At 35.8% G+C, this 144179-nt stretch overlaps 7 protein-coding genes, 3 long non-coding RNA genes, 1 other non-coding gene and 1 pseudogene across 18 annotated transcripts; 3 read left to right on the forward strand and 9 right to left on the reverse strand.

Moving 5' to 3' along the window:
- Positions 1-4618: 4618 nt before the first annotated feature.
- LOC127901614 (small nucleolar RNA R71) lies at positions 4619-4722 on the reverse strand. Its single transcript, XR_008053858.1, has one exon. It is a non-coding gene; the product is annotated as a small nucleolar RNA R71 (small nucleolar RNA).
- A 19344-nt stretch (positions 4723-24066) lies between these two features.
- Positions 24067-26165, reverse strand: LOC127901345 (probable serine/threonine-protein kinase PIX13). 3 transcript variants are annotated; one of them, XR_008053502.1, is made up of 3 exons: positions 25793-26165; positions 25455-25554; positions 24067-25082 (listed from the first exon to the last, which is right to left on the reverse strand). XR_008053502.1 is itself a non-coding variant. In XM_052438467.1 (3 exons), the coding sequence occupies exons 1-3, from the start codon at positions 25847-25849 to the stop codon at positions 24851-24853; spliced, it is 381 nt and encodes a 126-aa protein (XP_052294427.1). In that variant the 5' UTR covers positions 25850-26165; the 3' UTR covers positions 24067-24850. The 3 variants fall into 3 exon arrangements, 1 of the variants encoding a protein (XP_052294427.1); XM_052438467.1 differs by having other exon boundaries at positions 24067-25074; XR_008053501.1 differs by having other exon boundaries at positions 25455-26165.
- A 16280-nt stretch (positions 26166-42445) lies between these two features.
- LOC127901384 (disease resistance protein LAZ5-like) lies at positions 42446-43430 on the forward strand. The gene is made up of 3 exons (XM_052438546.1): positions 42446-42472; positions 42902-43198; positions 43298-43430. Exons 1-3 carry the CDS (start codon positions 42470-42472, stop codon positions 43340-43342), a joined length of 345 nt encoding a protein of 114 aa, XP_052294506.1. The 5' UTR covers positions 42446-42469; the 3' UTR covers positions 43343-43430.
- Positions 43431-48974: 5544 nt separating this feature from the next.
- On the reverse strand, positions 48975-50758 carry LOC127900707 (uncharacterized). Its single transcript, XM_052435910.1, has 2 exons — positions 49404-50758; positions 48975-49320 (listed from the first exon to the last, which is right to left on the reverse strand). Exons 1-2 carry the CDS (start codon positions 50756-50758, stop codon positions 48975-48977), a joined length of 1701 nt encoding a protein of 566 aa, XP_052291870.1.
- A 7561-nt stretch (positions 50759-58319) lies between these two features.
- Positions 58320-66083, reverse strand: LOC102621170 (disease resistance protein RPV1-like). Of its 4 annotated transcripts, none has more exons than XM_052437552.1 (8): positions 65796-66083; positions 64906-65647; positions 63541-64618; positions 62670-62957; positions 60901-62547; positions 60327-60792; positions 59789-59905; positions 58320-59667 (listed from the first exon to the last, which is right to left on the reverse strand). In XM_052437552.1, the coding sequence occupies exons 2-6, from the start codon at positions 65595-65597 to the stop codon at positions 60337-60339; spliced, it is 4161 nt and encodes a 1386-aa protein (XP_052293512.1). In that variant the 5' UTR covers positions 65598-65647; positions 65796-66083; the 3' UTR covers positions 58320-59667; positions 59789-59905; positions 60327-60336. The 4 variants fall into 4 exon arrangements, with proteins under 4 accessions (XP_052293512.1, XP_052293514.1, XP_052293513.1 ...); XM_052437554.1 differs by having other exon boundaries at positions 58320-59352; positions 59437-59667; positions 64906-65816; XM_052437553.1 differs by having other exon boundaries at positions 58320-59572; positions 64906-65816.
- Positions 66084-66215: 132 nt separating this feature from the next.
- Positions 66216-67427, forward strand: LOC127901136 (uncharacterized). Its single transcript, XR_008053244.1, has 2 exons — positions 66216-66761; positions 66983-67427. It is a non-coding gene; the product is annotated as an uncharacterized LOC127901136 (long non-coding RNA).
- A 3212-nt stretch (positions 67428-70639) lies between these two features.
- LOC127900708 (TMV resistance protein N-like) lies at positions 70640-86826 on the reverse strand. The gene is made up of 3 exons (XM_052435911.1): positions 86560-86826; positions 74757-75208; positions 70640-70782 (listed from the first exon to the last, which is right to left on the reverse strand). The coding sequence occupies exons 1-3, from the start codon at positions 86649-86651 to the stop codon at positions 70640-70642; spliced, it is 687 nt and encodes a 228-aa protein (XP_052291871.1). The 5' UTR covers positions 86652-86826.
- A 1677-nt stretch (positions 86827-88503) lies between these two features.
- On the reverse strand, positions 88504-98806 carry LOC102627818 (dynamin-2A-like; annotated as a pseudogene).
- Positions 98548-103619, reverse strand: LOC107177044 (disease resistance protein RPV1-like). 3 transcript variants are annotated; one of them, XM_052436155.1, is made up of 5 exons: positions 102997-103619; positions 101624-102698; positions 100819-101103; positions 98798-98936; positions 98548-98695 (listed from the first exon to the last, which is right to left on the reverse strand). In XM_052436155.1, exons 1-4 carry the CDS (start codon positions 103494-103496, stop codon positions 98895-98897), a joined length of 1902 nt encoding a protein of 633 aa, XP_052292115.1. In that variant the 5' UTR covers positions 103497-103619; the 3' UTR covers positions 98548-98695; positions 98798-98894. The 3 variants fall into 3 exon arrangements, with proteins under 3 accessions (XP_052292115.1, XP_052292114.1, XP_052292116.1); XM_052436154.1 differs by lacking the exon at positions 98548-98695 and adding an exon at positions 99049-99276 and having other exon boundaries at positions 102997-103618; XM_052436156.1 differs by lacking the exons at positions 98548-98695; positions 98798-98936 and adding an exon at positions 100529-100685.
- Positions 103620-111428: 7809 nt separating this feature from the next.
- Positions 111429-112759, reverse strand: LOC107177052 (uncharacterized). Its single transcript, XR_008052743.1, has 2 exons — positions 112620-112759; positions 111429-112533 (listed from the first exon to the last, which is right to left on the reverse strand). It is a non-coding gene; the product is annotated as an uncharacterized LOC107177052 (long non-coding RNA).
- A 7549-nt stretch (positions 112760-120308) lies between these two features.
- On the reverse strand, positions 120309-120983 carry LOC127900709 (uncharacterized). The gene has a single exon (XM_052435913.1). The coding sequence runs from the start codon at positions 120981-120983 to the stop codon at positions 120309-120311; it is 675 nt and encodes a 224-aa protein (XP_052291873.1).
- A 16489-nt stretch (positions 120984-137472) lies between these two features.
- On the forward strand, positions 137473-138738 carry LOC127901254 (uncharacterized). Its single transcript, XR_008053399.1, has 2 exons — positions 137473-137782; positions 138408-138738. It is a non-coding gene; the product is annotated as an uncharacterized LOC127901254 (long non-coding RNA).
- The last annotated feature ends 5441 nt before the right edge of the window (positions 138739-144179 follow it).

Genomic DNA, 144179 nt, shown 5'->3' on the forward strand with positions numbered 1-144179 from the left:
CATTTTTTAAGTTTACTTGCTTTTGACTCTAAAGTCCAAACACAATTTGAACTTGGACATTGGCTGTGTCTTTCGCAGCATTTCAATTTGATTTTCCGCTTGATCTTTTCTTTCCACCTGCATTTTCTCTGTAGCCTCTTTCCCCACTAACTTCTTTTTCATGCATGTTTATACGATAAAATTTATTATGTCTCTTCCTTGTCCTACTTGAAAAAGGATAACCATTGGCATCATTAGACCAAGATTGCACTCATAAGATATGAAAAAAGACACAGATACCTAATTATAAACGAAGAATGAGCAAAACATATCAAGAAAAGAAGATGTACATACACAGATTTTGATGGTTCAACTACTTCCATGCAAGTGACAAATAGATTGATTTATTGATTTAACGATCTAAATATTACAAGAATGTTAAAAACTTTACATAGAACAATGTACAATAGAAATATCTCTGTAATCGCTCACTTAAGTCAAGAAGTGATCCAAGAAGTTATGCCAATAACTAGCCTTTTATAGATGATGTCATTAAGCTCAGAAACCGATTTCAGAGATTTGCCGCTCTTAATTTCTAACATGCTTAACAAAAATTTAGCTTGGTCAGAACAAGCGACTAACGTGTGTATCACATGTGACGGCAAATTTGCAATAAAAGCAGACTTGTATTGGACTTGAGCGATTAAGAGTCCGTTTGAGATTGAGGTTGGGCAGCTGTAACTTAAAAGTTACAACTGCTAATTGTTGTACTTTTGAAGCAATGTTACTATGATTTTTCATTTATATGATGAAAAATTTATTATATTTTTAATAATTTTATTAAAGTTATATTTAAAAATTATATTTATTATATATTATTAACTTCTTCTTTTTTCGTAATTGTAACTTTTTTCTACAACAGTTGTAACTTAAAAGTTAAAATACCTCAATCTCAAAAGAATCATAAAATGCAAAACTTCAATGTACAAAACTCAGCCGTTTTGCAGCTGTTTGATTAACAATCAACAACTTGTAGTCCTCTAAGTTAGTAATTGATTAACAATCAGTACGCCTTAGACTGTTTGAAACTAGAATATAATTGGTATAAACCGCAGAAATTTAAGTTTCGATTTAGACATGGTATGGTTTGAGTACTTTTAACACTTCCTAGTGATGCATCTAGCGCGGCATTTTGGGTACTGCAAAAAGCACTGCAAAGATTAAAGAGCTGCTTCAAATAATTCATATTTCACTTTTGTTGGGTGAAGTGCGGCATGACTGCTCCATGATCCCCCCCAGCACTTTGCATATATCAAATTCACTTTATTACAATCACTTGCAGAGGGTACGTGTTTGTGTACCTAGGACTGACTATCAATAGTTCTTATGTGTTTGGACTGTACGGTCTGCCCTTATGTCATAACAATGGATTCAAAGTGTATTTGAATTCCATTTATCATATTAATTATTCTGTTCGTTATTTTGTTTTTGCTTTTTCGTTTTCATTTTTCATTAATCCTCCCCTCATTTTTTGAGGATACAAGTATATTTATTTGATCAGCTCAAGTTGTATATACACATATACATATACATATACATATACATATATAGAAATGTTTTAATCCAGAATTTTAAAGTGCGGGAATGTCCCGGAAAATGCGTAAACCATGTAGTTTAAGTGTTTCAAGTTTTAAGCCTTTAAAACCTCACGATTTTAAAGCTTTCGCGGACTTTTCCCACACTTTATGATCTCGGACAAGAAAACTACTATATATATATATTAATGAATTTTTATAAAAATATAATTTTATCTTTGTAATGTAACTTAACATTATGATGTAGAACATTTTCAACAAGGGTTAGATAAGGTAAATATTGTTAGATTTATGCATATAATATCTCATTTGAATCTCTTGATAAGAGTGAAAGGAATTTAGATCTATTACAAATATATGTAGGTAATTAAAAACCAAAAATTAACAACTTAATTAATTTTTCAGAAATACTGTGAATAGTTACTGTTCACAGCAATGTTCACCGCAACTGTTCACAGTTACTAGTCACGATTACTGTTCATCCGCATAAAAAATATTAATTTCCCAAAAACACAATAAAATGCAGAAAATAAATGACATGGAGATTTTTACGTGGTTCAGATTAATCAATCCTACATCCACGAGGGCACGCCCAGATGAAAAGTAATTTACTAAGTTAAGATGTTACAACCTATGGATTTACCAAACTTAAGACTCTTACTTACAATTTATCACCATACAGTTTACTCAACCTTAGACTCTTCTCTTGAATAATTGCTACCCCTCTTGATCCACGATCCTCAAGGCACTTCGCAAAGTGATCAATAGCAATTTTTCAATTCTTCAATGTCTAGTGATCCAAGATCCACATAGACTCTCTGTTGAGTGTTAGAAAATGCATATTTATAAAGGAGAAAACCGTCATTTTACATTTCAAGTCTTACTAACAACCCTTACTTTTATGTATTTAACCTTCTTGTGATTTAATTACATGTGTTTTATTTTAATTAAGTATTTTATGTATTTTAGGGGCATTATAGTCATTTCACAATAAATGAGAGATCAGACGGAAAAACGGACATCACTTTTGAACTCAGGACGGTCGAAAACCTTAGGAGGAGCATAAAAGGAAAAATGTCACTATTCACATGTACGGTACTATTCACGTGTACGGTACTGTCTACGTTACTGATCACGACACTGTTCACATAGACGGATCGATGACGTGGCATTGACCGATGATGTGGCATTGACTGATGAGGTGTCACGATCCTGCTGGGCTAAAATTCTTATGTACTGTTGATGGTGACGTGGCAGCATATCAGTGGACGAAAAATCTCGCGTACGGTACATGCATCACACAGGATTATTGTCAACCAAACTGTGTTACTGTTCATCCGGGTCAAACCGTGTTACTGTTCATCCACGTGGTCAAACCGTGGACTGTTGACTGATGACGTGACGCAATCCTGAGCGTCCAAACTGTTTTTAATCCGATGGCCATGATTTACTCCATGTATCTATAAAAAGGGGGCCTCCCCCCCCTAATTTGATATCTCTGAATCCATTTTTGGGATCCATTTTCTGTAATTCCTTCTCCATCTTGTATTTTCTTCATATTTTAATAAATTCCCATTTTGCCCCTAGTTCAATTATGAGTAGCTAATTTCCTTTCAAGCTTGGGTTGAAGGTGAAGTCTCAACACGTGTCATGGGCTTTATTTGGTAAATTTATTTTCTTTTCCCCTCTAGTTTTTGTGGATGTTTTGACTTCTTGTCGACAAATAATACTAATCTTGTCTAGTACCGCCTTGGTTTCACCGGCCCTCTAGTACAAGGTTATTATTATTTGGCACGATAAGCCCTTAGCACCATATTGATTAGAGCGTGGTTCATGAGGTGTGGATTCCCCCCTCATGATTTAATTGGCATTAATAAGGAATATTTAGCCCATGATGCATGTTGATACGGATCCAAATACCCAAGTACGTCATTTCAATAGATTTCTTTTCAAATTATTCTCGCAATTGCAAGTCCAATTTTAGAATTTATTATCGTCATTTCAATTCCAATTTTATGATAATTTAAATCATTTCCACCACAAATCCAATCACCCATTTACAAAATTAATTCTACACACAATTAAAATCCACCTCCTTGTGGGATCGACACTCGTCACCATTGATCTATACTACAATAGATTCGTGCGCTTGCGAGTACATTAAAATTTGCACAACAAGTTTTTGGCGCCGTTGCCGGGGAGGTAAGTAATTTTAATTCATAGAATTAATTTTTGAGAATAATTTCTTTTATTTGTTTTCTTGTATTTTTTTTATTAAAAAAAAAGAAAAAGAAAAAAAAAGTGAATCTACATTTAAAGGTTAGTATTTCTTTTCTTTTTCTCTTCTTTAAAATTCTATAATTTAATTTTCAATTTATTTTCTTTGTAATTTTTATTTTATTTTATTAATTTATTTTTAGTTAATTTATTTCACGTATTTGTTTTTGTGTATTTTTATAGAAAGGTTATAATAGCGCAATAAGGTTAGTATCGTAATTTCTTCCTCTTCTTTATTTTTATTTGTTTTGTTCCCATCTTTATTTTTATTTTATTTGTTTTGCATGCATGGTCGTAGGTCATTATTACCTAATCTTGAACCTATAGACCTTGAATTAGAAAAAATACTTCGCACACAAAAGCACATTAAAAATAAATTTGGAATGGATTTACAAGCACCACAGGAGAGGCCATTTAAGGACTATTTTAGTCCCTTAGCTAATTTGAGCACATCATGCATAAGATACCCAAATGTAGCTGCTAGGAGTTTTGAACTAAAACCTAGTGTGCTAAATTGTCTCCCCACATTTTATGGCCTAGAAAATGAGGATCCATATAATCATCTGAATGATTTTCATGCCATTTGTCAAACTTTTAAATATGAAAAATTTTCATTCGATGATGTTAAACTCAGATTATTCCCATTTTCTTTAAAGGATAGAGCTCGTTCATGGTTAAATACTTTACTTGCTAATAGCATTTCATCATGGGAACAAATGGTAACTAAATTTCTGAATAAATATTTCCCAGTGCATAAAACCAATGCTATTCGCAGGAAAATTTCAGAGTTTACACAGAGAGAAGACGAGCAATTTTTCGAAATATGGGAGCGATTCAATGGGCTACTCTTGAAGTGTCCACATCATGGGTACGAGAAATGGCACCAATGCCAATACTTTTTGGAGGGATTACTACCAAATGTGCAAGAATGGCTAATGGCAACAAATGGAGGAGAGCTAATGTCAAAAAGTGCATCAGAGATTTGGGAATTCTTCCAGCGACAAGCGGATAATTCCCAACAACGGAGTCGATCATTCAGGAATACTAGAAGAATTAAGGGAGTAAATGAGGTTCACATTGGTGAGTCAACTTCTGGAATCAAAGAAGTCAAGGAGATGGTTGAAGGTCTTGCTCGACAAATAGCATCGTTATCGACTGCTAAATCAACAGAACCACATGACCATGACTCATACTCCGATCAAGCCAATGCCATAGGAGTAATGAGAAAGCCATCAAATTACAACCCATACTCCAACACATATAACCCTGGATGGAGAGACCACCCCAATTTTTCATGGTCTCAAGGATTCCAACAGAATGGACCAGCAGCTCCAGCTCCACCAATGCAACAAATTCCTCAAAATCCTCAAGCCTCTCAGCCCCCATTTAGACCATACAATCAGAACCAGAACTACTCTCAACCCAGACCATGGGAGGATGCATTCCAGAATTTCAAGAATGTTACTCACTCTACGATTGAGCAACAGAATCGCACCATTGATGGACTACGAAATGAGTTGAGAGCGGGCTTCAACTCACAAGCCCAATCAGTTTCAAGCCTCGAGAAGATGGTGGGACAACTTGCTTCTTCAGTTCAGACCTTGGCAATTACTGTTGAGAAAGGTAAATTTCCAAGTCAACCAGTGCCTAATCCTAAAGGAGTACATGAAGCAAGTACCAGTTCACCACAACAGCATGGAGAGGTCAAAGCAGTCATGACCTTGCGAAAAGGAAAGGAAGTCGACAACAAAGTGGAGATGCCGGTGACAAAAGAAAATCAAATTGTACCTGTGAATGTTGAGGACTCACCACCGGAGGAAAAAGAAGAAACCAACCCATGAGAATATGTTTCTAAAGCTCCATTTCCTCAGAGGTTCGCGAAAGGAAAGAAGGGAAAATCCACAGGTGAGATTCTCGAAATCTTCAAACAAGTAAGTGTTAACATCCCTTTACTTGATGCTATTAAACAAGTTCCATCTTATGCCAAGTTTCTTAAAGACCTTTGTACTAAAAAGAGAAATATGCATGTTCAAAAGAAGGCATTTTTAACAGAAAACGTTAGTTCTATACTCCAACATAAAATTCCTTTAAAATGCAAAGACCCAGGCTCCCCCACTATCTCATGTAGTATAGGGAACCACACAATTGAGAATGCTTTGTTGGATTTAGGAGCTAGTGTAAATTTGTTGCCTTACTCTATATTCGTGAAACTTGGACTGGGAGAATTACACCCAACTCCAGTGGTGTTACAGCTTGCAGATCGGTCTACGAAAATACCTCGTGGTATTGTGGAGGATGTGCTTATCCAGGTAGACAAGTTTTATTTTCCTGTTGATTTCATTGTAATTGACACTCAACCAATACAGGATTCAATGAAGCACATTCCCATTATCCTAGGCCGACCTTTCTTGGCAACTGCGGATGCTCACATTCAATGCAGGACTGGAAATATGCAGTTGTCCTTCGGCAACATGACTATGGAGCTACATATTTTCAACATTGCCAAACAACCTCACAGTGCAGATGATGGAATTGTTGATGTGGATTTAATAGAAACAATAGTTGATAATACTTTTCTTTCAAACCTTAGTGACGATCCTTTACAAACATGTTTAACTCACTTTGGTTTGGATTTTGATATTGACAGATCGGTTGATGAGGTCAACGCTCTACTTGACTCAGCACCATCCATGGACACTAATAAATGGAAGTCAAGAGTTGAACAACTAGCACCATCAGAGAAGAAACTCATTCCATCATCAGAATCACCACCGAAACTCGAGCTCAAACCATTACCCAACACATTGGAATATGCATTTTTGGGGGAAGAAAGTACTCTACCGGTAATCATCTCATCATCCCTTAATGACGAACAAAAAGGTAAGTTGTTGGATGTTTTGAAAGAGCACAAAGGGGCATTAGGATGGACCATAGCAGACATAAAAGGTATAAACCCTGCAGATTGCATGCATTACATTCACCTTGATGAAAATGCTAAATCTACTAGGGAAATGCAACGTCGGTTAAATTCTAATATGAAAGAAGTTGTTAGAACAGAAGTCCTTAAGCTATTAGACGCAGGTATCATTTACCCAATTTCTGATAGTTCATGGGTCAGTCCTGTACAAGTTGTCCCCAAAAAGTCAGGAGTCACAGTAGTTACCAATGCTAATAATGAATTGATACCCACTAGAGTAATTACAGGGTGGCGTGTATGCATTGATTATAGAAAATTGAATTCTGTCACACGTAAAGACCATTTTCCTTTACCATTTATTGATCAAATGCTTGATAGATTAGCAGGCCATGAATTTTATTGCTTTCTAGATGGCTACTCAGGATATAATCAGATTCCCATAGCACCAAAAGATCAAGAGAAAACCACGTTCACTTGCCCTTTTGGCACATTTGCATATAGGAGGATGCCATTTGGATTATGTAATGCACCTGCTACATTTCAACGATGCATGTTGAGCATTTTTTCTAATATGGTTGAACAATTCTTTGAAGTCTTTATGGATGATTTTTCTGTCTTTGGTGACTCGTTTGATCAATGTTTACATCATCTAACATTAGTTCTGCAGAGATGTATCGAGAAGAGCTTAGTATTAAATTGGGAGAAGTGTCATTTTATGGTACAACAAGGTATTGTTCTCGGTCACATCATTTCGAGCAAAGGTATTGAGGTTGACAAAGCCAAGGTGGATCTCATTTCTAATCTTCCTCCACCCAAAACAGTCAGAGAAGTAAGATCTTTCCTTGGGCATGCTGGTTTCTATCGACGTTTCATTAAAGATTTTAGCAAAGTTTCTAGACCCTTATGCAATTTACTTGCTAAGGATGTACCTTTTATCTTTAATGATTCATGTCTCATGGCGTTTGAAAAATTAAAGCAGTTGTTGACATCATCACCCATCATTCAGGCCCCAAACTGGAGCTTACCATTTGAGCTCATGTGTGATGCATCTGATTATGCAGTAGGAGCAGTATTAGGACAAAGAGTTGATCGAATTCCCCATGTTATTTACTATGCTAGTATGACATTGAATGATGCACAGTTGAACTATTCAACTACTGAAAAAGAAATGCTAGCAGTAGTGTTTGCATTAGAGAAATTTCGATCTTATCTCATTGGTTTTAAAATAATTATATTCACAGATCATGCTGCTCTTAAATATCTTCTCACAAAGAAAGATGCAAAAGCTAGACTAATTCATTGGGTGTTACTTTTGCAGGAATTTGACTTGGAATTCAAAGATAAGAAAGGGACAGAAAATGTTGTGGCGGATCATCTCTCTCGTCTCCATTTTGACACAATTACAGAATCATTACCATTGAATGAGTCATTTCCAGATGAACAATTAATGAATGTGGAAGTATTACCTTGGTATGCTGATATAGTTAATTATCTTGTTACAGGTAAAACTCCAGAGCATTGGACCAAGCAAGACAAGGCTAAATTCTTTGCAGAAATAAAGAATTTCTTTTGGGTATCCTTCACAACACAGATACTTTCAAGAAATTCAACAAATAAGTTATTGTTAATAGTAAGTTTGGAGATGCATAAAAGGTTCTTAGTTATTGAAGGAACAAGCAATATATCCTTTAGTGCTATAGGTGTGTGTTTGTGTTTGGAATTTGAACTTTTAAAAGTGAGAAATGCATCACCAATATGAGTTATAGTCAGATCTTATCCATTGCCAATAATGAGCTGATCTAATCCATTGAACTTCTCCCTGATGTGCATATTTGCCATGTTGTTTGTTAAATGATGTGTAGCTCCATTGTCTAGATACCAACCCTCATCAGCTGGTCCTTCATAATTTGCAACATAGGCAGCTCCAGGAGTAGAGAAGGAGTCCAGAGAATGATTCATTGAATCCATATCAGGCATCTGGTGACTAGAATAGTCTGTACAATATTGTGTTTCAAAAGGTCCAGCAACACTCAAATATGGTTTAAAACTTGCCATATATGCTGGCCTTTGACCACTTCCTCTTCTAAAATTTCTAGGTTGAGGCACATAGCTTTCAACAAATCTATGCCAACAAGCATCTGCAGTGTGTCCAGATTTGTGACAAATCTGACATACTGATATGTTTTCTCCAGATCCATTTTCAGTAGACAATGAAGTTTGACCAATGATTAGATTAGAAATGCTTCTATTATATGAGGTTGGTCTATAAGACTGTATGTGCATTAATTGTCCCCTGCCAAAACCATGAGCACCATTGGCAAAACCTCTTGGATTTGCATTAAATATCATTCCCCTTCCTGCATTGAAGTTTCTATTCCCAGCATTGAAGTGTCCCTGATATCCATTATAGCCTCATCTTCTGTTATATCCATTAGTTTGAGGGTAATTCATATTCATCATTCCATAATTGGCATTAAACACATTTTCAGCACTTTGGCTTTGTTCCAACCTAGCTTCATGTGTTAATAGCAGTGCATATGCACCATCATATGACCTTTTATTAGCAGTAATTATTGATGCAAGATCTAAGTATCCAGGTCCTAATTCATTCAAGATTTGTATCGATAGATCTTTTTTAGAAATAGGACTTCCAGCACATGCAAGTTTATTAGCAAGTGCTTTGACCTTCAGACAGTATTCTTCAACAGTCATATTTTCTTTTCTAAGAACATTCAATTCATATCGAAATTGCATGAGCTTAGCTTCAGATTGAACACCAAATTGTTTCTCAATACATTTTCAAGCCTCAAATGAATTATCACAGTTGAGAATAGAGCTGAGAATACCTTCGCTAATTGAAGATAAGATCCATCCAAGAAGAGTTTGATCTTGTGCTCTCCAATGGATGTAAGCTGGATTTTTAATTTTCTGTACTGATCCATCAGCTTCTGTGTGAGTAATGTATCGATTTGGTATCATTTGATCATCGAAAATAAGATGTTCAAGTTGAATTCCTCTAATCGAGGTAAGAACCTGCTTGCGCCATAGTATAAAGTTTGATATATCAAGTTTGATTAGAGTGCTGAAGGAAAATGAGGTCTGAGTTGATTGATTTGTAGTAATTTGACTTGGATTAGAGGTTGTACTGCTCGAACTAGCCATGAGTGGCTCTGATACCATGAAAGAATTATGAAAAGAGTTGTTTGTTTCTTGAGAAAGTATTAAGAAAATTCTAGAAGAGTTGTGAAATTGAATTTGTTATTTCTTAATCTCAGAATGTTACAAACTGTGGATATTTATACTTACATTTCCTAATTTCAATCAGTGTAACTAATCAAAGAATTAATCAGCTAACTTTCATCATAATACATTTTGTGTTTCTAACAAACTGTAACTAACTAAGCTGAGTTGGCAGCTACACTTCTACAACACTCTATATTCTGCTTTAGCTTAAGCTTTTCCTTCCTCTATTTTTTCTGGCTTCTTTCTCCATAATAGCGACTCTAACAACGAAACTCCCAGACCTCTCACTGGCTTGAAATCTTAAGAGATTGAAATTCTGCAGATGTTCGAGCTTAATGGAGATTTACTCATCTATTCAATGTCTAAATAAACTTGAAATTCTTGATCTAGAAGACTGCAAAAGCCTAGCGAGTCTTCCAACTAGCATACATTCGAAATAACTCAGGGAATTTAAAATTTCGGGTTGCTCAAATTTGAAGAACTTCCTAGAGATCTCATCTTCTCATATACTATTTTTACATTTTAAAAACGTTGGAATCAAAGAACTGCCCTCATCCATCGAGTGCCTATCCAAACTCATATCACTACAAATTGATGACTGTTCAAGGCTTGAGAAGATTTCGAGTAGCATATTTAAGTTGAAGTCTCTTCAGAATATTGAAATCTACAATTGTTCAAAATTGAAGGGGTTTTCGGAGATCCCATCTTGTACTATAGACGAAACTGGAATTGAGTGACCATCCTTACGTGGGTTGAGATTGAAGAACTGTTCAAGTCTTGAAAGTCTCCCAAGCAGCCTGTGCATGTTGAAATCTCTGACATATCTTCAGATCATTAATTGCAAAAAGCTTGAAAGATTGCCTAATGAACATGGAAATTTAGAAGCCTTGTGTGTGTTAAGAGTTAAAGGAGCTGCTATAAGAGAAGTACCAGAAAGCCTCAGTCAATTAGCCTTATTATCTGAGTTGGAATTAAAGAACTGTTCAGAGCTTGAGTACATCTCGAGTAGCATATTTAAGTTGAAGTCTCTTGGGGGTATTCAAATCTCTAATTGTTCAAATTTGAAGGGGTTTCCGAAGATCCCATCTTGTAATATAGATGGAAGTACTGGAATTGAGCGACCATGCTCATGTGGGTTGAGATTGAAGAACTGTTCAAGTCTTGAGAGTTTCCCAAGCAGCCTGTGTGTATTGAAATCCCTGAGATCTCTTCAAATCATTGATTGCAAAAAGTTCGAGAGATTGCTTGATGAACTTGGAAATTTAGAAACCTTGCTTGTGTTGAGAGTTGAAGGAGCTGCTATAAGAGAACTATCACAAAGCCTCGGTCAATTAGCCTTATTATCTGAGTTGGAGTTGAAAAACAGTTCAGAGTTTGAGTACTTGCGTGTGTTAAGAGTTGAAGGAGCTGCTATAAGAGAACTACCTGAAAGCATCGGTAAATCAACCTTATTATCTGAGTTGGAACTGAAGAACTGTTCAGAGTTGAAGTTGAAGTCTCTTAGGCGTATTAAAATGTCTAAGTGTTCAAATTTGAAGAGGTTTCCAAAGATCGCATCTTGTAATAAAGTTGGAATTACTGGAATTAAGCGACTATCCTCAACATTGAGATTGAAGAACTGTTCAAGTCTTGAGAGTCTCCCAAGCAGCCTGTGTATGTTGAAATCTCTGAGATTTCTTGAAACCATTGCTTGCAAAAAGCTTGAGAGGTTGCCTGAAAGCCTCGGTCAGTTAGCCTTATTATGTGAGTTGAAAATGATCAAGTGTTCAAGCTTTGAGAGTCTCCCAAGTAGCCTGTGTATGCTTAAATCTCTTACACCACTTGCAATCATCGATTGCAAAATCTTCAAGAGATTGCCTAATGAACTTGGAAATTTAAAATGCTTGGCAGCGTTGATAGTTAAAGGAACAGCTATAAGAGAAGTCCCAGAAAGCCTTGGTTATTTATCCTCACTTGCAAAGTTGGAACTATCTAATAACAATTTGAAGAGAACACCAGAAAGTCTCTATCAGTTATCCTCACTAAAATATTTGAAACCATTCGAAAACAATTCGGACAGAATACCAGAATACCTGAGGAGTTCTCCCACTAGCATTCCTTCAGAGTTGAGATCACTCAATTTATCTGTGGACTCGGGAAATTCTTTGAACTTGGACCTGAATAAGCTCAGTGAAATCGTCAAAGAGGGGTGGATGAAGCAGGTGCGACTCTTAACTCACTCCTTTTATTCTATGTTCTTTTTCTTTTTACTTTAATTAAAGTTAACATTATTTTCAAAAATTAGTAATTTTTTATTTTTGTGTTGCAGTCATTTCATGGTCAAAGTTGGATCAAGAGTATGTATTTCCCTGGGAATGAAATTCCAAAGTGGTTTAGGCATCAAAGTACTGGATCTACTCTAACCTTGAAGATGCCGCAACCACCAGCAGCAAGCTATAATAAATTAATGGGCTTTGCTTTTTCACTGTTGTAGCATTTCCAGTTTCAGACTGCTTTAGGCATGAAAGTGTGGAGGATGACTGGAAATGCAACATGCTTAATGTGACCTGTGATGGGAAATTCAAATCCGAAGGATATCCTGTACATTCGATGGTAGGTATTCGTATTCGTGTTACGAATGGCTGTTCATATGGTCAACATCACGTGTTTCTTTTTCCACATTGGCTGTTCATATGGTCAACATCTGGAGTGCTGGAAAAAAATGTGGGATTCATTTTGTGTACGCTCAAGATTCTATGGAATCGACAAAAGAGGAAGAGGAAGAGGAACCACACCCCAAAAGGCCGAAATATTCAACTCCATCGCAGCTAATCATTCGGTTGACGTTGTCGTTGTCTTCTTTTATATATGCGGTTCTCAATATGTTCGTTTATGTAGTACTATTTATTAATTGTTTGTTATTGGATGGACGAATCATGAATTCAAAATAAGTGGTAATTAATTGAGAATGCTCATGTATGAACTCTTTTTGTTTGGTCTTTAGATTGTGTTCAAGTTCATGTCTGGAATATCCCCAAGGTTACATATCTGTGTAATAACTAATCGTGAGCTGATTAAGATTATTTCAATTATACTTATTCAGTTTTCAAAATTTATAAGAATAAAATCGTTTATTTTTTTAAGTTTTGAGGTTTGAATTTAAAAGAAAATTCAAGTTTACTCTTGAGAATTAATTGAATTTAAAAGAAAATACAAATTTACTCTTGAGAATTAAATTTATCTTACTTTAAATTAATTAATAGTTAGGTTTGACTTGGTGTGTGATGCTGTGAGAATAAGTATTCGTGTGAGTATTAATCATATCAAGACAACAAAGTACGTATTTAATATATACTTGTGATAAATTACAGGATCTGTTTAACTTATCAATGGGAAATTATCATTTTACTACCAAAGTTTTACTGACATATCATGTCAGTATCAAGGTTTGCCGAAAAGTGCATTTTACTACCAAAGTTTTGCGCCGTTATCAATTCATTACCATTCCGTTACAAAAAAATTAATGTTTAACGGAAATTGAGTTAAAAGTCGATTTTACCCCAAGAGTTTGGTAGTAAAATGATAATTCCCCTAAAAGTTCGGTAGTAAAATGATAATTCCCCTAAAATGATAATTCATTTCCAATGATCATGCTAATGCTACGGTGAAATGATACACTGTTGTTTAGGTCCCATCATTACATTCTCATGTGCTGTATAAATCATCAGTGTTCAAAAAGTGCTCTAGGGCATTTTTTACTAGACAGGCTTGTAAGAGAGATTGTAACATTTTTCAATCTTTGGTTTGATATTATGGAAGAAAACGGTTTGCCGTTTATGGAGAACACGGCTAACCGTTTCATTCCAGAGAACATGTTTTCTGTTCTAGAGAAAATGGCTAACCGTTTATTTACAGAGAGCAACTTATTTGACATCCGGAATAAAACGGCTCACCGTTATTGAGAAAACGGCTAACCGTTTATTTCCAGAGAGCGTGTTTTTACGTCAACTGGAAAAACGGTTAGCAAGCTTGGAAATTTCAATTGTCATTCGATGCAAATTCAAACCAAAAGAGTATTTTTGAAGAAGTACTATTTCTAATGGTTGTATTCTTTCAAATAAACATCTTCTTTATTAAAAGAGAGATATACAATTAGATTAGAATCATATTTTATAGATTTCATATATGTTTAGGAAATACAATCTTATTTGCTAGAGATTGTATTTAGGATTTGATATATCTTGGGGGTACTTTGCCATTAAAACTCTATAGCAAACCAAGATTGGAGAGGGCAAATAAAACCTTAAAGGAAAGTGTGCAAACACGTCTCAAATCCTAAGAAATTTTTCATTGTTCTTTGCCTCCACATTAGAAAATTCTCCAACAATCTTTAAGGTTTTAATTTAGATGCAAATGGAGGCTGAGAAGAGTTTGACATCATTTCTTAATCCTAGTGTCCATCTCGATCGTTTTGATGGAACTAATTTCACTCGTTGGAAGGGAAAATTGTTCTTTCTTCTTACTGTTCTTAAAGTGGCATATGTTCTTGATCCGAAATTGGAACCATTTCCAGAACCAAGAGAAGATGATACCGAAGTTGTAAAGGCTGCAAGGAAACATCGTGAAGATGATGAATTGATGTGCCGGGGTCACATACTCAATACACTTTCTGACAGGTTATATGATCTCTACAATTCTATGACTTCTCCGGTGGAAATTTGGAATGCTCTTGAGTACAAATACAAAACGGAGAAAGAAGGTACTGACAAATTCCTTATCTCTAAATATTTTGAATTTATTATGGTAGACACAAAATCCATTCTTGATCAAATACACGAGTTACAAATTATTGTTGCTAAGCTTCGAGAGTTAAAAGTTGAAATTTCTGAATCATTTCAAGTTGGGGCTATTATTGCTAAATTGCCTCAAAGTTGGAATGATTATAGAAAGAAACTCCTTCATAGTAAGGATAACATAACTTTAGAAGAATTGCAAAAATACTTGGTAATTGAAGAAGAGACTAGGTCTCACGAATCCAATGATAAACATGATTCTACTAAAGTTAATGTTGTTGAAGCTAGTAAATTCTCAAAGAATTTTAAAGTCAAGAATGACAAGAAATTCAAGAAGTCCAACACACAAAAGTTTTCTAGAAATTGTTTCTTTTGTGGTAAGAAAGGCCATCGCCAAAGTGATTGCAGATTCAAGAAGAAAAAGGAAGAAGTGAATACCCATAAAGATAATGTTATAGAAAACAAATCTGAAGAGATTTGCGCTATGGTTTCTGAAATGCAAATTGGCATGATTACCGAAACCAATATGGCTGAAATTAGGTCCTATGATTGGTGGCTCGATTCGGGTGCAACAGTTCATGTTTGTAATGATAAGAAAATTTTCTTATCATACAAAGAAGAAACGGAAGGACAAATGGTTCTCATGAGGAAAAATAATGCAGCCATAGTAGCAAGGAAAGGAGTGGTTGAGATCAACTTCACTTCTGGAAAGAAAGTCACATTGTATAATGTCTTTCATGTACCTTCCGTTAGGAAGAATCTTATTTCTGCTAGTTGCATGTGTAAGCATGGGCTTAAGATTGTGCTTGAGGGTAATACTTGTATTATCTCAAAGAATGGATTATTTTTTGGGAAAGGGTATTCTTGTGATGGAATGTACAAACTCAGCATTAATAATAATAATAATATCAACTTAGTTTATATTGTTGAGTCTTGTGATGTTGGGCATGCTAGATTAGCACATTTGAATTTTAGATCGTTGAAATACATGTCTAAGCATGGTTTGATTAATTGCAATGATGTTAAAGGTCATAAGTGTGAAATCTGCATCCAAGCTAAATTAACTAAGAAACATCTTCCTAAAGCCGAACAAAATACTCAAATATTGGATTTAATACATACCGATATTTGTGAGTATAATGGCGTTTTAACAAGAGGAGGTAAGAGGTACTTTATCACTTTTATTAATGATTGTTCTAGATACACTTATGTGTATTTACTTAGAACAAAAAATGAAGCTTTTGATAAATTTAAAATTTTCAAAGCTAAAGTTGAGAACCAAAAAGATAAGAAAATCAAAATGGTTCGTAGTGATAGAGGTGGTGAATATTTCTCAATTGAATTTAATAATTATTGTGAAGAATTTGGAATTATTCACCAAAGATCAGCTCAATTTACTCCTCAACAAAATGGTTTGGCTGATAGAAAGAATAGGATCTTCACGGATATGATAAATTCCATGATCCTTAATGCAAAACTACCAAATACTTTGTGGGGGGAAGCATTACTCACTGCATGTCATATTCATAACAGAATTACATCTTTGAAAACACATATATCTCCTTATGAAATTTAGAAAGGAAGAAAACCAAACTTGATGTATTTAAGGGTCTGGGGTTGTTTAGCTTTTTATAAAATACATGATCCTAAATCATCAAAGTTAAGTGCTAGAGGTATAAAGAGTGTTTTCATAGGATATGCTGAAAATTCCAAGGCTTATAGGTTGTTAGATTTAGATTCTAATGTGATTGTGGAATCTAGAGATGTTGAATTTATTGAGAATAAATTTCAACATGATTCTAATATTGAATTAGAATCAATTATTGATCAACCATGTGTTAATACTCCTGTTACCTCCACTAACAATAATAAAAGGAAAGAGTCTATGACATTTTTCGAACCAAGGAGGAGTCAACTTGAAAAGAAAGAAAAGAGTTTAGCTTCGAATTTTATTTCATCACAAGCACTACTCTTCTTGGTTGAAGGGGATAGAAAGAATGTACTTAACAAAGTACCATTGTTGTTAAATATCGAAAAAGATCCAAAGACATTAGCGAAGCTATGTCTTCTAGAGACACTTCTTTTTGGAGAGAGGCGGTAAATGATAAAATGGCTTCGATTATGTCGAATCAAACATGGGTCTTGGTTGATCTTCCTCCAGGATCTAAACCAATTAGCAGCAAATGGGTATTTAGAAGAAAGTACAAAAGTGATGGTTCTTTGCAAACTTTTAAGGCTATATTAGTAGCCAAAGGGTTTAAGCAAAGAAATGGTATTGATTATTTCGATACATATGCTCCGGTAGCAAGGTTAACTTCTATAAGAGTGCTATTTGCAATTGCTTCATTGAACAATTTGTATGTGCATCAAATGGATGTTAAAACCGCTTTTCTTAATGGTGATCTTAATGAAGAAATCTATATGGAACAACCTGAGGGATTTGTTTTGCCAGGAAATGAGAAAAAGGTATGCAAGTTAGTCATATCACTTTATGGTTTAAAGTAAGCACCAAAACAATGGCATGAAAAGTTTGATTCGGTAATTTTATCTCATGGTTTATACATAATAATGCTGATAAATGCACATATTTTAAATTTACGAATGATTTTGGTGTGATTATATGCTTCTATGTTGATGACTTGGTTATCTTTGGAACAAATATGCAAGGAGTAGATTATACAAAGAAGTATTTAACTTCACAATTTAAGATGAAAGATCTTGGTGAAGTAGATACTATCTTAGGTGTCAAAGTGAAGAAACATAATGGGGGTTACTCGTTGTGTCAATCTCATTATATAGAGAAAGTGCTTCTTAAATTCAATTATTTGAAATTTAAAGAAGCTAATACCCCATATGATTCTAGTATTAAATTACTAGAGAATTCAGACCGAGTAGTAGCACAACTAGAATATGCTAGTGCTATTGGTAGCTTGATGTATGCTATGCATTGTACGAGGCCTGATATAGCATTTGCAGTTTGCAAAATGTCAAGATTCACGAGTAACCCTAGTGTTGAACACTGGAAAGCAATTGGTAGGATACTTGGTTATCTTAAAAGGACCATTAATTTGGGTTTGTTTTATAATGATTATCCGGAAGTACTGGAAGGATATTCAGATGCTAGTTGGGTAACCAATACAAGAGATAATAAATCCACTTCTAGTTGGATTTTTACAATTGCTGGAGGAGCGGTTTCTTGGGCTTCAAAGAAACAAACGTGCATAACTCATTCAACAATGGAAAGTGAGTTTATAGCACTTGCAGCTGCAGGCAAGGAAGCAGAATGGCTGAGAAATTTGTTGTTTGATATAATGTTGTGGCCACAACCGATGCCATCTATTTCTTTGTACTGCGATAGTGAAGTTACATTGTCTAGAGCTTATAATAAAGTGTATAATGGAAAGTCTAGACATATTAGCTTGAAACATGAATATGTGAAACAATTAATAGCAGATGGTGTTATTAATATTATTTATGTTAGGACTAATAAGAACCTAGCAGATCCTTTAACAAAAGGTTTTACAAGAGACTTAGTTAAGGATACATCTTTTGGAATGAGATTGAAACATTTAAATAATAAAGTCACCAACAACGGTAACCCAACTATGTAGTAGTTGTACCACTACTCCATAGTTAAATGGGTAATAACAAGTTATTGTTATGTGACTGGTTTGGCACCGAGTAATAAATAATCCCATTCGAGATATTCGGTGCAAATAGCTATGAGGTTGAGGTTGAGTATTTACTCTTAATGAAGTTTAAGTCTTATAGTAGCTAAAGACATGATTTGAAACTTCACCTAAGTGAACATACGAAATGGTGCCGTTTCTAACAAGATCATGGTTTAATCTTGTAAATGTTCATGAATCCAAGATAGAGCACAAGGCCGGAATAGTGCTAAATATTGGAACACAACTTTGAAATCTGGGATAGCTTATATGTGATGTATCTCCGGTATTTACTTAAGAGACAAAGTTTAATGCTTAGCACACTATTGTCTTGTAAATGCTTTGAAATACACTCACTAATTAAAGGTTAAAATCGAAAGATACATTTTTGTATGTATAAGTTTATCATTAATAAATCTGAAAAAATATTACAATCTAGTGGGGGATTGTAAGAGAGATTGTAACATTTTTCAATCTTTGGTTTGATATTCTGGAAGAAAACGGTTTGCCGTTTATGGAGAACACGGCTAACCGTTTCATTCCAGAGAGCATGTTTTCTGTTCTAGAGAAAACGACTAACCGTTTATTTACAGAGAGCAACTTATTTGACATTCTGGAATAAAACGGCTCACCGTTATTGAGAAAACGGCTAACCGTTTATTTCCAAAGAGCGTGTTTTTGCTTCAACTGGAAAAACGGTTAGCAAGCTTGGAAATTTCAATTGTCATTCAATGAAAATTCAAACCAAAAGAGTGTTTTTGAAGAAGTACCATTTCTAATGGTTGTATTCTTTCAAATAAACATCTTCTTTATTAAAAGAGAGACATACAATTAGATTAGAATAAGATTTTGTAGATTTCATATATGTTCTGGAAATACAATCTTATTTGCTAGAGATTGTATTCAAGATTTGATATATCTTGGGGGTACTTTGCAATTAAAACTCTATAGCAAACCAAGATTGGAGAGGGTAAACAAAACCTTAAAGGAAAGTGTGCAAACACATCTCAAATCCTAAGAAATTTTTCATTGTTCTTTGCCTCCATGTTAGAAAATTCTCCAACAAGCTCAGGTGCCTTAGGATGCGTTTGGGATTGAAAGTTTGGGCAGTTGTAGCTTTTAGAGTTATAGCACTAAAGTATTTAGTAAACAATGGCTATCTTTAATAATTTTTATCAAAATTATTATTTAAAATTTGTATTTATTATATATTATTAATTTTTATTTTACAATTACATTTTTTTTCACAGTAGCTTAAAAGTTATAACACCTCAATTCGAACCAGGACCTTAGAGGCAAGATTTGAGATGGAATGAAATACATCTAAAGCTACACACAATTAAGGTTGGTCATTTTGTTATTTATTAGTCTTTATGTCTTTTACCTTAAATAGTCTAACATCCTGTTGGACCCAAGCATGATTCATTTCACAGACGTTTGACCAGCTACATGGTCCAAAATTCATTTGCAACATTGGAAACTCTTTGGTAACGTTTTTTATATTGAAGATTCTATCGCTTAATTTCTTTTGCTGTGCAGCTAGGCACGAGTAATGATAGACTTTAAAGTAGCTTTTGCTGGGCAAGAGACAGAGGAACCATTTTGTGTTTTGCGGGTCCGATAGTGCTATGCCATAAAGCAATTTATCAGGCGTGCTTTTAAAAATGGATTGCAGAATTATTCAAGGTTTTCTGCATTTTTCATGATTGGACCAAGGGAACTATTCATGAGTCGGTGGCGAGCGTTTGTTAATGTTTCTATATGTTGGTGTAAAGAATTGTGGAAATGCTCATATATTATTTGTTGTTGTATACAAGATCCTTATATACAAAAATACTAGAATCATCTAAGGCAAGTACCAAACGGTCAAATAATAGAAAAGGAAAGAATATAAAGGAGAATGAATATTACAATATGCTAAGTTAGTGGCTAAGATCAAGGTGGAAATGCTCATATATTATTTGTTGTTGTATACAAGATCCTTATATACAAAAATACTAGAATCATCTAAGGCAAGTACCAAATGGTCAAATAATAGAAAATGAAAGAATATAAAGGATAATGAATATTACAATATGCTAAGTTAGTGGCTAAGATGCATGACCGATTGATTCTTGTTCTAATACTCCCTCTCAAGTTGGGAAGTGAAGATCCGTAACTCCCAACTTGCCAAGAAGATATTGAAATTGATCTTTACCAAGAGCTTTGGTAAAAATGTTAGCCAATTGTTGTCGTGAAGGCACATAAGTTAAGGAAATGATTTTGGCATGAAGCTTTTCACGAACAAGATGGCAGTCTATTTCTATGTGCTTGGTACGCTCATGGAAGATGGGATTGGAAGCGATATGAAGCGCAGGTTGATTGTCACAATGTAACGTTATAGGCATTGGATGGGTCACATGAAGATCAGGAAGTAGAGTTTTCAACCAAACCAATTCACATGTTGTTGTCGCCATGGCTCGATATTCGGCTTCAGCAGAAGAACGCGATACAACTGGTTGCTTCTTGGTTTTCCAAGAAATAGGACTATTGCCGAGCATGATAAAATATCCAGTGGTGGATTGACGGGTCATGGGGCAACTTGCCCAATCTGAATATGAGAAGGCAGAGAGTTCCAAAGAGCTAGTGGAGGACAAGAGGATACCAGCGCCGGGAGAAGATTTGATGTAACGTAAGACACTCAGGGCAGCATCATATGTGGTCGTCTTGGAGTGTGCATAAATTGACTAAGTATGTTCACAGCATATGTAATTTATGGCCGGGTGATTGTCAAATAGATGAGACGTCCTACAAGTCGTCGGTATTAGTCAGGATTTTGACAAAGGGTTCCTTGATCGTTAGAGAGCTTCAAGTTTTGTTCCATTGGAAAAGAAGATGGCCGTGTGCCTAATTGTCCACTGTCTTGAAGTATATCTAAAGCATATTTCCTTTGATTTAAGAAAATCCCTTGCTTTGAACGAGCCACTTCAATTCCTAAAAAATATTTCAAAGTTCCCAAGTCTTTAATATGAAATTGAGCCTGCAAAAACATCTTCAATGCAGTTATAGTGTCAAGATGGTTACCAGCAATTATTATATCATCAACATACACAAGCACCTATGTAAAATGAGAATCGTGCATATTAGTAAATAAACAAGAATCAGCATAAGATTGAATGTAACCAATTTGTTTAAGAGCGGATGAGAATTTTTCAAACCAATTTCGAGAAGCTTGCTTAAGACCGTAAAGGGACTTATTTAACCGACAAAATTAAGAAGACTTCCCCTGTTTACAAACTCTTGGAGGTAAGGTCATATAAATTTCCTCATGCAAGTCACCATGAAGAAATGCATTATGAACATCTAACTGAAATAATAACCACCCTCGAATAGCTGCCATTGCCAATACACATCTAACAGTCACAAGTTTTGCAACAGGTGCAAATGTCTCATGGTAATCCAAACCTTCAGTTTGTGTGTATCCTTTAGCAACAAGGCGTGCTTTGTATCTCTCAATAGAACCATCAACTTTTCTTTTAATTTTGAACACCCATTTACAACCAATTGGTTTCTTGCTGGGAGGTAGATCTTGTATTGTCCAAGTGTTACTTTGCTCCAAAGCTTTAATCTCTATATCCATAGCATTGCGCCAGTGAGCATGTTGAACGGCTTGAGAATATGTAGTTGGTTCAACATCGTGAGATATGGCTGAAAGAAAGGCTACATGATCACTAGAAAACTTGTCATATGATAAATACTTGGATAATGGATATAAAGAACTTACCAATAGTGGATGATTAGTAAAAGTATTAGAGTTGCCAAATGTACAGTGAAGTGCAGTAGAGCAAATATAATTCTGAAGATAATTTGGAAGACAAGACTGTCGTTGGGACCGTCGAAGAGGTGGAGAAGGGAGAACTACTGAATTAGATGTACCTGGGTGGAGTGGCTGCTCATTGGAAGAAGTTGGAAGGAGCTGTGCATTTTCATTGGCGGGAAGTATGATAGGAAGAGTTAAAACATTGTTATTTTCTTGTTGATTGGTGATAGTTTTGAATGGGAATTCAGTTTCCACAAAAGTAACATCATGAGAAATAAAAGTATTTTTGTTAATGATATCATAAACTTTGCATCCGGGATACCCAAATGGGTAACCAACAAATATACACTTGGTAGTACGGGGAGCAAATTTATGACGATTAGCACTGTTGGTATGAGCATAACAAAGACAGCCAAAGATTGGAATTGGGTTCCTTTGCAGCGTTCATTACTGAAGGAAGGGAAGAATGACCATTGATATGCTCATAATAATATAGTCCATCCCGAACTTCACCCTTTCCAATCAGCTTCTTCGTTGAAAGGTCTTGAAAAACACAAAATGAAGGGAAAAATATAGCACATTAGATACAAGAATGGCTCCAGGATGATCAGATGAATAAAAAAAAGTACGGTAAAGAAACATCGGTAATGAGGGAATTTGATGTTTCTGATATTGGATTCAAACTACTAGACATGATTGTCAAAGATAAAAGTAGAAATGAGCAAAATTTGCTCTGATACCATGTAAAGAATTGTGGAAATGCTCATATATTATTTGTTGCTGTATACAAGATCCTTATATACAAAAATACTAGAATCATCTAAGGCAAGTACCAAACGGTCAAATAATAGAAAAGGAAAGAATATAAAGGAGAATGGATATTACAATATGCTAAGTTAGTGGCTAAGATCAAGGACCGATTGATTCTTGTTCTAATAGTTGGTCTGCTTTAAATATTGAAGGAAAAATGTGCTCCATTTTTCATGTGGTGTGGAGGTAAATAAGAAGTTATAGCTGTAATCTTTTCTTATGGCCCTTGTGTAGGTCAGTTATATGTTAGTGCGCAATGATGCTATTTTACTAGTCATAATTCCGGCAGCCCAAGCACCTGAAATTGCTTCATCAGTTTCATCGATATGGTAATTGACTTAGAGACCTTTTTTTTCTTTTTAAGATAATTTTGTCGGTACATTTTGGATTTGTAACCCGAGAGGTAATGAGTTTAATTTTCATAAGCTTTAGTGCACTGGTGCATTCTTTGCAGTGCTCTTCAAATGACAAGACATTTATTGGCATCTTACTTTGATGATGACAGGCTCCGAAATAGTTGGTGCAATAAGCACCACAGGAAAAGGAGGTTTGTGTGTCCGCTACTTTGCTGTTACATATAATCTTTTGTGACGGCCACAAAGAGGGTTTACATACACGGCGTTGCAAAAGCTTCATGATCGCAGACCTGGAGCTACAGAGGGTCTTTTGCAACAGCTATTTAGCCATCTTAAAAGGCAGAATCGGTTAAAAAAAACAATGATGGCTTACTGCCGTCACGAACTCACAATTCCAAGAATTAGCATTCATAATATATCCAGTGTCCTCATTTCTAATGAGTAGAAATCTAGTCAGGTCAAATACCAACAAAATAACAATATATTAAGAGGAAATAAAATCGATTATGCAGTCATTGCAGACATTAGATGGCAAATGACAGTTGCCATTCTTTCACCAAAAAAAAAAATTGTAAATCTTAGTTTATTAAGCGTTAATTTCTCAAAATTGCGGATCAATAATAATACTTAACATTTCAATACTAGCAAAGGACAACCAATCCTATAATAAAGCTAACAATTGAATTAAAAGCTTACAAAGTTAAAAACTTTATTCCAAATTTAAAAATAGTGAATTAACTATGATAGTTAATCAAATTGGCTACTTAGCATGATCATAAAGAACTCATCAAGTTGCCAACAAATCATACGCAAGGCCAATGAAGTTACACAATGGATCTTGAGTTTAAACAAGCAGTAAAAACCAATGACATGAAATTTGGTATAGATATAAAAAAAAAAGGATAAATTACCTGCACATCCAAAGAAAACCATAACAAAACAACTAGGATGAGAAAGTCTCCTAGAAAGTACATTTGACAGTAAAAGTAATTAAATTTAAATGAAAAAACTTCCATTAGCGTTGATCCTAATGATATTGTTGAGAATATATCGTACTGAACAAAACCAATCTCTTTATTCAAATTTGAAATTGCCATTGGCCTACACTTTAATAGGAAAAGGGCAGCACATACATATTCTTGAAAGTTTGATGCCATTCCTTGAAGATAATTAATCTTATGAACACATTTCTTCAATTATATTAAAGTTTAATCAATGCAAAAGGAGTTTTACTTCATGTGGGACCGGAATTTCTAGATAGTGGGAAATGATTGAAGCTAGGTTGTTAGCCAACAACACCGGTCACCAGCACTTGTGTCTTTCTTTTTGGTTTCTCCTTTGGTTAATTAGTTTCAATTCTTTTTCGGATGCCTAAAAGTTTGACTTTTGGATAAGAAATGAAAGAGTAAACTAAAATGAAATACCTGCCATTCTTCAAATCCTTGCATGCTTTTGGGGTTCAATTTCTTGATAGCAACCACCTTTGTACACTTTCCCAAAGCCACCTTCACCGAACAAAGTATCAGACTTGAAGTTCTTGGTTGCAGGATTCAAATCCAAGAAACTGAAATGTTTGAGATTTGGTATCTCCATAATCTGCCCCTTTGGACTTGTCTCAACACCAACTTCACTGATAGCTTCTGAGAATTGACTTTTGCCTGCATTGCTGCTAGTGGCTCAGATGTCCATGGTACACCCATAATTATTATTATTATAATTATATGTATCCAAGCAATTCGGAAATCAACAATTTAATATAAGCAAAAGATTAACATGAAATAAATGAAAGTTAAAGGAATCCAAAAAAAAAAAGAAAAAAGGGTACCTACAGAACTATATGAAGCATCTATATTAATGTTATTAAGAAAAAAGGTACCACAAACAAGAGGGAATCGAAAATCTTGTGATTAACCCGCGCATGAAAAATTACGATGGCTTCTTCACCCAGGTAAACATAAATAACATGATGACAGATGCGGTCGTCAACTTTTAATTGCAACAAGAAAGTGAGGATAACCAATGTGATAGGAAATATTACCTTCAGTCAAAAGAACATGTTGTAAAACCTTCGTCGCCGAAGAGCTAAAATTTTCTAGCCTTTCACCTCGGGCTGAACCAAAACTTTGCAGCAAGAAACACTGGTTTAGCACAATTGCAAAAATTTAAACAATAACTTAAGTAATAACCCATTTCAAACAATTAATTAAGCAAATGCATCTCTAAGAGGTTTTAACCTACACAGAATTATGGAAATATCAAGTCGTAATATAATTCAATATATTATTACCAAGAAGCAGTAGAAAGGCTTCCTTGAAATAGAACTCCACCAGAAACCGCAAAACAAGGATAGTGTTTGGATTGTATTCATTTTCATACCTCATATTTGAATAATAGAACTAATATCAGCATCGTTGTTTCCATCAGGCATTTCATCAAACAACTTGAAGACTCTTGTTAGAAAAATTTCAGCTGACATCAGCAGTTAAGCGCCAATGTACAGGATCCAAACACAAATTTAACACCAGTAAACCATTAAAATAAAAATAAATAAAAATAAAACCAGAATTGAAAAATGAGATGACATAAATACTTGAGATCCAATCTCAATTCCACAAACTCAAGCAAATGTAGAATGAAGCCGCTGTTATAGGGCATAAGTATCAGCAAATCAGATCGAAGAAACTAGAGAAATTATAAGGTATGAATCAAATACAGAACAGTAGAAGCACCGTTTACATAGTAAAATTGATCTTATGCAGACTAGAAAGCTCTGCTTGCTGTGAAGGCTCTCCTATTAAATGAAGGTCCTTTAAAAGCTGCACAGTTTTGGAGAATTTTCGAATATGGAGGCAAAGAACAAAGAAAATTTCTTAGGATTTGAGACGTGTTTGCACACCTTCCTTTAAAGTTTTATTTGCCCTCACCAATCTTGGTTTGCTATAGAGTTTTAATGGCAAATTACCCCCAAGATATATCAAATCCTGAATACAATCTCTAGCAAATAAGATTGTATTTCCAGAACATGTATGAAACCTGTAAAATCTTATATTGATCTAATTGTGTGTCTATCTTCAATGAAGAAGATGTTTATTTGAAAGAATACAACCATTAGAAATGGTACTTCCTCAAAGACACTCTTTTGGTTTGAATTTGCATCGATTGACAATTGAAATTTTCAAGCTTGCTAACCGTTTTTCCAATTGACGCAAAAACACGCTCTCTAGAAATAAACGGTTAGCCGTTTTCTCAATAATGGTGAGCCGTTTTATTCCAGAATGTCAAATAAGTTGCTCTCTGTAAATAAACGGTTAGTCGTTTTCTCCATAAACGGCAAGCCGTTTTCTTCTAGAATGTCAAACCAAAAAATTGAACAATGTTACAATCTCTCTTACAATCCCACACTAGATTGAAATATTTTTTCAGATTTATTAATGATAAACTTATACATACAAAAAGGTATCTTTCGATTTTAACGTTTAATTAGTGAGTGTATTTCAAAGCATTTACAAGACAATAGTGTGCTAAGCATTAAACTTTGTCTCTTAAGTAAATACCGGAGATACATCACATATAAGCTATCCCATATTTCAAAGTTGTGTTCCAATATTTAGCACTATTCCGGCCTTGTGCTCTATCTTGGATTCATGAACATTTACAAAATTAAACCATGATCTTGTTAGAAACGGCACCATTTCTTATGTTCGCTTAGGTGAAGTTTCAAATCATGTCTTTAGCTACTATAAGACTTGAACTTTATTAAGAGTAAATACTCAATCTTGTAGCTATTTGCACCGAATATCTCGAATGAGATTATTTATTATTCGGTGCCAAACCAGTCACATAACAACAACTTATTATTACCCATTTAACTATGAAGTAGCGGTAAAACTACTAGATACTTGGGTTACCGTCATTGGTGACTTTATTATTTAAAGGTTTCAATCTCATTCCAAAAGATGTATCATTAATTAAGTCTCTTGAAAGACCTTTTGTTAAAGGATCTGTTAGGTTCTTATTAGTCCTAACATAAATAATATTAATGACACCATCTGCTATTAATTGTTTCACATATTCATGTCTCAAGCTAATATGTCTTGACTTCCCATTATACACTTTATTATAAGCTCTAGACAATGTAGCTTCACTATCGCAGTTCAAGGCAATTAGATGGCATCGATTGTGGCCACAACATTATATCAAACAACATATTTCTCAACCATTCTGCTTCCTTGCCTACAGCTGCAAGTTGAGTGAGTTATGCACGTTTGTTTCTTTCAAGCCCAAGAAACCGCTCCTCCAGCAATTGTAAAAATCCAACCAGAAGTGGATTTATTATCTCTTGTATTAGTTACCCAACTAGCATCTGAATATCCTTCCAGTACTTCAGGATAATCATTATAAAACAAACCCAAATTAATGGCCCTTTTAAGATAACCAAGTATCCTACCAATTGCTTTCCAGTGTTCAACACTAGGGTTACTCGTGAATCTTAACATTTTGCAAACCGCAAAAGCTATATCAGGCCTCGTACAATGCATAGCATACATCAAGCTACCAATAGCACTAGCATATTCTAGTTGTGCTACTACTCGGCCTGAATTCTCTAGTAATTTAATACTAGAATTATATTGGGTATTAGCTTCTTTAAATTTCAAATAATTGAATTTAAGAAGCACTTTCTCTATATAATGAGATTGACACAATGAGTAACCCCCACTATGTTTCTTCACTTTGACACCTAAGATAGTATCTACTTCACCAAGATCTTTCATCTTAAATTGTGAAGTTAAATACTTCTTTGTATCATTTACTCCTTGCATATTTATTCCAAAGATAAGCAAGTCATCAACATACAAACATATAATCACACCATAATCATTCGTAAATTTAAAATATATACATTTATCAGCATTATTATGCTTAAAACCATGAGATAAGATTACCGAATCAAACTTCCCATGCCATTGTTTTGGTGTTTGCTTTAAGCCATAAAGTGATTTGAATAACTTGCATACTTTTTTCTCATTTCCAGGCAAAACAAATCCCTCAGGTTGTTCCATAGATTTCTTCATCAAGATCACCATTAAGAAAAGCGGTTTTAACATCCATTTGCTGCACATACAAATTGTTCAATGAAGCAATTGCAAATAGCACTCTTATAGAAGTTAACCTTGCTACCGGAGCATATGTATCGAAATAATCAATACCATTTCTTTGCTTAAACCCTTTGGCTACTAATCTAGCCTTAAAAGTTTGCAAAGAACCATCACTTTTGTACTTTCTTCTAAATACCCATTTGCTGCTAATTGGTTTAGATCCTGGAGGAAGATCAACCAAGACCCATATTTGATTCGACATGATCGAATCCATTTCATCATTTACCGCCTCTCTCCAAAAAGAAGCGTCTCTAGAAGACATAGCTTCGCTAAATGTCTTTGGATCTTTTTCAAAATTTTAACAACAATGGTACTTTGTTAAGTACATTCTTTCTATCCCCTTCAACCAAGAAGAGTAGTGCTTGTGATGAAATAAAATCCGGAGCTAAACATTTTTCTTTCTTTTCACGTTGACTCCTCCTTGGTTCGAAAAATGTCATAGACTCTTTCCTTTTATTATTGTTAGTGGAGCTATCAGGAGTATTAGCACATGGTTGATCAATAATTGCTTCTAATTCAATATTAGAATCATTTTGAAATTTATTCTCAATAAATTCAACATCTCTAGATTCCACAATCACATTAAAATCTAAATTTAACAACCTGTAAGCCTTGGAATTTTCAGCATATTCTACGAAAACATTTTTCATACCTCTAGCACCTAACTTTGATGATTTAGGATCATGTATTTTATAAAAGACTAAACAACCCTAGACCCTTAAATACATCATGTTTGGTTTTCTTCCTTTCCAAATTTCATAAGGAGATACATGTGTTTTCAAAGATATGATTCTCTTATGAATATGACATGCAGTGAGTAATGCTTCCCCCCACAAATTGTTTGGTAGTTTTGCATTAAGAATCATGGAATTTATCATATCCGTAAAAAATCTTATTCTTCCTTTCAGCTAAACCATTTTGTTGAGAAGTAAATGGAGCTGATCTTTGGTGAATAATTCCAAATTCTTTACAATAATTATCAAACTCAATTGAGAAATATTCACCACCTCTATCACTTCAAACCATCTTGATTTTCTTATCTTTTTGGTTCTCAACTTCAGATTTGAAAATTTTAAATTTATCAAAAGCTTCATTTTTTGTTCTAAGTAAATACACATAAGTGTATCTAGAACAATCATCAATAAAAGTGATAAAGTACCTCTTACCTCCTCTTGTTAAAACGCCATTATACTCACAAATATCGGTATGTATTAAATCCAATATTTGAGTATTTCGTTCGGCTTTAGGAAAAGGTTTCTTAGTTAATTTAGCTTGGATGCAGATTTCACACTTATGACCTTTAACATCATTGCAATTAATCAAACCATGCTTAGACATGTATTTCAAAGATCTAAAATTCAAATGTACTAATCTAGCATGCCAAACATCGCAAGACTCAACAATATAAGCTAAGTTGATATTATTATTATTGATGCTGAGTTTGTACATTCCATCACAAGAATGCCTTTTCCCAACAAACATCCCATTCTTTGAAACAATACAAGCATTACCCTCAAGCACAATCTTAAGCCCATGCTTACACATACAACTAGTAGAAACAAGATTCTTCCTAACGGAAGGTACATGAAAGACATTATATAATGTAACTTTCTTTTCAGAAGTGAAGTTGATCTCAACTACTCCTTTCCTTGCTACCATGGCTGCATTATTGTTCCCCATGAGAACCATTTGTCCTTCTGTTTCTTCTTTGTATAATAAGAAAAATTTCTTATCATTACGAACATGAATTATTTCAGCCGAATCGAGCCACCAATCATAAGACTTAGTTTCAGCTATATTGGTTTCAGTAATCATCCCAAGTTGCATTTTAGAAACCATAGCACAAATCTCTTCAGATTTGTCTTCAATAACATTAGCTTTATGGGAATTCACTTCTTCTTTTTTCTTCTTGAATCTGCAATCACTTTGGCGATGACCTTTCTTGCCACAAAAGAAATAATTTCCAGAAAACTTTTGTGTAATGGACTTCTTGAATTTCTTGTCATTCTTGACTTTAAAATTCTTTGAGAATTTACTAGCTTCAATAACATTAACTTTAGTAGAATCATGCTTATCCTTGGATTCGCGAGACCTAGTCTCTTCTTCAATTACCAAGTGTTTTTGCAATTCTTCTAAAGTTATGTTCTCTTTACTATGAAGGAGTTTCTTTCTATAACCATTCCAACTTTGAGGCAATTTAGCAATAATAGCCCCAACTTGAAATGATTCAGAAATTTCAACTTTTAGTTCTCGAAGCTTAGCAACTATAATTTGTAATTCATGTATTTGATCAAGAATGGATTTTGTGTCTACCATAATAAATTCAAAATATTTAGAGACAAGGAATTTGTCAGTACCTTCTTTCTCCGTTTTGTATTTGTACTCAAGAGCATTCCAAATTTCCACCGGAGAAGTCATAGAATTGTAGAGATCATATAACCTTTCAGAAAGTGTATTGAGTATGTGACCCCGGCACATCAATTCATCATCTTCACGACGTTTCCTTGCAGCCTTAACAACTTTGGTATCATCTTCTCTTAGTTCTGGAAATGGTTCCAATTTTGGATCAAGAACATATGCCACTTTAAGAACAGTAAGGAGAAAGAACAATTTTCCTTTCCAACGAGTGAAATTAGTTCCATCAAAACGATTGAGATGGACACTAGGATTAAGAAATGACGTCAAACTCTTCTCAGCCTCCATTTGCATAAATAAAACTTTAAAGATTGTTGGAGAATTTTCGAATATGAAGCAAAGAATAAAGAAAATTTCTTAGGATTTGAGACGTGTTTGCACACTTTCCTTTAAGGTTTCATTAACCCTCACCAGTCGTGGTTTGCTATAAAGTTTTAATGGCAAATTACCCCCAAGATAAATCAAATCCTGAAGACAATCTGTAGCAAATAAGATTGTATTTCCAGAACATGTATGAAACCTATAAAATTTGATATTGATCTAATTGTGTGTCTATCTTTAATGAAGAAGATATTTATTTGAAAGAATACAACCATTAGAAATGGTACTTCTTCAAAGACACTCTTTTGGTTTGAATTTGCATCGATTGACAATTGAAATTTTCAAGCTTGCTAACCGTTTTTCCAGTTGACGCAAAAACAAGCTCTTTGGAAATAAATGGTTAGCTGTTTTCTCAATAACAGTGAGCCGTTTTATTCCAGAATGTCAAATAAGTTGCTCTCTGTAAATAAATAGTTAGCCGTTTTCTCTAGAAAAGAAAACATGCTCTCTGGAATTAAACGGTTAGCCGTTTTCTTCCAAAATGTCAAACCAAAAAATTGAAAAATGTTACAATCTCTCTTACACACAGTCTGAATTAGAGAGCTCCTTAGAAACTGAATGGAGGGCAGAGTGTGAAAGTCACAAGTCCATATTCACTGCTTCTCCTCATAGCAAGTTAGGCAGAATAGCTTAGCCAGATGCTCTGGTTCAGCAGATTTGCAAGTGTACAAAAGTCCAAATTGTAAGAAAGTCCAAAATATCTCAGGATGAGGATAGGTTTCCGCAATGCATTACAGCTGTTGAGGTGAGTTTAATTTGTTTTAGATGTTTATTCTTATTCTTGCAAATTTCCAAGTAGCATATTAAAAATTTTGATTCTCTAATGGCTTTGCTTATGTTCTTTTCATTCATATAATTTGAGAATTGTATAAGGAGAAAACTAAGACGTAAATGAGAATGTGATAATATCCTCTCTAGCTGTCATAATGCAGGGTTCTGGCTAGAAAGTTGTTGCCAATTTTGAGGGGAGCTTTCGAACAAGATCAAACTGCACTACGTCAAGATGTATTCTCTCCGTGATCTTTTAATCTTTTCAGGATTTGCAAGTTAAGCAAGCTTCTCGTGTACATTTTCTACTCGGTTGTGTTAGAAGCTGCGCCATATCTAATATCCCTTGAAAAGGGTTTGGGATCTCTAATAAAAGGTTTCCTCAAGCTTGCAAAAGAACTATCATATCTTTGCAGTAATAAGGCAATGGAACCATCTGAATCTAAAGCTTCTTACTTCTAATTCTTAAAGGCTTTTGCCCTTTTACCCTTTTTATGATGTTGGATGTTTGATTTTTTATTTTAGTCATAGTTTAGATTCTTTAAATCAGATATTGGTGGGTCCTACATAGATAGTATTGCTCTCTGTTGGGTGCATGATTTGGATATTCTTATTCTACACTAATATAATACCAAGGCAATTCTTGTTTCTATTTATTGATGAAGTTACTGAATGACTTATGAAACGGGTATATATAGTTATGGTTAAGGTAGTTTGTGGTGCTGCAAATGCTACACCAAGCCCGGAAGATATCCTTCGTTCAAGAGAGAGGTGTGGCTCTTATGGTTATGTCACATAATATTTGTGTACGTACATGCATGATTTGACCTGTATGTGGTTCAAATTTCCTTTTCTCCTTGTCACAATAGTATTGTTTGGAAATGAGGCAGAGCAATCTAGCTATCGTGAACAGTGGCATTTTCCTTTTGTTTAACATTTTGGGGTCAATGGTTCGATCAAAACTGCTAAATGGTTGCGAAGATCTTTTCCCAAAGTCGTCTGAAATCTGTTTGCTTTTACTAGAATGGAAATACAGTGCCAAGAAGAGGAGGTAAAGACTTGATCTTTGAAGAAAGCAAATGAGGCAGAGCAAGCTAGTGATTCTGAACAGGGTATACATACAGGACACGATGGCTCATACACTTGCTAACATTGAAGAAGAACTGTGATGGATGTGTGTCAAGAAGTAGGTAGTTATATCATAGAGAAAATTTTAATAGTTTGGCTGCTTTGCCAATTAAATTTTCACCGCAGTTACTTACAAATTCTAAGACTTATGTGACTGCTTGCAGTTGTTTTTTTTTTCAAGTTAAAAAAGCAAAGGAAGAAATGTTGAATCAGTTATATATCTGTGTCAGGTTGATGCTCTCTGCATCAATTCTTGTAAGGGGAGGGATGTATTTTATTTCATATACTTACTTCTTTACCTATTCTGTGCATTGATAATATTCTTGAAATTTTCTTATGATAATTTGCATAGTGCACAAAGCAAAGCAAAGCAAGGATTGAAGAGCTTCTTCAGGAGGAGGGATTGCTTTCAGAGACGGTTTGTAACTCCTTTCTAAACTAACACGTACGCCAGTTTAGCACCCCATGATCTTTGCTGATAATTCATATTTTCACTGCATATTTTTATTGAGTGAAAAGCTGCTTAACCACTCCATGATCCCACTAGCGCTTTGCTTAAACTTCACTTGATTATAATCACTAGAAGAGGGTACGGGTTTGTGATTGTGTACTCAGGATTATGTATAGTTTTCTGAATGTTGTGATTTTACGGTGTGTCCCTATGTCACAACAATGGATTTTCAGTGTATTTGAATTCCATTTATCATATTTCTTAATTTCTCTATTCATTATTTCGTTTTTCCTTTTTTGCTTTCATATTTCAATCATTGATTGCCCAAAACTTGAGAGATTGCCTGATGAAATTGGAAATTTAGGAGCCTTGTCTTATTTAAGAGTTGAAAGAGCTGCTATAAGAGAGGTACCAGAAAGCCTTGGTCAATTAACCTCGTTAGCGAAGTTTAATTCTTAATGACTAGCAATTTGGAGAGAATACCGGAAAGCATCAGACATCTTTCTAATTTGGAATTAAGCATTGTCTGCAGGTTTACCATCAATTTCATTCGAGTCATCTGCAGGTTTAATACTTATGATAAATTTAGGTGGTATTTCAGCAAATTACAAGATCTGTTTAACCTACCAAATACAAAATTTTAAAAATTACAAGCAATAAACAAATCAGTATAGAGGAATTCTACATTATTTTTATTTCTATTTTGGTGCCATTTCTAGAGACTTCCTCTACAGCGAATTTTAAACAAGTCAAGGTTGAGCGTTTGTTAATGTTTCTAGATCTCGATTTGCTTTAAAACTGATGTGGCACAGATAATTTATTTATTCTTGATAAAGAAATAGTTTCGTCAGTCAGTGTCAATTACTTGAAAAGTCTGAATCTTAGAGAGCTCCTAGAAACTTCACGACATTGTCAAGTCCACACTGACTAGTGATTCGCAGAACAAGTTAGGCAGAATAGTTCTGCTAGATGCGCTAGCTCAGCAAAGTCCGAGTTCTAAATCTGCTACACAGGTTACAAATGAAGTCTCAAATATCTCCGAATGAGTTAGTACAGCTGTTAAGGTTTAAGAGAAAAAGATTGATGAAATTCTAAACTTAAACCAAAGAACAAGAATGAACAACAACCAATCAAGAACTAGAGACTTAAAGAACAGCACAATACAAACAATTTGAAGGAACAATCAGTACACTTTTATTGATAGAATCCCACAGAAATTGACCAAGAATAGAGAGTAGAAAAGCTTTACAAAGAAACAGATTTTTCACAAAATGGCTGAGTGATTATAAAGAACAATGCTAAGAAACAGAGCCCAAAGCTCAGCACATATTTTTTTAACTAACTCTTAACAGATTCTTATTTTGTCGGTTATGCACCTCAGCTTTAATAATGTAACAAAGGCCCCAAACTATATGGTTTTATGACATAGTCCAGCTGACTTTCAGTCTTTTGCAAATAAGTCCAATAATATTTGCAAAACAGCCCAGCAACAATAGCTGGGTAAGTAGATGGTACAGAGCGCCGAGGGGATGGGATCTTTGGCCTTGCAACTTTGCTGCAAATTTGAAGATAATTTTCTATAACACAATGCGACTGGTGAGGTGAGTTTAATTTCTTTTTGTTATTTCTTCTTGTGCTGGCAAATTTTCAAGTAGCTTATTAAAAAGTTTGATTCTCTAATGGCTTTGCTTACACTCTTTTCATTTATATAATTGGAGAAATGTGAAAGGTGAAAACTAATACGTAAATGAGAATGTGATTACATCCTCTCCAGAACTGAAGCCCTGTAGAAAGTTTCTCGATTTCAAGTTGTATAGTAGCTGTTTTAAATTTGTGATACAGGGTTTTGTTTTGGAAATTGTTGCCAATTTTCAGGGGAATTTTCTGAGTAAGATCTAACAGCTCCATTTGTGTGCAACTGCAATCAAAGAGCTGCCGTCATCCAATGAGATCTTATTAGTTAAATTTGAGTTTATTTACTATTCAAGGATTTAGAGGCTTTCGAGAAGCATATGAAAGTTGAAATGTTTTTGAGATATTGCTCTTTCCGGTTGTTTAAATCCGAAGAGGTTTCCAGAGATCTCATCTGGTAACACAAAAGGGTTTTTTTTTTTTATGGAACTGCAATCGAAGAATTGTCCTCATCCTTAGTGTCTATCCAGTTTAAATTTGAAAAGGTTTCCAATGATCTCTTGTTGTAATATAAAAGTTTATATTTACATACAACTACAATTGAAGAACTGCTTTCATCCATAGCGTGTCTTTCTGGACTTGTTGCTTTGTCTTATGAACAGTTAAGGCTTGACCATCTCTCGAGAAGCATATTTAAGCTTAAATATCTTGAAGATCTTAATCTCTCTAGTAGCATAAATCTAAAGTGGATACCAGAGATGTCATCTTTGTTAGGAAATTGAGTTTCCTCCCAAGATCACTTTAAGCAATTTGTCAAGCAACAAATTAACAAAAAATTTAAATGGAGAATACAACAATCACACAACACAAGATTTACGTGGAAAACTCCAAATCCAGAGAAAAACCACAGCCGTTGTCAAGAGACAACCAGAGAAAAAATATTCACTATGTGGAAAATTATTATAACCACACTCTCATAAATAATTTTCTCTCACCCTAACCCCAAATACATAATTTCGAGAAATATTCCTTAACAAAGCAAACCCGTAATACCCATATTGAGGAGCCAAATGCTCCTTCAATATAAATACATGCTTAAGAATATTTCTCTCCCATGTTGGAAGCTCTCAATGCTTCTCTTACATATTCTTGCTTCTCAAATTTTGGGATTTCTTCTCTGGGGTACAAAAATGAGAGGGAGAACCCCTCTATTTATCGCCAAACTTTGGCTTCATTTTCACCCTTTTCTTCTTTGCATGGGCGGCACCCACCCATTTTTTCTTGTTCAATGATCGTGGCTAACTTGGCCACCCACCATCTTTGAATTCAAAGATGATGGCTCAACCACCCATCATTTTGACTTCTTTTTTTTTTAATCAATTTTCAACAATCTTGTATATTAAATATTTATATTTAGATGGAACAAAAATCAAAGAATCGCATGCCTTGATCCATTGCATGTCCCTCCAGACCAGTTACCTTGAGTCTTTCAAATTTTAAAAGGCTTAAGAGTCTCCCAAGCAGCCTATACATGTTGCAATGTCTTTGAGATCTTTATTTCAAATGGTTGTTCAAATCTTCAGAGATTTCCAAATAAACATGGAAATTTAGAAGGTTCTGAAGGAAAATGCAGTGACAGAAGTACCTTGGTAATTATATTTCAGGAGATGCAGAGGTCATGAGCAAATGGCTTCATCATTGCCAATTTCACGGACTTACCTAAAAGTCTTGATCGATTACTATATCTATGGCATTTGTATCTAGATGAAAACCATTTCAAGAGAATATCAGAAAGCATTGATGAATTGGTTTATGTGCCCTACGCCAAATTCCTTGCTCATTAAAGGAGTTAATTGTGCTCATTAAGATATTCTTGTTACTATAATCTCTATTTATTCAATCTTCTTTACCTCTGGTCTCGTTTTTTTTTTCTAAATTTTTATAGCATTCAGGAACATGAATCATTTAACAAGTGTTGACCACATGTAACATTGTTTAACAAGTGCTAACATTAACTTTGATTTGAGAGATGAATTTACAAGCAGACCAAGGCATTGATCATGACAATGTTCCTTCACTTGCACCCAAAAAATGCTTGAAATGCAATGCTATTTAGCTTCTTTTTGATACAAGACTTAAGATTAATTCATATTTTATGTGATAAAATTTCTTTCCAATCATTTCCTTTCCAATATTATCTAAAGATGTTCTCTAATCGCAGTTTGGTGATCAATTGTGATTCAACTTGGAGAGCAAGAGTGCCGGAGCAGTTTTGGTTTTGACTTATGGTAAGTACTAATCGCTTCAGATTTTAAAAGGAAAAAAATACTAACTTTTAAGCTTTTGGGATCAAATGGGGAGTTTATTCCTGAAAATTCCTCAGCAATTTACTTCTCAAGGCTTTTGTAACGAAATCCAGGAAATTGTATTTTTTAAAACAAATACAGATTATTAATTAGTTGGGTGTGGTACATCTAATCTACTCTAAAATCTCTCTACTTGAAGAACAAAACATCTTGGGTAGCATGTTGCACGCGCGTGAGTCAACAAAAGTGGTTCCAATTTCCAAACAACGTCCTCTGGCTATCGGTTCTTTGGATTTGCTTCCTGTATGCGTTGTCGTCCATTTACGAATACTATGTGTCAGCTAATTCCAAAACCACAGACGACATTGTTTGACTCTCTGTTTAGATATCACAGATTCAACTTTTTAGTGTTATAAAATTTAGGAAATGATACGTCTTTCCATGTAACATAATATGCAAAAGGATTTTTGAATGTGTTGCATCTTGTCATAATCGGACACTCTTTCAATAGGCTCAATCATTCATTATTTGACAGCTGGGCTACACCAAAAAGCAAGAGGAAAAACATTTTCACTATTCTATGGCGAATCACTATTTTGGTATTTATATGTATATATTCCGTTGTCACATTCAATTATTTTCATCTGACCAGAGTCTCTTGTCCATTAATTATGGATTTCATTATTTTTCATCAATTGAATCTTTAAAATGTAATTGCTCAAATGAACATTAGTTAAGTTAATTAAGACATTATGCGATTCGCCCAGTTCTAATTTTCGTTAAATTAATGTAGTTTGAGTGTTACATGAGAGATGAATTTACAAATATTTATGTTTGTGTAAAGAAAATTTTCAGTCAAAATCTCTGAACAATTTTTCTAGAAGAATATGCCTAAATTTCCATGAAAAATTTTAGTTTTTTATCTCCTCTTGAAACGTAAAGTTTGAGGAAGAATTATTCTTTTTCTGGACAGTTAACCAAGCGTCACATTAGTCGGTCTTCAACTAACTTTTTTTTTAAATAAAAAGATTATTGGTCCTCAATTAACTTTAGTAAAGTAGACAATGAGATGAACCTACCATGAAATTAACTACAAGTAGGCTAGACAATTTAGCCTGACCCTATTTTTAGCTCGATTGACCCGACCCTAATTTTTAGAGTTTTGACCCGAATTTTCAAGTTTAGGGTCGGGTTAGGGCCAAAATTTTAAGGACCGAACAAATTTAGGGTCATGGCCGGGCTTAATGCCGACCTGACCCTATTTAAAAAAAAAGAAAAACTAACACAAGTTAACACGCGCACACAACACATCCTCACAACATCACACATTGTGTGTTTTTAATTTAATTGCATTGTGTTTTTATTTGTATAAGACATGAGTTTTTTTATTTTTTATGTTGGGTTGTTAAATTGAATTGTGTATGACTAAAATGGTTGTAGAATTACATTGTGTGTTTTTAATTTAATTGCATTGTGTTTTTACTTATATAAGACATGAGTTTTTTATTTTTTATTTTTTATGTTGGGTTGTTGAATTGAATTGTGTATAAGTAAAATGGTTGTGGAATTACATTGTGTGTTTTTAATTTAATTGTATTGTGTGTTTTTCATGTTGGATTTTGGAATTGATTTGTGTGTGGGGTTGAAATAGTTGTGGAATTGGTTGAAATTGTTGTGGAAAGTGGAATTGAATTGTATTTGAAATGGTTGAGTAATTGCCGAATTAGTTGAAATTGTGGTGGGAAATGGAAATTGAATTGTGTGGTTAACTATTTCGGTAGGCTCGGGTTGGGCCCGACCCGACCCAATGTTGGCCCGATTCGGGTCGGGCCTAACTAAATAGTGTTCGGACTTTTTTAGAGTCGGGTTTCAAATTTCTTTTGATCGGGTTGGGTAGGGCTTGGCCGAGCCCGAGCCCGACCCGGCATTTTGCCATTCCTAACTACAAGTGACAGGAGAAAGTAAGGCGTCCATATATCCCACGCGCATGTCATTCAATTAACTAATTATATCATCACATCCCATCATCATTATCCTATTAAATGGAATGTTCGAAGAAAGTATTTGTAAGAGTTTTTTTTTTTTAAGTTTAATCGTTCGAAATGATTAAAAGGTAGATAAATATTGGCGAATGTTGAGGTATATACTTAAAAGTATCGAAAGATATTGATGAGCTACCAACGTTTGTATTTTTATATTTCCAACGTATTTTGGTCAACTTTGCAAGCATCTAATAGAAAATCTATGTAAAATTTAAATAAAAAAATTGAAAATTACTTATACAATTTTGATCTTACAAATTTATAAAAGCTAAATAAATAGGTTAGCAACTATGGGTATTAAGACAACTTTTGATATTACAGCATGCTTGAAGAAAGTCTTTGATGTTCTCCTAGCATTGCACCTTATCCATTCATTACTTACTATATAATTAATAAAAATTGAAGTTTTTACAAAAATTAGAGTTTCCCACAATTAATTGAAAAAAAAAGGCAAATATTTCGGGCACTGTAGCAGTTCTCCATAATTAATGTCTACTTCGAGTCTAACTCAACGACCACTCAAGGCAGCTTCATACGAAATTATTGGATGGACTTCGAAAAGAAATGTTCAAAAAAGTAGTCAAAGGATTAACACTTTTCAACTTTTATTTTTTAAATTTATTTTATCTGTTATCAATTATTTGTTTCTTCAATTGAAACTGAGATGAAACTGCAACAAAACTTCCAGGAATTAAGGTTCCAAGCTAGCATCTCTATATACACTCTGCAGTGACATTCAACTATCTTCACATCCACAAATTTTCGAATCAGTTGAACTATTTCTGTTATGGCTTCTTCTTGTTCTTATTCTCCTCGAAAAACTAAGTATGATGTTTTTCTTAGTTTCAGAGGGGAGGACACCGGTGACAACTTTACTAGCCATCTTTATTCTGCTTTGTCTCAAAAATGCATTCAAACTTTCATTGATGACCAACTTAACAGAGGAGATGAAATTTCACAGTCTCTTGTGTATGCAATTGAATCATCAGCCATTTCACTCATCATTTTCTCTGAAGGGTATGCCTCTTCCAGATGGTGTCTCGATGAACTTGTTAAAATCCTCCAATGCAAGAAAGAGTATGCACAGATTGTGATTCCAGTTTTTATCACGTTGATCCATCAGATGTGAGAAACCAAACAGGCCCTTTTGGGGATTCATTTTCAAAGCTTAAAGAAAGATTTGAGGAGAATTCAGAGAAGCTGAAGAGTTGGAGGAATGCTTTGAAGGAGGCAGCCAGTTTATCTGGCTTTCATTCTCAGAACTTTAGGTAATTAAAGTTCTTTCCTCATACCGTAATGATGATGCCACATAATGTTATTTTCTGCTCAATTAATTACCAGCACTCCTGGTAGTTATAGTGATATTTTTTGTCAAATATGCTGAATTATATGCTTCAATTTTATTAGGCATCCTAATGCTTTTCGGTAAGTGATTTATGGTATTGATCTTTGATAGTTACAATTGGGGTGCCGAATTCTGTACGTGAACAACTTATAGATTTTTCGACATTTAAATTCCTTTAAAACAATTTTGAAGGATTAATAAAAACGGTATTTATCTGTTTTCATTGGGTGTCCTGTCATATTTTAAGTAATTTCAATCTGTCACTCATATTCCTGACATTTAAGAGTTATTGATTCATACTTGGTGCGAATCCATCCTATTTGATTTTACTGCTATTTAACATATTTGTTAGGCTTGAATCGGAACTTATAAAGAAAGCTGTTAATCACATTTTGAAGAGACTGGCTGAAATGTCTCCACGTAACTACACAAACCAGTTGGTTGGAGTAGAATCAAGAGTTAAGGAAATTGAATCTCTATTAGGTGCTGGGTCAAAATATGCTTATACTTTAGGGATTTGGGGCTTCGGTGGTATAGGGAAGACAACAATTGCTCGAGCTATTTTCGATAAAATCTCTAGTAACTTAGAAGGTTCTTGCTTCCTTCAAAATGTTAGAGAAGAATCACAAAGACCGGGAGGATTAGCTCATTTGCGACAAGAACTTTTTTTTCAAAATTATTAAAGGAAGAAAATGTGATTCTTGATATTGACCTAAACTTTAGAAGGCTCAGCAGCAGGAAGGTTTTGATTGTTTTTGATGATGTGACTTGCTTCAACCAAGTAGAATCCTTAATTAGAAGTCTCGATTGGTTCATGCGTGAGAGTCAAATCATTATAACCACGAGAGATAAACAAATTCTTAGGAATTGGGGGGTGAAAAAAATATATGAGATGAAGGCATTAATGTTTAATCATGCCCTTGAGCTTTTTAGTCGACATGCACTCAGACAAAACTATCCGGATGTGGGTTATGAGGAACTATCAAGGAAGGTAATGGAATATGCTCAAGGTGTTCCTTCAGCTCTTAAAGTTTTGGGCTGCTTTCTATTTGAAAGGGAAAAAGAAGTATGGGAAAATGCAATAAAAAAATTGAGAAGGATTCTCCATCCTAGTATCCAAGAGGTACTAAAATTAAGTTATGATGGTCTGGATGATAAAGAGAAAAACATTTTCCTAGATGTTGCTTGTTTCTTAAATGGTGAGGATGTATATTCGGTTATGAAGTTCCTTGATACAAGTGGCTTCTACCCAGAAATTGGTATTATTCTTATTGATAAGTCTCTCATTGCTGTTTCGTGCAACAAGATAACAATGCATGATTTGCTACAAGGATTGGGTAGGGAAATTGTTCAGCAAAAATCAATTGATCCTAGAAACCGTAGTTGATTATGCCATCACGAGGATATCTATGAAGTTCTTACACATAATATGGTAAGCATTTTGTTGGGATTATTATTTCTGAATTATCTTGCATTTACTAAGTTGATTTATATACGCTCAAACTAAAGAATCATAGAATATATAGAAAAGTGACAATTATTTAAAAAAAACAATAGTGATTAGATCATGTAATGTAGCATTAATAAATAATAAATACCATGTCAACATTTATATTATCTTTTGTATATAAAATTTATATGTCACTTTTGTATAGTAAACATACATAGTTTATATGTTTGGTGTTACTTGTATGATTACCCTTTTTTTTTTGTAGGTTTACAATAACGAGTTTGGCCGCCTAACAATAATTACCAACTTGCATTACATAATTGTATCCGAATTAAGTATTTAAACTAAGTAAACATAGTACTATTGTTACGTAATTTGATTTTAACTTTATGGTCTTTCATTGATTATAAGGGGACTGAAAAAATTGAGGGCATCTGCTTGGATATGTCTAAAGTGAAGGAGATCCATATAAATTCCAATACTTTCACAAAGATGTGTAGATTGAGGTTTTTGAAATTTTATAGCTCAATTGAAGGAGAGAACAAATGTAAGGTATCTGATTTCCAAGGCCCTGGATTTGCTGAAGTGAGGTATCTTCACTGGCATAGATATCCATTGAAATCATTACCATCGAATATTCAGCCAGAGAAGCTTGTTTTACTTGAAATGCCTCATAGCAATATTCAACAACTCTGGGATGGTGTCCAGGCATGTATATCTTTATATGTATTCATGTTTCAGTGATAATGTTAGAACTATGATCATACATGCTAATATTTTTCTCAGCCTCTTTTTTGTCGAGAGCAGCATCATGGTAAGCTAAAGCACATAATCAGTGTTGTCTGTATATAATATTTTTACCAACACTCCAAAGCCCTTGCTGATTCCACATCTGGACAAGCTAGTTATCTTGAATCTAAGCGGTTGCTCAAAGCTGAAGTGGCTTCCAAATATCTCATCAGCTGGTAATATGCAAAAGATATTTTTAAATAGAACTGCAATAGAAGAATTGCCTTCATCGACCGAGTGTCTACGTGGGCTTTTGGGCTTATACCTTGAAGACTGTAAAAGTCTTAAGAGTCTCCCAAACAGCCTATGTAACTTGAAATCTCTTGCATATCTTAACCTCAATGGTTGCTCAAATCTTCATAGATTGCCTGAAAGTCTTGGTCAGTTATCCTGACTGATTGAATTGTATCTGGAGAAAAAAAATTTGGAGAGAATACCAAAAAGCATTGTACACTTTCCAAGTTGAAATTTCTCTTCTTAAGGTATTCTCAGATGCTTCAATCCTTACCAAAGCTTCCATGCAGTCTATTTAAGTTGGATGCCCATCGTTGCATGGCACTGGAATCATTGTCAGGTTTATTCTCAAGTTACGAATCTTATCCGCAAAAGTTTGACCTGAGCGATAATTTTAAATTGAACCAGAATGAGCTCAGAGGAATTGTCGAAGATGCTATGCTAGAAATTCAGATTATGGCGACTACTCGCTGGAAAGAAGAAGAGCAAAATGTCTGTGCGTGTGGTTAATTTTTTTTTTTAAATCTGCACAAGACTTTTTTTTTTGTTCTTTAATAATTTTAAATTAAAATTAACATTATTTTTTTTAATGATTATGTTGATGCTGAAATCTGCTCGCCCTTTGCCCGACCAGAATTTTGCACCAACGTTTATGTTTCCAACAGTGAAGATGCCGACTCCTTCTTGCTTCAACAATTGCTCTAGCCACTGAAGTTGGAATTGTCCTTCTTTCTCTCACTAAGCCTGCGTTCACAAAAATGGATCAGAGACGCCGGTGGTTTTACCAGCGTAAACCCTTCGATGCTTAAGTTAACCCAAGGTGTTTACGGGAAAACGGTGCAACTCAGATTTGAATAATTGCTTAGAATTGGCTCACTATTTGTATTGAAAATGGCCAGGATTCAATTTGGCAGAGTTTTTCCTTTTCTCTCCTTTTTTTTCTCCCTTTCTTCATCGATTTCTTCCTCTTTTATAGCCGCGGTCCCCCGTTTCCGTTTACCCTTCATCCCCCCTTTTTCGGGTAGTGGCTGCCTCTCATGGGACTCTAACTGCTACATTATGGGCAAACGTGGGATCTCGCGTTTCCCTCAACGGTTTTGAGAAAAGCGCAACTGTCGCGATTCTGTGGGACCGTGTTCCCGCTCTTTGGGGAATGGGCATCGACTCGGTATATGTCTCTGGTCGGTATATTTCTCTGGTTGTTATTCATCTCTGGTCGGCCTATATTTGTAGAGAGCTCATTATCAGTGTTCTGCTCGTACCATTGATGGCCTGGCCGAGCTGGTGCTCTTATTTACCTAACACCAGTCCCCCAGTTTCTGGTCTTGCGAGTAAAAGGAGTTGAGAGTAGAAACTGATAACTGAATCTTACCGGCCCGGGAAACTTCCCATTTGTTCTTCTGTTTACTGGGATGGACCTGAGGTTCCCTCTCTTGTATGAGGAGATTTTCATCTGAGTATGGACCTTTATAAATGTATCTCGTATATATTTGGGCCTATGTCTCGTCAGGTCTTTTATAACGGTTGGTGACGTGGCGCTTCCCGACTCTTTGTTTTTGAAATTTGAAACAACGGGTTATCCAACCTCAATATGCGGTGAGTGAGCTGGCATCCCCATCACTTAAATGCTTCCATTTCCCCCTTTTCGTTTCAAATCCCTAGATTGAAATCATCATCGTTTTACTATTCGCTTCTCTGTCGTGAGACAACTCCTACGAACTTCGTTCATACTTTCCACGTCTGGGACTTTCGTTTGCTGGGTTTTTCCTCCATCACAGCAACATTATCATTGCCAGTCTATTCCAGGTATAGCCTTTAACCTCTTCTTTGGTTGTTGTTAATTGGGTTCTGTGTTGCCCCTTTTTTGCATTCGTGTTCTCGGATTTGTTTTGGTTTCCTTTTGGGACTTCGATATGTCAAATCGGAGAAGGAAGTTGATTGCAGATGAGAGTGACGAAGAAACAGAGGATTCACACCTTAACCTGTCAATACCCACTGATTTCTCACGTCCCTCTGATAGTGTAGGCCCCTCTCATGGCAGGGATACCCTTGAGTACCCACGTCCCCTGACCATTTCACCTTCCCCTGAATTATAGCTCGTAGGAAATAGAGGGGGACCTGCGTCGGGCTCTGGTGAGAGTCACGGTTCTAGTGGGGTTGGGGTCCCTGAAGAAGTGAGTGATGGTGAGGGGAGCAGTTTCGAGCCGAGCCGACCTTCTAAGAAGAGAAACCTTGGTCATAGGGTGGAGGCGGATTCTTACCCTATCGACTACATAGCCTGTGCCACCACCCAAACTGATCTATTCAAGTTTAGGAACCTCTACGACATTCCTGAGGACGTTCTCCTTGTAGTTCCTGGGAAATGTGATGTTCCTAATCGGCCTCCATGGGGGTACGTGACGATGCATCTGGAGAGTTTTAGACTAGGAGCTGGGGGGTATGCACCTGGCCCCAGGTCAGTTACATCTGAATGGGTAGAGGGTTCTCTCGGCTATGTTCGTATTATGGGAGAGGTGTGGATCAAAGGAGCCCTCCCTTGTTGAAGTGAAGCATTTATACCAGCTGAGGAGTAGGCCGAAGAAAGCAGGCTGGTATTATTTTATGTCGAGCTCTGCGAAGAGGAAGCCAATCACCGGCTTTCCCTCCTCGTGCAAAAATTGGAAGAACAAATTTTTCTTTGCCGGAGGAAACTAGTGTCCAGCAGCTCGCTCGTTGGGTGGTGATATTTACCTTCCAACGCAATTTGTCACCACAGGTCGTTCATTTTTTGCCTATATTCTTTCCCAAATTGCCACTTATTGGGTTCTTTAATCTTGTTTGTTTTTTCAGAATCGTGGGGCTTGGTTAAGGATCTTGAAGACCGGCCTTTGCTTTAGGTGGAGACTATTCTGGTGAACGTGTCTACTTGTCAAGACCTCCTGTCACCAACAAACTTGGTCGGTTCGGGCTTGGTGGACATTGCAGCCGAAATGGATAACAAGATCCTCAACGCGATGAGCAGAAAGCGTGGTCGGGCTCTGAGCAGCTCAAGTAACCCTCCTCCTCCTCCAAAGAAAACCAGCGTTGGTCCTTCCAGAGCTCCTGTCCCTGCTCTGCCTCCTCCTCCACCTCGTAAGAGTGGTGGGGAGAAAACTTCCGACAAGGGTCCTGAGGTCAGCATCCAGTCCGGGGACCGGTCTGTTCCTCCTCTACCTCGGGATCAAGGTGACTACCTGAGCCCGTACCAGAGGGATTATGGCAAATTGGTGGGGCCCAAGATGGTGAAGGACATCGAAAGTATGAGCCTCAGTGAGTTGGCTGGTTCTGTCCAGAGGGTTTCCTTCAAGCTGGCCACCTTAGTCTCTTGTTACAAGAAGAGGTCCACGCGCCATGAGAGGAGGCTTCAAGCTGATAATCAGGATTTGAAGAAAAAGGCTGAATCTACTGATCGCACGAAGGAGAAGCTGGCTGAGCTGAATAAGCAGATTTAGGAGCTGGAGGAGAAAGTTGCAGTTGCTGAGTCCACATCCTCCAAACTTGAGGGTGAGTTGGGTGACCTGAAGTCTGATCTTCAGGCTACTCAACTCGAAAGAGATACTTTGAGGACCGCCCTCGAGGGAGAAATCAAATCCTTGAATGAGCAGTTGGCCGAGGCGAAGGGCAAAACTGTTGATGTGGATGATCGGCTGGATGCAAAGTATGACTCTGGGGTTGCTTTCTACTATAAGTGTATCATGTCTGTGCTTAAGGAAGAATATCCTGAGCTGGACATGAGCAAGCTGGAGGCTGGAGTGTAGAGATATATGGCTGAGGCCGATCGGGGAGGTAGGGAGTAGGGTGATCAGAATCAGGTGGAGGCTCCCGTGGATGGGGTGCAGGAGGGGGAAGCTGGGGGTCGTACTCTTGAAGTGGGTCAAGGGTCCATGGCTCCTCTTCCCGATGTTGCGGATCTTCCACCTCCCGAGATTGCTGATCCTTCACCTCCCGAAATTGCTGATTCTTCAACTGCTGAAGTTGTCGACCCTCTTAATTTTTAGTTCTATTTTTATATAAACTCTCAATTTTCATCTGTTTTGTAAACATTTTGAGCATAAATTTAAAATGCTTTCTATTGGCTCTTCTGTTGTGATTTTGCTTATGAATCGTTTCTGCAAGTTGCCTTAATGCTTTTAGTTGGCTTTGCCTGCTAGCCTTTTAATCGACTGAGTAGGAATAAATACTTGTTTGTCATAACCAAATTTGTAGATGTACCTGCTGGTCTTTTTGACGATCGAGCAGGAATAGGCACTTACTTGCCCTAATAACATTTCATGAAATTGCCTGCAGGTTTTCGTTGACCGAGCACGAACAGGCACTTAATTGTCTTATTAAAATTTCATGAAATTGCCTGCTGGTCCTTCGTTGGCCGAGCAGAGACAGGCACTTAATTGCCTTATTAAACTTTCATGAAATTGTCTGCTGGTCTTCGTTGACCGAGCAGGAACAGACACTTACTTGCCTTAGTAAAATTTCGTGAAATTGCCAGCTGGTCTTCGTTGGCCGAGTAGGGACAGGCACTTACTTGCCTTAATACAATTTCGTGAAATTGCCTGCTGGTCTTTGTTGGCCGAGTAGGGACAGGCACTTACTTGCCTTAATAAAATTTCGTGAAATTGCCTGCTGGTCTTCGTTGATCGAGCAGGGATAGGCACTTACTTGCCTTAATAAAATTTCGTGAAATTGCCTGCTGGTCTTCGTTGACCGAGCAGGGACATGCACTTACTTGCCTTAATAAAATTTTGTGAAATTGCCTGCTGGTCTTCGTTGATCGAGCAGTGACAGGCACTTAATTGCCTTAATAAAATTTCGTGAAATTGCCTGCTGGTCTTCGTTGATCGAGCAGGAATAGGTACTTACTTACCTTAATAAAATTTCATGAAATTGCCTGCTGGTCTTCGTTGACCGAGCAGGAACAGGCACTTAATTGCCTTAATAAAATTTCGTGAAATTGCATGCTGGTCTTCGTTGACCGAACAGGAACATGCATTTACTTGAATTAATATAAAATTTCATGAAATTGCCTGCTGGTCTTCGTTGACCGAGCAGGAACAGGCACTTAATTGCCTTAATAAAATTTCGTGAAATTACCTGCTGGTCTTCGTTGACCGAGTAGGGACAGGCACTTAATTGCCTTAATAAAATTTCATGAAATTGCCTGCTGGTCTTCGTTAACCAAGCAGGAACAGGCACTTAATTGCCTTAATAAAATTTCGTGAAATTGCCTGCTAGTAGAGGGATTTCATGCTGAATTCATCTTTATTGAAATTTGAATGTTTTACAGAAATGCGGAATGTATGCATGTGTAATAATTCATCATGCATTTAATAGAAATAACTTGTCAAAATGAAGACTTAGTAGAGCACTCTGCTTACTGGAAATACTTCTTCAAGTGCTCGGCATTCCACGACCTCTTCATGTCTCATCCGTCTGGGTACGCTAGCTTTTAAGCTCCTGGTCCAGTCGCCCGAATCACCCTGTATGGGTCTTCCCATTTCAGGCCGAGCGCGCCATGGTTAGGATCCCTAGTGTTTTGATTCACCTTCCTAAGCACCCAATCCCCTGTTCGGAACTGCCTCACACGTACATTCTTGTTGTAATAACGCATGACCCTTTGCCGACACTGGGCCACTTTCTGCGAGGCCCCTTCCCTTTTCTCCTCTAGCAGGTCTAGGTTCAAGCAGATTTGCTCATCGTTTTGCTCCTCATTAAAATATTTCATCCGATGTGTTCCTACTCCAATTTCTGCTGGGACTACCGCCTCATGACCAAATGCTAAAGCAAACACTCCCCTGTGGCAGTTTTGTGAGTTGTCCGGTAAGCCCACAATACTCCTAGCAGCTTATCGACCCAAGCTCCCTTCTTCTCCCCTAGCCTGGTTTTCAGGAGTTTCTTTATTACTTTGTTGGCTGCTTCTACTTGTCCATTTGCCTGGGGGTGCGCAGGGGTGCAGAACTTCACGTCCACCCCCAGGTTCTGGCAAAATTCTCTGAAGTTGTTGTTGTCAAATTGTCTCCCATTGTCTGTAATGATGGTATAAGGGATTCCGTATCTGCAAATGATATTCTTCCAAATAAAATCTGTCGTCTTTCTCTCCATGATTTGGCTGAGGACTCCCACTTCTACCCACTTGGTGAAGTAGTCTATGGCTACAATTGCATGTGTTGCCGCTCCTCGGCCCTTCGGTAACGAACCAATCAGGTCGATTCCCCATTGAGCAAAAGGCCATGGGAATGTCATAGTGGTCAACATTTCTGGGGGTTGTGTAGGAACCTCTGAGAAACTTTGGCAGATTTTACAATTCTTTGCCATCCTTTTTGCATTCTGGTGCATGGTTGGCCAAAAGTATCCTTGCCGGAGTGCCTTGAAGGCTAAAGTTCTTGCTCCTGAGTGATTTCCACATATTCCTTCATGAATTTCCCTTAATACATAATTTGCCTCCTCATCATCCAAACATCTCAAAACGGGCAAGGTGAATCCTCGGCATTTTAATTTTCTTGCTTGCCTTTTGTCCTTCGGTAAAATGCCATCGCGGATGTATGCGAGAATCGGGTCCATCCAGGATTCTTTAGTGCTTACTCTCATTACCTCTACTTCCTCCCCTATACTCGGTGAGGTCCTCACCTCTGGTGGAACTGACTTAGGTAATTTTGGATCTACGATTGCAGCCATTCTAGCCAACATATCTGCTCGGTAATTCTCATTTCGGGATATCTGCTTTACCTCTACCTCTTTGAAGAGTCCAACCATTTGCTTCGCCTTTTTCAAATAACGCCCCAACTTCTCTTCTCTTACTTGGAATTGGTCACAAAGCTGATTGCAGACTAGCTGGGAATCTGTTGGGATTTCTACTCTTTCAGCTCGTAGTGCATGTGCCAGCCCGAGCCCAGTAATGAAGGCCTCATATTCAGCTTGGTTATTCGTAAGCTGGAACTCGAATTTTACTGCATAGGATACCTCAACCCCTTCTGGGCTCCGTATTACAACTCCTGCTCCGGATCCCTGTTCACTACGTGACCCATCAATCATCACCGGCCACACCCACTCTGGTTTCTCCTGCTCTATTGGTTGTTCCTCCTTAATCTCTTCCCCCGGTTCAGCACGGTCAACTATAAAATTGGCCAGGGCTTGGGCTTTGATTGCTCCTCGGGGCCTATAGGATAGGTCAAATTCGCTCAGCTCCACGGACCATTTTGCTAGCCGACCAGATGCATCTGGTTTTTGAAACATTTACCGAAGAGGCTGGTCAGTCATCATAACAATCTGGTGGGCCTGGAAATATGGTCGGAGTTTGCGTGCTGCCGTTATCAGAGCCAGCGCCCATTTTTCCATCAGTGGATATCTGGTTTCTGCGTCTACCAGGGCCTTGCTTGTGTAGTATACCGGGTGTTGCTTCCCTTCTTCTTCCCTCACTAAGACCGAGCTGGTAGCCCATTTAGAGATTGCCAAGTACAAAAGCAGCTGGTCACCCTCTCTCGGAGTTGATAGTAACGGGGTGCGGGCTAGGTACTCCTTCAGCTGTCTAAATGCCTCATCGCATTCTGATGTCCATTCCATCTTCCTCCCTTTCTTTATGGTTTGGAAGAAAGGGTGGCACTTATCAGTAGCTCGCGAAATGAATTGATTCAATGCTGCCAATTTCCCTGTAAGGATCTACACCTCCTTAACTGTTCGTGGGGACCTCATTTCTATCACCACCCATATTTTTTCCAGGTTGGCCTCGATCCCTCGATAGCTCACCAGGTATCCCAAAAATTTACCCGAGCTGACCCCAAATGCACATTTCTCCGGGTTCAGCTTCATTTCATACCTCCTCAGCAATTTGAAGGTCTCTTCCAAGTGCTTCACATGATCCTTCGGTTCTTTTGACTTTGTGATCATATCGTCCACATATACCTCCATAGTGTGACCGATCAATGGTTTGAACACCTTGTTCACTAACCTTTGATAGGTAGATCTTGCATTTTTCAGGCCAAAAGGCATCACCCTGTAACAAAATAAACCCATGTTAGTTATAAAGGTGGTACTCTCCTCGTCCTGCTCGTTCATGGGTATTTGGTTGTATCTTGAGAAGGCATCCATGAAGCTGAGCAAACTATGCCCCGTCGTTGAATCCACCAATTGGTCTATTTTTGGTAAGGGAAAACTGTCCTTCGGGCATGCCTTATTAAGGTCTGTGAAATCCACACACATTCGCCACTTCCCGTTGGCCTTCTTCACCAAAACTACGTTGGAAATCCACTCTGGGTATTTAGCCTCCCTTATAAATCCCGCTTTCAACAGCTTCTCTACCTCGGCATTTATGGCCTCATACCTTTCTTGGTTAAAGCACCTCATTTTTTGCATCACCGGCCTTGCCCCTTTCTTGATTGCCAGCTTGTGGCAAGCTATTCCCCGATCAATGCCTGGCATGTCCTCATGAGACCAGGTAAATATATCTGCATGGGACTGTAGGCATTTCACCAGCTCGCTTTTAATTGCTTCGCCCAATTCTGACCCGACCTTAACCACTCTGCTCGGGTTATTCTTGCTCACAACAACTCCCTCCAGCTTCTCAACAGGTGCCTGGCGACCCTTTTTTGAATCCCCTCGGTTATCTAGAGAGGTAACCTGCAACGTTTCCTTAGCCGCTGTAGCATAGCAGCTCCTTGCCATTCTCTAGTCGCCTTTTACGATGCCAACAACTCCATTTATTCTGTATTTCAACGCCAGATAATGCGTGGATATTACATACTGGCTTATCCTCATGAACGGTCTCCCCAGTATCATCTGGTAAGGGCTTCTTTCTTCCACTACGACAAAGTCCAGCGTCATCGTTCTTACAAACGGCTTTGACCCCATAGTAATCGGGAGTTCGATGATCCCTATAGGAGTTAACCGTCCCCCTCCAAATCCCTTCAAGGATGTATTCGTCCTCTCCAGTTTTAAGTCCGAAATTCCCATGTCATCTAGGGCCGACTTAAACAGGATGTCAACTGAGCTGCCCGTGTCCACCAATATTCGCCACAATTTTGTGCCGGCCACCCTTGCCTTAATCACCAATGCATCCTCATGAGGATATAAGATACCCTCTTTGTCGTCATCTGTCCACATAATGGGAACTTGCCGCACTTTTGCCCTCTTGGCTGCTGGCAAATTTAGAAGCACCTCTTTGCCAGTCATGGCGTATCTCCCATAGTTCTTCCGTGCCCTGTTTGAATCCTCAGCCAATGTTGGCCCTCCTGCAATCACACGGATGGTCGGCTGTTCACGTTCTAGACCCCTCTCAACTCCTTCATCCCGTGTGTACTGTAATTCAATGACGGAGGACACTCCATCTACATATTTATCCAAGTACCGATTCCTGACTAAATCCTCCACCTGAACTTTTAGGTCACGACATTGGCTGATAGTGTGACCGTGAGTGTTGTGGAATTTGCAGAACCTGCTCTTATCACGTCGATGAGCAGATTTTGTTATAGGGGCCGGAGGGTATTGTTGAGTGTTAGAAAATGCATATTTATAAAGGAGAAAATCATCATTTTACATTTCAAGTTTTACTAACAACCATTACTTTTATGTATTTAAGCTTTTTGCAATTTAATTATGTGTGTTTGATTTTAATTAAGTATTTTATGTATTTTAGGGGCATCATAGTCATTTCACAATAAACGAGAGATCATATGGCAAAACGGACATCACTTTTGAACTCAGGACGGTCGAAAACCTTAGGAGGAGCATAAAAGGAAAAATGGCACTATTCACATGTACGGTACTGTCTACGTTACTGTTCATGACACTGTTCACATAGACGGATTGATGACGTGGCATTGACCGATGATGTGGCATTGACTGATGAGGTGTCACGATCCTGTTGGGCTAAAATTCTTATGTACTGTTGATGGTGACGTGGCAGAATATCAGTGGACGAAAAATCTTGCGTACGGTACATGCATCACACAGGATTATTTTCAACCAAACCGTGTCACTGTTCACCCGGGTCAAACTGTGTTACTGTTCATCCGCGTGGTCAAACCGCGTACTGTTGACTGATGACGTGGCGCAATCCTGAGCGTCCAAACTGTTTTTAATCCGATGGCCATGATTTACTCCATGTCACTGTTCACCCGGGTCAAACTGTGTTACTGTTCATCCGCGTGGTCAAACCGCGTACTGTTGACTGATGACGTGGCGCAATCCTGAGCGTCCAAACTGTTTTTAATCCGATGGCCATGATTTACTCCATGTATCTATAAAAATGGGGCCTCCCCCCCCTAATTTGATATCTCTGAATCTATTTTTGGGATCTATTTTCTGTAATTCCTTCTACATCTTGTATTTTCTTCGTATTTTAATAAATTCCCATTTTGCCCCTAGTTCAATTATGAGTGGCTAATTTTAATAAACTGTTTTGACTTCTCATCAACAAATAATACTAATCTTGTCTAGTACCGCCTTGGTTTCACCGGCCCCGTAGTACAAGGTTATTATTATTTGGCACGATAAGCCCTTAGCACCATATTGATTAGAGCGTGGTTCATGAGGTGTGGATTCCCCCCTCATGATTTAATTGGCATTAATAAGGAATATTTAGCCCATTATGCATGTTGATACGGATCCAGATACCCGAGTACGTCATTTCAATAGAATTATCTTCAATTTATTCTCGCCATTGCAATTCCAATTTTAGAATTTATTCTTGCCATTTTAATTTAAGTTTTAGCATATTCCAAACCATTTCCACCATAAATCCAACCACCCATTTACAAAATTAATTCTACACATAATTAAAATCCACCTCCTCGTGGGATCGACACTCGTCACCATTGATCTATACTACAATAGATTCGTGCGCTTGCGAGTACATTAAAATTTGCACAACACCCATCTCAATCTCAATAAGATTGGATAAATTTTTCAAGTCGGACCTCAACAAGGCCAAAAGCCCATCTCAATCTCAATAAGATTGGATAAATTTTTTACGTCGGACCTCAATAAGGCCAAACGTCGATCTCAATCTCAATAAGATTGGATACATTTTTCACGATGGACCTCAATAAGGCCCAAAAATGCCAATCTCAATATCAATAAAATTAGATAAATTTTCACGTTGGACCTCAATAAGGCCAAGAGCCAATCTCAATCTCACTAGGATTGGATAAATTCTTCACGTCGGATCTCAACAAGGCCAAAAGTCGATCTCAATCTCAATAAGATTGGATAATTTTTCACGTCGGACTTCAACAAGGCCAAAAGTCTATCACAATTTCAATAAGATTGGACAAATTTTTCATGTTGGAACTCAACAAGGCCAAGAGTCAATCTTAATCTCAAGTAAAACTTGTCACAAGTAGACAAGTTGAGAAATAGAGTTGCACTTTTGAATAACCTCATTAATATTAATACAACATAAATTACAAAATTGAACACAAACAAATTGAAATAGCAAAGAAACAAACTTTCCTAGCATATTTAAAGAAAACAAACAAACAAGAACATCATTAGTAAGATTGGCCTACTGGTAGTATTTTCTACAAGTGCTATGCATTCCATACCTTGGCGACGACCCTGTCATCTTGATAACTTAACTTATATGCCCCATTGCCAAATACGGTCCTTCCCAGCTCGGCCCTAGAACTTCATCAATAAAGTTTGAAGCTCATTGGAAATGTCATCCGTCATTTTTGTTCCCACTCTTACCACTCTACTCGGATCATTCTCACCCACCGGCACTTGTTTCATTTATTCATTAGGTCGTTGGTGGTACAATCTATTCCCAACTCGTGGATCGATACTCGTGATCTGCATGAATTCTCTCACAACTGTAGCGTAACAACTTCGAGCTATTTGTTGTTGGCCCTTCATCACTCCAACCCCACCTTGAACTCTAAACTTCACACATTGCATAAGGGTTGAGCTTACTACTCCTGCTATCCTATTGAACGGTTTGCCTAAAATAACTTGATAAGGGCTCGGCTCATCAACTATCACCCATGTCACCATCATTGTCTTTTGTAGTGAGCTGAACCCTATTGTCAGTGCCAAGTCAATCAACCCAAGGGGAATCAGTTCAGCTCCGCCAATCAACCAAGAGGAATCAGTTCAGCTCCGCCAAACCCCTTTAGCGATGTTCTGACTGGATCAAGCCTGAGGTCTCTTATAATTTCTCCTCGAGCAGTTTGAGTCTCCTATTAGGGTCGGCCCTCCTATAATCATCATCGCTACATTATCTCTAATGTCTCCTCTTCTCCCACCTCTTCTTTGGTCATCCACATACTCCTTCAGATATTGATTTTGCACTAGCCAGTCAAGCTATTCTTTCAAGTCTATGCAATCGACAGTTCCATGTCCGGTCACCTTGTGAGCACTTCCGCCCAGACCTCCTACAATCGGCTTTGAAGGTGTTAGTAATCCCTTATCTTTTATTGCACCATATATTTCTGCTCTACTCATATTTAGTGGTGTGTATCTTTCACTGTGCTCTAGTTAGTTCACCCCATGGTTAGATCTCAATTCTCTTCGGTCTACAGGCGGTGGCAACCTATTGTAGCCTCTTACTCGGTTCTCCCGTTGGTTCCTCCCATAATTATTTCCTCCCTCTCGGCCCCTTTCTATTAATGAGATTTCTCTTCTCTCACGATTTCCTTCCCAATCTCGATTTGGCCTTTCTGGTTGTCTGTAATTGAACAACCCTCTGTCGTAATGAAGTCTATCATCGGTGTTCATCCTCGAGCTATAACCAAAGTTATCTCCTCTCCTTCTCAGGTCTCCCCTTCTTACCGGACCCCCCGTCTGCATTTCCATTCTCCTCTTTTCTTCCTCTACATCTTCAGTTTTCATATCCAATTTTTCCTGGTCGTACGCCTCAGCATATGTTGTTATCCCCTTACTATATATAAGTTATTCCACAATCAATTGATTCTCAACACCTTTTTCAATCCCTCTAGAGCATCTGAATGATCAAAGGCCCTTAGATCGGTAAACTCCTTATGATACTTGGTCACAAAGTTCCTCAAACTTTCAAATTCTCCTTGGACCAATTTTTTCAATCTGCTCGTATCTTGCTCTGGTATGCATGAACCTCTAAAACACACAATGAAAAGCTCACATAAATCCTTGAAATTTCATATGCTTCCTTTCTTTAATCTTTGGTACCACTCTCGTGCTTGTCCTTCTAAGGTTAAAGGAAAAACACGGCACCTTTAAAAATCATTCAAACCTTGAATCCCAGTCATCTCATTAAACTTCTCCACGTGATGATTTGGGTCAGGTTTTCCTTCATACACCAAGGGTGGAATCACATACTTGGGTGGCAAAGTTACCGCCATCACTTCACGTACCAAGGGGGACTCGGCATCAAGTAACAACCTTCCTACCACTTTCTTGCCCTTTGTTTTCGCCTATAATGCCTCTAAAGTTTTTTAAAATTGCAGCATTCGCTGCTCAAGTTCACTTGCTCGTTGGGGGTCTCTCAGCTCTTCCCTCTCCCTTTCTTGATTCAAGTCATTGATTCTCCCCCTCAACTCATTCACTTGTTCTCCTGCACTTCTATTCTCTTGTCATACCCCAACTTGTGGTAGTCCCATTCCGCTCTACTGTTCACCACCAAGCTCTTCCCTCTCTCGCACTCCACTGCTCTTTGGATCACTAGCTCGAACTTGAGCCCCTCTGACTTGGGCATCAACCAGCCCCCTGATCATCTCCTCAATCTTGCCATTTGCCTCTTGATCCCTTCTCTCCATCTCTTATTTGCCGTGGCATTCATTTCTTCCACCAATTGGCGCAAGGTCTGCCTATCTCTGTCATTATCATCCATCATTATTTCGTAATCTGACAGCCTTATCCTTCTAAACCTTCAAACGTATGGCTTTTTGCATTGTTTCCCACAAACGACGCCAAGATGTTGATGCCGAAAAGCGACCTCAACAGCTGAATTTGTTTCTTTTGGGGAATTACAGCGCGAATCCAAGCTCAAACGCCAATCTAACAGTATTTTTTTGTACCTGCCAACCAAAAAACATTGTTAGGTTACGCCGGTGGGGTTCCGATGTAGACCCGCCGATGCTTAAGTCAAAAATTGTGTATAAAGAGAGAAAAATGATAGGGAAGAATTGTGAATGAGTTAAAATAAATGAGTTTTCTGATAGAGGAGCTAAAAATCTTGTAGGGAATGTTAAGACTTTTAGATAGGTCACTTGTAGAATTTTTGGCTGATTTTGCTAACCCCCACCTTTGTTGCCCACTTCAGCTTAAATAGGCTTTTGGTCATGGGTGGTTGCCTCATTATTTCAAGCCCACTTTCTTCAACAATTGCAAGAAGTTGTTAGTTGGAGGCGGTTTAAATAAATCGTGGCATACAACTTTCCTAGAGATTAGGCCACGTTATTTTAACCAATAATCTTCCATGTCGAGCTAATTCTCGGGTCGGACAAATGAATTTTAAGGTCGGATTACTTCACTTCTAAATCAGACTGGCGAGTTTCTCAGTCGCTCATGGAGGCTTAAAGTTGTATTCTTAAATCAGGTCATTCACATAAACCTCAGGTTGTACTTGTAAACCAGACCACCAACATAGGCTCCAGATTGTATTTATGAGGTCAGTTCGACAATAATAAATTCTGAGTAGAATGAGGTCGACTATATTTCTAGACACTATCAGAAAAATCCAACCCGAACATCATTACTCAAGAATAAAAATAAATAAATTTAATTTTTTGTCAAATTTTTTCTTCAAACCAAATAAATTTAATCAGTACTCAAAAATAAAAATAAATAACACTAGTTATTAATGCCATAAAAATAATAATTCTCCACATGTCAACCATTTAAACTTTTATGATCAACTAAAAAAAAAAAGCCGGTTACAACAATAACCACCAAATCTTAATAGTACTACATATTGTATCAAATTGGTACCGGTAAACATTACAACAATAACCATAATATTTTAAAAAAAATGTGCTCACAAATTTGTATTACAGCAGCAGCACAGTCGTATTATTTAACCATAATATCAAATTGGTACTGGTAAACATTACAGCAGCAGCACCACTGACAGTCTTCGATCGCGAGCAGTTCCATCCGCTTCCGGCGGCGTGTACGACGCTCGAGCAGCAGCACAGTCGCGGTCTCGATCACAAGCAGTTCCAACAGCAGCTTCCGGCGGCGCGCACGACGCAAGAGCAGCAGCACAATCGCGTTCTCGATCGCGGGCAGTTCCAGCAGCTTCGTGCGGCGCACACGACGCACGACCAGCAGCACCAGTGGCGGTCTTCAATCGCGAACAGTATGAGTGTGTGTGTGTAAGGGTTTGTCAAGATCTGGAAAGTGTGTCGAGGGTTTGTGTGTTAAGTGTATGTGTGTGTGTTTTTTTTGTTTAAGTGTGTGTGCGCGTGCTTTGTTCGTTGTGTGTTTGTGGGTTTTTTTGTCAATACATTTGTTATTAATATACAATTGCAATATTAACCTTTTGATAATTTAACGAAATAGTTTTTGTTAATGAATAGGGGTGTAAATGTCTTTTTCTTAAATATTAGAGAGACTTTTGTCCTTTTGTTTAAACGTTTGGGCCTATCAACCATTTACTCTTATATAAATGAAAAGAATATAAGCAAAGCCATTAAAGAATGTAACTTTTTAATATGCTATTTGGATATTTACAAGAACAAGAATAAACATGTAACACAAATTAAACTCACCCCACCAGTTGTAATGTGTTATAGAACTTACCCTCAAATTGGCAAGAAAGTTGCAAAGCAAAAGATCTCTTGTCCTCAGAACTCTGAACAATCAGCCCAACAAGCTGTACTAACTCATCCCGAAATATTTTTGACTTTCTTTGTAACCTGCAAAAGAGGTTTAGAACCTGGACTTTCATACTCTAGCAAATCTGCTGAGCCAGAGCATCTAGCCAAGCTATTCTGCCTGACCTGCTATTAGGATCGCCAGTCAATATGGACTTGAGACTTTCCCTCTCTGCTAAGGAGCTCTCGAATTCAGACAGTGCAGCTTTTGGAGGACCTTCATTTAATACGAGAGCCTTCACAGCAGGCACAGCTTTCTAGTCTGCATAAGACCAATTTTACTTATTTCACCAACTGTTCCAGAACCCGTCATCAACCAAGTAAGATCCCAATAGATGTCCTATCATTTGAAGAGCACTGCAAAGAATGCACTAGTGCACTAAAGCTTATGAAAATTAAACTTAATACATCTTGGTTATAAATCCAAAATGTACCCACAAATTATCGTAAAAAGAAATAAAATATCTAAGCCAATTACCATCTCGATAAAACTCCTTGGCAATTCTAACAACTTGAGAAGAAGCAATTTTAGGTGCTTGGGCTGAAGGAATTATGACTAGTAAAATAACATCATTGTGCTCCACATATGACTAACCTACACAAGGGCAATAAGAAAAAAAATATTGTTATAACTTGTGATTTATCTCCATACGACATAAAAAAACACAATGGACCACATTTTTCCTTCAATATTTAAAGCAAACGAGCATGTAGATGTTGAAAAAATAGCATATCATGCTATTTTGAGGGCACATTTTGAGTGGCCCACTTAGCGAAAGTGAGAAATCTTGTGAGTTTCGGATTCTATTCCGTTAATACTTCAAAAATATAATTTTATTTTCTCAAAATAGTGCTTGGATGAATGAGAAATTGTCTCTCAAAGTTCACCCTTGAAATTGGAAATTTGAAAGGAAATGAAACTTATCCCACATGGAAAAAAAAAACCTAGGGATTAGTGTATATATATAACACTTAAACATACATGAGTAAGAATTATAAGGATAGAGGTAAATTACTTTAGTGCTACTAGAGCCGTTGCCGTTGAGCGTGCACAAAATGAATCCCACATTTTTTCACTTCGCAGCATGAACGATCAATGTGGAAAAAGAACTCGTCAGACCTCTTACATGAATTCTCACCAGCGAATATACTAGATCCCAAAAACACGTGATCTGACTCTACGTGACTAATTTTCCCCAAATACGAAGAAGTGTAAGAATCATATCCTTCGGATCTCCGATCACAGACCACATCAAACAGGTTGCATTTCCGGTCATCCTCCACACTTTCATGCCTACAGCACTCTGAAACTGAACATGCTACAACAACGCAAAAAGCAAAGCCCATTAATTTATTATAGCCTGTTGGTTGCGGTGTCTTCAAGCTTATAGTAGATCCCATACTTTGATGCCTAAACCACTTCGGAATTCCATTCCCAGGGAAATACATACTTTTCGTGATATATGTTTCACCATTAACTGACTGCAACAAAAAAATAAAAAATTATTAATTTTTGAAAAATAATGTTAACTTTAGTTAAAATAAAAAGTAAAAGAAAATAGAATGAAAGGAGTGAGTTAAGAGACACACCTGTTTCATCCATCCATCTTTGATGATTTCACTGAGCTCATTCGGGTCCAATTTCAAACAATTTCTCAAGTCAACGGATAACCTGAGCGAGGTAAACTCGGAAGGAATGCTAGTTGGAAAACTCCTCAGGTATTCTGGTATTCTATCCAGATTGTTTTCGAATAAATCCAAATATTTTAGTGATGATAACGGATCGAGCCTTTCTGGTATTCTCTCCAAATTGTTGTTAGATAGTTTCAAGCTTACTAGTGACGATAACTGATTGAGACTTTCTGGTATTATCTGCAAATTGTTATCGGATAGAACTAACCATTCTAGTGAGGATAACTGACCAAGGCTTTCTGGTACTTCTCTTATAGCTGTTCCTTTAATAGTGAGCACCTTTAAGTATTCTAAATTTCCAATTTCATCAGGCAATCTCATGAAATTTTTGCAATCAATGATCTCAAGAGATGTAAGAGATTTGGACACATACAGTCTACTTGGGAGACTCTCAAAGCTTGAACATTTCTTCAATTTCAACTTAGATAAGGCTAACTGAGCAAGGCTTTTTGGTACTTCTCTTATACCAGTTCCTTCAACTCTTAACTCCTCCAAGGCTTCTAAATTTCCAAGTTCATCAGGCAATCTCTCGAGCTTTTTGCAATCAATGATTTCAAGAGATGTCAGAGATTTGAACATACACAGGCTACTTGGAAGACTCTCAAGCTTTGAACATTTATTCAATTTCAGCACAGATGAGGGTATTCGCTCAATTCCAGATCCATCTATATTACAAAATGGGATCTCCGGAAACCCCTTTAAATTTGAACAATTAGAGATTTCAATAGATTCAACAGACTTCAACTTAAATATGCTACTCGAGATGTACTCAAGCTCTGAACAGTTCTTCAATTCCAACTTAGATAATAAGGCTAACTGACCGAGGCCTTCTGGTAGTTCTCTTATAGCAGTTCCATCAATGATCAACCTGTTCAATGCTTGTAAATTTCCAAGTTCATCCGGCAATCTCTCAAAATTTGGGCAATCAATGATTTCAAGAGAAGTAAGAGATTTGAACATACACTGGCCACTTGGGAGACTCTCAGGCCTTGGACACTTCTTCAATTTCAACTCAGATGAGGGTTGTTCTTTACTTCTAGTTCCATCTATATTACAAGATGGGATCTCTAGAAACTGCAAATTTGGACAGCGATGGATTCGAATACTTTCAAGAAACTGCAACTTAAATATGCTACTCGAGATGTTCTCAAGCCTTTTACAGTTGTAAATTAGTAGTTCACCGATATTGGATAGGCACTCAATGGATGACGGCAGTTCTTCAATTCCAACACCTAATAAAGGTAAAGTCCTACGCAAATGACAAGATGTCATCTTTGGGAGGTTCTTCAAATTTGAACAACCCCGAAGTACAAGTCGCGTGAGATACTTCGAATGAATGCTAGTTGGAAGACTGGTCAGACTTTCACAGCGGTCTAGATCAAGGACTTCAAGTTTATTTAGATATTGAATAGATGAGTGAGTCTCTGTCAAACTTGAACAGTAGCCTAAATCCAATATCTCAAGATTTCGGGCCAGGGAGAGGTCTGGGAGTTTCGTCAGCAACTTGGAGTACTTGAGGTCTATCCTTTTTAAGCTGACAAGATTCTGCCACCCGAAAAAATAACAACTATTATTATTATAAACTAACAGATACCATCATGAACATTAATTATAGCATCAATTGTATTTAGAATTTATTACTGAAAGAATTTCAAATAAATATATACCTGAACATCATCCCAAAGTTGTGTAACTTTGCTGCCCGGCATTTTAAGTGAAACAAGATTCTCCCAATGTAATATATTCAACGTTTTCAGTGGAAATTGATGCCACTCAAAATACCTCAGCTCAGTAAATGGCACACCCTCTAATGAATGCACCATACATTTGTTCTTAGATCCATAGAATTTTAAGAGTCTCAATTCAGTCATCTTTGAGAAAGTATATGGATTTATTTGTATCTCACTATTGATTTTGCTCATATCTAAAGAGATGCCCTTGATTGCTTCAGTCCCCTAACAATCAAATAGCAGATCATAAGTTAGTACATAATTGAAGCAAACAAGTAAACAATTACTTTTAAGTTGTCAAACACAAATAGAAAATTCAAGAAAATGCTTAATATTTAAATTGTAAAATTAATTTACAACATTTCCATGAAATATTATTCCATTCAATTAGAAATACATGTTGTGTGTTTTAGTATTCCATTTTAGTTGAGGGTCGGCGCAGGGCTTGAGTTGAAAAGGAGTAGCAATTCTTTTCCTGTGAAAATTAAGGGTAGGGGCAGGGCTTGAGTTGAAAAGGAAAAGCATTTTCCCTCCAGCTGAAAATGATTTGAGGGGATTATTTTTTTCCCCCTCTCCAAAAGCGCTCTTTGCTTTGGAGATTTTGAACTTAGCCCAACAAGGGCATGTTACAAACTGAGCGGGGGAAACAACGGATCTATCTATTTTATTTTACTAATTTTTTAATATTATTCTTCCATTAATTTTAAGCAGAATTAATTCTATTCTTATTCAAAAAGAAAAATCCAGACAAACTACTAGTATAAACATAACATCAATAAGATGTAATTAAAAACTTATTATTGCTTACCGTATTTTTCTTAAAAACTTCATAAATATCCTTGTGATGCCACAGCCGACTGCGGTTTCCTGGATGATCGATAGATTCTTTTCTAACAATATCTCTTCCCATATCTCGTAGCAAGTCATGCATTCTTATGTGATCATGGTAGTTCAAAGTTATGAGAGACTTACCTTCAAGAACACTTAACTCAATTCTAGCTTGGAAGCCACTAGCATCAAAAAAGCTTATCACCACATCTCTATGCTCTCCTTCCAAGAAACATGCAATATCTAGAAAAACATTCTTCTGAGAGTCATCCAAGGTATCATAACTTATTTTTAACACCTCCTGGATTTCCATGTGAGGAATTATTTCCAGTTTTCTCATTGCACTTTCCCATTCCTCTTTGCTCCTTTCGCATAGATGGCGACCCAAAACTTTAAGAGCTAAGGGAACTCCGTGCGCATATTTTATTGCCTTGTATGTGACCTCTGTGTAACTTGCGTCGAGATGGCCTCCTCTAAAAGCATATTGACTAAAAAGCTTTTGAGCATCCGTATATACTAACTCTTCCATCTGATATATTTGACTGGCCCAACAATTTTTAAGAACTTGTTTATCCCTTGTTGTTATTATCACTCGACTCCCTGAAGCTAACCGATCAAGGCGTCTAATTAATGATTCTATTTGTCTTGGATGAGTCACATCATCAAAAACAATTAGAACCTTCTTGCGAGCAAGTCTGTTGAGTTGAGACTCGATGTTCCTCACATTTCTATCATTCAATAACTTGGACAGAAGTTCCTTCTGTAAGTCCTTCATTCCGCCAGTTTCTTCTGCTTCTCTAACATTTTGCGCAAAGTAAGAACCTTCAAAATGTCTAGAGATTTTGTTAAAAACAGCATCAGCGATTGTTGTCTTGCCTATACCACCGATGCCCCAAATCCCCAATATGTAAGCACCCGCAGACCCAGTGCATAATAATGATTCAATTTCTTTAATGCGCCATTCAACTCCAACCAAGTCTTTGTTATAACTTTGAAAAGTATCATCCAGCCTCTCCAATATTTCATTGGCAATTTCCTCAACAAGTTTAGATTCAGGCCTAGTAAAAGTATAACAGCAACTAAAGTTCAAATATATGAAACGAGGCGGAGAATCATGTGTTCATGTGTTTTTAGTTGCAATATAAAATAACTAATTTAATGTGAAGAACAATTTCATCAAATAAAATAATTGGAAAATTAATTAAATATGCTGGATAATAACCTAATCTTCATAAAAATGCTTTAATTAATAAACTATTGATAAGTTAAACTCATTCTTATAATTTCATTTATTACATATACAAGATTAATTAATAGTAAGAATTAGATAGAAGATCGTCGTTACCTAATTACATGAGAATCAAAGCCAGAAAGATTGGCTGCTTCGGTCAAAGCACTCCTCCATCTTTGCATCTTCTTTGGAAATCGTTCTCCAAGCTTCGAAAAATAATCTCCAAAAGTACCAGTTTGCCATCTCACATGCGACGGATCAACGCGACAGAAAACTGGAATCACAATCTGTCCATAAACGTGCTTGCATTCGAGGATCTTTAAAAGTTCATCGAGACACCATCCTGAAGAAGCATATCTTTCAGAGAAAATGATAATTGAGATGGTTGATGCTTCAATTGTATCAAGCAGAGACTGTGAAATTTCATCTCCTCTCTTAAGATCGTTGTCGATGAAAGTTTCAATGTTATTGTGACACAGAGCAGAATAAAGATGGCTGGTAAAGTTGTCACGGGTGTCCTCTCCTCTGAAACTAAGAAAAATACCATGCTTATTACTGTTTCGAGGAGAAGAAGAAGAAGAAGCCATAACAGAAACATCATACTCATTGTTTCGAGGATTCATCAAATTCAAACTCAAGCTCATACTGGTTGATGGATGAGAAGAAGAAAAAGAAGCCACAACCCTCAGTAGATGAGAGATTTTGAATAGACGAAAATTTGGGATGTGAAAATAATGGAATGTAACTGCAGAGTTTATAGAGATGCGTAGTTGGATGCTTCCTTGGAATCTTCCGGGATGTTTCATGATAATTTGACATCATTTTCTGTTGAAAGTAAAGGCCGTGTCTACTCCAACTGAAGAAACAAAATAGTTGATGACAGCTAAAAAGATGAATGAAAGTGTAAAAAGCCGTGTCTATTCGGTGAAGTTTTATGCTAAGAACGTATAGACTCATTCAACATCTTATTTAATGTCTTGAACTGGTGACTTGGGCTCGCATACCTTACAGATTAAGTCGGCAAGACACCACACGACCCTTCAAATTTATGTGTTCATTGTGGTGCTGGTACCTGAAGCCGTTAAAGAAACAGTTCAATTGATTAGAGAGATTTTGATTAGATGAAAACATTCAATTAATTCAATCAAAGCACTGTGGAAATGTGGAACATATGTAGATGCTTGGAAGTTGGAATCACAAAGGACGCAGCTTTGTTGTGTTTTGTTTCAAATGGAGAAAGAAAATAGTGGTTGACAGCGAAAAAGGCGAAAGATTGTGTATTTGCCAGCAAATTTAACGTAAGGTAGCACTACTCGCATTTATTTTCCAATACTCGCTATTTTTATCCAACCTTTTTTTCAATGTAAGACTCTTGCTTTTCACCTTTCGTGCTTATTTCTTAGATTGAACCGACCATAACTATTGGCATGGACTGTTCTTGGCTTTTTATTGTTAACGGATGGGTTGTAACAATGATCTGCATAATTTATATACATATTTTATCGTTTATTATTTAATTATTAGTTATTTTTAATTAATTGAATTATTTTATTGAATAGGGAATTAATTGGAGATTGGAAATAAAAAGTGCAAAAAAATAACAATTTAAGAGAATATTAGTTGAAGTCGTGACAGAGTTAAGAGCCAAGAGCAATTTGCATTGAATTTCAATTCTCCAATTGAGTTAGACATGCATGTCATTGCAAAAGTGAAAAGCAATTTAAATGGGGCCCACACTTGACTTTCAAAAGTGGAATTAATGTCTTATGGTGGCGTTATTATGGAAGCTTTGTTTTATAATTGAAAAAGGATTTTAATTAGTAGAGAAAGAGGATTCGGTGGCTAAGCATTATAAAAAGAGAGTTTTGGCTTTTGAATGAGGTAGCCGCCAGAGGACGGAAACAAAAGGGAGGATGCGAGACAGAGAGAATAGAGGGTAGCGGCAGCAGCACTTCGGCTTTTCATGACTGGTTTTATTTATTTTATTACTCCTGATAAGTGCATATTTTTCATATATTTTGTTATTAATTTCTCCATCTTTTTCTTGTTTTGATCTTAAATATTCTAGTTATTTTAGTTAATTTTTAATTGAATAGGGAATTAATTAATATACATATTTTACCCTTTATTATATATTTGCTAGTTATTTTTATTTATTATTTTTAATTAATTGTATTATTTTATTGAATAGGGAATTAATTGGAGATTGTGGATAAAAAGGACATGAAGAAGTTCGAATTGAGAAGGAATAAAGATTAAATTGGAAAAGGATTTCAATTAGAATTGAAAAAGGATTTCTTTAGACTTGTTGGAGAAGAATTCGGTCAACTAGCATTATAAAAGGAGAGCTGCCAGAGAGCGAGAGGGAGGAGGGCAGACGCAATTCGGGCAGAGGAAAATCAGCAGCTGCAAGGAGAAGAAAAAAATCAGCAGCTGGAATTAAGTTAAACCAAAGGCAGCCGCTTGAATTAATCTCCATGATTGGTTTTGTTAATTCTCTTATTCCCAATTCAATTATGTTAGGCTAAATTTTTATTTGGTTGAGGGTGAATTCAAAACCCTAAACATGCTATGCAATTAAATTTAAATTCTATCATTCAATTTATTTAATTGAGATTGTTTATGTTCTTCTATAATTAATGTTCATGGTTTATTCTTGTTTTATTTGAGTGGCCAATTAGATAGGACTTGAATAAATTCTATTGCTAGATTAAAATTCTTGATCCGTAATTGTCTTGAGATTTTAATCATAAGTAGTAGGTTGGAATCAGTGATTTCAATTGGAGAACATAACCTAGGTTAAATAATCCGAGCTTGTGTGTTTATTGTCCAGATCAACCTAATATCTTTCTCTGTTTAATGCTTCCATTATCTTAATTTAAAGAGCTTGTTTTAAATTATTTAATGGTTAGAGATTAGGTGAAGAGCTTGTTTTGCCTAACGACACACTAAGGGAAGATTGAGACTAACAAAGCTTATTGTTGTCTACGGTTGATAGTTTCAATATAAATTGATGATAGAATTGATATATTATGTGCATGTTTGGTGGTGGCGAATGATCCTTTAACCAAAGTTTTCATCATTATTATTTCTTTTTCCTTTAACTAGAGTTTTTATTAAATTCTTGTTCGTAGTTTTAATTTCTTTACTTCTTACTATTTAGTTAAAAATTCATAAACCCTCTTTTAATTTATAATTGGCATTTTCTTTAGTTAGATTAATTTATATTATTATTACTATTATTATTATTACTACTATTATTTTATTTTAAATCTTGCTTTAGAGTTGATAATAAATATAACTACATAGTCTTTGTGGGATCGATCCTTACTCGTTCTGTACTAATTATTTATATTAGTGGTAAGGTTTTAAATTTGGTGCACCTTAACGACACTACCAACTCCTTTTCATGGCTGATTTTATTTATTTTGTTACTCCCAATTCAAGTATGTCTAATTAATTTTCTTATACTGAGGTTAAGGATGAAACCCTATTCAATGAAATAATTATCTTTTTATTTAATTAATTCCCTATATATGTTCTTTGATGATTATGATTTTTATTTCATATGATTAATTGCATATTAATAAAATCTTTTTATCAATTCTGTCATGCATTATTGATTATTAGGATTAATATTCGATTAAATTTATGCTTGGATTTATAAAGTTTATACATGATTATCTTTGATTCTATGTCTTTCATTAAATTGTTTACATGGAGTGCTTAGGAAACTTTGACTCTTTGTTATTCAATATGTTTACATGAGATTCTTGGATGTCATATTATTAAGGAGAAAAAGAACCTACACAAGATTAATTTTATTTGGGCTTAATTGTTATATCCATGAGATGACATAAATTGATTTCGAGTTGTCACTGTAAAATTGGGGATTAATTAATAATTAGATAATTACTAGTTGAATAGTGGTGGATTCTAAAGCCTTGGTAATTCTTATCTTATTGAATTCTCCTTTATTTTAATTGCTTCCTTAGTTTAATTGGTTTAATTTTCTTAGAAACTCAATTTGGTCAACTAGGTTAGAATTAATATTAATTTTAGATTTAAATTAGACTTTTCAATTTATAACAATCCCTGTGGGATCAACTTCGTTACCACTATTCTATTTCTAGATTCGTGTGCTTGCGAGTATATTAAAATTTTCACAACAAACAACAATAGCTTATGGAGAAAAATTATTTACTTATGCAAAACATTAGAAAAAAATGCACCGGATTATTCTCATACAAGCTTAGGTGCATAACAAATGTTGATTACCTGGTCATAGTTGAAATTGTTCGCTTGGCAAAAATTCTTGAAAAACTAATCATAGATTCTTCTCTTCAGCAGAACAATAGCCTTATGCTTATTATCAAACTCATTAAAAATATATATATAACTAAAGTATATTATTTTTATCAGAGATTGATTGGATCATCAAAAGAAGAATTAGGCCAACAAAATTCAATACCTTTGACGAGATAAAAACACTACTAAATCAAAATGAGTGTGACTTTGCACAGTTTGTGACGACGCTTCTAAGTTGGAATCTTCCTGAAAGTTTCGTGGTAATCGATTTCACCTCATTTTCCAAGCACTGCTTGGTGGATAATAATTTCACTGAAGATGCTTTGTTGACCTTTATTTCAAGCGAATAGAGAAAATAGTGAATGACAGCTCAAGAGCCATTAGTCCAAAACACGTAATTGACCTATTGAATAAGTAATCTCATTTGAGGGTCCGTCTGACGTATACTGCCAAGGTGAGATGCATTACGTATGACGCATCCAGACAATCCATTTAATGCCTCTTTTCAATGAGGGGCCGAGAAAGGTATCACTTTCTTTGAACATCATTTGTAGGAAGACAACAACACCTTGAAATTTGAACATGGAATTTACGTTCGAGGGAAATGGACGTTAAGACTATTGGAAAATGTTAGGCAATGCAAGGTGTTTGATAGAATGGACAGGGTGCTTGACAAAATGCCTCAATGAACCCCTCATCTCCGAAGCTTCGTCATGAAGACTATTCGTGTGCATCAGATGGCGTTGTGGCATCAATAAGAAGGATCCAGCTATGGTGCAACTGTGTTACCATGCCATAGTTGCACCCAGCCCGTTGGATCCGCTTGGATGGATCCATTGTATTGCTTTGACATGACATGGGGGCACGCCTCAAAATCCTGAAATTTAGGACCTATTATCTTGTGTACACATACACCTCTTCTAATGATTCTAATAAAGTGAATTTTAAACCAGCTGCTGATGCTACCAATGGAGTGGTTAAGCAGGGCTTCACTCACTAAAACATGCATTTGTCAGCCTAATAATAATAAACTAATACTGATAAGAGTCCGACTGCGTCCACATTAAGGAGATCACTTGAATTCGTACTCCGATCATCTCAGGAAAAGGACCTCATAACCCTGTTCAACGTTCGGTTGCTCAGCCTTTATTGATTAATGGAAAAAATATCACACCAATTAGAGAGATTCAATGACGCGCACGAAATTATACAGCATGAATAAAAGATCAGCAGTAGTATATTAATAGCGATTACCCAAAAAAATTAACAAGCATATTTTAAAAAAAAATCTGAAATTAATAAAATTTCAGACTTCAAACATTTAACAAACAACCTCTTATGTAATTCGTATATAACCGTCTAACAAAAATAATTTGTGAACAAATGCTATTTAATTTTCTAAAATATTCCATAAATATTTGAGACTATCAAAGGAGAGATGTATAATAATAAGACAGCAATTGAACTGTCAAAATAATAATAATAATAACAACGCAATTCAGACACTGCCAGAGTCCAAACCAGATCTCACTTCACCATTCTAGGCCAGATCACTGTAATGCTGGCTGTGACCATTGGATGCAGAACAAGAGTAGCGGCGATGGCTTACAGGTCTATTGGCAGCAGCATCGAATGCAGATTTCCAGTCATCACCTATGCAGCACTTGTTTCTGGGTCTGCGTTCTGCAAATTACATAACCCAACACTTTCATCATCATACAATTTCAAATAGAGATCTGACAAAGTGACATTTTTAACTCAAAATGGTGATCTTACAAAGTAAAATTCTAGAATATTATCATATATTGAATCAATGCAGAATGGCTATCAATAAAATGATTTTTAATTGATGCACAGAGATTAAGAATACCATCAACCTGACAGAGGTATATATCTAATTCAACATCTGTTCCCATATAGCTAGTAGTCATAGAGATGCACTGATATATGGAGCATTTTGCTGTTAGTATTAACAACTTTTGTTTATTTCCATAAGTTCTATGTAAAACTCAGGGAATGGAAAGACGTGTAAAAATCATTGAATAGAGGCCAAAATGTAACTCATTTCCAAAGTTTTATAACACTAGAACCATTGAGCAGCATAGTTTAGATTCTGATTTCAAAGGAAAAAGTGTCTACTCAATGCATTCGTCCTTTGAAGTCATACTCCAATTATATCAGGAAAAGGACCCCATACCCTATTCACAATCCCTTGCTCTACCTCGGTTGCCTTTTTCAAAGTTCGCTCCTAGTTCACCTCCAACACTTGATGCTGTCTTTCCAGCCAAACAAAACTAAAGAGATTTCAACATAAGCTAGTTGCAGAGAAATTTTCCGAAAAGAATTTAGCAAAATATTTACTACTGATAAGGAAGCATTGATCCAAAAATCTAAGTAATAGTGAGCCGAAAATTCTGTCTAAACTATGAACGGACTGCTTTCATGTATTGTGAATTTGATTTAATATACATTTCATGCAGAAACCAAACGAACACAAATACACAAGGATCTAAACACTAGCCAAACTAACCAAAGGTCAAACAATAACTGCTTGGACCCAACAATAGTAACTGGCTGTGAAGAACATCTATAAGTCATTTCCACCACCATATAAAATTATAAAATCATAAAAGAAATGTCTAGAAAGCAACATTTTAAGATCAAATGGTACCGATGAATTAATCTGACATATCTTTTCTCATAAACACCAGCTGCTATAGACATATTCAAGAATATTTGAGTCTTTTGGGGTGTTGTTCCTCTTCATGGTTATGGTAGAAAAATCCACTTGGATCTTCCGTTGATTTTGTAGAGTCTGGTTCATACAACAAATGGGTCCCACATTTTTCACCAGGCAACACTCCAAACGTTCAGCGCGCTAAAAATCTTCCTTAAAATAGAATTGAACTGCCTCGAGAATGCAATTGTATTTCCAAACACCATTCAAATCCTGATCATCGAAGAAATAGTACCCCAAAAGTAAGTGATCTGACTCTACATAGTCAACCATCCAAAAAATCTCTGTTTGACATACGAATCTTTGGGTTTGACTTTGAATTCACAGAACAATTCGAACCACCTCTTTTCTCTGACATGATGGTCTCCAAATGCTACAATAGCACTAAAAGCAAAGCCGAGTACCTTCTTATTACCAAACCAACCTGATGGCATCTTCAAGGTTATAGAAGATTTCATACTTTGAAAGCCAAACCACATCAGAATTTCATTCCCAGGTAAAAAGACACGATCCAAAAGTGCATATTTTTTAGAATAATATATGTGTACCACAGAAACTCATAACTTTAATCAAATATTAATTGTCCACTTTAATTTAAAGAAAAAAAGAAATTAAAAACTCCTCTCTTACTTCTTTCCATAGTGCAGCTGCCAAAAGTTGAGTTTCTTGCAGAGCATCTTCAAGAATTCCTCTGATCTCATTTCAATCCAATTATAATTATAACGCAGGTCAAAATACCGAGTACGAGCTTCAAAACTTGAGAATAAACCTGATAATGATTCCAGTGCTGTGCAATGATGTGCATCCAACTCATGTAGTTTGCATGGAAGCTTTGGTAAGGATTGAAGCCTCTCCCAATACCTTAAGTAGAGCCTTCCCAACTTAGAAAGTTGTATGACGCTTTCTGGAATTCTCTCAAAATTGTTTTTCTGTAGATCCAATTTGCCTAGTGAGGATAACTGGCCAATATTTTCAGGCAACTGTGTGATGCCACAATCAGTTAGATTTTTGTACGTAGAGTGCGCAAGCCATCTAAAGATAATGTGATAGGCAATGATAAACCCATCTGCTTATGACCCCTGCTTCTCTGGAAACTTAAGAGATCAATGTTGTTCAAATGGAAAACCGATGACAGCACTTCTCATATAGCAGTTCCTATAGCATGCAAACTCCACAAAGCTTCTAAATTTCCGAGTTCATCAGGCAATCTCTGAAGATTTGAGCAACAATTGAGAGTAAGATAGTTTAACAATTTTAACTTACAAAGGCCACTTGGGAGACTGTTAAGGCTTTCGCAATATTCAAGGTCCAAGTGCAAAAGCTTATATAGACATTCGATGGCTGAGGGCAGTTCTTCAATTGCAGTTCCATTTAAAAGATCAAGTTCTTTAAGAAATTCCAAATGAATTCCAGCTGGAAGACTTTTCAGGCTTTTGCAATCCCTTAGATTCAGGACAACTAGCGTGTTCAGATGTTGACCCAATGGGGTGTTTGGAGTTCTGGTAAGAATACTGCAGGCAGAGATGATTTTCCGCTTTAGCTTACAACGATGCTGCTGGTACAAAAAAGAGGCCTGGTCAAATCATTAGCATGTACGATAATTAAATGTTATGACTTAAACATTGCATGTATATGTTAAGATAAACACCCCCGGACACCATCCAAAAGTTGTTGAATATTGCTATGTGGCATTTCAAGTAAAACTAGCTTCTCCAGATGAATATTTGAAGGCAATGATTTCAATGGATATCCATGCCAGTGAAAATACCTCACTTCAGTAAATACAGGACCCTGGAAATCTGATGCCTTACATTTGTTCTCTCCTTTGATTGAGCAATAGAATTTCGAAAATCTCAATTTAAGCATCTTTCTGAAAGTGTCAGGATTTAGATGGATCTCTTTCACTTTAGACATATCCAAGCAGACGCCCTCAAATCTTCAGTAACCTAATAATCAACAAAAAGCCCATAATGTTGAAAACAAATTTATACAATTCAAGTAGATAGTTATTTTCAGGCAATCAAACTGGTAAATCTAAACCTACTTACAGAGAGACATGATAATACAAGTAATACTAAACGTATAAACTATCAATGTTTGTCTGCAAACTGTTATAAATAAATTGATATGGCAATTATACATTATTGCCGCATCATGTACCACTGGTTTCCTTTTTTCTAATTTTTCATTTTTTCCTCCTTACCATTGCTAATCCTTTATTAATTTTATAAACCCATCTACTTATACGATTATAAGTGAACTTTGCATATTAAGTAGCATTCCAAAATAGCATATTCTGTAACAAAATCCTTTCGGTATTAGATGTCAGAAATTTGATACTATCCTCATGATGCCACAACCGACTACGTTTTCCTGGATCATTCATTGATTCTTGCCGGACAATTTCCCTACCCATTTCTTGTAGCAGATCATGCATTGTTATATTGTTGCCATGTATACAAATAAGAGGCTTGACAACAAGACTACTTATTCCTATCTGTGCCACAAGCATTGAGAAATTTTATAACCAAGTGTTTATTTTTCCATTTAAAGAAACAAGCAATGTCTAGAAAAATATTTTTCTCTCCATCATCCATACCATCAAAACTTATTTTTAGCACCTTCTGGATTTCCATATTGGGAATTCTTTTCAATTTGTTTTTTGCACTTTCCCAAAATTGTTTTTCTACACAAAATTTCAATAGCCAATGGAACACCTTGAGCATATTTTATTACCCTGCTTGACAATTCCTCAAAACCTATATGAGGATTGTTTTGTTTGAAGGCATATAGACTAAAAAGCTCAAGTGCATGATCATCCACTAATTCCTTCATCTCATATTTCTCTTTGACACAACAATTTCTAAGCACTTGTTGATTTCTTGTTGTTAAATGATTCGACTCTCTGCCATGTACCAACCATGACTTCCGATTAAAGATTTTATTTGTTTGAAACAAGTCACATCATCAAGAACAATCAGAAACTTCCTGCTGCTGAGCCTTCTAAAGCTCAGGGCAATATCAAGAATCACATTTTCTTCCTTTAATAATTTTGAAAAGAGTTCTTGTTGCAAGCAAGCTAATCCTCCCGGTCTTTGTGATTCTTCTCTAACATTTTGAAGGAAGCAAGAACCTTCAAAGTTACTAGAGATTTTATCGAAAATAGCCCTAGCAATTGTCGTCTTCCCTATACCACCGGTGCCCCAAATCCCTAAAGCGTAAACATCTTTCGACCCAGCACCTAATAGAGATTCAATTTCCTCAACTCTTGATTCTACTCCAACCAACTGGTTTTTATTACTACACAGAGACACTTCAGCCAGCCTCTTCAAAATTTGATTAACAACTTCCTTTACAAGTTCCGATTCAGGCCTAGCAAATATGTAAAATAAAAAGTTCAAATAGGAGGGATTTGCACGAAAATATGACAATAACTCTTAAACAGAAATACGAGTGACAGATTGGATTACTTGAAATATGAAAGAACACCCAATGAAAACACACAAATGCTGATTTTAATAACTCTGTCAAAATCCTTATAAAGGAGTTTAACACATATAGAATTTAGCACACCAAATGTAACTGTCAAATATCAATTCCACAAATCACTTGCCGAAAGACATTAGGATTGTTAAGCAAATAAAAGCACCAGGACGGCCCTGCTACTATTTTCGCCCCGGCATGAATCACTTCAGCTAAGTGGTACGAGCAGCATAAGGGGCAACATGAGCCGATCAGAGACGAATACTGACCAGAGGTATATACCGAGCCGGTACCCGTCCCCCAAAAAGCGGAAACACGATCTCGCAGAATCACGGTAGTTGCACTTTCCCAGAACTGTTGCGGGAAACGCGAGATCCCACGTTTGCCCATAATGCAGCAGTTAGAATCCCATGAGGGGCTCCCACTACCCGAAAAAGCGGAGATGAAGGGCAAGCGGGAACGTGGGGGCAGCGGCTATAAAAGAAGAAGAAATCAACGAAGAAGGATATAAAAAAACTGAGAGGAGGGAAAACTCTGCCAAATTGCAACCAGGCCATTTTCTTAGAGATTTCGAACAAACTCCTTGAATCAAAATTGTATTGTTTTCCCGTAAACACCTTGTGCTAACTTAGGCATCAGAGGGTTTACGCCGGCAAAACCACCGGCGTCTCTGATCCGTTTTTGGTGAACGCAGGTTTAGTAAGAGAAAGGAAGGTGATTCCCACCTTAGTGGTTCGAGCAACAGCTGAGAACGTAAACGTTGGTGAAAGGATCTGGTCGGTCGAAAGGGCGAGCAGATTTCAGCATCAACATTTTGGCGCCGTCTGTGGGGAGCTGGATAAAAAGCTACCACCAAATTAGCAGTTACCGGAGAAGCAGCGAACGATCAAATATGGATGTGTCAAGAAATGATACTTTGAGGGAGGACAATGAAACGGTGGAGACAATCACTCTCCGGGAAATTGCGAATGAAGCCCGAGAGAGGATGATGCAAGACAGACTGGAGCGGATGGAGAAACAAATGGAGACTCTCGCGTCCATATTGTTTGAGCTGAGGGATGAGCGGAGAAGGGATTGTGAAACCCCCGTGGGAAGAGATGAAGTCGGAGCAGAACCCAGCCTCCGAAGGCGTAGAGTCGAGGAAATCCCTCCACCCGCAGACCAACTTAATGGGGTGCATCCCCACAGAAGTACTGGTCGGATCCCAGGGAAACACGTGGATGAAGGGAGAGACCAACCTCGCCCCGGACGAATACTGGAAACTAATGGCCGAGGAGCCAATGTTGATGAAGGAGAGCTCAGACAGCGGTTGCAGAGCGCCGAGCAAGAGCGAGATCAGATAGCTGCACGCGATCCTGACCGTGCTATAGAATTGGAGGGGGAGGTGCGCAGATTGGCGCAGGTGATAGAGGAGATACAGGGCAAGAGAAAGCCCCCGAGCTGGAGGATAATGCTAGATGAAGAATCTCCGTTATCAATTGAGATCATGGGTACCATAATCCCAAGAGATTTCCGCTTCCCCGACCTAAAATACTCCAGCCGAAGTGACCCGCTGGTGCACATTGAGCGTTTCAACGACATGACGGGTGTGCAGGGGCTGACACCAACTCAGAGGTGCAGGGCGTTCTCGTTGACACTAGAGGGACGAGCTCGAGAATGGTACCGCAAGCTGCCCCGAGGAAGTATAAAGGGGTATGAGCAGATGTGCCAAGAGTTGGCCGAGCAGTTCCGAGGGGCAGTAGCCCCAGAGGACGACATGATGGAACTGATGGGGATGAAACAGGAGGAGCACGAGTCCCTACGGGATTTTGTAAAGCGATACCACCGAGCCGTACTTGATTTGGGAGCTTTCAATCACCCGTAGGCGTTGAGGGGATTAAAGGAGGGTGTGAGGATAGGCCGGCTATGGTATAACCTGAGAAGCCCCCTGGTGCAGAATTATTCAGCAGGGTATGAGTAGGCAAAGAGAGACATCGAAATCGAAGAAGAAAAATCGGCAAAGATAAAGAGTGAACAGCTAGAGGAGCTGAGACGAAAGGAAAGAAGAACTCCAAATGGGAGCGGGTCGGGAAAGCGAGTTGGGGAACCCTCAGTAAGGGGCGGAATATCAGCGCGATCCCGCCCTTACCCCATAGCTCCGAGATCACAACAGTTCCAGCACAACCGGGCTCAACCTCCACGTCCCCCATTTCCGGATCGACAGCGAGAATTCCGGCAGATGGCTGCCGACCCCTATCACAACACTCCCAGAGCATTACATCCAACCAATTTCAGGGCTAGACGACCAGATCAGTTAACGACAATGCCAGCCCGAGGTGACGTTCATGATAGCCGAGCAGTTCAGCTGGTAGACCAAAGCTTGGCATATAGACAATACACTCCACTAAAGATCTCCATGGAGGAATTGTATGAGAGGATCGAGGGACGAGGCCTGCTGTACCCTCCAGCCCCAATAACAAAACCGACTCACCGACGGGATAAGAGCAGATTCTGCAAGTTCCACGATACTCACGGTCACACTATCAGCCAATGTCGTGACCTGAAGATTCAGGTGGAGGATTTAGTGAGGAACCGATACTTGGACGAGTATGTAGATGGAATATCCCCTGTCATGGAATCACAGTACACACGGGATGAAGGAGTTGAGAGGGATCTGGAACGTGAACAGCCGACCATCCGTGTGATAGCAGGAGGGCCAACATTGGCCGGAGATTCGAACAGGGCACGAAAGAACTATGGGAGATACGCCCTGACTAGCAAAGAAGTGCTTTTCAATTTGCCAGCAACCAAGAAGGCAAAAGTGCAACAAGTTCCCATTATGTGGACAGATGACGATGAAGAGGGTATCTTATATCCTCATGAAGATGCATTGGTGATTAAGGCAATGGTGGCCGGTACAGAATTGCGACGAATACTAGTAGACACAGGCAGCTCGGTTGACATTCTGTTTAAGTCGACTCTAGATGATATGGGGATTGCAGACTTGAAACTGGAACGGACAAATACATCCTTGAAGGGATTTGGAGGGGGAGGGCTAACTCCCATGAGGATCATCGAACTCCCAATTACCGTGGGATCACAACCGTATGAAAGAACGATGATGTTGGATTTCGTGGTGGTAGAAGAAAGAAGTCCTTATCAGATGATATTGGGGAGACCGTTCATGAGGATAAGCCAATGTGTAATGTCCACGCATTATCTGGCGCTGAAGTACAGAATAAATGGAGTTGTTGGTGTAGTAAAGGGCGACCAGAGAATGGCCAGGAGCTGCTATGCTACAGCGGCCAAGGAAACACTGCAGGTTACCTCTCTAGATAACCGAGGGGATTCAAAAAATGGTCGCCAGGAACCTGTTGAGAAGCTGGAGGGGGTTGTTGTAAGCAGGAGTGACCCGAGCAGAGTGGTTAGAGTCGGATCGGAATTGGGTGAAGCAATAAAAGGCGAGCTGGTGAAGTGTCTACAGTCCCATGCAGACATATTTGCCTGGTCTCATGAGGATATGCCAGGTATTGATCTAGGGGTAGCTTGTCACAAGCTGGCAGTCAAGAAAGGGGCAAGGCCGGTGAGGCAGAAGAGGAGGTGCTTCAACTAGGAAAGGTACGAGGCCATAAATGCGGAGGTGGAAAAGCTGCTGAAAGCAGGATTTATAAGGGAAGCCAAGTACCCGGAGTGGATTTCCAATGTAGTACTGGTAAAAAAGGCCAATGGGAAGTGGAGAATGTGTGTAGACTTCACGGACCTCAATAAGGCATGCCCGAAGGACAGCTTTCCCCTACCAAAAATAGATCAGCTAGTGGACTCGACCGCAGGTCATAGTCTGCTCAGTTTCATGGATGCCTTTTCCGGATACAACCAGATACCCATGGACGAGCAGGATGAGGAAAGCACCACCTTTATAACTAACATGGGTTTGTTCTGTTACAGGGTGATGCCCTTTGGCCTAAAAAATGCAGGAGCTACCTATCAAAGGCTAGTGAACAAGGTCTTCAAGCCATTGATCGGTCACACTATGGAAGTATACGTGGACGATATGATCACCAAGTCAAGAGAATCGACAGATCATGTGAAGCACTTGGAAGAGACCTTCGAATTGCTGAGGAGGTATGAAATGAAGCTGAACCCGGAGAAATGTGCATTTGGGGTCAGCTCGGGCAAATTTTTGGGATACCTGGTGAGCCATCGAGGGATTGAGGCCAACCCGGAAAAGATACGGGCAGTGATAGAGATGAGGTCCCCACGAACAATTAAGGAGGTGCAGATCCTTACGGGGAAATTGGCAGCATTGAACCGATTCATTTCGCGAGCCACTGATAAGTGCCACCCTTTCTTCCAAATCATAAAGAAATGGAGGAAGATGGAATGGACACTGGAATGTGAGGAGGCATTTGGACAGCTGAAGGAATACCTAGCCCGCGCCCCGTTACTATCAACTCCGAGAGAGGGTGACCAGCTGCTTTTATACTTGGCAATCTCTAAGTGGGCTACCAGCTCGGTCTTAGTCAGTGAAGAAGAAGGGAAGCAACACCCGGTATACTACACAAGCAAGGCCTTGGTAGACGCAGAAAACAGATATCCACTAATGGAGAAGTGGGCGTTGGCTCTGATAACGGCAGCACGCAAACTCCGACCATATTTCCAAGCCCACCAGATCGTTGTGATGACTGACCAGCCCCTTCGGCAGGTGCTTCAAAAACCAGACGCGTCTGGTCGGTTAGTAAAATGGTCCGTGGAGCTGAGCGAATTCGACTTATCATACAGGCCCCGAGGAGCAATCAAGGCCCAAGCCCTGGCTGATTTTATGGTCGACCGTGCTGGACCAGGGGAAGAGGTCCAAGAAGAACAACCAGCAGAACAGGGGGATATAAAAAGGGTATGGCAGGTAATGGTTGATGGTTCACGTAGTGAACAGGGATCCGGGGCAGCAGTTATAATACGAAGCCCAGAAGGTGTCGAGGTGTCTTATGCAGTAAAGTTCGAGTTCCAGCTTACGAATAACCAAGCTGAATATGAGGCCTTCATTACTGGGCTCGGTTTGGCACATGCATTACGAGCAGAAAGGGTTGAAATCCGAGCAGATTCCCAGCTAGTATGTACCAGCTCAACGACCAATTCCAAGTAAGGGAAGAGAAGTTGGGACTTTATTTGAAGAAGGCGAAGCAGATGGTTGGGCTTTTCCAAGAGGTGGAGGTAAAGCAGATATCTCGAAATGAGAATTACCGAGCGGATATGTTGGCTAGGATGGCTGCAATTGCAGATCCGAAATTACCTAAATCGGTTCCACTGGAGGTAAGGACCTCGCCAAGTATAGGGGAGGAGGTAGAGGTGATGAGAATAAGCACTGGTGAATCCTGGATGGACCCGATTCGCGCATATGTGCGCGATGGAATTCTACCAGAAGACAAAAGGCAAGAAAGAATATTAAAATGCCGAGCAGCGAGGTACACGCTACTAGATGGAGTGCTGTACCGCCGAGGGTTCACCTTACCACTTTTGAGATGTCTGGATGAGGAGGAGGCAGACTATATATTAAGGGAGATTCATGAAGGAATATGTGGAAATCATTCAGGAGCAAGAACTTTAGCCTTCAAGGCACTCCGGCAAGGATACTTTTGGCCGACCATGCATTAGGATGCGAAAAGGATGGCAAAGAATTGCAAAACCTGCCAAAGCTTCTCAGAGGTTCCCGCACAACCCCCAGAAAAGCTGACCACTATGACGTCCCCATGGCCTTTTGCTCAGTGGGGAATCGACCTGATTGGTCCGTTAATGAAAGGCCGAGGAGCGGCAACCCATGCAATCGTAGCAATAGACTACTTCACCAAGTGGATAGAAGTGGAGGTTCTTAGCCAAATCACGGAGAGAAAGACAACGGATTTTATCTGGAAGAACATCATCTGCAGATACGGAATCCCTTATACCATCATCACCGATAATGGGAGGCAATTTGACAACAACAACTTCAGAGAGTTTTGCCGGAACCTAGGGGTGGACCTGAAATTCTGCACCCCCGCACACCCCCAGGCAAACGGACAAGTGGAAGCAGCCAACAAAGTGGTAAAGAAACTCCTAAAGACTAGATTGGGAGAGAAGAAAGGAGCTTGGGTTGACGAGCTACCAGGGGTACTGTGGGCCTACCGGACAACTCACAAAACCGCCACAGGGGAGACCCCGTTTGCCTTAGCTTTTGGTCACGAGGCGCTAATCCCAGCAGAAATTGGAATAGGAACACATCGGACGGAATACTTCAATGAGGAGCAAAATGACGAGCAGATTTGCTTGAGCCTGGACCTGCTGGAGGAGAAAAGGGAAGGGGCTTCGCAGAAAGTGGCCCAGTATCAGCAAAGGGTCACGCGTTATTACAACAAGAACGTACGTATGAGGCAGTTCCGAACAGGAAATTGGGTGCTCAGGAAGGTAAACCAAAATACTAAGGATCCTAACCATGGAGCTCTTGGTCCGAAATGGGAAGGCCTATACAGGGTGATACGAGCAACTGGTCCGGGAGCTTATAAGTTAGCATACCAAGATGGACGAGACGTGAAGAGGTCATGGAACGCCGAGCATTTGAAGAAGTATTTCCAGTAAGCAAAATACTCTACTAAATCTTCAATTTGATAAGTTATATTGGTCAAATGCATGGTGGCTTGGTGCACATGCATATATTTTGTACTTTTGTAACGCATTCAAATTTCAATAAAGATGAATTCAGCATGAAATCCCCCGGCTAATAAGCCCATCAAAAATTTGCTAAGGCAAGTAAGTGCCTACTTCTGCTCGGTCAACGAAAGACCAGCAGCTAAATCTACGAAGATTTTACCAAGGCAAGTAAGTGCCTACTTCTGCTCGGTCAACGAAAGACCAGCAGCTAAATCTACGAAGATTTTACCAAGGCAAGTAAGTGCCTACTTCTGCTCGGTCAACGAAAGACCAGCAGCTAAATTTACGAAGATTTTACCAAGGCAAGTAAGTGTCTGCTTCTGCTCGGTCAACGAAAGACCAGCAGCTAACTCTACAAAAAATCTGCTAAGGCAAGTAAGTGCCTACTTCTGCTCGGTCAACAAAAGACCAGCAGCTAAATTTACGAAGATTTTACCAAGGCAAGTAAGTGCCTGCTTCTGCTCGGTCAACGAAAGACCAGCAGCTAACTCTACAAAAAATCTGCTAAGGCAAGTAAATGCCTACTTCTGCTCGGTCAACGAAAGACCAGCAGCTAAATCTACGAAGATTTTACCAAGGCAAGTAAGTGTCTACTTCTGCTCAGTCAACGAAAGACCAGCAGCTAAATTTACGAAGATTTTACCAAGGCAAGTAAGTGCCTGCTTCTGCTCGGTCAACGATAGACCAGCAGCTAACTCTACAAAAAATCTGCTAAGGCAAGTAAATGCCTACTTCTGCTCGGTCAACGAAAGACCAGCAGCTAAAGTTACGAAGATTTTACCAAGGCAAGTAAGTGCCTGGTTCGGCTCGGTCAAGGAAGACCAGCAACCAGTTTTACGGACATTTTACTAAGGCAAGTAAATGCCTACTCCTGCTCAGTCCACTAAGGAACCAGCAGGCAAAATCAAATAAGTTGTCAAATTGTTTTTCAGAAACAATCTATGAGCAAAAACCGGACAAGAAAGCAAATAAAGAGCATCTAAAAATTTATAAATGTTCAATTGTTTACAAAGCAAATGCAAATCTAGAGTTTATACAAAAATAGGCTCAAAGCTTAGCAGAGTCAACGGCTCCAGCAGCTGAAGAATCAGCAAGCTCGGGAAGTGAGGGATCAGCAACATCAGGAGGTGGGAGATCCGCAATGCCGGGAGGAGGAGGCATGGACCCTTGACCCACTTCGAAAGTACGTCCCCCAGCTTCCCCCTCTTGCACCCCAACCAAAGGAGCCTCCACCTGATCCTGCTCACCCTGCTCCTTGCCCGCCTGGCCGACCCCTGCCATATACCGCTGCACTCCAGCCTCCAACTTGCTCATGTCCAGCTCGGGATATTCTCCCTGAAAAACAGACATGATGCACTTATAGGAGAAAGCAACCCCCGAGTCATACTCGGCATCCAACCGATCGTTCACATCAGCGGATTTTCCTTTCTCCTCAGCCAGCTGCTCATTTAGGGATTTGATTTCTCCCTCAAGGGCGGTCCTCAAAGTATCTCTTTCACTTTGAGTTACATGAAGGTCCGACTTCAGGCCACCCAACTCACCTTCAAACTTGGAGGCAGTAGACTCAGCGACTGCAACTTTCTCCTCCAGCTCCGTAATCTGCTTGTTCAGCTCGGCTAGTTTCTCCTTGGAGCGGTCAGCAGATTCAGCTTTCTTTTTCAACTCCTGATTGTCAGCTTGAAGCTTCTTCTCATGACGCGCGGACCCGGTCTTGTAGCACGAGACCATTGTGGCCAGCCTGAAAGAGACTCTCTGAACAGAAGCAGCCAACTCGGAGAGGCCCATGTTCTCGATGTCCTTCACCATCTTGGGCCCAACCGATTTTTTATAATCCTTCTGATATGGGCTCAGGTAGTCACCTTGATCCCGAGATGGAAGAGGAGAAGATCGGTCCCCAGACTGCAAGCTGACCTCAGGACTCTTGTCGGAGGTTTTCTCCCCAACACTCTTACGAGGTGGAGGAGGGGGCAGAGCAGGAACGGGCGCCTTGGAAGGACCAACACTGGGTTTCTGAGGAGGAGGAGGAGGGTTGCGGGAGCTACTCGGGGCCCGACCACGCTTCCTGCTCATCGCGCTGAGGATCTTGTTATCCATTCCAGGGGCTATGTCCACTAGGCCCGAACCGACCAGGTTTGTTGGAGACAGGAGATCTTGGCAGGTAGACGCGTTCACCAGAGCAATTTCCACCTGAAGCAAAGGTCGATCTTCAAGCCCCCCGATCAAACCCCACGACTCTGAAATAGCAAAAGAGATTAAAGAACTCGATAAGTGACAATTTGAGAAAGAATATAGGCAAAAAATGAACGACCTGGGGTGACAAACTGCGTTGGAAGGTAAATATCACCACCCAACGAACGGAGTGCTGGACACCACTTTCCCCCAGCAAAGAAGAATTTGTTCTTCCAATTTTTGCACGAGGAGGGGAAACCGGTGATTGGCTTTTTCTTCGCAGAACTGGACATGAAGTAGTACCAGCCCGCCTCCCTTGGGCTGCTCCGCAGCTGATACAGATGTTTCACTTCAACAAGGGAAGGCTCCTCCGACCCGCACCTCTCCCACAACACAAACATTGCCGAGAGAACCCTCCACCCGTTCGGATGTAGCTGACCTGGGGCCAGGTGCATACCTCCTAATATCTTGGCAAAATAACGTTGAAGGGGCAGCCGAGCTCCTAGTTTGAAACTCTCTAGGTGCATCGTCACATACCCCCGCGGAGGCCGACTAGGAACGTCACCCTTCCCAGGAACTACAAGGAGAACCTCCTCAGGAATGTCGTAGAGGTTCCTAAGCTTGAACAGATCAGTTTGGGTGGTGGCACAGGCTATGTAATCAATAGGGTAGGAATCAGCCTCTACCCTATGGCCAAGATTCCTTTTCTTAGCAGGTCGGCTCGGTTCAGAACTGCTCCCCTCACCATCACCAACTCCTTCAGGGATCCCAACCCCACCAAAGTTGTGGCTCTCACCAAAGCCCGAAGCAGGTCCACCTCTATTCCCTACAAGCTCTAGTTCGGGGGAGGGGGAGACAACCAAGGGGCGTGGGTACTCAAGGGTACCCCTGCCATGGGAATGACCTACACTACTGGAGGGACCTAAGAAATCGGTGGGTATTGACACGTTGAGGCCTGAATCCCCTGATTCTTCATCATCCTCATCAACAATTAACTTTCTCTTTCGGTTTGACATATCGGAATCCCAAAAAGAAAACAAAGAAAACTCGAATATACGGATACACAAGGGGGCAACACGGAACCCAATCAACAACAATCAGAGAAGAGATTAAAAGCAGTACCTGAAATGAACTGGCCCTGATAGCGCTGCCGTGACTGAGAAAGAACCAGCAGGTAGAAACTTCGGACGCAGGAAGTATGAGTAAAGTTCAGAAAAGGGGGTAGGTTAACGACGGAGAGACGAGTAACAAAACGATGACGATGTGAGTCTAGGGATTTGAAACGAAAAGGGGGAAATGAAAGCATTTAAGTGATGGAGACGCACCGTACATCGAGGACAGATAGCCCGTCGTTTCAAATTTCAAATACAAAGAGTCTGGGGATGCCACGTCACCGACCGCTACAAGAGGCCAGGCCAGATGCAAGCCCAGATACGCAATATACATGCTCATTTATGCCCATGCTCAGGTCAAAACCTCCCTTGAAGAAAAGAGATCCTCAGGTCCGTCCCGGTAAGCAGAAGACCAGAGGAGAAGGTTTGACTATCAGTTTCTACTCTTGACTCATTTCACTCACAAGACCAGAAACTGGGGGACTGGTGTTAAGCAAATAAAAGCACCAGGACGGCCTTGCTACTATTTCCACCCCGGCATGAATTACTTCAGCTAAGTGGTACGAGCAGCATAAGGGGCAACATGAGCCGATCATAGACGAATACTGACCAGAGGTATATACCGAGCCGGTACCCGTCCCCCAAAAAGCGGAAACACGATCTCGCAGAATCACGGCAGTTGCACTTTCCCAGAACTGTTGCGGGAAACGCGAGATCCCACGTTTGCCCATAATGCAGCAGTTAGAATCCCATGAGGGGCTCCCACTACCCGAAAAAGCGGAGATGAAGGGCAAGCGGGAACGTGGGGGCAGCGGCTATAAAAGAAGAAGAAATCAACGAAGAAGGATATAAAAAAACTGAGAGGAGGGAAAACTCTGCCAAATTGCAACCAGACCATTTTCTTAGAGATTTCGAACAAACTCCTTGAATCAAAATTGTATTGTTTTCCCGTAAACACCTTGTGCTAACTTAGGCATCGGAGGGTTTACGCCGGCAAAACCACCGGCGTCTCTGATCCGTTTTTGGTGAACGCAGGTTTAGTAAGAGAAATGAAGGTGATTCCCACCTTAGTGGTTCGAGCAACAGCTGAGAACGTAAACGTTGGTGAAAGGATCTGGTCGGTCGAAAGGGCGAGCAGATTTCAGCATCAACAAGGATTCCTAATAAAATTGAAGTATATAATTCAGCATACTTGGCAAAAAAAAAAATCGCTATAACTAGCTGGGGCGCTGGTAATTAATTAAGCAGAAAATAACATTCTGTTGCATCACCATAATGGTATGAGAAAGGAAATTTGATTACCTAATGTTCTGAGAATGAAAGCCGGACAAACCGGCCGCTTCCTTCAAAGCATTCCTCCAAGTCTGCAGCTTCTCTGAATTCTCCTTGAACATTTCTTCAAGCTTCAAAAATGAATCCCCAAAAGACCCAGTTCGCCACCTCACGTGTGCTGGATCAACGCCATAAAAAACCGGTAGCACAATCTGTCCATACACCCTCTTGCATTGGAGGATTTTGATAAGTTCATCGAGACACCATCTGGAAGAGGCATACCCTTAAGAGAAAATGATGAGTGAAATAGCTGATTCTTCAATTGCATCCACAATAGACTGTGAAATTTAATCTCCTCTGTTAAGCTGGTCATCAATGAAAGTTTCAATACTTTTCTGAGACAAGGCTGAATAAAGATGGCTGGCAAAGTTGTCACGGGTGTCCTCTCCTCTGAAACTTAGAAAAACATCATACTTATGGTTTCGAGGAGAAGAAGAAGAAGAAGAAGCAGCCATAACAAAAATTCAATTGACTAGAAAGATTTTGATGAGATGAAAACAATTACTGAATCAAAATGAGCGCGACTATGCAGAATACATCGATTCTCTTTGTTACATTTGTTAGTGCATATTCCTTAACAAACTTTGGGAAAAAAACGTTATAGTAAAAGGAATCAAATTAATTTATTTTATTTAACGGTCTGAACTCAATGTGTCTAAAAATTTTAGCTTCAGTATGTCTGAAAATTTTTGCTTCATAATTTATTCGTATATTTCCACGCCGCAATGTAGAAAGTACAATTATTTATGATTTTCAGCTATTACCTTAATGCCTTTCGTTTTTCTAATTTGTTTGTTTAACAAATTTGCTCTCTTGGCTCTCCTCTTTAAGCTTTGCCGAGATTTAAAAAGAAAAAAAAAAGAAAAAGAAATAAATCCCTAATAGGATTGAAACTTGACGTATCTCCATGTCATTAACTGATCAATTCCCTTAAATCTTGTTGGGTATGGTACTGATAGTTAATAATAACTTGCTGGTGAAACTAATTGAACCTGACCTTGATGCTCATGCCACAACCAAACAACTGGATATATGGTGACTAACTTAGGTAGCTTTGCCAGCCATTTTTATTAAATTGATTAATTCATGTAGTGGTTTAAGATAAGTTAATTGAATTTCTTTTTATATATAGTAATGTAATAATTGATCATCTAACTAAATCATTAAATTTTGTTCATAAAAAAAAATAAAGTCTTTAGAGCATTTTATGTGTGTGAACTGCACCTTCATAAATATGTGGAGTAAACACATTAATTTCACAAATCATTTTATAAGAAGAAATCTCAAATTTACTTGTAACTATCACAGTAAATTAAGGGAGAAAAACTAAAAGCTACAGTCATTCTCAAATTTTTCGGACCGCAACCACCGGCAATGACTGTAGTGTATACGCTTTTGCGTCTGTCCACGGGCTCTAACGAAAATAATCTATAACTTGTTGCAGTTTGATAAGAGATAGATTACTCCAAAATATTAAAAAATAAATAAATAAATAAACCATTATACTCGTACAGTTACAGACTAACTGAGATGCACAACAATTAGTTGATTAAAATAAAATAAAAATTAAACAAATAATGTAGAGGGAAAACATATTAAATAAGCCCCGTATGTTGGCCACCTTGATTCACTAAATCAATAAGATTTAGTTATATCATAATGAGGTACCACTTAAACTGTCAAAAAAAAAAAAAAATTGCATCATTGGTTATAGTAACATCATCTTTAATAGAGAAGTAGATATATGAAATATTTTTATCTCTCTCCTCTTACAAGAATTTTCCAAATGATACAGAGCCAAAAGTCCAAAAGTCCGAAAGCATATATCCAGAACTGACACAAACAAATACAACTATACCGTCGTCCAAAAATGAGGGGCGGAGCCAAAAGCAAAAGCAAAAACAAAAACAAAAATAATGAATAGAAGAATATGATAAATGGAATTCAAATACACTTTGAATTCATAGTTTTGACAAGGGGCAAGCCGTAAAATCCTGACATTCAGCTCAGGGACTATAGAGTCCTATTTACACAAAGCACCCTCTTTTGAAGATTCTAAAGAAGTGATTAACCAACTACTGGAATCATGAGTGGTTAAGCAGGCCTTCACTCACTAAAAATATGCAGAGAAAATATGAATTGTCAACCAAAATCTGTAAGCCACCTAAAAGTACTTGGAGCCTGACTGTGTTGGCGGTGGAGGCGGCGGCACCCGATTCGGAGTACGACGACTGCCCGAGTTTGAACCAGATCTCACATCACCATTCTCGGCTGGATCACAGTAACGCCGGCTGTGACCATTGGATGCAGACCGAGAGTAGCTGCGAAGGCTTACAGGTCCATTGGCAGCAGCATCAAATGCGGATCTCCAGTCATCACCTGATGCGGCACTTGTTCTAGGGCTGCTTTCTGCATATTACATAACCCAATACTTCCATCATCAAAATGTTTCAAATAGAGATTTAACAAACATTTTAAAATCAAAATGACGATCTTATAAAAAAAAGCATTTTTAATTAAATGGTACAAATAAAAAAAAATTTTAAAATCCAATGGTACAAACAAATCAATCTAACAATCTTTTGTCAGAAAGTAGCTCAATAGTAAGACAGTTCAAGCAATTAATAGGTTTGGTTAGCATTTCTTGAGTGTCACCTGAGAAACCTTTCCAATAATCAAACAGTAGATTAATTCAAGTTCAGAACAAAATTTTTAATTCCAAAATCAGCAAACAATTAGGTTAAGAAAAGATCCACTGTCATTAGACTATAGATATTTACTCAAAGTTCAATGTTTAATTTTTTAAACAGACAAAAGAGAAATGTTAAATTGAACAATCTTTTCCACTTGGTATATGAACAAACGACCACATACCTGCTCCACCACCACCGTCTGACCAGTTAGAGGCAGCAGCCGCTCGGTTGTCATGAATGCTAAGTTGGCGGGTTAGTTTAGACAGGAGTTCAGACTGTTTCTGATAGCGATCCCTCCTACGCTTCACATTCTGGTCCTCCTGAAGCAGCTCTTCAATCCTTGCCGTGCTTTGTGCACTACCCAAGGTAAAATACAAATTATGTCAGCATCAATCAGATTTCTAACAAAATTTCAATAATATTACCATATATTGAATCCATGCACAATTACTACAAACAAAATGATCATTAATTGATAAGAGAGAAATAAGAAAGCCATCAACCCGACAGAGCTATATAACTGATTCAACATGTCTTCCTTCGCTTTCTCGACTTGGCAAAGTACAACTGCCTGCTCAACCATTCACAAAAATATCAGATCTATCAAGTTACCAACTGAAAATATTAAATTGGCAAAGTTAAGGAATGAGCTTGCTTTGGACACATTAGTAGCTAAACTATTCAAAACTGCTTCGAAGTAACCACGTACTTCTTGAGACATCCATCAAAGTTCTTCCTCAGGGTCAGCAGGTTTTCGAGCCATTGTATCCTAGAAAAACCACCAAGAAGAGAAATTAACACTCGATCACAATTTCTATGCATGTGCAAAAGAACAACATCCTTCACAGGTAAGCAGCTCTTTACTTCAAAATTTGTATTGCAAAGTTAAGAGAGTGTAAACTCACAAGAGAACCATCAGAAAGACTCTGACGCATCGTATGACCACTTTCAGCAACTCCAACAAGTCCTCCCCTAGCTTGAATAACTTTGCTTATCTTGTTTATCTATTCCGCCTTGTCAGCGGTGCTATCAGCTTTCAAAACAACAGCATTGTGGGCTCCAAGATAAAGGCAGATCAATTTGAAAAAATGAATAAAAAAAGAAAATTCACCACCAGAGGAACTCCATGATTTAAACATAAAGAATACCTTTCAGAACAGTTTTATAAGGAATTTTGCTAGTAATCTTAAATACAAGACTTGGTGCTTTCCCAGAATCAGGTCCATTAGCGTTTTTATCCTTCAAACTTTTTGCTGGAGGCTCCTCCTCCTCCGGAATCTCCTCAATATTACATTCCTGCGCCAGCAAATGTACATATATTATTGCGAAGTAAGATGAAAAACAGCTCAAAACAGAATCTACTTTGGTAAAATATTGAAAGTAGCATCCAAAGGAATGAACACTGGGTAGCATGTATCCAAAGAAAACTTAGAAAAAGCTTAAAAAAATTTACTAGAAGTTTGTAAAACTAAGAAAAAGCTTAAAATATTTTACTTGAAGTCTTGAAGTTCGTTAGTATGTGAGGCAACTGTTAACTTGTTAAATTTATCATTGGCCATCTTTATGCATTTTAACTTAGAAAGTGTTCCTATTGCAGTAATAAGGCAAACTTCATTGATAAAGGTTATTTATAGGCCTATTCATATACAACTTACTCCTGCCCAGCCAGTAAGATGGCAATAAACTACAAAATGGTGAAAAAAGGTTGTGACAAAAGAATAAATAATATAATACCAAAACTGAAACAGAGTAGTAATTCTCCATACCTCCAAAGCAATGACACCACGAAAATGCTTTTCCTCTTGCTTTTTGCTGTAGCCCAGCTGTCAAACAAAGGATGATTGAGATTAAATCATGCCTATCATAACAGTGTCCTATATTTCTTTAATGCAAAAACATAAAAAATAAGAGAATGGAGGCTAGAATGTAACTCATTTTAAAAATTTTGTAATGCTAAAATCATTTAACAAAGGTTAGATACCATGCCCAAAAGCACCTAAAACATCTGAATAGCATTACTACTCCATGTCTAAAAAATGTAAGCGTATGGGACAAAATGTTAGTTACAAACCTTTCCAGTCTTCTCATTCAAAACAAACCATCGCTTGCTCCATCCATTAGTTTTTGCACTTTTCTCCAACAAGAAACCTGGACAACAAAAAAATAGTCACAAACTTCTAAAAAAAAACTCATTTAAGCAATTAAGTAATTTCATCTAGAGGGGGATTAACATGCCTTTATCCATAAACTGCTGGGATATGAACCATGCATGCAAGGATTTCAAAGGCATTCCAGAAACTAATGAGATATACCAAAATTATTGAATAGCTAATTATCTGCTACAACAGTATATCGTCTTGGGCAGCAGTTGCAAGTTTCCTGGTCTTCAACTTGTATGCAGGCACTTTATGGCTTGATGAAAAAGTAATGAAGGTTAAAGACAATGTCAAGATACACATCCGGGACAAACCCTAGTTAATACTACTTTAGCAATCAGAGACTTGTCCCCCAAAATGGAATCTACAATTTTCCATCCAGACAATATATGATGTATATTATCTACTCTTAACTCTGCTCATACTGAATTCAGGCATCCATTCCTCCAAATGCAGTCCAAGGAACAAATTGAACAAGCCAATGCAGCAAAAGCTAGAAGACCATGACACTCAGCCAAGAAAGAGTTTGATGTTCAAAACTTCATCCACCCCCATGAATCTCAGCTTATTTCAACACAAGCAACAGCAAGGTTACCCCTAGAGGATCGGAAAGCAGTATAGTGGTATTCAAATGATTCTAGTGAACGACTATGAATGCAAATGATTCCAGTCAATGACGTACCACAGGTATTGTTATAGATCAAGTGCATCCAAGGTTAATAGACTAACGAATCAGGCCCATCTAGTAACCCATGATCATTTCTTTCAATAGATTAAAAATGTTGTTTAAGTATCTTTCAATGAAGGCCTCCATCAGGACTTAAAATCATAACAATTCCGGAAAGTCAAGAGACTATTAACCAGACCTAAAAGATCTTTCACTCAAATAAAAGGAAAAGATAGACAGCCTTCTGAATTCAGTAATCATTGACACAATAATAAAACACTACACAACACACAGCAATAACAACATTAAGAAGAAAAATTCAGTAAAGCCTAATAACATAAGATGCAGACAGTTTATTTCACAAACCTGCTGTTATTTCTCCTTCAGGGCCTGCAGTCTTTAAGGCAGAAGCTTCATTTGCTTCTTTCTCTGCTTGACTGGATTTATCCTTCATTGCTTTTAAACTTCCACCAGTTTACTGACCACCTGTTTGAGGACTGGTTGCCTGAAGGAGAATATATGGAAAAACATAAAGTAGAGATTTAAATGTGTTTCTTAAGGAGAAATTAAAAGGAACTAGTGCCTCCTCAGTATGTCCCATTCTCCTCGTGTCATACTCCAATTACATCAGGAAAAGGACATCGTACCCAATTCATTATTGCTTGTTCTGCCTCATTTGCTTTCTTTGAAGATCGCGTCTTCACCTCCTCCTCTCGCCGCTGTCTTTCCATCCTAACAAAATAAATAGATTACGCAATAAGCATGGTGCACAGGACTTTCAGGAAAGAACTTAGAGAAAAAAAAAATAGTAATGCTAAGGAACCATTGGTCCCAAAGGCTTAAACTAATAGAAAAGGCCCAAACAACTGAGTTTAAACTAAAAAATGCTGGTTTCATGCATAGAGAATTTGATATCATCTGGAACCAAATCCACACAAACACAATTGGATCTAAACACTAGACCGACTGACAACAAAAGTCAAATACAAAACTGCTAGCTTTAAGTTGATAGGAAAATACCCAACAATAGTATTTAAACTCTAATAAATACCAAATTTTCTAAATTCGTGGAGTTGCATTTGCATGCATTCAAAACTCAGCTCATGCAAAATTGGGGAGAGAGAAGAAATAGACTATGGCATTAATTTCAGAAAAGTTGGTAATGTCAGCATTCTGTAAGCAAAATGTTCCAGAAATAAATATTGACAAGCCATCCCATCACAAGAACTCAGACCCAGATATCCGGAAGACAATGTTGCTCATATCTCAAATATATCAAAGAAGTTCAATCATATCACAGCTTGACATTACTACGTAAAATATACCAGCCAAACATTTTGAGAATACCTCCCCTCTGCACCAAACGAATGAAATGTTGGGGAGGGACAAAAGCTCTCTCCATGTCAACTAGTGCAACCACCATCTTTCTTGCTTCATTCTTAAACCCATCTAAGGCAGCACTTGCAATGGCCACAACCTTGTAAAAGTTTCAAACCATTCAACTATTGTCACACGGAAAAGGAAATTTGAACCACATATAGGTCTAATCATGTACAAATGCAGAAAAACTATTGTGACACATAATCAAAAGCAGCCATACCTCTCTCTTAAAAAGAGGATATCTTCCCAGGCCTGGTGTAGCATTTGCAGCAGCAGAAACTATATCAACCAGAACACGGTGTACATGTTTTACTAGTCAGCCAGGAACTATATCAGTCAGCAGAAACAATAATTGCTTCAGATTTTCGCTGCCATCCGTAAAGAAAATTGGGTAAAAGACATCAAATGACCTGATGTACCTATTCTAGAAAAACAAATTTTAAGAATATCTGACCTCTTAAGTCAAATAAAAGTTGACAAATCCTTCTTATTGAACCTGAAGTACTTGTCATTAGTTAAGCATGTTCTTGCGGAACAAAAAGAACATAAAATGTAGTGCCTCAGAAAAATATTAAAAAGTGTATCATTTGGATGTCCATATCATGCATCCAACAGAGAGCATACTATTGACTAACAATACTATGAAGGAACCATATGTTAAGGCCAAAACAAAAAATTTAACATTCAACATCACAAAAAGAGAAAAAGGGTAAAATCTTTATATACATGGTTCTATTACCTCATCAACAGAAAGACGAGAGGGGTTCTTTTGCAAGCTCCAGGACACCTTTGATCAAAGATCTCAAACCCTTTTCAGGGGATATTAGATATGGTTGATAGCCATCTGCTTCTAACACAATCTGATAAGAAATGAATATGAGAAGATCAATGCAAATGCAAAATCTAAAAAATTACGAGATACACAACAGGAACACAATAGATATAAGCAGTAGAGCACCGACATACCCTCTGGACATTATTAATATCAAAACGTCTGTCCAAAGGAAGCTGTTTGATCCTGTTCGGGAAATTCCCCTCAAAACTGGCAACAATTTTCCAACCAGAACCCTGCATCAACATAATGTTATGACAACTAATATCTCAAAAAATCAGTATCCTATACTTTTCAGGTAGTGACGGAGGAAAATACCATAGGCCACTCAAAAAGCACGACCAAAATCACTGGCCAATAAAAACAGAGAGCAGGACACTAAACAAAGTTTGGATACATTAACTATTTTAACCAAAGAAGTACTGATACTTAGAGATTTATCAATTATACATGGCCTGAAACTTATAAGTAAGAAAAAGGGAAAAAATAATAAAAGACCAAAGGAACAGAACAAGCATGAAGTACCAATTACATCCATTTTAGTTAGCCAAATTTGGATCATAAGAAGGGGCTTCCTCATACTACCATATGAACTTCCAACACTTGGAATCCAACCCCTACATTTCCATGATCAGACACACTCGTCAACTGAAAAAGCTTTAGAGAGCAAAAACAACTATAAAGGAGCTACCCGGAACTAATAAGGTTACAATGACAGCAAAGCAGACATCAACCCCTCCTCAGCTGACCTAGTAAAAACATGTAATACCTCTAAGCACTTGAATAGGTTTGAAAAAATTGTTCTCCTACAAAAGACCCCTAGTCCCTGCCAGCTTCACACATTCCATTAGGTAGAAGCAGTATCCACATTATACATTAAGAAGCTTCTCATTAGAGGTCCAAGGACCAGGTAAACTTCTATAATGAGAGGGATTACAAATTGATACAAGTAATGGAGCTCACTTCCATCTAATTTTATAGAAGGCTTCAATTCCAGAGGTGATAGTATCACAATCCCGTCTCTTATCAAAAAAAGTATCATATTCACCTCATCTACCTCTTAGATTTCCTCCTTCAAATTTCTATATAGAGCTTTTTCTTGTACATAGTAATATACACTATTACTGAAAAACAAATTGAGAAATCAAAACAAAATAAGCAAACCAAGAAAGAAGGCATATGCTACATGAAAGTCACCAAGCACAAAAACAAAAAAAAACTCACCTCACCAGTTGTAATGAGTTGCAGAAACTTATCCTCAAACTCACGACAAAGCTCCAAAGACAAAGATCTCGTGCCCTCAACACTCTGGACCATCTGCTCACCAAGCCGCACTAACTCATCCTGAACTATTTGAGACTTTCCTTGTAAGCTGCACAGATCTACGTAATAAAGGGGTTACCTTAACTGGAAGAAGTACTCATACCCTTCATAAAGGAAAAACTGAATAGATATTTACCCATTAATCTGGGTCATGAAAAAGGGTTGAGGAATAATTAATTATATGAATTAAGATATCCTTATTTTCAATTTTAACCCCCACTGAACTGCGTTTATTAACTACAATGCAAAGTGCAAGACAAAGAGTTATAGGGGTGATAGAAGTTAAAAAATAATAATAATAATAACAATAATAATCATCATCTTCTAACCATCGAAGACAAGTACAAGCACGATGATTAGTAATGACATGCCTACCAGGCAGAAGAGAAATTTTAATGGTTAAATGTATCCCGAGCTTCCTATTGCCAAGTTCTCACAATGCATTTGTGACAGTAAAACAAGTTCCAAAGATCTAAGTATGTTCAAGAAAATCATTTTCATGTGTCAGAAAAAAAAAGGATACAACTTTCCAAAGATAAAACTAAAACATGCGTAAAATTGCAACATTTCGTGCAGCATGTGGGAATCATTTAATACCCAGAGAGGAGGTTTGGCACCCGGACTTTCATACGCTTGCGGATCAGCTGAGCCAAATCATCCGCCAAAGCTATTCTGCCTAACTGACTCTGAGGAGCACCAATCAATATAGACTTAAGAGACTCACTTTCTGCCGTCCAAGCAGTTTCTAAGGAGATCTCAGATCCAGACTGAGTAGTAGCTATTGATACTGATTGACCAATTAATGCAACCCACGGAATGTCAGCTGTTTTTGGTGAACCTTGATTTAACAGGAGAGCCTGCACAACAGCAAGAGCTTTTTGGTCTGCAGAAGCTTGATCTATTTTACTTATTACACCAACAGTTCTGGTTCCTGTCGTTAACAAAATAAGCTCCCAAATTAGCGAGATAAAGAATTAACAAGGAAACAGTAATGATAGCATTATAGGAAGGAGAAGGCAGAGTTACATTCCTCCGACTTCAAAGGATGCACCAAAAAATGTACTAGTGTGCCAAAGATTATGAAAATCATAAATAGCACATCTTTTGATTTACAAATCAAAAATTTTTACAGCAAAATTAGAGGTATAAAAATGTCTAAGCATATTACCATCTCCGTCATACTCCTTGGCAACTCTAAGAGCTCGAGATGAAGCAATTTCAGGCACTTGGGCAGCAGGAATAATTACTAGTAAAATAGCATCATTGTACTGGCATATTCACTAACCTATGAGGGACATCACAAAATTATTGTTACTAACTTATAAGTTACCAACCATAATTCACATGCAAAGAACAGACCACATCTTTCCATCATTGAAACCACAAGCAAATAACATCTATCAAATAAATATATAATGGGACACATCAATATTTAGAGCATCAAGGTCTAAAAAAATAAAACAAGCCCTCACCAATGAATCGTCCATCATCCATTGATCCAATCCAGGCAATCAATGAATTTCAATGGTGGTGCTGCAAAATCAAGGCCCAAAAAAAAAAAAAAAACCATTAGATAAGGCACCAAAAAAGTTAATAAACCATTTGCAAAACACCGTGCCATTAAATGTATCAAGCAACTGTAATCCACAGCACATACAGGGAGCTCAGTCCCTGTAGTGATTAAAATTCAGCATGATTATAACAGGAGATTACAAAAGCTTTATATAGCTGCATGCAATATAGCAATTTTGAAGAGAACTGAGCCAACATGATTTCATACTGCAAAATTTCAAAGTATAAATTGTACCTTGACAACAATGCCAGTTCATCCCAATCCCAAAGTCATTCTATAAAATACTCAAACCACAGATATTCTACACGATGATATGCTTCATGGAGCCAACCTACAAGAGCCCTCAAAATTGGAGCATCCCTTTTTTTTTTTTAAATGATAAGATGCTAAAAGTTATAATTCAAGGGTTGAACAGAGCCTGTAATTTATCACTAGTATTAAATAGGTACTTTACCATCTTGCTAAGATCACTACTCATAGGAATAGTAATTTTCACAACATCATATACCCTGTCATACCTAATTAATAATTATTTTAAAATACGGTAAATTTAATCCTCAAGAGTAAATTAGTATTTTCTTTTAAATTCAAATCTCAAAACTTAATAAAACTATTTCATTCTTATAAAGTTTGAAAACCGAAAAAGTAAGAATAACTAAAATAATCTTAATCTAATCAGCCCATTTTTAGTTAGTAAATAGATACGTAATTTATGAACCGAACACAAATTAAAGATAAAACAAAGAGAACTCATAGATCTACATCCTCGTTTAATTACCATTTATTTTGAATTTATTGATTCATCCATCCAACAAAAAACAATTAATAAATATTACATAAACGAACGTACTGAAAAACGCATATATAAAATGAAGACAAAAACAAGGTCTACAGATTGATTTTCGTGCCAAAGAGTACCAGCTGCTTTGGAGTTGAAGAACATTTCAGTCTTTTGGTGTGTGGTTCCTCTTCCTCCTCTTCCTCTTCTCTTGATTCAGTAGAATCTTGAGCGTACACAAAATGAATCCCACATTGTTTCACTTCACAATCTTCACCGTAAAAAGGCAAAATGTAGAAAGAGACTTCATCAAAAGAGACCTCATCATCTCTCTTACTTAAATCCTCAGAACCCAATAAATAAGATCCCAAAAACACATGATCTGACCCAACATAACTAATTGTCCCCAAAGACCGACGGTCGAGATTTCCTTGGGATTTGTGTTTCCAATCATAGAACACTTTATACTTCCGAAAGACCGACGGTCGAGATTTCCTTGGGATTTGATACTCAAAGTACTCTGAGGCTGGAAATGCTACAACAATGCAAAAAGCAAAGCCTACTAATATTTTATTATTTAAGAAATCTGTTGGTGGCGTCTTCAAGGTTACAGAAGATCCCATACTTTGATACCTAAACCATTTTGGAATTTCATTCCCAGGGAAATACATACTTTTAGCGATCCCAATGTTACCATCAAACGACTGCAACACAAAAATAAAAAATTATTAATTTTTGAAAAATAATGATAACTTGAATTAAAGTAAACAGAAAATAGAATGAAAGGAGTGAGTTAAGAGACACACCTGCTTCATCCACCCTCCTTTGACGATTTCACTGAGCTCATTCGAGTCCAATTTCAAACAATATCTCAAGTCAATAGATAAATTGAGCGATGTCAACTTACTTGGAAGACTCCTCAGGTATTCTGGTATTCCCTCCAAACTGTTTTCGAATAGTTGCAAATATTCTAGTGAGGATAACTGATTGAAGCTTTCTGGTAATCTCTCTAATTTGTTATTAGATAGTACCAAACTTTCTAGTGAGGATAACTGACCAAGGCTTTCTGGTACTTCTCTTATAGCTGTTCCTTTAACTATCAGCACCGTCAAGCACTTTGAATTTCCAATCTCATTAGGCAGTCTCTTGAATTTTTGGCAATCAATGATTTTAAGAGATGTCAGATTTTTTACCATACACAGGCTGCTTGGGAGACTCTGAAGACTTGAACATTCCTCCAATCTCAACTTAAAAGATGGTAGTCGCTCAATTCGTGTACCTCCATCTATATTACAAGATGGGATCTTTAGAAACCTCTTAAAATTTGAACAATTAGAGATTTCAATAGATTTAAGAGACTTCAACTTAAATATGCTACTCGAGATTCTCCCAAGCCCTGAACAGTTAGTCAATTTCAACCAACGTAATATGGCTAACTGACTGAGGCTTTTCGGTACTTCTCTTATAGCAGTTCCATCAATGGTCAACCTCTTCAAGACTTTTAAATTTCCAAGTTCATCAGGCAATCTCTTGAAATTTTGGCAATCAACAATTTCAAGATATTTCAGAGATTTGAACATACACAGGCTGCTTGGGAGACTCTCAATATTTGGGCAATGAACAATTTTAATAGAAAGAAGAGATTTGAATGAAAACATGTCTATTGGGAGACTCTGGCGACTGAACATCCCTCCAATATCAACTTAGATGATGCTAGTCGCTCAATTCTAGTACTTCCATCTGTATTACCAGATGGGATCTCCAAAAACCTCTTAAAATTTGAACAATTAGAGATTTCAGTAAACTTAAGAGACTTCAACTTAAATATGCTACTCGAGATGCTCTCAAGCCCTGAACAGTTAGTCAATTTCAACCGACGTAATATGGCTAACTGACCGAGGCTTTCCGGTACTTCTCTTATAGCAGTTCCATCAACGGTCAACCTCTTCAAGGCTTTTAAATTTCCAAGTTCATCAGGCAATCTCTTGAAATTTTGGCAATCAACGATTTCAAGAGATGTCAGAGATTTGAACATACATAGGCTGCTTGGGAGACTCTCAATATTTGGGCAATGAATGATTTTAATAGAAGGAAGAGATTTGAACGAAAACATGTTTATTGGGAGACTCTGAGGACTTGAACATCCCTCTAATTTCAACTTAAACGATGCTAGTCGCTCAATTCCAGTACATCCATCTGTATTACAAGATGGGATCTCTAGAAACCTCTTAAAATTTGAACAATGAGAGATTACAATAGATTTAAGAGACTTCAACTTAAATATGCTACTCGAGATGCTCTCAAGCTCAGAACAGTCCATAATAAGTAGTTCTCGCAGATTGGATAGGCACTCGATGGATGAGGGCAGTTCTTTGATTCCAACTTCTGCTAACTCAAAAATACATATATGACAAGATGTGATCTCTGGGAAGTTATTCAAATTTGAACAACCCCAAAGATTAAGTATCTTGAGATATTTCGAATGAATGCCAGTTGGAAGACTCGTCAGGCTTTTGCACATTTCTAGAGTAAGAAATTCAAGTTTATTTAGATATTGAATAGATGAGTGAGTCTCCGTCAAACTTAAACAGTCGTCTAACCTCAGAATCTTAAGATTTTCGGCCCGTGACAAGTCTGAAAGTTTCGTTAATGACTCGGATCCACTGAGATCTATTTCTTTTAAGTTAACAAGATCTTGTGCCCCCAAAAAAAAAAATTATTATTATTATTATTATCTTTATAAATAAACAGACACCATCACATATATTATTATAGCATCAATTGTATTTAGAATTTATTACCGAAAGAATTTCGAATAAATATATACCTGAACATCATCCCAAAGTTGTTTGACTTTGCTGCAAGGCATTTTAAGTGAAACAAGTTTCTCCGCACATATATTCAACGTTTTCAAAGGACATTGAGGCCACTCGAGGTGCCTCACTTCAGGAAATGGCACACCCTCCAAATGAGACACCATACATTTGTTCTTATCTCCATAAAATCTCAAGAATCTCAATTTAGGCATCCTTGAGAAAGCATTGGAATTCATGTGTATCTCTCTATTGACTTTATTCATATCCAAGGAGATACCCTTGAGCGCTTCAGTTCCCTAACAATCAAATAGGAGATCATAAGTAGGTATATAATTAAAGCAAACAAATAAACAATTATTTTTAAGCCGTCAAACCAAAATAGAGATATTACAATCACTTTATAATAAACTATGTGGGTAAGGCTTTTAGGAAGTGTAAAATAGAAAATTCAAGAAAATGCTTAATATGTAAACTGTAAAATTAATTCAATCAATTTTTTTTTAGTGAAAAATAAGGATAGGGGCAGAGCTTGAGTTAAAAAGCAAATGCAATAAGATTGAGGTTTTTTTTTTTTTTTTCCTTTTTCGGGGTCTCTCTCCGAAGGCGCTAGTTTGCTGGGGATTTTAGAGGCATGTTTCAAACTGAGGTGGGAAAACATCGGATCTATCTATTTTATTTTACCAATTTTTTAATATTATTTTTCAGTTAATTTTAAGTTGTATTAATGCTATTCTTATTCAAAAAGAAAAATTCAGACAAACTACTAATATAAATGTAACATAAACAAGATACAATTGAAAACTTATTATTGCTTACTGTATCTTCCTTCAAAACTTCACAAATATCATTATGATGCCACAACCTACTGCGCTTTCCTGGATGATCGATAGATTCATTTCGAACAATTTCTCTTCCCATATCTCGTAGCAAGTCATGCATTCTTATCTGATTATCGGAGCAAGTTATGAGAGACTTACCTTCAAGAACACTCAACTCTATTTTAGCTTCAAAGCCACTGGCATCAAAAAAGCTTATCACCACATCTCTATCCTTTCCTTCCAAGTAACATGCAATATCTAGAAAAACATTCTTCTGAGAGTCATCCAAGCTATCATAACTGATTTTTAACACCTTCTGGATATCCATGTGAGGAACTATTTCCAGTTTTCTCATTGCACTTTCCCATACCTCTTTGCTCCTTCCGCATAGATGGCGACCCAAAACTTTAAGAGCTAAAGGAACTCCGTGCGCATATTTTATTGCCTTGGGTGTGACCTCTGTGTAACTTGCGTCGAGATGGCCTCCTTTAAAAGCACACTGACAGAAAAGCTTATGAGCATCAGCATCTACTAATTCCTTCATCCGATATATTTGATTGACCCAACAATTTTCAAGAACTTGTTTATCCCTTGTTGTGATTATCACTCGACTCCCTGAAGCTAACCGATCAAGGAATCCAATTAATGATTCTATTTGTCCTGGATGAGTCACATCATCAAAAACAATTAGAACCTTCTTGCAAGCAAGTCTGTGGAGTTGAGACTCAATATTCCTCACATTTCCATCATTTAATAACTCTGACAGAAGCTTCTTTTGTAAGTGCTCTATTCCGCCAGTTTCTTCTGCATCTCTAACATTATGCGCAAAGTAAGAACCTTCAAAATGTCTAGAGATTTTGTTAAAAACAGCACCAGCTATTGTTGTCTTGCCTATACCACCGATGCCCCAAATCCCTAGTTTGTAAACACCCTCAGACCCAAGGCGTAATAATGATTCGATTTCTTCAATGGGGCATTCAACTCCAACCAAGCCTTTGTTTTTAGTTTGAAAAGTCGCATCTAGCCTCTTCAAAACGTCATTGGCAATTTCCTCAATAAGTTTAGATTCAGGCCTTGTAAAAAAATAACAGCAATTATATAGTTCAATATATGTAAACGAGACAGAGAATCGTGTGTTTTTAATTAGTTGCAATATAAAATGGCTAATTAATATAATGTGAAGAACAATTTCATCTAATAAAATAATTGGAAAATGATTCAAATGTGCGAGAAAATAACCTAATCCCCATTATTAAGAATGATTTAGTTAATATATTATTGATAAATATTTAAACTCATTGTCATAGTTAATGTCATATATTATTACTCGTACTAGATTAATACTAAGAATCAGATAGAAAATTATTGTACCTAATGACATGAGAATCAAAGCCAGAGAGATTGGTTGCTTCGGTCAAAGCATTCTTCCATCTTTGCATCTTCTCTGGATAACGTTTTTCAAGCCCACTAAAATACTTCCCAAAAGAAGAATCTTGGCTTTGCGATCTCACATGCGATGGATCAACGTGATAGAAAACTGGAATCACAATCTGTCCATACTCGTGCTTGCACTCGAGGATCTTCAAAAGTTCATCGAGACACCATCTAGAAGAAGCATACCTTTCTGAGAAAATGATAATTGAGATGCTCGATGCTTCAATTGTATCAAGAAGAGAATGTGAAATGTTCTCTCCTCTGATAAGTTGGTCATCAATGAAAGTTTTAATACTTTTCAGATACAAAGCATGATGAAGATGGCTAGTAAAGTTGTCACGGGTGTCCTCTCCTCTGAAACTCAGAAAAACATCATACATCTTCTTAGCGTTTCGAGGTGGACAAGAAGAAGAAGAAGAAGAAGAAGAAGAAGCCATAACAGTTCAGTGGATGAGAAAATTTGGGATGTGAAAACAATTTAATGTGACCGTGGAGTGTGGAGGTTATTAACGACGCTTGAGAGAGGGAGGCTGAGAGAAACGACATCTGTTGCTGTCGTTTCGCTTCTTTCCTCTCTCAAGCTTTGCGATAATTTTTTAATGTTAAAAATTTTTAAAATAAAAAAAAAAAGGTGAAAGTGACAAAAGCTGTAGAATCATTTTCCACTGTATAAACATGCTTTATTAAATACTTCCTAAAAAAACAAAAAAGACAAAAGCCACGTGACCTGCGTCCATTTAAACAAATAATTGATGACAGCAAACAAACAATTGACGAAAAACTAAGTAAATAATACAAATTGCAAATTTTATTTTCATCTTTTGATACTTTACATACATATGGAATAAAAAAAGTTGAAAATTCCAATTAATCTCACAGCATATTCTCCAATAGTCTTATACTCACGATTACTTCTTTTCCTTGAGGCTTCTTGGATGTAGTTGACAAAAAATCAAACTTTTCCTATTTACATTTGAAGAGAGAAAAACTTTCTTTGCCCTAGACCATACCTCTGAATTTGAAAAGGGAGAACTAAAATTTTTCCCAAAAATTTTGGCGTATTTTTCAGAGATTTTGACCAGAAATTTTCTTTTTTTTTTCGATATTTACGTTTTTAATTAACTACAACAATTGTGTCTATTAACAACTCACATGCACATCAATACATGTCTTAGATTTTTTAGTACATTTTTTCTTTAAATACACTATCCACACTATTTCCAGTTATTCATGTTTCGATAATTACGGTCTCCTAGAATATTTTTTCATCGTGCATTTATAGTCTACTAGAATATTTTTTTATCGTGCAATTGGAAACAAGCCATGTTCGTTGTTCACTTTTTCACCAACCCTTTAAAGTCGGAGATTTCACACTCTAAAAGTTAAGATTCGCATGCTCTAATTGCGAGCGATTAGATCGGATTTTGTTCCGTTATTCTTGACATTTGAAATCTAGATTTGCCTATAAACTGGATGTAAAATCCATGAGCCAGTAATTGAGATAACTAAAATGTTCTTAGTGATCTCAGAACTTGAGGGTGCATTTGGTATAATGTATTGTATTATGCTGTATTGCATTATTTTTATACTGATATATTATATTATGTTGTATTGTATTAGCATTATATTATAATAATATTGTATAATATTCGGTGCTACACTGAACTGTATTGATTTTTTTTTGTAATTAATTTAAATTAAATATTATATTATATTAATATATTTAAATTGTATTAATATTTTATATTAATATTATTATTATTAATTTTAAATTAATATTATTCATATTTAAATATTTATTATTAGCCATAATAAATTGTAAATTTATTAATAAATTAAAATATAAATATATAAATATAATATAATATTATTGAACAATAAATTATTTATTTATATTAATAATTATAATATAAAAAATAAAAATATTAAATAATATAATATTAAATTAAAAAATAATATTTATTATTATTATTATTATTATTATTATTATTATTACTATTATAAAATTAAAGTTAAAGCAAAAGTAAATAGAGAGTTGGAAACGAAAAGGAAACAAAAAAAAAAAAAAAAGAAAGAGCAAGCAGCAGTTTGCCGCATTAGCTAAACCCGACTAGCTAATCCGACAAACTGCTGCATTAGATTGGCTCATTATATAGTGTTTTTGTAGTTTTTAACTTACTAAACACGGGCTTGTATAAAGTTAATGTAATAAGAAGTTATAATACAGCAACCAAACATGCCCTGATTGTATTAAAAATTTAGATTGTGAGATAAATATTTTTGTATTTGTATTCCCTATTTTAATAGTGAAATATATTTTTTATCTTTCCCCGTAAACATTGACTTATCCTTGTATGCTTTATGCGATTGATATTTGCCGTATATTATGGGATTGTCGCAACAAATAATTTCAATGAAGATGCCTAGAATGGCCGTTTAATTTGATGACGGTAAGTTGAATTAAAAGACGATGAGAAGAGAGCACCAAATGGTCAATGATCAGTCAATGTCATCGAGTAACTTCCAATCAGATGAAAAGACGAAGGCAGATTGTGGTCCAATAAATTTAATTTCTTTTCTCATTTTGAAGTCCACCCACCCAGTAATTTCTTAGAAGCTGTCTTATGTTAGTTGAATGTGAATTTCAAAATATCGTCTCGGTAGGACAAAATAAATATGCAGAAATTTTTCACATACAATGTTAAGGTTGATGCAAAATAGATATGCAGAAAATTTACTAAAGAGATAAGAAAATGTCGATGGGACCCATTGATCTCATGTTATTATCATTTTCCCATAAATTAATTAAAAGTTATTACTATAACTCTGGCTGAAAATTGGGTACAAAAGTGGAAAATTTCAAATGTTGGTGCTGCGTTACTTGTGATATCTGCTTGAGTTTTTGTCAAATATTGGGTGATGTAAAATATAAATTTTTTTATAATATTATTAAATATTTTTATTTTAATTTTTTGAACTTACACTTCTAAATCATAATGTATTCGAAACTTTGTATGACAATGGGTGAGAAATTGTGATTCCATTCAAATCCAAAATATTGAAGCCAAACAATGGAGAGGAGATGGAAAAGGTATTCACCGGAACGTGGGTTTGTAGCTCGAATTAGAGAAGACAAAGACAAAAAAGAAAAGAGCTGGCACTACCTATTTCTATATTGCTAATGGTCAATGAATCAATTACAGCCAGAAGCAAATAATCCAATTCATAAACAGAAAAAAATGTTGCATTTTTTCGTTAATAGCATCCAGAGAATGTTCAATGGAGAAGAAAATTTATCGCATTGAGAAATAAAATGTAATATTTCAAAATGGTACAGTCCCATGACAGTCCGAAAGTACATATGTATATATAACCGACCAGGCGACCAGGACTGATCAAACATATACATCTATATGGTCTAAAAGTGGGATAAAAAAAACAAAATAATGAAGAGAAGATGAGAAGAATATCCTTAATGGATTTCAAGTGCACTTTAATTAAATCCATTGTTTTGGCTAACTTACAGCTGCGGTAAGTTACAGCTGCCCTGTCAAATTTCATTCAGCCCCTTATACTTTATATTATATACACTTTATTCATAAGTATTATAATATTTATAAATAAAATATAAATAACTTAAAGTATAGGGGGTTAAATAAAATTTGACAGGGCCTGTAACTTACGCGAGCTGCAACTTATGGTGTGTTTACTTAATGGAATGATAAATGAGAATGAAGGAATGAGAATGAAAGCCATGTTTACTTAGCAAAATGTAATTTGGGAATGAGAATAAAATGCGTGGGTCCCACATAATTTGGGAATAAGGAATGGAAATCTCATTCCCATGGGGGGTTGGGAATGAAAATGAGGGAATGAGAATGAAATATATGTTTACTTTTGTATCTCTATAATTTTTTCATATTTCTCAAATTACCCTCATTCAAATCACAATTAATTTTATTATTTTAAATGCCATTAATAATAATAGTTATTATTATTATTATTATTAAATTTTATTAACTTTATTATTTTAGTTATTATTAATATTATCATTATTAACAATAAAAATAATGATAAAAATAATAATTAATAAAAATAATTAATTTATCATTATTAACAATGTTATCATTATTGTTATTATTATTATTATTATTAACAATAATTAATAATAACTAAAATAATAAAGTCAATAAAATTTAATAATAATAATAATAATGTAATTTTCATTATCTAGATATAAAAATGATATTAATGAAATAATAATAATAATAATAATAAATGTTAATAATGATAATATAAGTAAAAATAATAATAACAATAATTAATAGTAACTAAAATAAGAAATTTAATAATAATAATAATAAATGTTAATAATGATAATATTAATAAAAATAATATTAACAGTAATTAATAATAACTAAAATAATAAAGTTAATAAAATATAATAATAATAATGATAATATTAATAAATATAATATTGACAATAATTAATAATAACTCAAATTATAAAGTTAATAAAATTTAATAATAATATTATTATTATTATTAAATTTTATTAACTTTATTAATTATTGTTAATATTATTTTTAATAATAATAATAATAATAACAACAACAACAATAATGATAATATTGTTAATAATAATAAATTAATTATTGTTATTAATTATTAATACTATGGATATTTTGGTAAATTGATTCTCATTCTCATTCATCATTCTCATTTATTTTGCCAAGTAAACACATCAATGGCATTCTATCACATTTTCATTTTTATTTATTTTTGTCAAGTAAACATTGAAATCTCATAACCATTCCTTATTCTCATTCTAGCATATTCTTATTCTCAACCTATTTCTATTCCACCTCATTCTCATTTCATGAAGTAAACGCACCATTAGGGGATCCTTGTAATAAAGTGAATTTCATATATGCAAAGTTGATCCAATAATAATATGACATGGTATGTGATGATAATTAATTAATTGAATAAAATGCGCGTGGAATATATGGCTGCTTCACTAGGCCACTCACTTAGAGTTAATTTCGTGGTAGTTTCATCTCCTAAAATTAATTGAAGTCCGACTAATGTGAATGGGAGGCCATGCGTAAATAACAAGAAGAAGAATAATTAGACCTACCTTTAAACCTTTAATTTTTTTGCTCCAAACTTTACGTTCGAAGAGAAAAAGCAAAAATTTCCTGGAAAATTCGGCGTAGTTTTCTTGAGCAAATGTTAATAACTGTAGTATCTGTCAAGAGTAAAACGATGCTTGGAACCTTCCAGGGAGTTTCTTGGTAATTTCATCTCATTTGATTTCCTTAGCACTGTGGACAATAATTTCACTTAAAGTGCAGCTTTGTTCACTTTTAATTAAAATTATTCCGCGCTATTCAAGTGCTGAAAGAAAAAGTGCATGGCGGCTAAAAAGGTCAAGAGGGTGTGAGTTCCCCAAAAACACGATAATTTCAAAGCTCAATTTCATATGCTACCGGCTACCCTTTGCTTTCTTGATCAATTCTCAAATTTGTCGGACCATAACTATTGGCAATAGTGTCCAGCTTTTGTCCTCTTTTTTTTTTGGTTAAATTATGAGCTCTAACAAAAATAATTTGTGAACAAAAGCTATTTAGTATTTACTTTTCTAAAATATTCCATAAATATGTAAGACAATCAAAGGAGAGATATTTAATAATAATTAATAAGACAGCAATTGAACTGTCAAAAAAAACAAAAAAAGGAAATTACACGGTTCAGACACCAACTGAACTGTTTGGCATCCTTCCATTTGAGAAGTGGTTCAAAAAGTTGCACCATTGATTATAGTGGCAGAATCTTAAACGGAGAAGTAAGTATATGAAACATGTTCATTATATCATCCATTGATTATAGTGGCAGAATCTTAAACCAGAACTGATCAAACATGTTCATTATATCATCCAAAAATGAGATATGATTGAAAAATGGGGGAAAAAAAAAGAGAAAAAAACAAAATAATGAAGTGAAGAATATGCTTAATGGATTTCAAATGCAATTTAATTAAATCCATTGTTTTGACATGAAGGCAAGGGGCATGCGTAAAAATCCCAACGTTCAGGAAATATATGTAGTTCTAAGCACACAAACATATTTCCTCTCCTAATGACTAATTATTCCACTGAAGATGCAGCTTTACTGGCTGTTTTATCTCGAGTGAAGAAAGAAAATAGCGCATGACAACTAAAAAGGTTGAAAGGGTGCAAATAGTCGGTCCTGTCGTGTACGTGCAGAGCAAGAAACAAATAATTGATGACAGCTTATTCAAAAATAAATGAAAGTTAAATAAAAATAAAATGAAAATGTTTATAGTACATCAATACGTTTCACACGCCACATTCATTTGTGTATTTTTTTTTCTAAAAAGTTGACTCGTGACAAACGACACCCATTTCATCTCATGTTTTTTCACTATTAAAGAATTTTTTTTTCTTATTTCTATTAAAAATTAATATAATAATTTTAATGAAAATTTCTGTTAATTGTTACGACCGTGCAAGTTGATACAATAATAATATGATGTGGGTTGTGATGATAATTAATTAATTGAATAAAATGCGTGCGGAAATATATGGCTTCTTTACTAGTCCCTATCGTTAACTGAAGACCGACTAATGACAATGTGAGCCAATGAGTAAATGACAAGAAAAAAAAAAATAGTTGTACCGACATTTTAACCTTTAACTTTTCTGCCCCCAAAATTTTTCCCTTGTTGATGCTCAAAAACAACCTTAACAGCTGAATTTGTTTCTTTTGGAGAATTACAACGTGAATCCAAGCTCAAATTCAAGTCTGATCGCAACTTTCTATACCTGCCAACCAGAAAACACTGTTAGGATACACCGGTCGGGTTCCGGCGTAGATCCTCTAATTCTTAAGTCAGAAATTATGTATAGAAAAATGAGAATGAAGAATTATGAATGAGTTAAAGTCAAGTCATTTTCCGGTAGAGGGGCTGAAAATCTTGTAAAGAATATTAAGGTTTCAACTTGTAGAAGCTTTGATTGATTTTGCCAACCTCTTCACCTAATGCGCTCTTCAGTTTAAATAGACTCTTGGTCGTGTATGGTTACCTCTTTAACTTCAGCCCACTTTCTTCAGCAGTTGCAAGTGGTTGTCCGTTGGAGGTGGTTTAAATAGATTGCGGCACACAACTTCCCTATAAATTAGGCCACGTTTTCTTAACTAGCAATTTTCCATGTCAAGCTAATTCTCAGGTCGGACTAGATAATTTCAAGGTCGGATTACTTCACTTTCAGATCAGACAGATGAATTTCTCAGTTGCTCATATAGTGTTGAGATTGTATTCTTAAACTAGGTCGTTCACATAAATCTTAGGTCGTACTTGTAAACCAGGTCGCCAACATAGACTACAAGTTGTACTTATGAGGTCAGCTCAACAACAATAAATTCTGAGTAAATTAGGATTAACTATATTTTGAGACACTATCAGAAAAATCCAACCCAAACAACCCTTAAAGAGAAAAAGCAAAACATTTCCCGAAAAATTCGGCGTATTTTTCTCGAGCAAACGTTGGTGACTGTAGTATCTGTGCAGGGTAAAACGATGCTTGGAACCTTCCAGGTTGTTTCTTGATAATTTCATCTCATTTGATTTCAATAATTTTACTTTAAAATGCAGCTTTGTTCACTTTTATTTGAAATTATTCCGCGCTCAAGTGTAGAAAGGAAAAGTGAATGACAGCTGGAAAGGTTCTAAACGGTGTGAATTCCCCAAAAGCACCGTAATTTCAACCCGCAACTTCATACGCTACCCTTTGCTTTCTTGGTCAATTCTCGAATTTGCCGGACCACAGCCATTGGCAATAGAAATAGGGTCCTGTTCCAGTCCTTCCCGCCAAAATATGAGCTCTATTTTGCTCTAACAAAAACAATTTGTGAACAAAAGCTATTTACTTTCCCTAAATATTCCATAAATATGTGAGACAATCAAAGAAGAGATAAATAATAATAAGACGGCAATTGAACTGTCAAAAAAATAATATCAATAACAACACGATTCAGACAACTACTGGATTTTTTGGCATAAAAAATAGTTCAAAAAGTTGCATCTTTGGTTATAGTAGCAGAATCTTGAACAGAGAAGTAAATCTATGAAAAGAAGTCCACACCTCCCCTCACAAGAAGTTTTTTTCTAAACGGAAAAAAATCAGTGAATAGAGGCTAAAATGTAACTCATTTCCAAAGTTTTATAACACTAGAACCATTGAGCAGCATAGTTTAGATATTCATTTAAAAGGAAAAAGTGTCTACTCAATGCATTTGTCCTTTGAAGTCATACTCTCGACTATATCAGGAAAAGGACCCCATACCCTGTTCACAATCCCTTGCTCTACCTCAGTTGCCTTTTTCGAAGTTCGCTTCTAGTTCACCTCCAACACCTGATGCTGTCTTTCCAGCCAAACAAGACTACAGAGATTTCAACATAAGCTAGTTGTAGAGAAATTTTCCGAAAAGAATTCAGCAAAAATTTACTACTGATAAGGAAGCATTGATCCAAACATCTTAAAAGTAATAGTGGGCCGAAAATTCTGTCTAAACTATAAACGGACTTACATGCATTGTAAATTTGATTTAATATACATTTCATGCAGAAACCAAATAAACACAAATATACAAGGATCTAAACACTAGCCAGACCAACCACAAGTCAAACAATAACTGCTTGGACCCAACAATAGTAACTGGTTGTGAAGTGTAGCTTTTATCAAAACAAAAGAGTTGAAGAACATCTAAAAGTCACTTCCATCATCATATAAAAATATAAAATCATAAAAGAAATGTTTGGAAAGCAACATTTTAAGATCAAATAGTACCGATGAATTAATCTAACATATCTCTTCTCAAAAATACCAGCTGCTATAGACGTTTTCAAGAATATTTGAGTCTTTTGGGGTGTCGTTCCTCTTCATGGTTATGGTAGAAAAATTCACTTGGATCGTCCGTTGATTTTGTAGGGTCTGGTACATACAATAAATGGATCCCACATTTTTTCACCGGGCAACACTCCAAACGTTCAGAGCGATAAAATTCTTCCTTAAAATAGAATTGAACTGCCTCAAGAATGCAATTGTATTTCCAAAAACCATTCAAATCCTGATCATCGAAGAAATAGTATCCCAAAAGTAAGTGATCTGACTCTACATAATCCATAAATCTCTGTATGGCATGCGAATCTTTGGGTCTGACTTTGAATTCACAAAACAATTCGAACCACCTCTTTTCTCTGACATGATGTTCTCCAAATGCCGCAATAGCACTAAAAGCAAAGCCGAGTACCTTTTTATTACTGAACCAACCTGGTGGCATCTTCAAGGTTATAGAAGATTTCATACTTTGAAAGCTAAACCACATCGGAATTTCATCCCCAAGAAAAAAGACACGACGCAAAAGTGCATATTTTTTAGAATAATATATCTGTACCACAGAAAATCATAATTTTAATCAAATATTAATTGTCAACTTTAATTTGAAGAAAAAGAAATTAATAACTCCTCTCTTACTTCTTTCCATCGTGCAGTTGCCAAGAGTTGAATTTCTTGCAGAGCTTCTTCAAGAATTCCTCTGGTCTCATTTCGATCCAATTTATAATTATAACTCAGGTCAAAATACTGAGTACGAGCTTCATAACTTGAGAATAAACCTTATAATGATTCCAGTGCCGTGCAATGATGTGCATCCAACTCATGTAGTTTGCATGGAAGCTTGGATAAGGATTGAAGCCTCTCACAATACCTTAAGGAGAGCCTTCCCAACTTAGAACGTTGTGTGATGCTTTCTGGAATTCTCTCAAAATTGTTTTCCTGTAGATCCAATTCTTCGAGTGAGGATAACTGGCCAATATTTTCAGGTAACCGTGTGATGCCACAATCAGTTAGATTTAAATACGTTAGAGTGTGCAAGCCATCTAAAGATAACGTGATAGGCAATGATAAACTCATCTGCTTGTGACCCCTGCTTCTCTGGAAACTTAAGAGATCAATGTTGTTCAAACGGAAAAAAGATGATGGCACTTCTCTTATAGCAGTTCCTATAGCATGCAAACTCCACAAAGCTTCTAAATTTCCGAGTTCATCAGGCAATCTCTGAAGATGGAAAATTCTTAGTATTCACCCCATTAGCCTAAATTTTATTTATTTATATTTTAGGAAAGTGATACGAGATGAAGTTTACTTAAATGGTCATATGATCACTATTAATTTAGAAAGTAATTACATAAACCTATTTTCTTATTCTTATGCCAGTTGACTATAATCAAAACTATTATAATGAATATAAATACGATATTATGATAATACTATAAACAAAATAACGCTTACATTGAGCAAATTATTTTGAATATTAAACAATTATTAGGTTGTCCTGACAAATTTTATTAATAGTATAATATATTATCCTAAAATTGATTTAAAAATTTTAAAATTTATACTACGTGTAATATCCCACATCGCTAGCGAGAGAGTTCCTAAACTAGTTTACAAGTCTTGGACTTTCCTAACTAAGTAGACGTGTCTTGGGTTGCAAAGTCCAATAACAAAACTGTGACGGGCTGTGTTCCCAAAGTAGACAATATCTACTTGGTTGTTGGGTTTGGATTGTTACAATTGGTATCAAAGCCAACTCGTGACCTAATGTGTGGATGGATATGTTAATGATACGATTTCATATTGTACTAGTGTTTTCGATGAGCCTCACCAGGACCTGAGGTCTTATGGGGGCAGTATGAAGTATATAACATCACACATCGCTAGCGACAAAATTCCTAGACTAGGTTATAAGTCTTGGGTTGTTCTAACTAAGTAGATGCATTTTGGGTTGCAAAGCCTAATAACAAAACAGTAACGGGCTATGTGCACAAAGTGGACAATATCTACTTGGTTATTGGGCTCGGGCTGTTACAAATGGTATCAGGACTGACTCGTGATCTGATGTGTGGATGAATATGTTAATGATATGATTTTGTAGTATACTATTGTTCCCAATAAGTCTCAGAAGGACGTGAGGTCCTATGGGGAATGTATGTAACATCCCACATTGCAAATTGGGCCATGTCCAGCAACTTTGCCCAATCATGCTGGTTGGCGCTCACAAAATGCCGCAAGTACAGCTCTAACAAGGCATTCACCCTCTCCGTTTGCCCGTCGGTTGCGGATGAAAGCTCATAGAAAAGTGCAGCGCCGACCCCATAAGCTTGAACAACTCAGTCCAAAACCTCCCTGTAAACCGGCTGTCGCGGTCGCTAATGATGGATTTCGGAAGTCCCCAATACTTCACCACATGCCTAAAGAAAAACTTGGCTGTGTCCTCCGCTGTGCACTCCTTCGGGGCGGGAATGAAAGTGGCATAACAAGAGAGTTCCTGGACTAGTTTATAAGTCTTGGGCTCTCTTAACTAAGTACACATGTTTTGGGTTGCAAAGCTCAATAACAAAACCGTGACGGGTTATATGCCCAAAGCGAACAATAGCTACCTGGTAGTTGGGCTCGCATTGTTACAATCGGTATCAAAGCAAACTCTTGACCCGATGTGTGAATAGATATATTAATGATATGATTTCATACTGAACTACTATTTTCAATGAGCCTCAGGAGGACTTAAGGTCTTATGGGGGGAAGTATGTAACATCCCACATCACTGGTAAGAGAGTTTCTAGACTAGTTTATAAGTCTTAGACTCTCCTAACTAAGTAGATGCGTTTTTTATTGCAGTCTAATAATGAAACCTTAACGGTCTGTGTGCCCAAAGCAAATAATATTTACTTGATTGTTGGAATTGGGTTGTTATGCTACATGTAGATATATAGTGCAACCTCGTAAAATTAATACTTGATAAATTGATAACTTTGATTATAATAGTTTTTGTCGCTCTCAACTTAGGCCAACGTGGTAAATTAATAATTCAATAAATTTATCAGATACTAAATTTTTAAAAAATCCTTATTTTTCTATAAGACCCAACTAATACATAAATTACTTAATGATTAACTATTTTGAAACTAAATACATATGTTATGTCAACAATTTTTTTTTTTTTGTACTAGCATAATGCTTTAAGCATTTAATCAATCATTATTATTTTCTTTATACCTTTCAAACGAGAAGCCATTGTTATATTTCACTTGCTATGTTTAGAGAAATAAGAGAGAGATTGACTTAACATATTGTATCCAAAAGTCCCCTCTAATAAGTTACCACGTACTCATGATCCAACCATACAATTTAGCCAAAGGATTATCAAGTGATTGAGTTACTCAATCAAGATCAAATCAGAAACACATTACTAAATCTCTTATTATACTACCTCTATGCTTCACGAAAATGTTATTATGAACCTGATATTATATTTATAATTAATAATGATTAATTTATCGACATAATAATATTTTCTAAATTAATAGATTTTTCATGATCACAAGGCTATTAATTTATTTAGGTTCTACTGATATTAAAATATATTATAAATAAAATAATATAAAATTTTAAAATTATTATGAGTTATTATTTTTTTTCATTTATTTTTTTAAAAGGTAGGAAAGTGGAGAAAATCCAAATCAATTTTTAAACCCCTACCTCCCTTAGGACTCGAACTTGGGTGACCAATCAAATAAACCTACTTAAAAACTATTTCGTCCCATTTGAGGCATACAATTTTGAATGTTAAATAATCTAAAAATTATTGCAGTAAAATATATATATGAAAAATTAACAACAATGAAATAATTTTGGTTAATATTCAAAATAATTATATTATTTAATTTTAATATTACATTTGTATTTATTATAAACTTTTAAAGTCATTTTTTAGGTTGTTATAATCAAAGGTTATAATAGGAAAATAGATGTATGTGTGATTAATTATGAAACTAAAAGAGTTAATTTAATTATTTAAGTAAATCACAGGGGTCTGGTAGCATTTTTCTTTACATATTTTTAAGCATAGCATGAATGTATTTAAACTTATTATCAACCAAGGGAGGGTTGAGCCTTAGACATCTCATTTCAACTCATAAAATTTTATCGACTAAATTAGCTTGCTTCCTAAACCTACCATAATTAGAAACAAGAAAATATTAATCAGTGATCGTTATCCAATGAATTAGTGGGCACTCGGATTTTCCTTCTTTTATGCCCGTAGCAGCTACTGCTCTTCCTTGTTCTTCGGAGGTGGCAGCTAGAAACCAGCTGGCAGACGCTTCTACAGTTTTACTAACAAGCGAAAAGGGTAGCTTTCTCTGTATATTGGTTTGGTTAGCTTATTTGTTGGGGAAATGGTTAGGTATACCCAAATTTTTAATAAGAGATGTTAAGATCTCTTTTTAATTATAATATTATTAATATAGTAACTAAAAATATTGATTTTAAATTTTTTAATAAATATAAATGTAATTTAAATAATTTAATTTGTCTAGTACACTAATAATATTATAATATTTTAATATATAAAATAATTTTTAAAATATAATTTATTACATTTATTTTAATAATTTATTTGTATTTATTACAAAAATTATAAATAACTATTTTTTCTTAAATATGTATTAGAATTAATAAAATATATATCTCATTTATTAATAATATTAAAATTATTTTATATAATATTAAAAATAATTTTAATTTTATATATTTATTTAAATTTAAATTTTATTTATTGTAACATTTAAGATTGTAAAGTACTGAAATATTTTTATAAATTTTGAAATTATTTTAAAATGTATATATTGTTACATTTCTTTTCATATTATATTTTTATTTATTATAAAATATTGTAGTCAATTTTTTTTCAATTAATAGAGTCAAAGAATATTAACAGTCAAAATGGGATCTTGATATCTTTTGTTGAAAACTTGAGGATTTACATTACCATTTCCCAAACCTTAAGAACATAGGTATTCTTTACCTTCATTTATAAAAGTCTACAGAAGAGCAAAATGACTATTTAAAATACAAATGTTATTTTGTAACCAAAAAAAAAAAAAAAGACAAATAGAAAGAATAGATGGTAATAGGTTAATTTGACCAGCAAATTTTCTGAAAATATGTTATTGGCACTTCGATGGTTCAACACCTCTCATATACAACTCAAAGTTACAATTTCTTATCCAAATGGCAAAATTTTAATAGTGGCATATCAGTTGAGATATAAATTATCTTAACTGAGAAAGCATAATATTATTCTTATATTCAAGCAATAATACTTTTTTTTTTTTAAAGAAAGAAGAAACTTTCTACCATTCAACCAAATGACAGTACTACATCTGGAAAGTTTTCCAGCCAAATATTGGTTTCACCACATCTTATTGCTCTTTTAGCTAAGCTATGAGCAATAGTATTACAAGCTCGAAGAACATGCTGACATTTAACCACTTGGAAGTCTTACATGCTGCTACTAATTATATCAGAAATAGGCCAGCATATTTCAGTCCTGCTGCTTTTCCTATTATTAATTAACTCAACCACCTCTAAGCAATCAGATTCAATAATGACTGATGAGAGTCTAGCGGTTTGAGCAACGAATAATCCCCATTTGGCTGCCTCAGCTTCTACAAAGGAGGTGTCCCCATAGAACTTTATACACCTGACAGTTGCTGCAATAGTCTTCTGATATGAGTCTTTAATAACAATCCCAAGACCTGCAATTTGCTGATTTTTGTCAATAGTCGCATCCACATTGATTTTATGCCACCCTTCAGGGGGAGGTTCCCATTGATGTGTTTCTCTCGGCTCACTTTGTTTAAGTTGTTGTTGCTCAAGCTCCTTGACTCGCTGATAAACTTCCATAACTGCAGTAACCTTAGCTATTGATATGGCAACCTATGGCTTCTTCCTTTCATAAATAACTTTGTTCCTTGCATTCCACACCCCCCACCACACAAAGGATGCTAGCTCAATCTCCCTGGTTGTTAGTTTTTTTGTCAAGCTTTGCAGCATGCTCAACAAATCTTGTCTGGCTTCATTTTGAACTTCTGCAGCAATATGGGTGTGCCTCCACATTTTCTTGGCAAGTTTGCAGTCCAGCAGAGCATGGGAAATATTTTCTAGCTCCTTCTTACATATTTGACAGATAGGCTCCTGCACCACCTTCCTTTTCCACAAATTTTCCATAGTTGGCAGCAAGTTTTTTGTAGCTCTCCATAAGAAAATTTTCACCTTTTCAGGAATTCCCAACTTCCATATTGTTTGCCAACCTTAGAAGTCAGAGTTTGAGTAACAGGGCTTGTCCGGAAATTTGATCTTAAGAGCTAATTGGTAACCACTTTTCACGGAATAATTCCCCTTCTTATCATAGTGCCACAGCAGCTCATCTTCTTTAGGCTCACTAGGCAAAGGAATTCTCATAATAGCTTCAGCATCATCTACAGCAAAGTTCTGCTAAATTAATGCTTCATTCCACCTGTGGTTAGGACCAATCAGCTCAGAAACTCTGGTATCAGCTGGCAGCGTTGATCTCACAATTGGTTTAAAAGCCATTGGCCTAGGCAGCCAATTACTGGAGTAGATTTAATTTTGTCTCCTCTTCCAACTCTCCATCTGATACCTCTTTGAAGGACATGTCTACCCCATAAGATGCTTTTCCAAACAAAAGAAGAGTTCGATCCTGTCTTGGCCTCGAGAAAATGAGAGTTCTTAAAATATTTTGCTTTCAGCACTCTTGCTACCAAGGAATCAGGATACTGTATCAGCCTCCAACCTTGCTTTGCAACCAAGGCTTGGTTAAAACTAGATATGTCTCTGAATCCCATTCCTCCTCTATATTTAGCACAACTCATCTACTTCCATTTTGTCCAGTGCATTCCTTTTCTATCTTCCTTCGATCCCCACCAAAATCTTGCCATGCCTCTCTGGATTTCATTGCACAGCCCTATCGGAATTCTAAAAACACTCATTGCATATGCAGGGACAACCTGAGCTACTGCTTTTATCAGGATTTTCTTGCCTCCGCTGGAAAAGAATTTGTGCTGCCAACTAGATATCTTACTCAAGACTTTGAGTTTGATATCGTTAAAGAAGCTTGTTGTTTTCCTTCCTATCATTGAAGGCAAGCCCAAGTATTTCTCATGCTTAGACACCACCGTGAGATCAAAAATATTCTTTATTGCTGTGATTTGTCCTCCCTAAATCTGACCACTAAGAAACATTAATGATTTTTCATAGTTAAAAACCTGGCCTGATGTAGAGGTGTAGCAATCAAAAATTGACTTTAAATGCTTGCACTCTTTAGTATTAGCCCTTGTGAATACAAGGCTATCATCAGCAAATAGGAGGTGGGAAATAGTGATGTCTCTAGAAAATTGCAGCCCATGAATCAATCTTTGCCGCTCTCCCTGTAATAAAAGATTTGAAAACACTTCGGTACATATGATGAACAAATATGGTGATAACAGACATCCCTGTCGAAGGCCTCTTTGGGGCTGAATTAGACCTTTCGCAATCCCATTTATAAGAATAGAGAATGTGGGAGTGGTGACACAGTTCATAATCAAATCCACCAATTTATCCGAAAAGCCTAGCTTCTCCATTGCTTGCCTTAAAAAATTCCATTCCACTCTATCATAAGCCTTACTTATATCAAGCTTTAAAGCAACCCAACCATTTTTCTTCCCCTTGCTAAGTCTGATTTTATGCAAACATTCATATCCAAGGATAACATTGTCAGTGATTAACCGGTTAGGTATGAATGCACTTTGGCTCGGGGAAATAATTTGGTGAAGAATTTGTTTTAGCCTATTAGCTATGGTCTTAGCTATGATTCCGTAAATAACATTACATAGGCTAATAGGTCTAAATTCAGTAGTTTTCCTACGCTTAGCAACTTTAGGAATTAGAGCAATATATGTATGATTCAAAGGGGTTGCTGTACCTTGATCGTTGAGAACATGCAGACATGTCTTTATAACTCCATTTCGGGTTGCCTCCCAATGTGTTTGAAAGAATACAGCTGGTAATCCGTCTGGTCCTGGAGCTTTTGTTGGGCACATTTGGAACAGAGCCGCTGTGATTTCTTCCGCTGAAAAAGGTTGATCTAATTGGTTGCTCAATTCGGAATTGATCTTCGGAGACATCCTTTAAAGGGCTGCATCAATTTTATCTTCACTTGGGTTGGAAGTAGTGAAGAGATCTTGAAAATATTCGTAAAATCTTCTTTCCACTTCTTCGTTATCTTTTATCCATCGCCCGTTGTTATCTTCAACGCCTTCAATTTTTCCTCTTCCTTGCTGAAGCTTTGTGATTAAAAAACTTTGTGTTTTTATCCCCCACTTTTAGCCAATCAGCCCTGAATCTTTGTTTCCAGTACACCTCCTCATCAATCAACAAGTTTTGGATGTGCCGCTCAATACTTCTTACATCATCCCTATCATCATTCTGAAGATTTCCTTGCTTTGCTCTTTCCAGCTTCTTCATCAGGCTCTTTAGCTTTTTTTCCCTGCTACCGAAAGCTTCCTTGCTCCAAAACTTCAGATGAGCCATAGAGCTTTTAGAAACCTTTGTAAACATCTGAACAGGGTTGTCTTTACTTCCATCTCCCCAATTAAGCCATTCTCTCTTCATAATATTTTTGCACCCATCATATGAACTCCACATATCCTCGTAGTGGATTCTATTGAAGCTTGTCTTTTCATAATTCAACATTCTCTGCCTATTTTGAACCACCATCATGATTGGGCAGTGGTCTGACTCCCAGTGTATAAGATTTGTAGCTAGCCAATCGTAAAATTCAGCTCGCCATTTCTGGTTGCACATGAATCTATCCAATATCTCCTCTATGTAATGGGGTCCAAAGCGCCTGTTCGACCAAGTAAAACGATGTCCTCTGCAGCCTACATCCTCCAACTTACAATCTTTAACAGATTCTCGAAAATCGGCAACCATCCTAACATTTCTGTCTAACCCCCCATTTTCTCATTTAAATTCAACACCTCATTAAAATCTCCAAAGCAAAGCCAAGGGCTTACCACCAAGTCTGCCAGCCTTCTTAATAAAGTCCAGGTATGCTTCTTTTGGTTGGCTTCAGGATGACCGTATATGCCCATGCATCTCCAGCTTCTTCCATTTGCATTCTGAATTCAGCATCTATATGGTGGTTGCTGTATGATGTTATTTGGACTGTAATCTCTGAGCTCCACAGCATGGCTAAACCTCCACCTTTTCCTTTTGAATCCACCGCTAAACAATTCTCAGTGCCCAACTTCCTACACACATTATTAACCTGCCTAGAGCTCAATTTGGTCTCACAAAGGAAAATTAATTGGGGTCTATGCGGGTGGAGAATTTTTTTAATGGCCAGGCACGTCCGAGGATTCCCCAAACCTCGGACGTTCCAACTAATAATCTTCATGGCTGTCGGCGGGGCTGGTCTCCAGCCTCCGCCGATAACTTATCCGAATTAGCCATTTGAACCTCCATAGCCTTCTGTTCTGCATCTTCCCATACCAGCTTTAGTTTTGCCGATGGTGATGAAACTTGAATTTGCTTCCCCTGCGTATCACTTGGGCTTCCTATTCTTGCCTTCTTACTTTGTGGGCTTAAGATCATTGTTCCTTCAGCAAGCCTTTTCGAAGAAATTGGCCCAGCTTCTCCTTCACTTCTTTTTGTCCCAACTCTCGCTTGTAATTTCCAATTTCTGCCCTTAGCTTTTGTCCTTTTTTTCAGCCCACTCACTCTATCTTCTTTGTTTAAGACCTGCTGGCCCATTTATTCATCTCTCTCGTTATTTGGCCCAGTTAATGACACATCCCATCTTTTGTTTGCTTCATTAGTTTCCCGCCTTACAAACATTCCCGCTCTTGTGCTCTTCTCCCCAGATACCAGTCCTTTGTCAGCTGTCCTGGTATGCTTTCTGACCTCTGAATTCTGCTGAATAGCCCCTACATCTCTTCACATTAATTGGCCCTCAACTACCCCTTCAACATTCACGTTTCTCATTGGTGATTTAGCTTTTTCTAAGTTGTCAGGGTTTGACCCGGATCCACCTTCCGCATTCGGGTTAATCAGGTTCTGTTTGTGTTAAGGTTGATGCTGGTAGTCTTGGTTTGGTTGACTTGCTTCCCTGTTCCATCGGTCTCGGTTTCTATTCTGCTTTGCTTTCTCAGCTTTTGTTAACACCTTCATCCAAGCTCCAAAGGCCAATTGATCCTTTGGCTGCCCTTTGTAACTCTGGCATATTCTATATTGATGACCACTAATTCCGCAACAAAAGCAAATTTCAGGCACCTTTTCGTATAGTACTGGTCTCAGAATTTCTTCTCCGTTCTCCACTTCCAGTAGCAGAACCTTTTTGAGAGATTGTGTAATATCCACTGATACACGGACTCGGCTAAAAGGCCCAATACATTCTCCTGACCCATCAGTTTCCACTTCCTCCACTTTTCCAATTTTCTTCCCCATTTCTTGAACCGTATCTTTCTCCATGCACATTAGTGGAACATTATATAACTGGACCCAAAAGGATGTGTACTGGAAAGATTGATGTTTAATGTCCCCCACCCCGCTTGGTTCTGTAAGTACCATCAAGGCTTTGTCAAAATGCTAAGGTCCACCGTACAAGACTCCTTTCTTTTCAGTTTCAGAGGGGAATTTGAACACAAATATATTGTCTCCCAGGCTCTCCACTTTGATTTCTCGTACTGACTTCCACACTTGCTGCATTGCCGTTCTCAACCCTTCTGTGTTCACTTCTGTTGACAGCAAAATCTTCCCAATAAGGCAATGAGCTGCAAGTTTTTCCCCTTTTTTCCTCATATTTCCAATAAAGCTAATCTTGTCCGTCTCTTCTTCTTTTAAAGTTATAGCCTTGCACTTGCGTATTAATTCTTCGGTATCCATCCTCAATCCTCTAAGCTTTCTTTTTGCAAAGATTTATTACCACACCAACACCCACCTACTGCTGTTTCTATTAAAGATAGCACCCAAAGCACTCAACTTGTGAGCGACATAATGGACCATGAAGATCCCCTTTTAGCGACCATTCCTAAGTTCTCTTTTTTGAGAGAAAAAGAGTTCCAAGGAAGGTGAAGTAAATGTTCAAGCAATAATACTATACGTACTGATCAGTTGAAATATAAATAAACTATATAAATAACTTAATGAGTAAGCATAGCATAACTCATACTCAAGACTTCCCTATATTAATGGTAGTGCTAGTTTAAATATAATTATAAACTTACAAAGAGCTTGAACCTAGCAGAGATTAGAGTACAACTAGACTCTATCAATCCTAACACAATATAAACACAACAAATAATTTTACTGGACTAAAACAAGCTTTGATTGCAACGAAAGAGATAAAGCAATTAAAAATTAATGAAAGGAATTTAAAAATAAAAAAAATAATCTTGAATTATTTTGGAAGACCGCATCAATGACATATAGAGGAAAAAAAGGATTTATTAATTCCTACTCGCTGTTTGCGTGCAAACTCCAATTAAAAGATAAGTAAATAATTTCTTTTGTCAAACTAGCCCTTTTAATATATGCTTTTCAGCTTCAACGAATCTACCAAGATCAAATCTTCACAGCACGACCACAATTTTCGAACATCAATTTAAAAAATCAATGCACAAGGATTGACTATGAATTTTCTAAGGAGTGACATGACGTGTGAAGTAGATTCGCATGTGATATACGGCCGCAGCTATTATCGAGGGATTTAAATTCCCTGCATTATGAAGGGGGTGACTTAGACGTTGGATTGGAATTCAACTATTACTATTCTAATAGCATTTAAGCATTCAACATAACTTACAAAGTTGTCACTTATAAGAGAAATTTTCAGCGTTATCTCTGAGGTCTAGAATGTCAATAAAAACCGTGATAGAGGAATTACAAATTAATTGGAGTTGGCTATAACCTAAAAGCAATGAATATATGGGGGCCAAATATAAATTATATATAAAAAATACTAATTAATTAACATTTACAGAAAAGAGGGGGAAGTGTTCATTTTCTTGAACCGAGAAATGTTAGAGATAGAGTGTAGTAATCTCATACGAGAAGTCTTCAAAAAAGAAAAAATTTCCAGTTTCTTTAGAGTTTTTTTTTTTTTACATTAACTTATTTTTCTTTTTCATTTTAAGAATTTCATAATTATTGATGAAATTAACAATAGGAAAAAAAAAGGTTAATTTGTTTTCTACGAATTATATTTGAAAAACTAACTGTAAAAATAACAATAAATTAAGATTTATAAGAAAAAAATTAAATTTGGTTTTCAAAAGTCATCTAAAATGAGATGTATATCTACTCAAAAGGAAATTGTTGATTACATTTGTATTTGGATATATATACATATACATACATTCTCTCTAGACAGTTTAGTTTCTAATCTAAGAATCATGAACCTTATTAAAGTCCAAGAAAGTTATTAAACCGTTCGGTTTAATAAAGTTTTTTCAAACCTTAATAAATTCATAATCTTATATTAGAATATACATACATACATAGGTTCTTTAAGCTTTTTGTCAGAATCCGATTTTGATGAAACAGGAGAAACGGAAGAAATAGCTATGGTTGACTTTTGGAATTGGTTTTCTATCCTAGTCAACTGTTTTCCGATAGTATTTAAGTTAGTATTACAGAAATTATTCTGTTGGATAATACTACTTAAATTCGCATCAGAATCATTTGGTTTTGGGATTTTGTAAGGTGAGGCTCTAATTTGGACAGGAGGTTCACCGTGATCCACAGTTAAACTCCGAAGAGGTGGATGCTCAGATTCTATGGTTCTATCACTATCAGAAAGTTTTCACTCAAGGACTTTCTTCCTAATAGTAATAGGGTTTGATTCTTTAAAAGGATATTTAATGTTGTTGTCGGAAGAATAAATTTCGAACCAATAAAAAAACAATATATGAATTCGATGTAAATTCACAAATTCATAGTAAATTTGTTGGATTTCTTTTCTTTGGTTCAAAAAGTGCTTGAAAAACCAAAGTCTTTTTTCTTTATTTGTTTCAGAATAAAAATCATTATGAAGGAGATTTTTATCAAGCTCAAAATTCTTTTCAATAACATTTATAATATTTTCTGTGACAACAGAGAAAGTAGGGGAAGTTGGGGGAGAAGGTTCCTTCTCATCTTGTCTTTGTTCATGTTGACTGCTAGTATAAATTGGGTGAGGAACATTTGTGGTATAGTCAACAGAACGTATGGAGGAGTTAGGTATATCCGAAGTGGAAACCTAGGTTGACTTTGAAAAGGAAGATTTATGACAGAAGGGATTTTTGTGAATTTTCTTTCTAATGAAGGAATACTTGAGCATGACTCTTTATCAGAAAATCTGGTTGAAGCAGATCTTCTGAAAGATAGTTTGACTTTTCCATCAGAATACTGAGTCACATTTTGCAACTCTGTATTTGGCTCAAGTTGTTTTGGAATCGCTGGTGGAGCGGCTCCTTCAAGAATCCATTCTTCTGGAAGATGGACATCTTTCCATTGGATTGGTTTTGGAATGACAGTGTTGGCTTTAGACAAATCAGTCTGCAAGAGAAGAGTCTCATCTCTTTTTGACTGGAATTTATGTTGGGTACTGAACGCAGAGATCATGGCTTTATATGAAATTTTGAAGATTAAAGCAACTGGGACAGATCCCTTAATCATATTATAATTATGTGTTTTAATTTGTAAAATCATGCTTTTCAAAATGTTTTTGTCTTTAAGAGAAATTGTTATGTTTGGATAACAATCAAAAGAAATTGGACTTTTACAGAGACTGGATTCGATGCTACTAGAAGCCATTGAGTCTGTAAAATTCAAACATTTCTTTCTCAGTGAAACCCATTCAGAGCCAGCCTACTCTACGGCTACTATCCTAAAAGTCTTGAGCCCAAACCAGTGGGGTGACCAACTTTACAAATTTAAAACTTTCCCTCCAAATTTTCAAATGCGTTTACCACATTGTTTGACTTACTCCTATTGGGATTATCAACAAGTCTAGTTTAACACATTTTTCATACAAAACCCAAAGAAATCCCACTCTTAGTTATTTTTCTTCAATTCAAAAATAACCGTCCAAAGCCTACCAAATTGGTTTCAGCAATGGTGGAATTCTTTTGGCCCAATACCACAAATTTTAACTCCAAATGCCACCCATTGCTTAAACTTATTCAAAGCCCATTATATCCCTTCTGAATCAGAGAAAATATTTCCCCATTTTCTTTATTTCTGTACAAATTTCTTCCTACCATGGGTATGGATGTGCCACCCAAAACTTTAATAAATTCATAATTTGTATTATATGTATGTGTGTGTGTGTGTGTGTGTGTGTGTGTGTGTGTGTGTGTGTGTGTGTGTGTGTGTGTGTGTGTGTGTGTGTGTGTGTGTGTGCGCGCGCGCGCGCGCGCGCGCGCATTTTGGGTGGGGAGAGGGCAACTTCCTCCCTATTGTCATCAAGCCAATCATGCCCCTGACAGTATAACTTTATATTTTTATCCTTATTTTTAAATACACTTTTATCCATATTTATTATAAATTAAATAAATCTTATGAATTGAAATAAAAATAAAAATTAAGTATTAAAAAAAAAAGAAATCTATGTTTTACGTGAATAAAAAAATTGATAATAAAATATTTTTTGCTCTTTTTTATAAACATTTTCTTGTAATAAATATTTTACAATATTTTAAAATTAAATGTAAAAAGTACAAGAAAAATATTTTATTATTCATTTTATAATATTTTTTATTTATCATTTAAGTTTTCTATAATAATTTTTTATCATTTTATAATAAATTTCTTATATATTTATTATAATAAAATGTTTATAAAATAAAAATGTACAAAAAGTTTAGTTTTAATATCTTTTCACATCAAAATATATATTTCTTGTTTTAATCTTAATTTTTTATTTTAATTTATATTCATATGATTTATTTAATTTATACTAAATATGAATAAAAGTGTATTTGAAAATAAGGTTAATATTGTAAAATTATGCTATCAAGGGATTATTGGCTATTATAAAAATAATATAGGGGTAAATGGTATATATTGATTACAGTAGGAAAGAAATTGGCAATGCCTATATGTGTATGTATTGATACTAATTATGGCAGTAAATATATATTTTGAGGAGTTGATTTAAGAACCCCTGCAAAGTGGTTGCAATGGTTTCTTTACATGTGGGGTTTCAAATTTCAGAAGCAAATATCAGCGGCAATTAAAAAAAGTTTTATATAGAAATGAGATTTTTTTTTTTAATACTGATTACACATCAGATTACTGCATTACACAGATATTTACAACAACTGCTATTATAGCAGATATATTACACTGATATTTACAATCAGATATACATGATTGAGACTTACATTATTACATTGAATTTTGTGAAGTACATGCCCAGATAAATAACCCCTCACAAAAGAGAGATGTCCATACTTCACTCGCATTTCGCAAGGGAGAATGATTTATAAATATTAAGAACATTTAGCCGGCAACAGCCCACCACTTCAACCAAGGCCGAAGTGGAATATAGAAATGAGATATAAAAGTTAAGAGATGGTCATTCAATTTTATCAAATAGGTACGTATGAGTGATTCAAAAAAAAAAAAAAAAGGTACGTACGAATGTTCATCAAACATCAACATCACACAAACCGATATTATCAATATTTCTTATTACAATTATAGATTAGTCGATATTAAATGCATTTTATTTTATCACAGTTATAGATTAGTCGATCTTAAATGCATTTTCTTTTTATAGTGATGAAATTACATCCCTAATTAATTTAAGGGTTCGGTTATGTTAGAACAGCTCTAAGGTAGAGCACCTCTTTATAACCACACAATTAAAGTTATAAAAAGTTTTTATTATTATCACTTTACATGTGTGGATAAGATTCGTGCTCCACCGTAAATAAACTCCAATATAACCATAACCTTAATTTAAAGTCACTTCCAGTCAAATCTTCAATGACTAATACAGAAATTGTTAAAAGTGTAAGAGAGATTGTAATATTTTTCAATCTTTGGTTTGATATTCTGGAAGAAAACGGTTTGCCGTTTATGGAGAAAACAACTAACCGTTTGGAGACAACGACTCACCATTTGGATAAAACGACTAACCGTTTGGAGAAAACGGCTAACTGTTTATTTCCAGAGAGCATGTTTTATGTTCTAGAGAAAACAGCTAACCGTTTATTTACATAGATCAAATTATTTGACATTATGGAATAAAACGGCTCACCGCTATTGAGAAAACGGCTAACCGTATATTTCCAGAGAGCGTGTTTTTGCGTCAACTGGAAAAACGGTTAGCAAGCTTGGAAATTTCAATTGTCATTCGATGCAAATTCAAACCAAAAGAGTGTTTTTGAAGAAGTACCATTTCTAATGGTTGTATTCTTTCAAATAAACATCTTCTTTATTAAAAGAGAGACAAACAATTAGATCATGATCAGATTTTGCAGATTTCATATATGTTCTAGAAATACAATCTTATTTGCTAGAGATTGTATTCAGGATTTGATATATCTTGGGAGTACTTTGCCGTTAAAACTCTATAGCAAACCAAGATTGGTGAGGGCAAATAAAACCTTAAAGGAAAGTGTGCAAACACGTCTCAAATCCTAAGAAATTTTTCTTTGTTCTTTGCCTCCATATTCGAATATTCACCAATAATCTTTAAGGTTTTAATTAGATGCAAATGGAGGATGAGAAGAGTTTGAAGTCATTTTTTAATCCTAGTGTCCATCTCGATCGTTTTGATGGAACTAATTTCACTCGTTGGAAGGGAAAATTGTTCTTTCTTCTTACTGTTCTTAAAGTGGCATATGTTCTTGATTCGAAATTGGAACCATTTCCAGAACCAAGAGAAGATGATACCGAAGTTGTTAAGGCTGCAAGGAAACATTGTAAAGTGATGAATTGATGTGCCGGGGTCACATACTCAATACGCTTTCTGACAAGTTATATGATCTCTACAATTCTATGACTTTTCCGGTGGAAATTTGGAATGCACTTGAGTACAAATACAAAACAGAGAAAGAAGGTACTAACAAATTCCTTGTCTCTAAATATTTTGAATTTATTATGGTAGACATAAAATCCATTCTTGATCAAATACATGAGTTACAAATTATTGTTGCTAAGCTTCGAGAGTTAAAAGTTGAAATTTCTGAATCATTTCAAGTTAGGGCTATTATTGCTAAATTGCCTCAAAGCTGGAATGATTATAGAAAGAAACTCCTTCATAGTAAAGAAAACATAACTTTGGAAGAATTGTAAAAACACTTGGTAATTGAAGAAGAGACTAGGTCTTGCGAATCCAATGATAAACATGATTCTACTAAAGTTAATGTTGTTGAAGCTAGTAAATTCTCAAAGAATTTTAAAGTCAAGAATGACAAGAAATTCAAGAAGTCCAACACACAAAAGTTTTCTGGAAATTGTTTCTTTTGTGGTAAGAAAGGCCATCACGAAAGTGATTGCAGATTCAAGAAGAAAAAGGAAGAAGTGAATTCCCATAAAGCTAATGTTATTGAAAACAAATCTGAAGAGATTTGTGCTATGGTTTCTGAAATGCAAATTGGCATGATTATCGAAACCAATATGGCTAAAACTAAGTCCTATGATTGGTGGCTCGATTCAGGTGCAACAATTCATGTTTGTAATGATAAGAAACCATCGGAGGGCCCAGCACCAAAAGAAAAGGTTCACATGATGATACACAAGTTGGAAAATTCTTAGTACTCACGCCACTAGCCTAAACTTTCTTTATTTATATTTTAGGAAAAAAATACTAAGTACTTCAAAGTTTACTTAAATGATCACATAATCACAATTAATATTAAAAATAACCATATGAACTCATTTTCTTAACTTTATATCATTTGACTACTCTGAAAACTATTATAATAAATATAAATACAATATTATGATAAATATAATAAACAAAATAACACATATATTAAGAAAATTATTTTTAATATTAAACAATTATTAGTTTTTCCTAGTATATTTTATTAATACTAAAATGTACTATTCCAAAATTGATTTTTAAAATTATACTACGTATAAATACTCGGTGAATTGATAATCTCGATTAAATAATAGTTTTTATTAGTTCGGACTTAGTTTCAATGTGATAAATTAATAATAATTAAATGAATTTATCAGATAATAATTTTTTTTTAAAAATCCTTAAGTTTCTATGGGACCCAAGTAATATATAAATTAATACTTAATTAATTTCAAACTAAATGCATATGATATGTCTACAATTTTCTTTGTTGTACTCGCGTAATGTTTTAAGCCTTTCATCGGTCATTATTGCTTTTTTTATACCTTTCAAATGAGAAGTCATTATTATATTTCATGTGCCATGTTAAGAAAAAGAAGAGAGAGATTGGCTTAATAAATTACCTCCAAAAAGTCTCTTCTGATGAGTTACCAAATAATGTAATCTAGCCATGCAATCCAATCAAAGGATTATCAAGCTGTTGATTCACTCAATCGAGATCAAATCAGAATAATATAACTAAATTTATGATTATACTACCTCTATACCTTATAGAAATCCTATTATGAATATGATGAAATGCAAGTTACGCAACCTAAGAGGGGGGTGAATTGAGATTTTAAAAATTATGCAATACAATTCGCACAACAAATCAATCTAACGCCTTAATGAAATAGAAAATAATAAATTCAAACGAGCATAATAATAAAAGAGTAAGAGAAGAGAAAAACAAACACACGAATTTTTACATGGTTCGGCAATCCCCGCCTACGTCCACGCCTCCAAGCTAACCAAGCTCGATGATTTCACTATCCAAGCCTCTCAAGGCTTCAAGTTCTTACAATTGACTTCCAAGGTGTCAATGAACCTTTACGAACAAGAGATTATCTCCCCAATCTCTTCACCTCAAGTGTTTCTCACACTTGTACACTCACAATTTGATAAAAAATGGAAAATTACAACAAAAACTCTCTTTAAGAGTGGATATGCAAATAATAGCTTAACAATGATTCAATTTATGATGATTTGCGTTTTGAAAGCTCAATATATGTTATATGATCTTGTTTTTGCTTGCATTTATTCTTAAAATGAAGTTAAAATGAAGTTGAAGTTGAGTTTTTATAGTTAAAGCTTGAAAACTAGCTGTTATAGGTAAATTCCAGCAACCAAGCGGTTAGCCGCTTGATTTATTTGGCTAGCCGCTTGTAACAGTGTATTACTATTATTTTTGAATTTTGCTATAGTAATAATGTTAACTAAAATTACACTTTAGCCCAAAAACATTATATAATTATACTATGGCCCAAAATGTCATAAAAATTTACAAATAGATTCAATTTCAGAATTTCTTAATAATGATTGTCATTCCAAAACTTTTTAAAATTATGATATGACCCCAAATATATTATTATTTCTCAAAGAGGTCCTTATTATAATTTAACATAATACCCATATTTTTTAAAGTTCTCAAAATGTTTCACTTTAGTCCAAAATGTTCACAAATTATAGTATGGCCTACAACATTTCAAATATTTACAAAAAGGTCCAACTCCGGAATTCAAAATAATACTTATTAAAATCAAAGATTGCAAAACTTTCCATTTAAGTCCAAAATACTCAAAACCAGAAAATACTTTATCTTATAAAAATAAAACCTTTTAGTTTATGCAAAGTAATTAATTAAATTAATCTCTTGAGCTTCTCAAATGCTAAATCAGGTATCAATTAAATCATACTGGCTTTACAAGAATTTATCGCAATAATTTGTCCGTTGAGCTCCAAACTTTATTCTTGATTTCTCCGTTGTCCGTTGAGTGTCTTGAGCTTGATTTCACTTGATTCACTTGCATAACTATTACTCTTCCAAAACTAGTGAAAATGTGAAATACAATATTTATTAAAACACTCAATACACATGTTTGTTATCATCAAAATTACATTATGTATAGCCTTTTAGGCTAACATATGATATTATCTTTATAAATTAATAATTACTAATTATCAATATAATAATGAGCTAAATTAATAGATTTTTCATGGTCACAAGGATATTAAATTATCGAGGTCCTATTGAAATATTAAAATATATTACAAGTTTAGTAATAAAAATTTTGTAAATTATTTTGAATTTTTTTAAATAGTTTCATTTATTTGTTCAAAAGATAGGGAGGGGTAAAACCCAAATCAATTTTTAAACCCCTACCTTTTCTAGGACTTGGTTCAACAACCAAATAAATATGCATAAAAACTATTCGGTCAAGCGCCCTTGGGAGAAATCATTTTGAGTGTTACATATAATTTTTTAATATTATTAATCTAAAAAATTATTACATTAAAATATATATGACAAATTGATAACATTGAAATAATTTTGTTTAGTATTCAAAATAATTATAAAATATATTATTCTATATTACTTCATTTTAGTATTATATTGGTATTTATTATAAACTTTTAAAGTCATTTTTTAGGTTATTATAATCGAAGGTATAATAGGAAAAAAGATACATATGCAACTAATTTTGAAACTAAAAGGGTTAATGTAATCATTTAAGCAATTTGATGACATATTCCCTTACCTTTTTTAAGCATAGCGTAAATCTAGTTAAATTCATTATTAACTTATGTGAGTGAGATTTTAGCCTTATACCTCTTACTTCAACTCATATAGTCGTATCGACTAAATTAGCAGACTTATTAAACCTTTTATCTTTAATGATTTATGTCTTGTGGCATTTGAAAAACTGAAGCAGTTGTTGACGTCATCACCCATCATTCAGCCTCGAAACTGGAGCTTATCATTTGAGCTTATGTGTGATGTATCTGATTATGCAGTAGAAGCAGTATTAGGACAACAAGTTGCTTACAAGGAGCTTGGACCTAACATAGATTAGGAGTACAATTAGATTCTATCAATCCTAAAATAATATAAACACAACAATTAATTTTACTAGATTAAAACACACTTTGATTGCAACTAAAGAGATAAAGCAATTAAAAATTAATGAAAGGAACTTTAAAAAAAAATCTAGAATTATTTTGAAAAACCGTATCAACGACATATAGAGGGGAAAAAATGATTTATTAATTCCTACTTGCTGTTTGCTGTGAAGGTTTGTTCTTGGTAGATTCGTTGAAGCTGAAAAGCATATATTAAAAGGGCTAATTTGACAAAAGAAATTATTAATTATCTTCTAATTGGAGTTGGCGTGCACGACCACAATTTTCCAACATCAATTTACAAAATCAATGCACAAGGATTGACCATGAATTTCTAAGTAGTGAGTGACATGACGTGTGAAGTAGATTCACGTTTGATATTCAGCGACATCTACTATGGTGGGATTTAGGGCCAGTTTAGAAATGCTGTATCTTTTAAATAATTATTGTTAGCTATACTGTAGAAGTAATGAACTGTGAAGAGAATTAATGAAGTGTTTGGTAAATTTTCTTTTTAAAAGTATAATATAGTGAAACAAATTTAGTTATAATTCGACCAAAAAATTAATATTAATATATTTATATTGATGAATTATAGTAAAAATTTATTAAAAATTTGATTTTTTTTCCAATTTGAATTAGGATCATTTTTTGTTCAGGTAATAATTTTAAGGATATTTATGAAATTGTATTAAAGGATAAAATTGATTATGAAAATTAGAATCTAATAGTTACTCATTATTTACTTTTCCAAATCAACTGTAAGAGGGTTTGATTTTGACAAAAGTGATGTTGATTTTTTTTACCAAATATTAAAATTAACTTTTAGATTTTCAAAATCATTTTTAAGACTCCCAAAAACAATCCCAAAGGGTCCTTAAATTCCCACTTTATGAAGGGGGTGACTCAAACGTTGAATTGGAATTCAACACTTACTATTCCAATATTATTGAAGCACTCAACATAACTTACAAAGTTGTCGCACTGATAAGAGAAATTTCAGCGTTATCTATGAGGTCTAGAGTAAATCCAATTTATTCCCTAATTTCAGGACCAAGAATGTCAATAAAGACCGTGATAGAGAAATCACAAATTAATTGGAGTTGGCTATAAGATAAAAGCAATGAATATATGGGGGCGAACTATAAATTATACATAAAAATCCGAATTAATTAATATTTACAGAAAAGAGAGGGAAGTGTTCGTTTTCTTGAACCGGCAAATGATAGAGATATAGTTTAGTATTAGCAATTAATTTTATGCACAATCTCATACAAGAAGTCTTCAGAAAGGAAAAAATTTCCCGTTTCTTTAGAGTTTTTTTTTTTTAAAAGAATTTCATAATTATTGAAATTAACAATAGAAATTAGAAAAGAAGGTTAGTTTGTTTACGATGAACTATATTTGAAAAACTAACTGTAAAAATAACAATAAATTAAGATTTAAAAAAAAAATAAATTTGAATTTCAAAAGTCATCTAAAATGAGATGTATATTTACTCAAAGGAAATTATTGATTATATATGTGTCGACATATATATATATGTGTGTGTGTGTGCGCGCGCGCACGCATGCGCATGTGCATGTGTCTCTATGAGTGTGTGTGTTGCGGGCTGTTGGGGGGCACGAGCGCCTATGCGGGTGTGTATGCATGCGTGGGTGTGCTTGTGCGTGCGTTTTAATCTAATTCAGAATCCTAAACTTTATTAGAGTCCAAGAAAGTTATTAAATCATGCAGTTTAATATTACTTTTTCAAACTTTAATAAATTCATAATCTCATATATATGTATATATAAATAAAATAAAATCCACAATCCTATAGGGAACAATATATTTTTATTTTAAATGTTATGAGACTCATAACATTTAATTACGATTTCCACTGTCGACATGCATTTGACCGGGCGAACCTTCTCTACAAGCTGAGATGGTGCAGCCATGGGCGGATCTAGCATGTGACCAGTGGGGGCTCAAGCCCCCACTGGCTAAAAAAAAATTGTAAAAATAAAAGAGAAAAATATTTTTATTTTCTAATTATCCCTCATTAAATTTATTAAAATAGTCACTATAAATTATAAACCCTATAAAATTTAAACTTTAACTTTTAAAAATTATAAAAACTTATATTTTAATTAAAAATAATGATAGCCCTCCACCCAAAATATTTTTTATTCTCAAAAATAAGATTAATTCTTACATTTTCTATAATAATAGTAAAGAGAACGTTTTCAGTAATGAAACTCATTAATAATCATCTTTGGAATTTGATGAAATAAATGATAGTTTGGTTGTTTTTATAAAAAATAATAAATTTAATAATATTGATGACAAGTCTATTGCATAATATTTTTAAAATATGAAATTTCGTAGAGAATAATTATAAATGTATTAATAAATATTTTATATATTCAAAATTTTAATTTTTTATATTTTACTATTATCTAATTTAGCCCCCGATAAATTATTCTTCTAGATCCGCCACTGGGTGCAGCCGCCCCCACTCAAGTCCCTCTCTTGATTTAATATTCTCTTGACATAGAGGCCCTAAAGACACGCAAAGTCTTATTTTTCTCCGTATACATTCATTTGACGGACATGCATGTATTATGCATTTGTTGACAGTTAACAAACGCCATCAAAGGGCCCAGCACCGAAAGAAAAGGTCCACATGACACAAAAGTTGTTGGAAAGTTCGTAGTACTCACGCCACTGGCCTAAACTTTCTTTATTTATATTTTAGGAAAAAGATACTAAGTACTTCAAAGTTTGATCACATAATCGCAATTATTATTAAAAATTATCATATGGACTTATTTTCTTACTTTTATGTCATTTGACTATACTGAAAACTATTATAATAAATATAAATACAATATCATGATAAATATAATAAACAAAGTAACACATATATTAAGCAAAATGTTTTTAATATTAAACAATTACTAGTTTGTCCTCACAAATTTTATTAATACTAAATCTACTATTCCGAAATTAATTTTAAAAATTATACTATGTATAATTACTCGATAAATTGAAAATCACAATTAAATAATAGTTTTCATTACTCTTGACTTAGTTCCAACGTGGTAAATTAATAATAATTAGATGACTTTATTAGATAATAACTTTTTAAAACCTCCTTATGTTTCTATGGGACCCAACTAATATATATATTAATACTTAATTGATTTCAAACTAAATACGTATGATATGTTTATAATTTTCTTTGTTGTACTCGCATAATATTTTAAGCATCTCATCGGTCATTATTGCTTTATTTATACCTTTCAAATGAGAAGTAATTGTTATATTCCATATCCTATGTTAGGAGAAATAAGAGAGAGATTAGCTTACTATATTGCCTCCAAAAAGTCTCTTCTGATGAGTTCCCAAGTAATAATATTGCCACCACTTGGGCTTAGCCCAAGTGGCTAGAGCCACTCCCTCACAAATGTGAGGAAAGCGGTTCGAGCCTCCGCAGACGCATTGCAGGGGTTTAATTTAAATTTCCTTCCTCGGAGCCTCAGAGCTTGAGTGAAGGCAGTCTTTCTCCCAGGATGAGAGTTGACTTCCCTCAAATATTTGAGAGGGTTAAAAATCTAAGCGGTGCCATATCAGAATTGATGTAAACAGGTCTCAGTATTTGTAAATATCATGAGCAATAGTTCTCATTCAAACAAAAAAAGTAATAATATTGCCATGCAATATAGTTGAAGGATTATTAAGTGATTGATTCACTCAATCAAGATCAAATCAGAATCATATCACTAAATTTGTTATTATAATACCTCTATACCTTATAAAAAAATGTTATTTTGAATTTGATATTATCTTTAGAAATAAAAAATTATTAATTATTGATATAATAATATTAGCTAAATTAATAAAATTTTCATGGTCATAAGGATATTAATTTATTGAGGTTCTATTGTAATATTAAAATATATTACAAGTTAAGTAATATAAATTTTGTAAATTATTTAGAATTTTTTTTATATAGTTTCATTTATTTGTTTAAAAGGTAGGGGAGTCGGCAAAACTCAAATCAGTTTTTAAACCCTTACCTTCCCTAGGACTTGAACTTGGTTCACCAACCAAATAAATCTGCATAGAAACTATTTGTTCAAGCGACCTTGGGGAAAATTATTTTGAATGTCACATATAATTTTTTTAATATTATTAATCTAAAAAAATTATTACATTAAAATATATATGAAATTAATAACATTGAAATAATTTTTTTGATGTTCAAAATAATTATAAAATATATTATTCTATATTACTTCATTTTAATATTATATTGGTATTTATTATAAACTTTTGAAATCATTTTTTAGGTTTCTAAAATCAAAGGTATGATAGGAAAAAAGATGCACATGCAACTAATTTTGAAACTAAAAGGGTCAAAGTAATCATTTAAACAAACCTGAGAGGTCTGATGACATTTTCCCCTACCTTTTTTAAGCATAGCATTAATCTAGTTAAATTCATTCTTAACTTATGTTAGTGAGATTTGAGCCCTGGACCTCTTACTTCAACTCATAAAGTTTTACCGACTAAATTAGCAGACTGATTAAACCAATTATAAATAGAGTTAGAAAATACTAATCTGATATCCTTCTCTAATAAATATTCCTCTATTATATAAAAAAGTTAATGGACCTTAAGATTTTTCTTCTTTTTAGTCTTGTAATGGCTATTGCTCTTCTTTCTTCTTCCGAAGTGGCAGCTAGATACCTGCTGGCTGAGACTTCCGCTAACATGCGAAAAGGTGAGCTTTCTCTGTATACTAACTTGGCGTTTTTGGAAAATAACAATAAGATTATTTGTTTTCACAAAAATAATTTGTTTGGCAAGGTACAATACTTCAAATCTCTTGATCGTCCAAATATTTTCAATATTTTTCATTTACCTTAAACACGTTGTATTTTGCACCAGTTTTTTGTATTGGTATCTGATATCAATAAGTAAAATATTTTTATGGTGTAATTTTATTTATTATAATTGTCCTTATGATTATGCTATCTGGTTGAATCTTGTACATATTATATTTCCTAATTACGTTTTAGACTCTGTGCTTTACTGAATCTAGCTATGTTGTTAATATATTGTTTCTTGATTAATATTAGTTCCAATATTGAAATAAGTATGATAGAATTAATCAATTACGCACTCATAATTTTAGTATGCTGGGTTTCGTTTCACCTCGCGACGATCAATGGTTAAATGTTTAATCTAATGATAATGTTGTTCTGTGTTTCTTATCTTAATAAATTTGTCGCCTCTTTGAGGTCTGATTTAAGAAAAAATTAATTAATAATTGTCTTATACAGTTGAATTTGATTTACAATTAATATAAATAGATAAATAAATAACACGTCGTTATACATGTGCAGCTGAGGCGACCGCAGGTTATGGAGACGTTGGCTGTCCCTATAGCCCTCGAAATAAACGACTTAGATGCCCTCCACCTCCATGAGTCCATTCCACTTCTGGGAATGGAGTGTATATAATATATAATGAATAATAGAAAAAAAAAATCAATCTGGAAATTATCGATTGAAATTTTTTTCATATGTATACTCTGTGCGTATGTATCCAAATGGATTCATAAAAAGTTAAGATATTACATTTATGCGTAATTAGCTACTCTTTCCGATGCTTCATTATATTAAAAAAAAGTTGGGTTTATTACCCTTCATTAATGACATGATAATATGATACTAATTATTTTCTTTATCATTGAATGACATGTTAAATATCACGTAACTAATTATCTGTTTCTAAATTTATCCTCTATTGCTGATAGACAGTAAACTTATTTTTCTCCCAAATACCTTCTATTATTAGTATTAGTAGTAGTAGTAAATTCATTCAGCAAATTTAAAAAGCGCTATTTTCCTACAATATTTTATAGGACTGAAGATTGAAAATGAACCGTCTAAGAAGATAAATTGAGAACAAGTTCGAGGAAATACGCCCATCAACAGAAAGTTGATATTTTTTTGTTTTTCTTTTACAAGACTGAAGGCTTATTTATACTCTATTCAATTACGCAACTTAAAACAAAAAAGTCGGCTTTCTTCTTCTCCTTTGTTTTGGTTAAAATTAAGATTTCTTTGTCTTGCAATGACATAGAAAAGAGGCTCTTAATATTACCAGGAAGTTATGAACTAATAGGTCACTAGCTTTTGTGACTTCGGGTCAGTTTGGGATTGTGGTTACAAATGAAATAAACTGCTTCTGCTGTGTAAATTAAATAAGCTACTGATTAAAAATACAGCTCGATGATCGGTAAATTGCGTAATTATGGTTGCTGTGAGTTTGAAAAGCATAGTATATGTTTGGTAAATTTTATTACGAAGGTAATAATGACCTAATTATACATAGGTTTAAATTATCTTTTATTTGTATATTAGGGTTTGTGGAAAAGTAAGACATAATTGTTCTTTTGTTAAAATATTAAGGTTATAATAGAAACTTTGAAAATGTGTTGATGCTTATTTAATAAGCAACTTATAAAAAAATAACCTCTTATACGTTTTTAGAAGATGTTGTCAAAATGTAGAAACTTATGAAATAAGTAGTTTTAAAAAAATTACCAAATATTATTTTTGTTAGTGCTTATAAAATAATCTGCTTATAACATTTCAACTACAACTCCAAATGAGGCCTTGTTTAATTTGGAAGTGAACCCTCATAAGGAGAATTGTCCCAATAACTTTTAAAAAATTTAACAAACACTACTTTTGTCAAAAATTATAAAATAAATTACTTATAGTATTTCAACCACAATTCCAAATAAGACTAGACATAATCGGGTTCGGTTTGTGTTTGGATCAACCCAATTGGATTTTCACATGAATTGGGACAAAAACATTCATCCGAACTCAACCAGAATCTGTAACCCAATCCGAACATGTTTGAATTAGATTAGATTGGGTCAAACAATTGGATTGCGTTCAGATCAGATCCTGTTCAGATTAGATATGGTTCTAGTCAATTCGGGTAAAATTGAGTAAGGTGAAATAGGATCAAATCGAGTTCGGGACAAAGTTTTGTCAAATTGTGTAATTGTTGTCCTTTTCTACCAATTTTCAACCAAAAAAAAATAAAGAAGAAAGAAAGAAAGAAAACTACTATAAAATTAAATGAATAACACAAAGTCCAAATTAATTTAATAGTTTCCATCCAAAGCACAATGTCCAAATATTAGTCTTTAAACACAAAATCACAAAGTTTAAACATAATTAAATACTTTCCAAAACACAAAATCCAAAACACAAAAAAGTTTCTTTAAAACACAAAGTTACAAAAAGCTTCTTCCACTGCTCCTCCATGCAAGCACTTGGACAAGTTCAACTTCTTGTACTCCAAAGTGGTGCATCGATCCCCTGGAGAAAAATTGAAGAAATAGCATACAATAACTTTCTTTAAGCATTGGAAATAAAGGCACATCAAACACAAACATAAATAAATAAACTCAATTCATATCTTTAATTGAATAAACCATAACTACCAATTGAATTCCAATTCAATGGCTAGTTGTAAAGCTTACATATTTGAGCAAAGAATGAGCACCTATAGTTGAAAAGCAAAAGGGTTGTTACAATCTTTCTAATTTCTATTATATAATTAGCATATAACATGTTAGCAAATTCTTCAAAAAAAAAAAACATATATATTTGATTAAATATTAAAAACAATTAAGTCAATCATGGCTTATTTTATGGCATTCACACCAAGTCAAGTTAATTATAACCTAGGCAATACCATATTACCATTCTACCAACTTCATCTTGTCTAACTAAAATAATTACAATGTTACAATTAGACTTAAAACTTAAGACCATAACAACTATGATTATAGTTTAAATTACAAGCTAAAATTATAATATGAAATTATGAATAATAATATCTATTAAGAATTACTTTCTAATACCAATAACACCAATGCCAGCACAAGCTGTTGAAATCGTTGAAGTTTATAATCTTACAAACCCTTTAAAATGCTAAAAAAAATAAAATGAAGTCAGTAAATAACTTAAGTACATTTGGATGTTACTCATAAAGTTATAATACATTTAAAATATATTATATATTTAATGAACGAGAAAAATGTTACCTTCTTGGAGCTCCGTATGAAACATCTACTCCTTAATCTCTTCCTGAAGGTTATAGACCAGATTGACAAAAAGTTTAGATTGCAACTAATTTTTGGTATATATCAATGCCCTCAATCATAGAACGAGTAAAAAAAAACTCCTATAATCATCAATAACACGACACCCAATGCTAAAGGCAGACTCAAAGGCCATTGTGGAAACTAGAACGACGAGGACATCCCTTGCAATTTTCTCTAATATTGGATACTTCGATCCATTCACCTTCCATCAAAACAAAACATTGAGTTTAAAATTGTTAGGATCTTCAACTAGGGCAAACAAGTATCATTCCACCTTAGGTGTTACTTTCTTGCCTCCTTCTAAATTGAAACCTTCTTAGCATATCCAAGTAAAGAGCAAGCAACTTAGATACTGTCTGTCACCCTCACCACCAGCAGCCTCCACCAAACTAACATCAATTATAATATGTGGAGAAGAACTTTATTGCCATAACCACCACTAGGAAAACTCTGACTAAACACGGATGGTGTGGAGCAAAATGCACTATGGGTGCGTTTGGCACACTGTATTATATTATGTTGTATTGCATTATTTTAATACACGTAAATTGTATAATACTATATTGCATTAGCACAGTATTATAATAATACTATATAGCGTATGGTGCTATAATGTACTATTTTAATTTTTTGGTTCTATTATGTTTGATGTTGCATTGTACAGTATTATTTTTCGTGATTAATTTAAATTATAAATTTAAAAAATAATATTTGTTAGTACTTAGAAAAATATTAAATATAAAAGTCCCAAATTAAATCTTAGAAATTTAACATTATCTTTTTTAGTATAAATGTTAAAAAACCATAATTCTTCATAAAGATCAAAGCTTATGGCCATAAATTTGCAACAGCAAAACATTTATTTTCTCATCATTTTCCAAACATATAACTTGCAAAACAAAGATCAAAGTAAATAATTCAATTAGATAGTAATAACAGTTTACTCAAGCATGTTTAAAGTCTTCAAAAGTTGCAATTTAACATGAACTAAGATTAAAAATTCTACTGTATTTTGTTTATAAGAGAATATCATTATATCATCAATACTGTAAAATGACAACCAAATATGTCTTTTGTTCAATCACTAGGCCCACTACCTTCAAGTCTATTTCATTCAAAAGAACAACAATGAAGATTTCAAATGGCTTGCAATAAACACTACAAATGCACTTCTTTTCTTTTATTATTATTCTTGTTCTATGTTTATCACTACACTATTTTATATAGGGAAATTATCATTTGTACACTCTAAGATTGCACCGTTATCAAAATTACTACAAAACTTTGAAGGTGTATCAGTCGTCCACCCTTAGATGACAAAATAAATCTCCCAACCATCATTCCATCAACTGCCGTTTACAACTTAACATAATTGAAATTAATGTTAAAAATAGAAGATTGCCCTAAAAATGAAACAAAGCTAGATGTAGCCGTTGGAGCCAACAACGGTAACATTTTTGGCTATATAATGAGCCAAAAACAACAGCACAGACCTCATTGAAATAAAGCAAAAATTAGCTACTCCTCAACAACAAAAAATCAACACACACCTCATTGAAAGAACCCAAACATTAGATACTCTTCAACAACAACAATTCAGCAACACACCTCATTGAAAGAAACCAAAAAATTGCTACTCAACAACAATAAATCAGCAGCACATTTCCTTGAAAATGGCCTCCAGTGAAGTATCAAGTTCTGGTGTCAGTGGATTTAAAAGATATAAAAAAGTGAAATGCCAGCCAAAATATTGCAAGTGTGGCGTGCAAGCAGTGGCCATGGTGTCAACTACATTGTAAAATCCTAATGCACTGTTTTGGTCATGCAGGCGGAAGAATTGTGTGGTGAAGCATTGTGATTTTTGGGAACGGTTCACTACATAATCTCTGATATATTTGACTACTAATGATGAGATGCCATATGAGCAAAACCTGAAGCTAAATGATGATGTGGTGAAAATAAAAAAGAGGCTGAAACTCATTGAAGAAAGGCTTATATATATCTTAATTGTGTTGGTGTGTGTATTTGTAACTATCTTTATGAGAAAGTAATATGGCTTGTAATGAACTTTATGGAATTTTCCTAACAAAATATATCCTTAACAATAATGGTTGTAAATAATCAATCGAAATGGTGATAATGTAATCAATTAACATCCAAACCGTGCAAATAACATATCTCCTTCAAATTATTGTTTAATAAAAATCCAAAACATGGTTTAGCTCATGCAAGAGCATAATTAAGTTTAGGGAACTGAAATTGACAAAATGAAATAACATAACCAACATAAGAGTTTAGGAAACTAAAATTGAGAAAAGGAAATAACATAACTAACATAAGAGTTTAGGAAATTGAAATTGATGACATGTTCCCAACAAATTGAGCATCAAACTTATTTCAAAATGACGAGATTGCCCTTAAGCATGAATCAAAGCTAGATGTAGCCGTTGGAGCCAACAACAGTAACATTTTTGGCTATATAATGAGCCAAAACCAGCAGCACAGGCCTCATTAAAAGAAAGCAAAAATTAGCTACTCCTCAACAACAACAAATCAACATACACCTCATTGAAAGAACCTAAAAATGGGTTCTGATGGATGTTTAAATGGGCCTAAGATGCAAATGTAATTAGTGCCTCTAAAGTTGCAATATCTCTTGACAAGAAAATGAAAGCATCATAATGATTTAACATCTCAGATATTCGCTCTTGCATCCTTAGCGAATTGGTATGTCAGACATGCATCCTAGAGATTTTAAGGCTTGTGGAATGATACCTAGTACTTGGTTTCCTCTAATAAAAACAGCTTCTGAGACAAGTTTTGATAACCCGCGGTCACCTCCTCTATATACAAGGTGCAGTTTCCTTTCAGCTATAGCACGACCAAGATCTACAGCTGTCTGAACGAACACTTTGTATTTTTTATAATGAAATCCAGAGAGCACACAAATGCTTTTAAATTGTCTACTCGAAAATGCTGCCAT

The sequence above is a fragment of the Citrus sinensis genome, chromosome 3 (genome assembly GCF_022201045.2).
Source record: "Citrus sinensis cultivar Valencia sweet orange chromosome 3, DVS_A1.0, whole genome shotgun sequence".
Taxonomy (NCBI): Eukaryota; Viridiplantae; Streptophyta; class Magnoliopsida; order Sapindales; family Rutaceae; genus Citrus; species Citrus sinensis.

What these genes read in the sequence shown, in the direction of transcription:
- LOC127901384 (XM_052438546.1), top strand. An exon ending in AACTCTGGGATGGTGTCCAG is followed by an intron (nt 43,199 to 43,297) that starts GCATGTATATCT and finishes TGTCGAGAGCAG; the next exon opens with CATCATGGTAAGCTAAAGCA.
- LOC127901345 (XM_052438467.1), bottom strand. Translation starts at nt 25,849, where the DNA reads ATGAAATGCCTGATGGAAACAACGATGCTGATATTAGTTCTATTATTC. An exon ending in TTCTATTATTCAAATATGAG is followed by an intron (nt 25,555 to 25,792) that starts GTATGAAAATGA and finishes GTGCTAAACCAG; the next exon opens with TGTTTCTTGCTGCAAAGTTT. An exon ending in ACATGTTCTTTTGACTGAAG is followed by an intron (nt 25,075 to 25,454) that starts GTAATATTTCCT and finishes GCAGCAATGCAG; the next exon opens with GCAAAAGTCAATTCTCAGAA.
- LOC102621170 (XM_052437552.1), bottom strand. Translation starts at nt 65,597, where the DNA reads ATGAAACATCCCGGAAGATTCCAAGGAAGCATCCAACTACGCATCTCT. An exon ending in TTTGATTCTCATGTAATTAG is followed by an intron (nt 64,619 to 64,905) that starts GTAACGACGATC and finishes TACTTTTACTAG; the next exon opens with GCCTGAATCTAAACTTGTTG. An exon ending in AAGATGGATGGATGAAACAG is followed by an intron (nt 60,793 to 60,900) that starts GTGTGTCTCTTA and finishes TTTTTGTTGCAG; the next exon opens with TCAGTTAATGGTGAAACATA.
- LOC127900708 (XM_052435911.1), bottom strand. Translation starts at nt 86,651, where the DNA reads ATGTTCAAGGAGAATTCAGAGAAGCTGCAGACTTGGAGGAATGCTTTG. An exon ending in TTTCATTCTCAGAACATTAG is followed by an intron (nt 75,209 to 86,559) that starts GTAATCAAATTT and finishes CATATTTGCTAG; the next exon opens with GCCTGAATCGGAACTTGTAA. An exon ending in ATCTTTAATCGGAAGTCATG is followed by an intron (nt 70,783 to 74,756) that starts GTTGGTACATGG and finishes TGTAATTTGCAG; the next exon opens with AACGCAGACCCAGAAACAAG.
- LOC107177044 (XM_052436155.1), bottom strand. Translation starts at nt 103,496, where the DNA reads ATGGCTTCTTCTTCTTCTTCTTCTTCTTCTTCTTGTCCACCTCGAAAC. An exon ending in TTTGATTCTCATGTCATTAG is followed by an intron (nt 102,699 to 102,996) that starts GTACAATAATTT and finishes TTTTTTTACAAG; the next exon opens with GCCTGAATCTAAACTTATTG. An exon ending in AAGTTTTGAAGGAAGATACA is followed by an intron (nt 101,104 to 101,623) that starts GTAAGCAATAAT and finishes TTTGATTGTTAG; the next exon opens with GGAACTGAAGCGCTCAAGGG.
- LOC127900707 (XM_052435910.1), bottom strand. Translation starts at nt 50,758, where the DNA reads ATGTTTCAAAAACCAGATGCATCTGGTCGGCTAGCAAAATGGTCCGTG. An exon ending in AAGAAACTCCTGAAAACCAG is followed by an intron (nt 49,321 to 49,403) that starts GCTAGGGGAGAA and finishes AAACTGCCACAG; the next exon opens with GGGAGTGTTTGCTTTAGCAT.
- LOC127900709 (XM_052435913.1), bottom strand. Translation starts at nt 120,983, where the DNA reads ATGGTTGCCGATTTTCGAGAATCTGTTAAAGATTGTAAGTTGGAGGAT.